We start from the raw sequence: 133,034 nt of genomic DNA, 5'->3' as shown, positions 1-133,034 counted from the left end.
GGTGGGCGTGGCCTCACCTGTGCAGGTAACAAAAGCGCAGGACTGGCCACCACATCTCTCTCTTCTCCATTTTGCTTTCGTCGAAGAAGCATCAGCCTGAGACAAAGGAACTATCTCCTTATGGGATAGACTCCACGTGTATATATTTTGTAACTTAAGTCTGCCTTCTGGGGTCCATCTGTGAACAGCATGTGTGAGTAAACTATTTTATACTTTTATACAAGGTTATGTCGTGTCTATTCTTTTTAAGAAGGAATAAAGCGGAACAATCAGGAAACTTATTTTAGAGGCTTATAGAAGCCTGGCAAACCTATCCGCTGTGAAAGTTTAAAAGGGGAATGTTGCTCTGATTCCAGCCACAACTCATTCCCCTTCTCACAGAGAAGATCCCCTACACAATTGCATTTCCAAACACTGCCTTCAGCACACTGAAACGGGAGCGAGAGGAACGTTCCAAAATGTGAGCTTCGAAATGACAAATCTGGGGCATGGTTTTCCCCTCTCTTTTATTACCATATCAAAAAACCCAGAGAGCCATCTAACAATGAAATTGTCTCTTAAGAATTAATGCAAACATTAAAACAGTTGCTGAAGTCTTTCCAAACATCTCAAGACGTTGCTTACAACCACACCACCTGCCCCAGGCCTGGCTTTGCCAGTGTAGTTTACTAAACAGAGATAAACATATCCCTGCTGAGCCCCTTTGTGTGAGCTGTGATTAAATCAGGAAGTATCTGACTGACCATAGTGTCCCAGTTCCTCTAAACCGGGAAACAATGGTTAGCAGCTCCAGAACATACCAGGATAGTAGGTCAGCTTCAAACCGTGGTTATATCCTGGCTTGTTCCAAACCTGCTAACCATACTTTCCTGGTCTGTACGAAATGGGAAGCTGTGGGGAATTAGATATTTCTTGGTTTAATCGTGGTTTACAGCAATGAGTGGAGTGGGGGGAAAACTCCTTGCCAAGGCAAAAAACTTGGGCATATATCTTGGGTTATTTAAACCAAAGTATGTAATTGTAATTAATTGTAAATTGTAATTAAAAGACGCCTGCTCCTTGGGAGAAAGGCGATGGCAAACCTAGACAGCATCTTAAAAAGCAGAGACATCACCTTACCAACAAAGGTCCATATAGTTAAAGCCATGGTTTTCCCAGTAGTGATGTATGGAAGTGAGAGCTGGACTATAAAGGCTGATTGCCAAAGAATTGATGCTTTTGAATTCTGGTGCTGGAGGAGACTCTTGAGAGTCTGCAAGAAGATCAAACCTATCCATTCTGAAGGAAATCAGCCCTGAGTGCTCACTGGAAGGACAGATCCTGAAGCTGAGGCTCCAATACTTTGGCCACCTCATGAGAAGAGAAGACTCCCTGGAAAAGACCCTGATGTTGGGAAAGATGGAGGGCGAGATGGTGGGACAATGTTCTCGAAGCTACACACATGAGTCTGACCAAACTGCGGGAGGCAGTGGAAGACAGAAGTGCCTGGCGTGCTCTGGTCCATGGGGTCATGAAGAGTCGGACACGAGTAAACGACTAAACAACAACAGCTAGTACACCATCTTTCCCCTTTGTCATTGTAAAACGAGCTTAAGGATTGGTTTTTTAAAAAATAAACACACACACACAAGATCTTATTTGCAAATTAACAGATTCTACCCAGGCCCACAAAATCTGCTACCTCCTTGTGGATATAGATGTCGTTACAACTTCCAGGACAGCTTTTCGGCCAAATGGATCGTCATCTTGGAGAGAAATCAGTGAAAGGGCTTTGCTATCCCTCCTAGTGGAGATCAATTGCTGCAAACTCCTGTATTGCAATGAATATTACCGTATTTTTCGCACTATAGGACGCACTTTTTCCCCTCCAAAAATGAAGGGGAAATGTGTGTGCGTCCTATGGTGCGAATGCAGGCTTTTGCTGAAGCCTGGAGAGCGAGAGGGGTCCGTGCGCACCGACCCCTCTCGCTCTCCAGGCTTCAGGAAGCTATCCCAAGTCTTGCAAGCCCGGCGGGATGTCCCGCGGGCTCGCAAGGCTTGCGGGCAGCAGCCTGCACCCAAAAGCTGGGGACAGCGGGGAGGCGCAGAGCCGCCACCCCGCTATTCCCCGACCTGATCTGGAGGCTGGCGGGGGGAGAAGCAAGCCTGCTTCTCCCCCCCACCATCCCCACAACCTCCAGATCAGGTCGTGGAAAAGCGGGATGGCGGCGCTCCGCTATCCCGCTTTTCCCCGACCTGATCGGGAGGCTGGCGGGGGGAGAAGCAAGCCTGCTTCTCCCCCCCACCAGCCCCACAACCTCCAGATCAGGTCGTGGAAAAGCGGGATGGCGGCGCTCCGCTATCCCGCTTTTCCCCGACCTGATCGGGAGGCTGGGGGAGGGAGAAGCAAGCCTGCTTCTCCCCCCCCCCACCATCCCCACAACCTCCAGATCAGGTCGGGGGAAAGCGGGATGGCGGCGCTCCGCTATCCCGCTTTTCCCCGACCTGATCGGGAGGCTGGGGGAGGGAGAAGCAAGCCTGCTTCTCCCCCCCCACCATCCCCACGACCTCCCGGCTTCAGGAGAGCCCCACCGCCAGCCCCACAAGCTCGGGGGACAGCGGGAGAGGCGCAGCGCGCCATCCCGCTGTCTCCCGACATGGTTTGGAGGTTGGCGGAAGGCTTCCTCCTCCCCCAGCCCCGCAAGTTCCCAGAGCGATGCCAAAGCATGGCTCTGGGTCCCGTTCTGGGGGAGGGGGAAGCTCGGGCTTCCCCGCCCCAGCCCCGCGCCTGGGGGGGGGATAAATTTTTTTTGCCTTTATTTCCCCCCCCCCCAATCTAGGTGCGTCCTATGGACCGGTGCGTCCAATAGTCCGAAAAATACGGTAAGTGCTGTTTGTGATTGTTCTCTCCCATTCCATGAACTTGCAGTGACCTTTGGTTGATGTAAATCAACTTTGCTTTCTACTTTAGCTGGAAAACTCCTGCCAAAAGGAAAACCTCCTCAAATCCCTTTCTAGGTCCTGAGCTTTCACTAAGCAATGCCAACAGACTTCCAAACCTGTTTCACCAGGCTTAAGGAATAGAAACTCGATTTAAAAACAAAAGAAAACAAAAAACAAAAAGGAGGGAAGAGGTAAGAGCCTTAAAGGAAATGGAGAGGAGGACAGTATAGATTTAGAACAATGGTTTGCAGAAGGTTATAGTTCAGAGGCTGCAGAGGTGTGCTGGGCCCGGGGGTAACCCGAGAACTGTAGTCCAGGTCCAGTCCAGAATCTGTAGGTTCCGCTAGGAGTCAGTCCGACAGGGCCAAGGCAGGACACAAGGCAGGAAACCAGGCAAGGACAGGTACAGGATGTAGCATACAGCAATGTTGCTCCCACAACCTGGGGCGGGCTCCAACAGCCTTTTCTCTTTGTCAGGGTAGCGGTTGGTCCTGATCCCCTGGCGACTCACCTCCCTGTCTCACCCGAAGGCAAGCACTCCTCCTGCGAGTACTCGGGTCTCTCCTTCTCCAGACCTTCATCTCTGCATCTCGGGAGACGTTGGTGGGTTACTAGACCCATGGGCTGCCTCAGCCTCCCCTGACCCAACCGGTAGTGGAGCAGCTGTAAGTGATGGCCCAGCTGAAGGCAACAAGGTCATCCCCGCATCTGGAGCCAGGGCAGGCTCAGGCCCTGGACTCGGCCCAGTTGGTGTTTGTTGCAAGGAACCTGTGCAGACTGGGACTCTTCAGGATCAGGCCCCAGACTTGGTTCAGATGCCACCTGAGGCAAAGGATCCAGTGCGGACTGAGACACCTCTGGTTCCGAGTCCGAGCCTGAGTCCCAGGCCATCACAAGAACAGTGGTTTGCAGAAGGTTATAGTTCAGAGGCTACACAGGGGAGAAGCTGGGAAATATTGGGAGAGGAGCAGCAGGAAGAAGAAGCCGCCCCAGGGGAGATACAGCTGACAGACTCAGTGTCTCTTGAAAGCATTCCTGAACCCCCTCTCCCAGGACCAGGCGTGCATTGAGAGTAGTGGAACAGAAAGCTCAGAGGCAGAAAGCAGACCAGCTGACGCAGGGATGACATACAATAGAAGACATAGAGGGGGTGGTACTTTACTCGTAGCAACGCCATTACCTGAGAGGTGCCTCCATCCGTCTCCCTCTGTGAATATTGAATAAAACACCATGGTAAGAACGTCTTGTTTTCCCATTTCTGGCTGCCAGCCGTGAGGGAGGTCAGTCTGATTCCCTGAAGCCTGACACTCGTGCATGTTGTTGAGATTGTAAGGATATCCCCAGCCGTGGCTGCAGCTGACCTGCTTCTGATGAGGCTAACGGCTGCAAAGCGCATTGAGGATTGCAAATACACACACACATATATTTAAAAACAATGTAGGCAATAATGCAGCAGGGTCTGAGCACCTCTCACCGCGGGACTGGTGAGTGGTTTTTCCTGCAGTTGCATCCATAATAGATGTGTTTTCTGAGGGGGTATTAATAAAGCTTCATGCATCATTCAAAAGAGACGGTGCATGGAAAGAGATCGAGCGGTGCTTACTCCGAGGAGAGGAGAGACTTCCGTCTTGCGGTGGTCGAGAGGCGCTGCTAACCAGCAGCCAGGCTCTCCTCCCTGCAATCCATAATCCATCTTTAATAATAATAATAATAATAATAATAATAATAATAATACATTTTATTCTTTACGTTTCCCAGGAGATTCCCTGAAACACATTATAAAAACTTGCATTCCCATAAATACACATCAACTTATAACGGTATATGCCTGCAAAACACGGGCTTATTAAGTGATCCGCAAGTTTGTATAAACCTCTGGAATCGGTCTTTGGTTTCCTGAAGAATTTGTGAACCAAATGAAGCTCCTGCAAATGTGCCTCTGTGCTCTGGCCAGTTTTAATTTGTGGGTCAATTTTTCCATATGGGCAATATGCCTTACTTTCCCGTATCAAGAGTTCAAGTTTGCAGCTTTTAAGTCCTTCCAGAATGGGACTATAACTATACATGCTGACCTTTAAAGCCCTAAACAGCCAAAGGTCCTGTATACCTGAAGGAGCGTCTCCACCCTTATCATCCAGCCCGGACACTGAAGTCCAGCTCTGAGGGCCTTCTGGCGGTTCCCTCACTGCGAGAAGCCAAGTTACAGGGAACCAGGCAGAGGGCCTTCTCGGTGGTGGTGCCTGCCCTGTGGAACACCCTCCCATCAGATGCCAAGGAAATAAACAACTACCTGACTTTTAGAAGACATCTGAAGGCAGACCTGTTTAGGGAAGTTTTTAATTTCTGATGTTTTAGCGTGTTCTTAATATTCTGTTGGGAGCTCCCCAGAGTGGCTGGGGAAACCCAGCCAGATGGGCAGGGTAGAAATAAATATATTATTATCAGTCCTAAGTGCTCACTGGAAGGACAGATCCTGAAGCTGAGGCTCCAATACTTTGGCCACCTCATGAGAAGAGAAGACTCCCTGGAAAAGACCCTGATGTTGGGAAAGATGGAGGGCACAAGGAGAAGGTGATGACAGAGGACAAGATGGTTGGACAGTGTTCTCGAAGCTACCAGCACTGCGGGAGGCAGTTGAAGACAGGAGTGCCTTGCAGGCCATGGGACTCTCAAGAGTCTCCTCCAGCACCATAATTGAAAAGCATCAGTTCTTCAGCGATCAGCCTTCTTTGTGGTCCGGCTCTCACTTCCATACATCACCACTGGGAAAACCAGAGCTTTAACTACTGTATACGGGCCTTTGTCCGCATGGTGATGTCTCTGCTTTTGAAGATGTTGTCTAGGTTTGTCATCGCTTTTCTCCCAAGAAGCAGGCATCTTCTCAGCCATAATGCTCACTGGGTGACTGTGTCGCTTGCTCTCAGCCTAACCGACCTCACAGGGTTGTCGTGAGGATAAGATGCGGAGGAGATGTATGCTGCCTTGAGCTCCTTAGAGGAAAGCTGGAGTAAAAATGTAATGGCTAGGGACCGGGGGCTATTGGTTTGTTTTTTATCATGCTTTTATTATTATTATTTTATGATTATCTTGCATTTGTATGTTGTCTTCCAGAGCGGCAAGGTGAGAATCAGAACCAGATTGTGATATAACTGCAGGAAACAATGTGGAACCTGAGCCTTGTTCACCATACGAACGGCGTTTGGTTGTTATGGGAACAACTCTGTTCTGAAGCCCCAGAGGGAAAACTAGAAGAATTTGGAAAGAGCGAGTGTCTCTCTTGACAACACATGCCAACACACGCGCGTCCATTACCTCGCGGGCTGCAGCTTTAAATAAACGTCGAGCGCAAACCCATTTGCAAAGAATGGGAAATGCGTTGAGATTGTTGCTCTGCTATTGAGTCACTGCATGTTCCTTGCACTGTGTTGTATTTTCAAATCCGGGCTATGCCGGCAGCTAAGTCTGCAAGCGCCTTGCAAAGTGAGCGCTCAGCAACCTCCCCTCCAGCAATGCCTGCAAGACACTAAATCTTCAGTCGTTGCAAAACCTGATTTCATAAAATAAATAAAAATAATAATCAATTTTTATTTATACCCCGCCCTTCCTAGTTCAAAAACAAATTTAAAACACTTAATTATAAAAGCAGCATAAAATACAGTATAAAAACATGAATAACAATAAAATTCAAAAATCAATTTAGGGGAAATAAGCATTAGATAACCCTCAGGGCTAGCTGGCTGAATTGGTCCTATTTGGGCCAGTGAGGAGGCCAGGGGAGAATTAGCTGTGGGGTCTCAGAGTGGGTAATCTTCATAAAAGGGGAGGGGGAGGGAAGAGAAGGGAAATAAAAGATCAGGCTGAATTCAAATTAAAGGCCAGGCGGAATAGCTCTGTCTTACAGGCCTGACGGAAGGAGGTTAAATCCTGCAGGGCCCTGGTCTCATGGGACAGAGCATTCCACCAGGTCGGAGCCATTACTGAAAAGGCCCTGGCCCTGGTGGAGGATAGTCTGACTTCCTTAGGGCCCGGGACCTTTAAACTATGGTTATTTGTTATATCTCGCTTTATTGGCCGAGGGAGCCAGAGTACAGCTTCCGGGTCATGTGGCCAGCATGACTAAGCCGCTTCTGGCGAACTAGAGCAGCGCACGGAAACGCCGTTTACCTTCCTGCCAGAGTGGTACCTATTTATCTACTTGCACTTTGACGTGCTTTCAAACTGCTAGGTTGGCAGGAGCAGGGACCGAGCAACAGGAGCTCACCCCGTCGCGGGGATTCAAACCACCAGCCTTCTGATCGGCAAGTCCTAGGCTCTGTGGTTTAACCCACAGCGCCACCTGTGTCCCTTTTTGCTAATTTAACTGGGGTTAAATACGTACCGCCGATGCATCATTTCCATGTAGTTCTGTTTCAGTCAAGTAAAGTACATGCAGTACTTTCAAATTCAAATCTATCTCCTAAAACGCTTCCAAAGCCTTTCCCAGTCCATCATTAATATATTATGTTGGTGGAGAGCATTTTAAACCTGCAGTTTCATAGCATATCAGGGCAGATGGGCCACTCTGGTGGTGGTCGGCCACTTGTCTGGAGCCATTTTACTTGGCTCCCCCAAGGAGAAGGCTATACCAAATCGCCTCCCAAGCTGAATTCGGCCTGCCTGGTTGCAGGGAGCAGCTGTAGCTCAAATACGGCACGGATGACAGCTGTGGCCTTGTTGACTGCGTGCTGGCAAAGTGCGGCGCATGGAGGTTGCAGCAGTCTGAGAGTGCTGACCTCTCTGTCGTTTGGTCTTTTCAACAGCAGCTCCTCACAGTCATCCAAACAAAAAGGCGAGGAAGCAGGAGGCTGACAGGATAATGGGAGGCAGAGTGACAGGTGTTTGGTTCTTTTAAAAAAATAAAAATTATTAGGAATTTCAACAAAACATTTTATCAAAAATCATATCATCCTTAATTCCCCCCTATTTCCCCCTCCCCCATCCCCATAAAATACCCCCCGACTTCCCTCAGCTCCTCTCTTTGGTTTATCAACAAGTGTTATTGTCTGCATGTTACAAAATTGTATGGATCATTAATTTATCTGACTGACTGTTATCAATAAAAAGTTTGTGAGTGTTTTTTCAAAACCTGCCAAGGAGTACAGTTCATTTTGTTGCTTCTTTAAGTACTTTGCAAAAGGTTCCCATTCATCTTTAAAGTCACAGTTATCCTTGTCCCGTAGTTTGTATGTCAATTTAGCCAGTTCCGCATAGTCCATCAGTTTTTCTTGCCATAGTTCTTTGGTCAGGATTTCCTCATTCTTCCATCCTTGTGCTATTAAGACTCTTGCTGCCGTTGTTGCACACATGAAAATATTTTTCAATTTCCTTAGCAGGCCTTTCCCTACAATCCCTAACAAAAATGCTTCAGGTTTTTTAAGAAATGTGGCGGGTGTTTGGTTCAATGGGGCCACCTGATTCCAAAGAGCATGGCACAATAATCTCTGTCCCTTTTGCCTTTGCAGCCTCCACATTTGGGTAATGGCGCTCCATGCGATGACAGGCACGGCAGCACTTTTTCCTCTCACGCCATTGGGCCCACTCTCACTTAGACAAATTGCCTCCAACTCACCGAACAACCCTTTATTCAAAGGTCTCTTTACCTTTCCCCTTAATCTTTTAGCCCAGCGTGTCCTGCTTTGTGAGGGGGTTACTAGTAAGTTGGGGTCTCAGACAGGTTTTCTTTAAATAAACGATAAAGATTGATTTTCCCCCTGTAGTGATGTATGGAAGTGAGAGCTGGACCGTCAAGAAGGCTGATCGCCGAAGAATTGATGCTTTTGAATTCTGGTGCTGGAGGAGACTCTTGAGAGTCCCATGGACTGCAAGAAGATCAAACCTCTCCATTCTGAAGGAAATCAGCCCTGAGTGCTCACTGGAAGGACAGATCCTGAAGCTGAGGCTCCAAGACTTTGGCCACCTCATGAGAAGAGAAGACTCCCTGGAAAAGACCCTGATGCTGGGAAAGATGGAGGGCACAAGCAGAAGGGGACGACAGATGGTGGGACAGTGTTCTCAAAGCTACCAGCATGAGTTTGACCAAACTGTGGGAGGCAGTGGAAGACAGGCATGCCTGGCGTGCTCCGGTCCAGGGGGTCACTGGGTCTGGGAGTTTTTCCTTTTCCTTGGAAGACTCTCTCCTCTCCAGACTAGATTTGAGTCCCAAGTAGGCTGTTCCTTTCCAGTTCCTACTTCTTCTGGCTCTGCCTCCCAGTAAAATTCCGGTCTGTTCCTCCTACAGGACACCACACTCTGTCCTTCACAATACGCTCAGAGTGACTACAGAAGCCTGCCTCATTCCTCACCAGGCTGACCATTAAGCTGCTCTACCTGCCAGAATCTGGAGCACATCTGCCTTCATCTCCGGTTATTGGCAGTGGGGTTGAAATGAAAGATTTACTATCCTGGGCCTATGTCAGCATTCTTGACGTAAACAGAGTTACAGTGGTACCTTGGTTCTCAAACTTAATCTGTTCCAGGAGTCCGTTCAACTCCTGAAATGGTTCAAAAACCAAGGCACAGCTTCTGATTGGTTGCAGGAGCTTCCTGCAGCCAATCGGAAGCCGCGTCGGATGTTCGGCTTCCAAAAAAACAGTCGCAAACCAGAACACTTACTTCCAGGTTTGCGGCGTTCGGGAGCCGATTTATTTGGGAGCCAAGTCATTTGAGTACCAAGGGACCACTGTACTGCATACAGTCTAATGTCCCAAACATTTGTTAAGATATTCCGTTCCGCCTTAAGAGGAACAGGCTGTTGTGTGTCACATACCTGTTTGCATTCCAGCACAGCTTGCTGGGAACTTCCATTTGTGTATGGCTTTTGCTTATGCTTCTTGCTTTGGACATGAAGGAGAGCAGACATGTTTTCTTTGTCCTGATGTATGCTAAATAAACTGCTGTAAATATGCTTTACACAGCCTCTCTCTCTCTGCCCTTCTGTTGCAAAGAGTTATTTTCTCTGCTGGCTTGCGTGCTCAGCTTCTGAAGGTTTCTGAGGTTTGAGTCGCAGTTACATGCTGATCCAAGGACCTGAGATTGCCCGGCTGCCGGCCGGTGGGCTGGAGCCAGCTGGGGGCCTGCCAATTGCCCCTGTTCCCTTGGACACATCCCACCAACATTGACAAGCTTAGAGCTCCAGGGGGCCACATTGCAGTGACTGACAGGGCCTGGGGCAAAAGTGTGCAGAGCAATGAATCTCTCAAAATACTAGACATGGTGGATATCCAGTGAAGGTGAATGTTGGAAGATTCAGGACACATAAAAGAATGTCCTTCTTCATGCAGCTCAGAGTTAAACTGTGGAACTCCCTGCCACATGAGGCAGTGATGGTCGCTAACCTGGATGGCTTTAAAAGAGGATAAGACAGCTTTTGGAGATGCAGAGCTCTGGGAACTCATGCCATGGAGAGCCTTGATAGAAAAATCACAGTGGGTGCAGGAGAATTACCCATGTGCTGGGCCAGGGGGTTAACCCGAGCAACGTGGTCCAGGTCTGGTCCCGAATCCAAGGGCTCTATGAGGAGTCAGTCCGAAAGGGCCAAGGCAGGACTCAAGGCAGGAAACCAGGCAAGGTCAGGCACAGGGTCTCAGGCAGGTTCTAGCAAACAGCAATGTTGCTCCTGCAACCTGGGGCAGGGTCCGACAGCCTTTGTCGGGTACTGGCCGGTCCTGATCCCCTAGCGACTCACCTCCCTGTCTCACCCGAAGGCGAGCACTCCTCCTGCAAGTACTCAGGTCTCTCCTTCTCTCAGACCTCAGTCTCTGCAGCTCAGGAGACATCGGTGGGTTACTAGACCCAGAGGCTGCCTCAGCCTCCCCTGACCCAACCGGTAGTGGAGCAGCTGTAAGTGATGGCCCAGCTGGAGGCAACGAGGTCATCCCCGCATCTGGAGCCAGGGCAGGCTCAGGCCCCTGACTCGGCCCAGCTGGTGCTTGTTGCAGGGGAACCTGTGCAGACTGGGACTCTTCAGGATCAGGCCCCAGCCTGAGGCAAAGGATCTGGTGCGGACTGAGACTCCTCCGGCTCCAAGTCTGAGCCTGAGTCCCAGACAAGGGGTGGTTTGGGCAGGAATCTGGATAGATTTGGAGAGGTGATATCTTTGGCTGTGGGGGGGGGGTCTCTGTTCCTCTCCACAAAGCAGATTCCTGGATCCTCTTTGCTGCTAAATGATCAGCTCTGCCTAAGAGACCCTTTCCCACTTACATCCAAAACACCTGTTGTGCTGCCTTCAGCTAAAACAGGGAACTAGGAATTGTCCCTCAGTCCCCACTACTGAAGGGTTTGGGTTTCTCGGGGGGGGGGATCTGGATTGGGGTCAAAGGTGGCGGTGAATATATGGAATTGGCAGAAATGACTGGCAGAATCCGAGACCAGGGAGAAGAAACGGTGGAAGAAGACTGGAAGAAATTTAAAGACTATTTGCAGAAATACTGTAAAATTAATGAATGTTAAAATGATGTTGGACTGAAAATAAGTGGTTTTGGTATTAAGGCTAATAAGAATATGTAAATATAGTTATATGGATGAAAATATATAGTTATAATAGGTCAAGAATACAGAGTAAAGATAAATGAAAGAGGGTAAGGATTTGCTGAAAGGACTTTGTAAACGGGAATACAAAAAGGGGAGGTGTGAGGAGGTCAAGGAAATAAGCAAATGAACTTAAAGATATTGAAAAATGGATTATTTCTTTTCTAAAATATTTTTTCTTTCCTTTTTTATTTTTTCAACTATCTTTTTTTGTATTTTGTGTGTGTAATTGTTGGTTTAATTATTTTTAATTTTTAAAATCTATGTTTAGTGTAAAATCTCAATAAATATTTAAAAAAACAACAACAAAGGTGGCGGCGAAAAGCAACATAGAAGAAATCTTAAAACTTTTTTTTAGATTAAAACAAATTTTGTTTATTGTAAAAATAAACACAGCTTTGTAATAACCCTGGCACATTCTGTTTTTACAAAGAGAGAGATTTACATAAAAAATGAGAATCACCCTGCCCACCCAGTCCTGCAATCACAATTATATACAAAATGTTCATTAAGCAAAGTTTGCCTACTCCATAGCAACAATTTGCATCATTAACAAAGCAATGAACTGTGCTGATTGTATACAACTTTGTCTCCTTCCCCAGCCCTGCGGTTTGAACATGAGAAATTTTATTCTTAGGATTTTTTTAAATTACCCCCTCTCTCTCCCTGGAAGGCCCATTAAAGTGCTTATGTAATGAAAATCGGTTCAGTTCATCAAAAACTGTAAAGTTGTCTTGTTCTTGTGTAAAACAGAGATAGGTGTTTCTCTCCCCCTTGTAATATATATATATATTTATGAATGCTGTTTGGGAAATTCAGCTCCTTCCTCAGCCTAGTTCAGCCACTGGGAGCTGTCCGCTCCTCATGTGGTGCTGAAAATCAGAAGCTCACCTCTGCTAAAATACAGATTTCTCTGACAACTCAGAAGTTGGCCTTTGGACCTGAACTCCTCTGCAAATGAGCATGGAATGACTTTGAATTCTTGCCCGCATCCCACCAGACCCTTTTGGTCCCCTCCCTTCACGTTCTTCCACCTGGACACCTCCAAAAAATGAATCAACAGGACAAGCCACAATGCTTGTGTCCAGCCACGTCTATCGTTCCTTTCAACTCTCTGCTGCACGAAGGAACCTTACCCTGAGTTTCCCAGAGCCATTTCCAGAAAGAAAAAACCTCCCCGCAAAGTCCCAGCAGGATTCGCACCCACCCCCGGGGTTTCAAAGCATCCCGAAAGAAAGTCCCACGGAGTAGAAGCCCAGGCCTTTGAGCTTCTCCTCCGCCCGGGCTTTCTGCTTCAGGTGGACTTTGCTGTGCCTCTTCTTCTCGTCACTCCTGGCGAACCGGCGCCCGCAGTCGTCGCAGGAGAAGGGCTTCTCCCCCGTGTGCGTCCGGATGTGCGTGGTCAGGTGGTCGCTGCGGCTGAAGTTCCGCAGGCAGATGCGGCACTGGAAGGGCTTGTGGCCGGTGTGGATGCGCAGGTGGCGGTTGAGCTCGTCCGACCGCGCGAAACAACGGATGCAGTTCTCCACCGGGCAGGCGAAGGCTTTTTCGTGGGGTTTGGGGCAGAAGCATTTGGAGGAGCACTTCCCCCGGCGAGGCTTCTTCTTTGGCTCTGGGACGGCTCCGGGGGTCCGGCTGGGGGCTAGAGGGTTGACCAAGGAGCCGGCAGAATGGGCCAGGAAGTCCGTCATGGGAGTTGATGGCGGGGTGTGGCTGGTGTGCAGTCTCTGGTCATTGGTGCTTGCCAGGCTTGGCATGACCTCAGCTTGGGGCAAGGAAGACTCAAAGTCTTGGATGAGCTGGGGCGGTAGATTGGGGATCTTGGCCTCTACAAAGTCACTGGGGATCTGTGTGAGGGTGGAGAACCTTTCCGGCAGGCAAGTGAAGTCCAGATTGTGTCCAAAGGAACCCGACTGTTCGGGGAGTCCGTTGAGCTCCGACTGGCAGCTGACGGACAGCACATTCTCGGTTTTTGATGCCAATTGGGGGAACATTGTCTGGTTGGCCTCTGCGGAGCGGAATGTCTCTGGAGCGGTGTATTCCGCTGGTAGGTAATTCTGAGATTGGCTGAGAGGGTCCCAGTGGGAACAAGGAGATTTGAACTTCTCCAGGGATGGGGAGATGGCGGACAGCTTGATGTCCTGTTTGCTGTCCAACAGCTTTTCGCTAAACAGGCATTGGGAAGAGGCCCCCACGTCAGAGGAAGGCTGGGTTTGCTGGATGGTGTCAGGGCTGGAGAACGTGGAATAGCTTTGCTCGGCTAACGACGGCCGCACGGAAATGTTCAGCTCAGGCTGGCAGGTGGAATAGAGGTCCAAATGGTTCTGAATGGCCTCTGGGACACTGTAGGCAGCATCTGGCTGCCTCTGGTGGGCCTCTGAAGACGAGAAGGGAGAAAGACCAAGGATGCCTGACATCAGGTTGAAGAGGGACTCCTGGTCTTGGCATTGCTCTGTCTTGATGAAAAAGCTGCCCGTATAGCTGACCGGTGGGGAGGGCTGTCCGGAAACGAAGTAGTAATCTGTGGTTTCAGGGTTCATTGTGGCTCCCATAAAGTCACCTGGAAAACAGAAACATGGGGTTTTCGTTACAAATAGAATCATAGAACACCAGAGCTCCACAAGAAAAGGCAGCAGAGGTTTCTGGGAAGGTGCGATGGCCCCTTAGCGTGATGGTGGCACACATGGCTTTGCAAGCAGACGGCCCCAGCTTTAATCCTTCAGCCAAAAGGGTCTTGTCATCATAGAACTGTTGGAAGGTTTCCCAGGGGTCATCTGGTCTAACCCCTTGCAATGCAGGTAAACAGGTGGCCATCGGGTGGCAGGTGATGGGATGAGCCCGTTCCCTGACATTGAAGATCAGGCACCAAATCAAGGACACAGACCTGACCTAGGTGGACCAATAGCCTGAGCTGGTAGAATGTAGCTCCCCATGGCCCTGTTTCGTGCCCCAGATGCAATAGGGGTGAGGCATGTCCTCCTGTGAGGTGCCTGCAATGGGGCTCTTGCTTGTTCAAGGTGGATTTGCAGCCTGATCTAGCAGTTTGAGGTGGGTTATGATGCCCACGCACACCTGACTCATTTGACCATCACAACACTTCTAGGAGTTGAGTTGGGCTCAAGGCTTCATGGACCCAGGGCTAGAACCCAGAGTTGGTCTCCATGGGCCAGGTCTTAATGGCTCCAGAGCATGTGAAATAAAGAAAGAAGAGTTCCTGAGCATGTGCAGTGTCTAAGCAGCTATAACCAAGCCTCACAGGCTTGGGATCTGAGGGGTAAAGGCCTCCACCAGTTGCATTTCAGCCTTGACTCCATCCTTTTAGCAATTAACCATTGGTTAGACTGGGAGGTAGCAAGTAGGTTGCCCTAGTGAAGAGACACAAGATGGGCTTGAGTCCATCTAGCTCAGAACTGTCTGTGCTGACTGCCAGCAGCTCTCCAAAGCTTCAGGCAGGTGTCCGTCTCAGCCCTACCTGGACATGTTACCTGCATGAAAGGTATAGGGTCTACCACGGAGATAAGGACTTTCCCCTCTTGGACCCAAGCACAATTTTCAATCCAGTGCAGAGCATTTGCCAAAAAAGGGAGAGTCTAAAGGGGAAGAACCCATATTTGGAGCACTGGGGTGGTGTCAGCCTTTGCACGGGCTTCCTCAGCCATTCTCTTGACCACCATTCCCTATCTGTGAAATGGGAATAATAATGTCCTGCTGTTCTGCAATTGGATGAGCTGCCTAGCAGGGAACTTGAAGAACCACCTCCTTTGTAAGTTTGAGGTTAAACGGTTAAACCAGCACCTGTCAAGAATGCTTTGAGCACATATAGAATCTGGTGGGCACAAAGCAGGGGTTGGATTGGATGGCCTCGTGGGAGCCCTTCCGGTTCTATTCTATGTTTCTTTCATATTAACCTTCCCCCCCCTCACACTTCTAGCCACGCAATTCTAATGAATGCCATCACAGTCTATTTCTAAGCCACATTCCCCTACTAACCCCCCCCCCCACACGGACTCTTAAATTTACCCTAACCACTATAACACCATCATTTTAGAGAAGGGTATTTGCCCGGGCCGCTGTGCGCTCACAAATCTGATGCCGGTCACCAGCCACCCGGCTTGCTTTCACTTGAAATAATCAGGTTACAAAATCCAGAGCAGGTCCATCCACCGCCCCCCGCCCCCAGACTTTCCAAGGTGAGATGGAGCAGGCTTCTCTTCCTTACCTGGGAGAAAATCAGAGGCTCCCTCCCTCGGCTGCTCCGTCAAAAGTTGGGACTCCTGGTCCTGCCCGGAGACGGAAGCGTCACCTGCTTTCAGCTGACGCTTGTCATACAGAGAGTCCTGGTGCGAGAAATCCATGGTGTTCAACATGTCCAAATTGAAGAAAAGGAGATGGGAATGGGGGGGGGGAGGAAGGATGGGAGGAAATCAGGAGGTGTGGAAGGGAGGAGAGAGCCCCCTCCCTGGCTGCTCAGAGAGGCCCCCTAAGGCAGAGGTTGCTTCAGCTCCAGGTGGGGTGAGTAAAGGGATCCTCCGACAGGTGGAAAGACGCAGGGATGCTGGTCCTCGCGTGGCAGAGAGAGAGGAGGATGCTCTGAATTCCTAGGGAGCTGGGGGCTGTATCTGTATCCCAGGCCTCACCTGGGCTGAGCTGGGCAGGTGCGTCTCTCTCTCCCCTCTTCGGTGTTTGTAAGCAAAGAGCCGAGGAGACGCAGCCTGGGTTTATATATCTGCCTCTGATCTTCCGCTCTTCCATTTCTGGAGTTCCCCGAGCGAGGCTGCTGTGACATAAATGCCCATATATGGACTCAGGATGCAGGCGAGGGAGACCCAATAAGGAAATCTCTCCCTGTGACGTTTTAGCATCTTTTTTGGCGCCTGGCTCTCGCCACCTCACTCCGCGCGCTCTCCCCTCCCCGCTCTCTGCTTTCCGAACAACAACAGTTCATATCTAGATGGTTAAGAAAAGGGGGCGGGGGGCGGAGAGAAAATAAAACAAAATTGGCCGTCAGGAAGTTGGAAGCCTCCAGAAATCCTGCAAAATCCTGGAGGTGGGTGCCTAATCACCAGAACCACCCGACGCCTGGTCCTCTCTGGGCTGCTACTGCCAGGCAATGCTTTGGCACGGGCACCAAGGGGCGCTGTTGCGCAGTGGGACCAGATGGAAGCGGGCTTCCCCCTAGTCGAGGCGGCAGCTGCCGGTCTGAGGGTGCCCCAGGAGGGAAGATTTCTAGGTCACTGGCACAGGAAGATCAAGGTGAAAGAAGGCCAGGATTTCGGTGTTGGCAGAGCTCCACTTTTGGATGAAGGAGAGGGAGCAAGTCAGCTGAACGTTACCCCCTCATTTATAGAGTTATAGAGTTGGAAGGGGAACCCCCAAGGTCATCCAGTCCAACCCCTGCCATGCAGGAAGTCCAGCTAAAGAAATCCCTGCCAGAAGGCCACCCAAACTCTGCTTTGAGAACTCCATCGCCTTCCGTTCCACTGGAACAAAGCAGTCTTACTTAACTGCTTTGTTTTGTTGGCAATGATCTATTGCATTGAGAAAGCTCACCAGTGGACAGACCTGGACATTTGAACCTCCTGGGGTTGCTCACCCGTTTCATGGCCAGCCCTTCCTACCCCTCCCCAGAAAAAAGGGAAGAGAAGAAGCGATACGCTATCTGGGCACATACTACATACGGTGCAAGGAAGACCACTGGCTCCAAACTTTTGCCAAAAGGTTGCAGCATCCATCACCCCAGTCAATTCTGCAAACTTCCTGCGCTTCTGTTAGTACAATCCTTACTGGCATGAGCCCCAAGCAGAGAGCAGGTGCAAAATACGGTAATAGGTGAACAGTGGCAGGTGGCTCAAGAAAGTGAGCCACGCCACATGTGTAGGGGGAGAGGAGAGGGGCTTCCAGAGACCTAGCTGATCTGGGGTGAAATCGCAGGAGCCCAGGAAGTAGCCTTATATAGAGCCCGACCAGTGGTTCACCCAGGGCAATACAGCCAGCGCTGGTGGACAGCAACTCCCAGGGCTACAACCAGGGTTCATATTCCCAGGCGTACCAGGAGACGTTGGGGATTGAACCCGGAGCCTCCAGGGTGTCAACAATATGGATGAAAGATAGGATCATAATCAGACTCATTTAACAGCATTCCTTAATGCTAAATCTGCCTTTGTCTTAGGGAATATGTGTGGAGTCGGGGTTTATTCCAGCCCCAGGGTTCCCTCCTTTGGCAAGGATTAAAAAGCATCTGAACATGTGCAGAGTGCATTCTTCTATTCATTGAATTGGTGCAACCACTTGAGTAGGGGGAAGACTACGTGCAGTGTTTACTTGCATGCCCACCAAACAGACAGGGAGCTAACATCTTCCATGGGCACAGTGTTATTTATTATATCAACACATATCGGCTATGGAACTGCCTGCCACAGGAAGCAGTGGCGGCCACCAAGCTGGATGGCTTCAAAAGAGGATGGGACAAATTCATGGAGGATGAAGCCATGGAGGAAGCAAAGCTTCTGAATGCCAGTTGCTGGAAACCACAGGAGGGGAGAGTCTTGTGTTCGAGTCCAGCTTGCAGATTTCCCATTAGGGCATCTGGCTGGCCACTGGGAGAACAGGGCGCTGGACTAGAGATGGGCCACTTGCCTGATCCAGCAGGATCTTCTCATGTTGTTATGCTATCGGTTGCATTATCATATGCGCTCCCTGCATACACTTCTTGCACCTGCATGTGATGTGTGTTATGCTCAGAGAGGTGAGCATGTATGCTATAGAGAGACATGTTACCCAGATACACAGGAATGCATATGACCCCTGTATATTATCACCATTCCAGTCCACAAAATCTTCGGCTGTAATAAATTGGCTAGTCTTTAAGATGCCATAAGACTCTTGGTTGCTTCTGTGTGGAAACAGGAGCACACGAACACACACACACGGCGCTGTGAGTTAAACCACAGAGCCTAGGGCTTGCCGATCAGAAGGTCGGCGGTTCGAATCCCCGCAATGGGGTGAGCTCCCGTTGCTCGGTCCCAGCTCCTGCCAACCTAGCAGTTTGAAAGCACGTCAAAGTGCAAGTAGATAAATAGGTACCACTCCGGCGGGAAGGTAAACGGCGTTTCCGTGTGCTGCTCTGGTTCGCCAGAAGCGGCTTAGTCATGCTGGCCAGATGACCCAGAAGCTGTACACCGGCTCCCTTGGCCAATAAAGCGAGATGAGTGCCGCAACCCCAGAGTCGGCCAGGTAAAGGGGTCTCTTTACCTTTACCTTTACACATGATGTGCCATGTATATATTTTACACACACACACGCACGCACACACACACACACAGCATTTCACCAAGGCAGGAGTGTGCCTCTTTAACTTTATTGTTGGTATGGATTTACCTCACCTATGGAAGGAAAAAGATTCACAGGTTCTGTTTGGTGCTGACCTTTAAAGCCCTATACGGCCTCGGTCCTGTGTACCTGAAGGAGCATCTCCACCCCCATCATTCAGCCCAGACACTGAGGTCCAGCTCCGAGGGCCTTCTGGAGGTTCCCTCATTGCGAGAAGTGAGGTTACAGTGAACCAGGCAGAGGGCCTTCTCGGTAGTGGCACCCGCCCTGTGGAACGCCCTCCCATCAGATGACAAGGAAATAAGCAGCTGTCGTATTTTTAAAAGACATCTGAAGGCAGCCCTGTTTAGGGAAGTTTTTAATATATAATGCTGTGTTGTTTTAAACACTTGATTGGCAGCCACCCAGAGTGGCTGGGGAAACTCGACCTGATGGGCGGGGTACAAATAATAAATTATTATTATATATTATTATTTGCCCAAACACACAGCACAGAGACATTTGTATCTGTTGGATGCAGAGGCAAATTAGGCCGTCACCTTCTCTCGTTTCTACATGCAACACCACAGGTGTGTTTGTGGCAATTGTGCAATGCATAGGACCAAGCAAAGTTTGTGCAGTGTATTTATATGAACAAATGGTTCGTATGGATTAAGCAAATCCCCTCCTTCTGGCCTTCAGTGTAGCCAAAGAACAGGGAACCTGACCAATGTGATCCAGACAAAAAGGAACATAGAATCATAGAACTGTACAGTTAGAAGGGATGCCAAGGGTCATATACTCCAACCCACTTTAATGCAGGAATCTCAGCTAAAGAATCCCTGACATCCAACCTCTGCTTAAAAAACTACAATGAAGGGGAGTTTACCACCTTCTGGGGTAGTCTGCTACACTGTCCAACAGCTCCTAGCATCAGAAAGTTATTCTTCCCAAATATTTAGTTGGAAACTCCTTTCTTGCAGTTTGAATCATTGGTTCAGGTCCTTGGGAGCAGGAGAAAACAAATTTGTTCCATCTTCCATGGGACAGCCCTTTATATATTTTATTTATACCCCGCCCTCCCTAGCCAAGACCGGGCTCAGGGCAGCTAACACCAGGTATAAAAACAATTGATTAAAATACAACTTAAAAACAAGATTAAAATACATCATTAAAATGCAGCCTCATTTCAGTAGAAACTCAAATCAAAAACTTTTTGGGGATGAAAACGTCCAATCTTCACCAAGGCCAACTATCCAGACTGGTCCTACATGGGCCAGAAAAAAGCCAGGGAAGTCCCCAAATAGGAGTTCCATCACAGTAGGAGAAAGGAAAGAGGGGAAGGGGATCAAGTTGATTCCAAGCCAAAGGCCAGGCGGAACAACTCTGTCTTACAGGCCCTGCGGAAAGAAATCAGATCCCGCAGGCCCTGGTCTCATGAGACAGAGCATTCCACCAGGCCGGGGTCAGTGTTGAAAAGGCCCTGCCTCTGGTTCAGGCTAATCTGACTTCTTTAGGGCCCAGGACCTCTAGGGTGTTGCTATTTATTAACCTTAAGGTCCTCCATGGGGCAGACCGGGAGAGGCGGCCCCGTAGGTACGAGGGTCCTAGGCCGTGAAGGTGATATCTCAGTCCTCCAGGCTAAACATACATAGCTCCCTCAGCCACTCCTCATACAGCTTGGTTTCCAGATTCTTGATCATCTTGGTCGCCCTGTTTTGCACATGGGATGCAGCTCTCGTGCTGAGTTCACATGTTTGTGTGAAACTGCTATCACAGATCAGTTCTGGCAGACCCAGGCCTCTTAGCGCAGGGCTGCAGCAATGTCCTCTGCTTAGTTGCTCCCAACTCAACTTGGTGCAATTAACTCAGCCGATGGCATTCAGGACCAGTTGATTCCAGAAGCAAAAGACACGATGGCGCCATGTGCAGAAAGTAACTGGATTGCCAGTTGCATCACAGCAATGGGAGACCATTGTCAGGTGTGCGTGCAGGAGCCAGGCCCTGTGAGCAATAGGACTTTGCAGGACTGGGGCCTTCCTAAGTTTGTTCTGAAGAGGCAAGGTGCGGCTGCACAGGTAAGGCCGGTTGGTAACTCGCAGCACCTGGTGGCAAGAGCTGGGAAGGGATATAAGGTCAGCATTTCCCTTCGGCTCTTTATCACAGCAACACATTCCTGCCTTGTGGTGTTTGGCTTCTTGCTTCCTGATCCTTGAACCTCTGCTTCTTGACTCCTTGCTTCTTGATCCTCGGACCCTTGACTTCGTGACTCCTTGCTTCTTGATCCTCAGACCCTTGACTTCGTGACTCCTTGCTTCTTGATCCTCGGACCCTTGACTTCGTGACTCCTTGCTTCTTGATCCTCGGACCCCTGACTTCGTGACTCCTTGCTTCCTGACCTTTGAACCCTTGGCTTCTTGACTCCTGGCTCTCTGACCCTCAGACTCTTGGCTTCCTGGCTTCTGGACCCCCCGTTCCTGCTCCCACCCCCCATCTTGCCCCCAGTCCTGACGTCCCCTGCCGGGACTTTGATCGCCCGTGAACTGGACTGTGACAACCATCCTCTACCGTGCCAGAGGGAACTGGGTGCAGGGCGGGCCACGAAGCTCACAGCTCTGCTCTCCAATAGAGGGGGACAACTAGTGGGTTCAAGAAGTGCCACTGCTTACCACCCTCCAGCATCTGTTGCTTAAGGCAGTCGCCCCACTCTGGCTAACGGTAGGGATGGACCCAGTAGCGTAGCATGGGTTGCCAGTGCCCGGGGCCACAGTGCCCGGGGTGGAGGTGGATGGAAGGGAGGAAACAGAGTATGCATGCATATTCAACTGCCTGACGGGAGGTCACAGCCGCTGAGATAAGAAAATAAGAGTCTGGAGAGGTCACTTCCTGGTTCGCATGGAAAAGTCATTTTCAATGGAGCCCAGCGATGGAAATGTGCAGCTGCGTTGAGGCAACACCAGATGTTGAAATGTTGCATCCCTAACAATTTTGCACCTGGGGCAATCACCCCTGTGCCCAATGCCGGATTTACGTATAAGCTAAACAAGCTATAGCTTAGGGCCCCACTCTCTTGGGGGCCCCCCAAAAATTTAAAGGAAAAAAAACCCTGGATGTACATTTCCAAAATATACGATAAAAAACGAATACAATAAAACCTACATACAGCAACAGTGTTTTGTGTTGTGTAGGCTCCTATGATGTAAGTCACGGGCCCTGCCTGCTATATAAAGGGCCCCATTACCTTCAGTAGCTAACCTAAATCCGGCGCTGCCTGTGCCACCCCTCCTCACGCTATGCCACTGGATGGACCTGCTCTCATTGCTATACAGTGGTACCTCTGTTTACAAACTTAATCCATTTCAGAAGTCCATTCTTAAACCAAAACCGTTCTTAAACAGAGGCGCGCTTTCCTTAACGAGACCTCCCGCCGCTGGTGCCCTTCCACTGTTCGGATTCTGTTCTTAGACCGAGGTAAAGTTCTCAAACCAAGACACTACTTCTGGTTTTGCGGAGTTTGTAAACCAAATCGTTCTTCAACCGGACTGTTCTTAAACCGAGGTACCACTGTATATATTTGCGAATAAACCATACGTCATAAAGACACCACGGTCTCCACTGAGTTTCACTGTCCAAAAGGAAACATAGACCCTGGTTAAGCACTCCTGGAATCTCACCCCACTGCGGCATGTCACAATATCACCTCTCAGTCTTCTCCCCAGTTGGACTTGGGCTACCGTCACCCCGCCCCCCCGCCCCCCAGAGGCTGGCTCTCAGGGTGCGGGGAATTTGTGTCATTGGGAAGAGTGCAAGCCAGACAGAGTCTGTAAACTGAATTGTTCTTAAACTGGACTGTTCTTCAACTGAGGTGTATACGGCTGATGTCTGGAGGGACACAGATCATCAGCACTTGACAGGATCCGGCCGTCGCAAGGCATCTTTAGCTGCGGTTACACAACGGAGCAGCCTTTAATGACTTTGGCAAAAGGCAGCTACCCTGTTATGGGAAGCTGTCAAGGCAGCTTTACATCTCCCCAGGCGCTCATTCACCTTATGCTATTTTTGCCCTGAGTGCGGCTCTGTCGCTCCAGTGTCTTCTAGAAGCACAGAAGGTGTTGGTTTCATTGGCTTCCTGCTCTCCGCCCCCCTCCCTCCCCCTTGCTTCTTCCCTCTTGCTTTTCTGCCTTAAGCTCAGCCTTCCACACTTCGCTTTGCATCCTGCGCAGGCTGGTCCTGATGCCTTTTCCTGACGACCCAGATTGATAGTCAGATGATAAGCAACACGTTTCTTAACTGGGCTTTGTTCACCTGAGCAGAGGTGGTTTTCTGCCGGCCTTTTCTACAATTCGAAGTGAGATGAATAGCAGCGGTTGAGGCCACATAATGCAGCTTGCATTCAAAGTGCTTTTCCCAGCCACTGCTTCCCCCAAAGCATCCTGGGAACTGTAGTTTGTTAAGGGTGCTGAGAGTGCTTAGGAGGCCCCTATTAGCCTCAAGGAAATACAGTTCCCAGAGCGGTTTAACGACGAGTCCCTCTTGTATCATTCTAGGTAGCTCAGCTGGTGAGAGTGTGGTGCTGATGATGCCAAGGTTGCAGGTTCATTCCCCACGAGGGAGAGCTGCAAATTCCTGCATTGAAGGGGTTGGGCCCCTCCTTCTCAGGGTCCCTTCCAGCTCTATGATATGAGATTCTATGAGCTTCCAGGACAAGAAGCACTCAGTTGCTCTAGCAGCAAACTTGGGCTGACAGAGATGAATGAGATCACGAATGTATATACACGAATAGGAAAGGTTTGTTTGCGAAATTTGAATTTTGCCAGGGGAAAGTTGCAGGGAGAGAATGGGGAGGTGCTTGGTGACGTTATCCAAGGAAAGCAGAGCAAGAGGTTTGGCACCAGACTGGCTGCAGGAGTTGCCAGAAGGAGGCGTACAGGGTGCTATCCAACCGTCTTAGGATCTCTGCTCTGGATTGGTGTATGGTTTACGCCTTAGTCTTTTCTTCTTCCAAAGATGCCCTGCAGGTATCTGTAGCAGGCACAGATTTTTCTTTGGGGTTTACTCCTGAAGCTTTTCTTGCAAATGAGTATAGCCTCAAAGCATAGGAGGCTTACGATCAGAGATTTCCTTCTCCTAGAAAAGTCAGATTAGCCTCAACCAGAGCCAGGGCCTTTCCAGCACTGGCCCCGACTTGGTGGAACACTCTGTCTCATGAGACCAGGGCCCTGAGGGATCTGATTCGCCGCTTCTGCGCATGTGCATGATGTCATTTTGACCGTCTGCACATGCGCGAGTGGTGAAACCCGGAAGTAACACGCTCCGTTACTTCCGGGTCACGCGCAACCCGAAAATACTTCTCCCAAAACTACTTCAGCCCGAGGTATGACTGTATTGGTCTCGTCTTCTCAACCTGCCAATTTACTTAACTGACCAATCACGTCGGTTCTGCCCCCCACAACCAAGTCCTGCCCCCTCAACAAAAATTCTGGCTACATCCGTGTGCTGAAGCCCATGTGCCTATCTTTGCATGCAGGAGAAGTCCCTAACTTACAGATGGTTTGAAACGCACTGGCTACCCTCACCTGGTTTAGCCTGTGGGCAAGATAGGGGTGCCACATTCAGCAGCTAGTCCTGAGGTTCCCCACCACTTGAGTTTAGTCTACTCAGCTTGCAAAAAGACTGAAGGTCTCTGGTGTAATTTCCCATGTCCAAAGCCTCCTCTCTCCCACCACTCAGGGAAATGAAGGGGGCGGGGACTCAGAAATCTATGGGATGCTGCACACCAGTCCAATGCCGTGCTTCCTCAAGAGGATGAGGATGCTGCGATGTTGGTACCCAGGCCCACCTGCTCTCTTGGAAGCCCCTCCGCAAAATGCATCCAAGACCTTGCTGTGCCAGGGATTTCTGAAAGGGATCCCATCTCCTCCCGAAGGTTGTCAGCTGAGCACCTGCTGACTTGCCCACCTGTCTGCCCACCTGGCCAAGATACCTGCCAGGAAGGAGTTCCCCTTTCAAGTTGGGTTTTTTTTAAGACGCAGCAGAGAAAAATCAAGGGTGGATCTCAATGTTAGTGTAGCTTTGTTGACTTCTGCAAGGCATAATAATATTCATTTCTGCTTAGGTGTGTTTTTCAAAATGTCAGGGCCTTCGTTATGGTCCACATAGAAGACTTTAAATGTGTCGTGTGGGTGAAACCAGAGAGAGAAGGTGGCCCAGCCCTCCTTCCTCACCCACCACTGTAGAAAGAGAAAAGGTTGCCTGCCCCGGGTTAGGGGATGACCCATAGCTCTAGGGTGGAGAACCGTGGTGAGAAAACATGGAATGTTCAATGGAAATAATCTTAGGAAGCTGAAGCCTTGAAGAATTTCTGCTAGTCAGCACAATCAATACTAGTGGGCAGGTTGGACCAATGATCTGGCTTGCCATTTTACAGGGAGGGCTGCCTGGTGCCCATTGGCAGGCAGAACCAACACTCGGGTTTCCCCCAATGCTCTTCCCAGCTGAGTCCTACAATGACAACACTGGAGTGAAGGAGGAGATGGCGGCAGCCAGTGCTACTCCTTGGACAGGTGGTCAGTAAGGCAGGTGGGTGGGAGCAGGCTAAAAGCAGACTGAGATGCCTGGGGGCTTCACGCCATTTGCCCCAAAGGACCAACCACAGCATATTTATATGACATGTGGATGAATAGGCTTAGGATTTTATATAAGTTAAGTGATGAATCAATATGTATAATTTCAAAAGGTAAAGATTGAAAGATATTAAAGCTTAAAGGTAAATTTTTATAAAAACTGTGATTTGGAAAACCGTTAAATGGATATGCATGGAAATTCAACCAAGGGGAAGCGAGGAAGTCACTTAACAATGTTAATGAGTATAATTTCTAATAAGATTATGATTTGTGTTTGTTTGTTTGTTTGTTTGTTTGTTTATAATTTGGTGAAAATTAATTAAAAAAATGGAAAGGAAAAAAAGAAGGACCATTTCTTTATGGAAAACAAAAGGCTTAGGTGACTTGGTATCTCCTCTTCCCTTCCCAGAAGCATCAATGCATCTAGTCAAGCATCCTGTGGCCAAATTCACAGTGGTTTTCATAAAGTCCCTCGTGATAGTCTTGTGGAGAAGCTGGTAAAATGTGGGATGGACGAGTAATTGTTAGGTGGATTGGTAGCTGGTTGACTGACCGAACCCAAAGAGTGTTCATTAATGGTTCCTCGTCATCCTGGAAAAACGTGACAAGTGGGGTGCTGAAGGGTTCTGTCCTGGGCCTGTTGTTGTTCCACGTCTTTATAAATGACTTGGATGAAGAAATTGAGGGGGTGCTCATCCAATTTGCAGATGACACCAAACTGGGAGAGGTAGCTAATGCCACAGAAGACAGAATCAGGATTGGTGATTGGAGAACTGGGCCCAAACTAACAAAGTTCTTTAGGGATAAATGTCAGGTTCTACACAGGAAGAACAGCTGCACAAATCTCAGATGAGGGACACTTGGCTTGCCAGTAGCACATGTGAAAAGGCTCTAGGCGTCTGAGTGGACCACAAGCTTAACATGACTCAATGGAAACTCCAGCGGGTGCAGAATGCCACGGCGAGACTCCTTACAGGGTCCTCACCATGGGATCACATTCACCCAGTGTTATACCAGCTGCACTGGCTCCCAGTGGAGTACAGGATCAGGTTTAAGGTGCTGGCTTTAACCTTTAAAGCCCTATACAGCCTAGGACCCTCGTACCTACGGGACCGCCTCTCCTGGTATGCCCCGTGGAGGAACTTAAGGTCTTCAGACAAAAACATCTTGGAGGTCCCGGGCCACAGGGAGGTTAGGCTGGCCTCAACCAGAGCCAGGACTTTTTCGGCCGTGGCCCCAATCTGGTGGAACGCTCTGTCCCAAGAGACTAGGGCCCTGCGGGACTTGACATCTTTCCGCAGGGCCTTTGGCCAAGGCACAGCCTGACCCCCTCCTTTGGTAATCCTCACAGAACTCTAGCCCAATGGTTGCCATTAATTTGATTTTGAATTGATTTTAGAATGAATTGATTTTAGAATGTTGTGTTACTTTTATTGTTGTTAGCTGCTCTGAGCCCGGCTTCGGCTGGGGAGGGCAGGATATAAATAAAATTTTGTTATTATTATTATTAACGGTGTGATAGAGCAGCAAAACAGCTAATGATCTTCTAGGCTGCATCAAGAGAAGTATAGTGTCCAGGTCAAGGAAAGTAATAGTTCAGCTCTATTCTGCCTTGATTATACCACACCTGGAATACTATGTCCAGTTCTGGGTGCCACAAATTAAGAAGGATTTTGAAAAGCTGGAACGTGTGCAGAGGAGGGTGACCAGGATAATCAAGGGTCTGGAGACCAAGCCTTATGAGGAAAGGTTGAGGGAGTTGGGTTCCTTCCAACTCTTCAGTTCTGTGAAACATGCCTGTGCGAAACCTGCAAGAAAGATTTGTACACAAGAGCAACTCTCCCCTCCTGTGGTTTCCAGCAACTGGTATTCAGACGTTAATGCAATTCTAGGCTGCATCAACAGAAATATATTGTCCAGGCCAAGAGAAGGAATAGTACCACTCTATTTTGCAGATGGTGACAGCAGTCACAAAATTAAAAGATGCCTGCTTCTTGGGAGAAAAGCAATGACAAACCTAGACAGCATCTTAAAAAGCAGAGACATCACCTTGCCAACAAAGGCCAGTATAGTTAAAGCTATGGTTTTCCCAGTAGTGATGTATGGAAGTGAGAGCTGGACCAGAAAGAAGGCTGATCGCCAAAGAATGGATGCTTTTGAATTCTGGTGCTGGAGGAGACTCTGGAGAGTCCCATGGACTGCAAGAAGATCAAACCTCTCCATTCTTAAGGAAATCAGCCTGGAATGCTCACTGGAAGGCAGGGACGCAGACTTATAAAAAATATTGGGGGGGGGGGGCGGGAAAGCTCATGAATAATAAATAAGCTCATGAATATGCAAATAAAGTGGCGCCGCCTCCTCGTGAGCGAATAGGGGAGAGCGTGCTGCGCCTATTAATCAGCTCCGAAGGAAATTGGGTGGAGCTTTTGCTCGGGAGGGAGGGAAGGAGGCATGCAGCCCGACCCTGTGCATTTTGGGCTGGGGGAGGGGCGGCGATGGCGCTCTGCTGGAGGGGCGCCGGAGATTATTGGGGGGCGGAGCCCCCCAAACGGATTTTTGAGGGGGCTCGGGCCCCCTCAAGCCCCATGGAGTCGGCGCCTATGCTGGAAGGACACATCCTGAAGCTGAGGCTCCAGTACTTTGGCCACCTCATGAGAAGAGAAGACTCCCTGGAAAAGACCCTGATGTTGGGAAAGATGGAGGGCACAAGGAGAAGGCAATGACAAAGGACGAGATGGTGGGACAATGTTCTCGAAGCTACCAGCATGAGTTTGACCAAACTGTGGGAGGCAGTGGAAGACAGGAGTGCCTGGCGTGCTCTGGTCCATGGGGCCACGAAGAGTCGGACACGACTAAACGACTAAACAACAACAACAACATTTTGCCTTGGTCAGACCACACCTGGAGTGGCGTGTCCAGATCTGGGTGCCACGGTTTAAGAAAACGCCCTCTCAATTTATCACCAAAAACATGATGTACGTTCTTCTGATTGTTGTCCTTGCGTAACTCTGAGGGCTAGAAACTCACCCCTTCCATTTTAAAACGAAGACACAGAATTTTGGAATTCCAGCTTACTTAGGCTGCACTGGAGGCCAAATTCCGTGGTCTGTGATGCAAAAAAACAAAACAAAAAACCAGGAACAGGGCCCTATACATCCCCTGACGGAATTTCGTTCTTCTAGTTAAGGAAACCAGACTGGCAGACTGGAGCCTCTGTCCCAGAAATGAGACCCCCATCTCCCCGTCCACTTCACTGTCCCCAAGACGTAGGACTGCAAATTTGGCAACTGGTCCCCATAAGAAGCTCCCGTTTCGGAACTGCCCTGCCCACCATCAACTCACCAGGACATCCTGAGACTTTGTGGTTTGGATCCGAGGGCCCGTTTGCCCCCTTTCCTACAACTGTCCAACCGACTCCTCCTCTCCTTTCAGGACAGCTTCTAGAATGTGCATCTTGCAGGTTCCTATGGCAACCGGCATGTGGCCAGCCGGGAGCATCCTGGCACAAGTCCTGTCGCAGCTTTTCCACATCCCCGGCACAATCGTGACTTTCAGGGGGGAAACAAACGAGAAGGCAGAAGTAAACAGAGAGATGGATGACAAGGGCTCCCTTCTGGCTGTTCGACACTTTACATCCTCTGTGTAAACAGTTGTCTCCTGCTGCGGATTCAGACCAGCGTAGGGAACATCCAAAGCAGTTTGCCGCAGGGAGCCTTGGAGTCCCGTGGATAATTTTCCAGGAGGATTTGGGGTTCGAAGAGGGAAGGATTTGTAAAGCACTTGAATTCTTCTCTGCCTCAGGTTGAAACCTGAGCCAGAGAAGAATTTCTGACTTCCCCTCCTCACCTTCCCCCCTCCCTGTTCCCCAAAGGGATTTGTTTTTTAAAAGAAGCCCTTGCTTGCAACTCGGAGACATTGGCAGAAGAGCCATGGTACCAGGTGAGACCACCTGGGACAGGGCAGGGAGACTTTTCCAGTCCCGTGACCACAATCTCATCCAGATCATCTTCCAGGAACCGAATGTCTGTAGTGGGCAGGGCCAGAGGCAAACAGAGGTGTAGCAGTAAATTTAAAGTTTACCTTTGTGATGCAGGGTTTTTTTTTATTGATTGGTGATGTAATGATGATGTTGATGATGATGATGATGATGATGATGATAATAATAATAATAATAATAATAATAATAATAATAATAATAATAATACCCTGCCCATCTGGCTGGGTTGCTCCAGTCACTCTGGACATCTTCCAACACATATAAAAAAATCAAACATTGAAAACTTCCCTACATAGGGCTGCTATCAGATATTCCATCTTCCGTCCAAGGAGCTTGAGGTGATACAAGTGATTCCCTGTTTTATCCTCACAGCTACCCAAGGCTGCCCAGTGAGCTTCATGGCCAAGGGTGGATTTGAACCCAAGTCTTCTAGGCTGGCACACTGTACCCAGCCTGCTCCCATACTCTGGAACTCCCTGTTGAGATGTGTTGAAGGAAATGGGGGCAATTTGCAGGCCCCCACCTGGCTCCAGCCCACCAGCCGGTAGCCGGGCGATCTCCGGTCCTTGGCACAGCATGAAACAGCGATCCACAGCTTCAGAAGCTGGAGCACGCTCTACTCAGCAGAGTAAATAACTCTTCGCAACAGAATGGCAGATAGAGGCATATGTAAAGCATATTTACAAGCAGTTTATTCAGGACAAAGGAAAAACATGACTTCTCCCTTTCATGTCCAAGCAAGCAGCTAAAGCAAAAGCCATACACAAAACGGAAGTTCCCAGCAAGCAGTGCTGGACTGTAAACAGGCATGGGACACACAACAATCCTGCCTGTTCCTTTTAAGGTGGAATGGAATATCCTAACACTCCCTCCCTGAAAAAGCCAAACTGGCTCCCTCCTAGTTGTCCTTCTTTGACAAGTGAATACATGGGTACCTCGGAATGTGAACAGGATCCGTTCCGGAGCCCCGTTCGCATCCTGAATAGAACGTAAGACGCAACGGCGAGTCTGCACATGATGTCATTTTGAGCTTCTGCGCATGTGAGAGAGGCAAAACCCGGAAGTAACATGCTCCATTACTTCTGGGTTGCCACGGAGTGCAATCTGAAAGCGCTCAACCTGAAGCACATTCAACCCGAAGTATGACTGTACTTCCTTGCTTCAACAGGCTCTTGGTAACTGATTGCTTTTTAATGAAAGGGCTGGTTCCACGCTGTTTTTATTGTAAAGGTTTATTATTTGCATGGTTTTAATCAATATGCATATAGTTTCAATTCTATCAATGGTTAATCTTTAACGATTGGTTTCTCTATATTTTCAGCAGTTCCCATTTTTGTTCTTCTCCCGCATTCTTTGACAGCCCCAGGCAGAATTTCCAGGGGCTTATTTCTCATGTCCTATAAGATGCTGGCTGGGGCTCATGGGAGTCTGAAACTTCTGGTGGGCACCAGATTGGCAAAGGTTTCAAACGTTCTGCAGTAACAGAATGTTCACAAACACTCCAACTTCTGTGCGGTGAAAGATCCATCAGAACTGCAGAAAATCTCCTCCCTACCGGACAGGAGGAAGTGCGTGGTATTGGGAGGGAAGGAGAGAGGGAACAGACAGGGAGGGCAGGACTCTGGGTTGGGGAATTAAGGGGTCCAAAAATGTTTTTTTAAAAAAACCTGCAGGCAGGTGCCTGAACCCCAAGCACATTTTTGAGTGCAGGTGCCTGGTTAATACATGTTTCACTGGAATGCTGCATCAACTGCATGAGCGGTTCGGGTGGTGCATGGTTGCCATGGCAACGCCCGGCAGCGGAAGATGACAGGTGGAACAAAATTTGGCAGTGTGTGTATCCTCATCGCACAAGCTGAGCGCTCCCCTTCAGAGCTTCAGCCCATGAGTCATGCTCTCCTTCGGGATCCTGCAAGGCTCATCTAGTAGCTTCCAGATTGATTGATTGATTGATTGATTGATTACTTATTTGGAGCATGTTTGACTCTGCTCTGCTGCCAAAACAGCTCCTGCAGTGCCTTACATACATTCAGTTAAAACAAGACAGTCGCTGCCCGCAGGCTTACGATCTAACCCTCCACAACACAAAGGTAAAAGGGACAGGGGAGGAAAACATGGGCACCAATTATTCTTATAATGATCAGCTGGCACAGCTCAGGGGCAGGAGGTACCTGATGCCTCTGAGCTTTTGGCAAAGCTGATGGAGGGAGCCGTCTGTTTCGTATATCTCCCCATTGGGGTGCAAGGCCTCTTTCATTTTTTCCACTTCAAAAATCAACAACACAATGCCTCTTTTGTACTTCTGTAGATCATAAGGTTCCCTGAGGCAATCTGATGATATCACCAAGCGTCCCAGTGGTCCCATCTCGACTCCTTTTCTGTTGGCACTTAGCATAGGGTTACCAGAGGTCCCCGTTTCCCGGGGCCAGTCCTCAGATTTGCAAATAAATCCCCATCCAAATTCTATCCCCGGAATGTCCCCGGATTTCATCTGATGTCCCCGGGAAATGCAGCGGCGGCACTCTCAGCAGCCCGGAGCAGTTGGCTCTGGCTGGCTTCAGGAGCTGCTTGGAAGTCCTCATACGATGGTGGTGCAGGGATTCTAAGACACAGCTTCCGGGCTGCCTCCACCTTCCCTGATCCCAGCAACTAAGCTGTGAAGGGAGGCTTCATGCTGCCTATCGGAGCAGCCTCCCAACTCCTACTTGCGTGCAAGCAGGAGCAGGGCAGGGATCTCTCAGCTGGGAAGGGAGGCTTCACGCTGCCTATCAGAGCTTGCGTGCGAGAAGGAGTAGGAATGGGATTGGGGCAGCTCCAATGGGAAGGGAGGCATCGCGCTGCCCGAGCCTCACTGCTGCTCTCAGCCCTCCTTCTTCGCCTTCCATGCCTGACCCACCGCACACCGCTTCCCCACCACCACCACAAAAGAACCAACAACACAGGGGCTGCCCAGGCTCATGGAGAAAGGAGATAGAAGCCTCGGAGGAAGGAGAAATATGGCGGTTGAGGTAAAGGCGGCAGCTGCCTCTCAGCCACCGCCATCACTGCAGCATCAACATTCCGAATGTCCCCAGATTCATTGAAAAAAATCTGGTAACTTTAACTTATCACCCACATTTGGTATTAGCAGGACTAATGCTCAGTCCCACAGGGGCCTGAGCATTCCTGGCATATTCCTTGGGTATAGCAGAGACATCACCTTGCCAACAAAGGTCCGTATAGTTAAAGCTATGGTTTTCCCAGTAGTGATGTATGGAAGTGAGAGCTGGACCATCAAGAAGACTGATCGCCGAAGAATGGATGCTTTTGAATTATGGTGCTGGAGGAGACTCTTGAGAGTCCCATGGACTGCCAGAAGATCAAACCTCTCCATTCTGAAGGAAATCAGCCCTGAGTGCTCACTGGAAGGACAGATCGTGAAGCTGAGGCTCCAATACTTTGGCCACCTCACGAGAAGAGAAGACTCCGTGGAAAAGACCCTGATGCTGGGAAAGATGGAGGGCACAAGGAGAAGGGGATGGCAGAGGACGAGATGGTTGGACAGTGTTCTTGAAGCTACCAGCATGAGTTTGACCAAACTGTGGGAGGCAGTGGAAGACAGGAGTGCCTGGCGTGCCCTGGTCCAGGGGGTCACGAAGAGTTGGACATGACTAAACGACTAAACAACAACAACATCTTGCCGAAGTGGCTTGGATGGTTCTCTTTCAACAGATGAGCACTGTAAATCCCACCCATCTGAATGGGTTGCCCCAATCAAAACTTCGCTGCCTTCAGATGTCTTCTAAAAGTTGTGTAGTTCCTTATCTCCTGGGCTCATGGGTCGCATAACTCCATCCCCTCCAACATTTCTCCGATGAAAATAGGGACGTCCTAAGGAAGCCTTTCTCAACCTATGGGTCCCCAGATGTTGTTGAACAACAGCTCCCATCACCCCTGGCTAGCAAGGCCAGAGCTCAGGGATGATGGGAGTTGTAGTCCAACAACATCTGGGGACCCACAGGTTGAGAACTGCTGTGACCTAAAGGAAAGTGGGACATTCCAGGATAAAATCAGAAATGAGGATGGTTTCTGTGAATTGGGGACTGTCCCTTGAAAATAGGGGCACTTGGAGGGACTGCCAATTCAAAACAAGTTTCCCTGGAGGATAATAATAATAATAATTCATACCCCGCCCATCTGGCTGGGTTTCCCCAGCCACTCTGGGCAGCTCCCAACAGAATATAAAAAACACGATAAAACATCAAACATTAAAAGCTTCCCTAAACAGGGCTGCCTTCAGATGTCTTCTAAAAGTCAGATAGTTGTTTATTTCCTTGACATCTGATGGGAGGGTGTTCCATAGGGCGGGTACCACTACCGAGAAGGCCCTCTGCCTGGTTCCCTGTAACTTGGCTTCTCGCAGGGAGGGAACCGCCAGAAGGCCCTCGGAGCTGGACCTCAGTGTCTGGGCAGAACGATGGGGGCAGAAACGCTCCTTCAGGTATACTGGGCATAGGCCGATTTTCTTCCGATGCAGATTTCATGCAAAGATGTTTTCAAGAGCCCCCTGACAGGAAACAGAGGCAGCCCTCCGGATTCTTGACACAACAGAAGACTTATTTCTCTTTCAATAGCAGGTTTGATTTAAAAAAAAGGGGGGGGGGAGACTCTGGCGATGCTTAAAGCACACAAAAACATTTCCCTGGAAACAGGAGCTTGTGGCATAATGTGCCAGAAACAAAGGTGATGGAGGAAGAGAAGGATCCATATTGTTCTTCCAGGTGATCATTAGGCAAGGTCTGGAACACAATTTGCATCAGCAAGTGTTCTGTCTTTCCCACCCTGGTCCTCCTTCCTCATTATTGGTTTCTCACCACTTCTGCCACATTCATTCTTACAAGATGATGATTCATCTTTTTTCGGGAGCGGTGGGAAAATAATAAAAAACACCACACATGCACACACATACACACCTGAAAAATTAAACAGCTAAGACCTGTCATCTTGCTGGATCTGAAAATGCTGAAAATGTTGGCAGTTTTTTTTTTGAAGAAGAAGGTGGATGTGCTAAATTCATCACAAATAATAATAATAATTTAATAATAATTTATTATTTATACCCCGCCCATCTGGCTGGGTTTCCCCAGCCACTCTGGGTGGCTTCCAACAAAATATGGAAAATACAATAAAACATCAGACATTAAAAGCTTCCCTAAACAGGGCTGCCTTCAGATGTCTTCTAAAAGTCAGGTAGTTGTTTATCTTCTTGACATCTGATGGGAGGGAAATATTAAGCAGTTTAGAAATGCTTTAAAATAAAACACGGGGGTCGTCATCAGCCGAAGCCTGCCCGGTGGGTTTTGGCAGTGGTGTTTACAGATGCTGTGAATATCTGCTGCTTTTACACCATTTTCTGATCTGCCTGTTTCCTCTTCCCCTCTAGACTGTATTCCTCTCCCCACCACAGCCCCAGCATTATTAAGGAATATAGTATGGATCGGTTAATTAAAAATGGCCAATTCATTCTGCAAATGTCTGGTGCTTCATGAGTACTCAATCCCCAGCCACCCACACCTTTCAGGAAAATAGTGATAGCCAAAAATATTTTGAAAAGATGTCCATTTCATAACAGGAACAAAACAGAACACAAGAGATGCAGAATTTAATTGCATGACTAATGTGGTTAATAGCCATTGGCCAATAGCCAAGAAAACAAATCTGTGCTCTAGCGATCTAACTAACAGCTACAGATGAGTAGTTTCTACATAATATTGTTGAGATCAGATCCTTGACTTCCTATATTGGGCTTCATCACTTGTAAGCCACCTTGGCTGCCCTAGCTGAAAGATATCCTGGAAATACCTTTAGCAAAGGAAGGAAGGAAGAAAGAAATGCAGGTTTTTTTCCTGTTTATTCAGTCTTCACCCCCCATTTGCTATTACAAAGCCCATTGGGAGGTGAGACTGTATCTGGCCTTTATTAAGCATTGGTTCCGATTTGTTTATGACGATGAGCACTTATCCTGATGTGCAGGCAGGGTGTTTATACGTCTTCCCGTTAGTCATAGAATAATTGTAGAGAAATGTTGGAAGGTATGATTATACATCTTAAAAAGCATCTAGACAGCATCTTAAAAAGCAGAGACATCACCTTGCCAGGAAAGGTCCGTATAGTTAAAGATATGGTTTTCCCAGTAGTGATGTACGGAAGTGAGAGCTGGACCATAAAGAAGGCTGATCACCGAAGAATGGATGCTTTTGAATTATGGTGCTGGAGGAGACTCTTGAGAGTCCCATGGACTGCAAGAAGATCAAACCTATCCATTCTTAAGGAAATCAGCCCTGAGTGCTCACTGGAAGGACGGATCCTGAAGCTGAGGCTCCAAGACTTTGGCCACCTCATGAGAAGAGAAGACTCTGATGTTGGGAAAGATGGAGGGCACAAGGAGAAGGGGACGACAGAGGACGAGATGGTGGGACAGTGTTCTCGAAGCTACCAACATGAGTTTGACCAAACTGCAGGAAGCAGTGGAAAACAGGAGTGCCTGGTGTGCTCTGGTCCAGGGGGTCACGAAGCATCGGACACGACTAAATGACTAAACAACAACAACATGGCAATATTTTAAGGGGAAAGGAGAGGCTAAGTTCCCAGATAAGAGAAATCCCCTTTCAACAAATGCACTCCTTCAACATGATTTTTGCAGCCGGAATGGCTTCCGGTCTCTCCTTCTTTTCCCGCGTCCTCAGTGTCAGAGCAGCCTTGTCTTCTTCGTTAAATGCACAATTCTCTTTTTTATTTTTAAACTAGCCCACCCCACAGAGTACAACCTGTTCCACTCTGAGTGGCAGGCTTAAAGCAGCCGGTTTTGTAACAATGGACTAGCCAGCGGAGAGTTTTGCTGCTGCAAAATGCTGCCTTTTAAAAGACCAATTTTGTTTCCAGGGAGGGGAGGGGGCTGGTGGAGAGGCAAAATCCGAGGCCCCAGCAGGAAAATCCATAAGTGGCGGTATGTGTTTTCCTCAAAGAACCTCCATCAAGCCCATTTGAATCAAATCCAGAAGCTCTTTGTAAGTGCATCATCAGCGCCGAATCCGAACAGATCATATTCTCTCCCCCTCCCCATCTTTCTGGAGCATTAGAGACGTTGTCATGTGGGAAGATTTAAAATAGGCTGTTGCCAACATCCTGCCGGGAGCAACCAAAGCTTGCATAACAGGCGAGTGGAGGAATTATATCAGCACTGGATGGAGGAAAGCCTTTCAGGTAGGAGCACTGCACCAGTGCCCAAATGCCTTCACGCTTGCATTGTCAATTCCAGCCGCTCCCCACCCTCCGAAAGCCACAGGGTTCTCCGATATGTTTCACATTTACAAAGCCAGACTGCAGCCTGCTCCGGATTTATTTATCTGATCCGCGGCTGTGTTCTCACACAGGCCTGTTTACCGGGCAGGCGCCTGCATTTCCAGTGATTTAAACCGAACTTTAAAAAAGTCTGAGCTTTTGGTTGTGAGTGACCCTCCCAGTGGCGTAGCGTGGGTTGTCAGCACCCGGGGCAAGGCAAGTAATTCGCGCCCCCTAACCCGTGGATTTGCGCCCCCTAACCCCCAGATTTTGCGCCCGGTGCGGCCGGCCCCCCCTGCACCCCCCACGCTACGCCACTGGACCCTCCCATATCTTTACATGAGAAGGTCTTCTATCTAGTTTTGCTATGATTTATTTATTTATTCCTCGCACGGTTTTCTCCCCCTTCCTCATTTCATCTCCAACAACAACCCTGTGAGGTAGGTTAGACAGATGACGTGGACCAAGGTTGCACCCAATGAGCTTCATGGCCAAGTGGGGATTCGAACCCTCTTCTCTCAGGACCTAAGCCAACGCTCTAGTCCAGGCACCCCCAAACTCGACCCTCCAGATGCTTTTGGGACTACAACTCCCAGCATCCCTAGCTAACAGGACCAGTGGTCAGGGATGATGGGAATTGTAGTCCCAAAACATCTGAAGGGCCAAGTTTGGGCGTGCCTGCTCTAGTCTAACCACTACATCACACTGCCTACTTTCATGTATCACTACAGTGGTACCTCAGGTTACATACGCTTCAGGTTACATACGCTTCAGGTTACAGACTCCGCTAACCCAGAAATAGTGCTTCAGGTTAAGAACTTTGCTTCAGGGTGAGAACAGAAATCGTGCTCCGGCGGCGCGGCAACAGCTGGAGGTCCCATTAGCTAAAGTGGTGCTTCAGGTTAAGAACAGTTTCAGGTTAAGTACGGAACTCTGTAATGAATTAAGTACTTAACCTGAGGTACCACTGTACTTTGTTTTATACTGCTTTGTGTTAAGGGTTTGAAGTGGAAAACAAATATAAAACCTTTATAAACTGCTAAGAAAATACCAGCGTGCCTTCAGACTGAGGCTCTACTGTAAACAACTGTTACTAACAGGGGTGCCCCCCCCCCGCCCCCCAGTATTGGATTTCCACTGCAACGGTAAATCTGGTTTAAGGAGGTGGGGAAATAAAGGTTGGTTTTTTGAGGCAAATAACATTGTGAAAAACCTGTATGCGTAATGGGCACCAATCCCACAAAAAACACCTGCCTGAAAGCACCTTTACGCAAACCATCAGCAATAAGCCTTCAATAAACATGGCTTAGTTTCTCCCAGAGGGAATTGTTGTGGCATCCGTCTGTCTCAAGAGATGTTGGGGTGTGCTGCCCAATGGGCACAGTATTTCACACTGGCTAAGTTTGTTAAGTTGTGGGTGAACATATCAAACGACACAGCAATTCTTCATACAGCTCTTGTTTATTCACAGGCCAGAACAGAACTGGGCTGAAGGGTTCAGCCAACCTGCTTATATAGAGCTCCACTACAAAGCAACAGTAACAACTTTCTGTAACTATCCAATCACTGAACGTCACTTTCAATTCCTTATTTGCATGTGTGGACCTGAGTGAAAACTATCTACAGTATCCCCCTGCTGGCCCAGGGTGAGAACTTCAGTACATAACAAAGTTACCTACCAATTTTCCTCCTGGACCATTATGTTAGTGGCAGCGCAATAACAGTGGAGGCTGGAAAATTAGGGCAAATGGGACCCACCTACAGTATATAGCGGTGTCAGGCGGCAAGGCACTTTGAAACCCCTGACTGTTGGGACTTCAAAGCACAGCACGGGGCTGTTTAAAAGCCCTTTTGCACACAGGGGAACTGACATGTGCAGCGCATGCAGAATCACTCTCAGCCCCCTGCCAATCAGGTGACAGGCATCACTCCCCTTGCCATTGAAGTGACATCAGCTCATAGCTGTCAAGCGTCCCTTATTTGGTGGGACAGTCCCTTATGCCAGCGCCATGTCCCACTGCTGTCCTTTATTGATGATGCCCCTTAAATTTCCCGGGTTTCAAAGGAAGCAGCTCCTCTCCCTCCCTCCCTGCCGGCCAGGGAGGAGGGAGGCTCCAACTGTGTTGCTTGGCTGCATTGCTCACCCAATAAGGAGTCTAAGAACGACTGGGGGGTGGAGCTTGCATGCCTTGTGCCTATCAAATGGGCCACGTTGCCTGGGGACTCGCCTTTGCTCAGCACTTCCCAGCGGAGAGGTGACGGTGGTTTTCCTTGCTGCATGCCCTTTGCCGGGTTGCTGCACTATGGGAACCACCACCTGAGGCTTCGTTTGGCTGCTGGTTGACTAAAATCCCTTATTTTGGCTGCTGATCCCCTATTTTCGAGGCTGCTGGTCCCTTATTTTCAAATCTGTAAGTTGACAGCTTTGCGTCAGCTGATTGGCTGGAGGTGTGGCATTTAAAAATTGGCCTCGTTGGTCAAATTTGACCCCCTAGCAGGACAAGATTGGCCACAGGCCAAAGGTTAACTACCCCTGATTTGGGTGAATGAGACACCGGCTCACTAAACTGGTTAAAATGACCTAATTCAAAAGTACATTTCCTGAATCAACGTATCTAAATGTGTGCTTTACGGCTCACTGCTCTTACATCCTATTATTTTCTCTGCCTGCTGCTGTTTATTTTTACCCTATTGCTCTCGATTTTGCTGTTTAGCTATTATTTTTAATAGTGCTTTATTGTCTAATGACCGGAGGATCTAGTCTGAATGGAAGGTGCAGTATGAAAATATCTGTAGAAGGAGACACATTTATTTTTGTCACTGCGCTGCAGAGTCTTTGGAAATCCGCAACCACTGTGGCCGGAGAAAGGCTTTGACTTTCCGGATTTTAACGTCTTGTCTGCTTTGATTTTTTTGTGGTTCAGCCTCAGTGCTGGGTAATGAGCTATTTTAATTATTCATGCCTTCGTTGAATTAATATACGCATTTCAATTGCATAGATGTTTTGGAAAAAACCATGCCTAAGCTATTCTCAAGGCAGACAAATGAAAGCCACCAATTTGTTCTCGAGGAAAAACAAACAAACCCAGAGCTCCCTGCTGCTGGAAAATCAATGCAGCCAACTGGAAAATAATATAACAATAATCAAGTTGAGCATAAAAGGCAGGGTCTGGTCTTTCTTTCAGACATCCTACACCTGACCCTTCTTGTTTAAAGGCAAGTGTATGCAATGGGAGCAAAGGCTGTCAAACACCATTGCTTGTCTTGCTTGTCAATCAGAGCAGGGTCTGTGCATTAGTTTGCCAGAACACTGGGAGGCAAGAGCAGGTCTGCTTCCTTACTGAATTGCATCCACTTCGTTTTTGCTTGCTTCTCTGCAGACAAAAGGGTTAGAGTGACATTTTTTTAAAAGCTGCTTAGTTCAGGTTGACCAGCGGATTTGGTTCAGTTTATTGAACACTTAATCACAATTGTGGATACAGAAACATGGCAAGGCTAGCAAAGGTTATTGCCAGTTACTTCTGTCGGGAATGGGTCACTGTTCTTACGCGTTGGTGAAGACTTGACATTTTTATCCCCAAAAAAGTTTTTGATTGAGTTTCCACTGAAATGAGGCTGCATTTTAATGTTTTAATGTTGTAATTTATTCTTGATTTTTAAGCTGTATTTCAATCAATTGTTTTTATATTTCGTGTTAGCCGCCCTGAGCCTGGTCTTGGCTGGGGAGGGCGGGGTATAAATAAAATTTATTATTTTTATTAGCCTGTTATGTACTGAGCTGAATCCTAGAACAATAGAATCCAGAATGCAGCAGTCTGATTGGTCCGCACGAGCCACCCAATCCATCTCCAGGTGGAAGTGAATCAGCAACCTGATTGGCCTGCAGGAGCAGCCAATCAGGCTCCTAGAGGAAGTGAATCCGAAACCTGATTGGCCTACAGTTGCAGCCCGGAATTAGCCAATCATGCGGGGCCCATTGTGTAAATAATGTATATATAGCTAGATGTTTTGGGGAAAGTTTCATTCATTGCTACTACGAGCTGAATAAAGAGCATGAAATTCACATTCGACTTGGAGTACAGTGGTACCTTGGGTTACATACGCTTCAGGTTACATACGCTACAGGTTACACACTCTGCTAACCCAGAAATAGTGCTTCAGGTTAAGAACTCTGCTTCAGGATGAGAACAGAAATCGGGCTCCGGCAGTGCAGCAGCAGGAGGAGGCCCCATTAGCTAAAGTAGTGCTTCAGGTTAAGAACAGTTTCAGGTTAAGAACGGATCTCCGGAACGAATTAAGTACTTAACCTGAGGTACCACTGTATATTTCATATCCCAACCTCCTGCATTGCAAGAATCTCAGCTAAAGCATCCATGACGGACAGCCAGCCAACATCTGCTTGTTGTTCAGTCGTGTCCGACTCTTTGTGACCCCATGGACCAGAGCACACCAGGCACTTCTGTCTTCCACTGCCTCCAGCAGTTTGGTCAAACTCATGCTGGTAGCTTCGAGAACACTGTCCCACCATCTCGTCCTCTGCCATCCCCTTCTCTTCTCATGAGGTGGCCAAAGTCTTGGAGCCTCAGCTTCAGGATCTGTCCTTCAAGTGAGCACTCAGGGCTGATTTCCTTCAGAATAGAGAGGTTTGATCTTCTTGCAGACCATGGGACTCTCAAGAGTCTCCTCCAGCACCATAATTCAAAAGAATCAATTCTTTGGCCATCAGCCTTCTTTATGGTCTAGCTCTCACTTCCATACATCACTACTGGGAAACCATAGCTTTAACTTTACGGACCTTTGTTGGCAAGGTGATGTCTCTGCTTTTTAATATGCTGTCTAGGTTTGTCATTGCCCTTCTCCCAAGAAGCAGGCGTCTTTTAATTTCGTGACTGCTGTCACCATCTGCAGTGATCATGGAGCCCAAGAAAGTCAAATCTCTCACTGCCTCCTTTTCTTCCCCTTCTATTTGCCAGGAGGTGATGGGCCCAGTGGCCATGATCTTCGTTTTTTTGATGTTGAGCTTCAGACCATATTTTGCGCTCTCCTCTTTCACCCTCATTTAGAGGTTCTTTAATTCCTCCTCACTTTCTGCCATCAAGGTTGTGTCATCTGCATATCTGAGGTTGTTGATGTCTCTTCTGGCAATCTTTATTCCGGCTTGGGATTCATCCAGCCCAGCCTTTCGCCTGATGGATTCTGCATGTAACTATTTAAAACATTTTTTTAAATTTTTTAATCCATCTTGTCATTCCTGGCAGATGGGCTAGATGACCTCTGGGGCGCCCTCCAAATCTAGGACTATTGAGAAATTCATGGAGGAGGAAAAAATGTTATCCAGGATTATGAACTGTAAGGGCGGAGTAGAGCCTCCATGTTCAGAGGCAGTCAGCTGGCTAGTAGGGAATGTTCTCATCCGGGTCTTTCAGAGTCTCCTCGCCCCCCCTCACTTTCCCGCCTGAGAGCGCGCACGGCCACGCAGCTGGAGTCTCCGCCCTCTTTCGCGAAGCCCCTCGCCCAATGGCAGCGAGGCACGCTCGGAGCCGTCCAGCCCATTGGCTCCTGGACCTAGGAAGGACGTTCAGCCTTTTTGCCCGCCCCGTCGCTTGCGCGCGCACCTTCGCTTTCTCTCCAACGGCTCCCTCCTTCGCTCGCGCCGGCGTCGGGCGGGAGGAAGCCCCGCCCCCGCCCCCTCCCGCCCTCCTTAGAGCGAGTCCCTAACAACGAGCGAGCGGGAAGAGAGCGGCCCCGCGGGCGCATGCGCACGCGCGCTTCTCCTCGACTCGGGTGGCTCGCTGGGGAGCGGGAGGAAGAAAAGAGGGCGGGGGGCGCTGAAAGGGGCGGAGCTTTGAGCCAACCCCCCCCCCCACTGTTGCCGTTACTAGCGCCCCCGACTCCCTTCAACTCCCCACAGCCATGGAGGGGCCTGAGAAGGAGGAGGGCCAAGTTCCCGTGAGTATAAGGGTTAGGGTTAGGGGGGCTTTAGTTGGGGGGCTTTAATTGGGGGTGAGGGGCTTTAATTGGAGGGGTGGGGGCTTTAATTGGGGGTGAGGGGCTTTAATTGGAGGGGTGGGGGGCTTTAATTGGAGGCGTGGGGGCTTAATTGCGGTGGGTGATTAATTGGGGTGAGGGGATTTAATTGGAGGGGTGGGGGCTTTACTTGGGGGTGAGGGGATTTAATTGGAGGGGTGGGGGCTTAATTGGGGTGGGGGGCTTTAATTGGGGGTGAGGGGATTTAATTGGGGGTGAGGGGATTTAATTGGGGTGTGGGCTTTAATGTGGCTGGGGAAACCCAGTCAGATGGGCAGGGTACAAATATTATTATGATGATGTGGGTGAGGGAGCTTTAATGGGGGCTTTAATGGGGGGTGATGGTAGGGCTTTAATTAGGGGGTGAGGGGTTTCAGTTGGGGGGCTTCTTTTAAGGGCACTTCACCGCCCCCCTCCCATTCATAATACTGTGGGGGTTTTTTTGTGCTTGCGTGTGTGGAAATGCATCAAAAAGGGAAATCCTATCCCCCTATATTAAAACAAAAAGTTATAAATGATGAGTGTGTGTCTGCGCACAATTTGAACTTGCAGGACACCCCCAATGTGTTTCCCATGGTGCTAGTCCACAGTGTGGAGCAGAGAGGACCTTGTCCGCACCCCACTCCCTGCAAATCTCTACCTCTCTTGGTTTATATCAGAGCTTTCTGAACTTTTCATGTTGGTAACACACTTTTTAGACACGCATCATTTCGCGACACAGTAATTCAGTTTTACTAGCAAACTGGAGGTTTAGCTAACTCATTATGAGAGTTACAGATAGGTAGCCGTGTTGGTCTGCCATAGTCAAAATAAAAAATTCCTTCCAGTAGCACCTTAAAGACCAACTAAGTTAGTTCTTGGTATGAGCTTTCGTGTGCATGCACACGAAAGCTCATACCAAGAACTAACTTAGTTGGTCTTTAAGGTGCTACTGGAAGGAATTTTTTATTTTCCTTATTTTCCTTATGAGAGCTTTCGCTTGACACAGCTAACCGTTGCAGCTGACACACTCAGGTGTCACGACACACAGTTTGGAAAGCTCTGGTTTATAAGGATGGTACGTTTTATCTTGGGTTTATAACCTTTTTTGCAAACTGTCTAATACCTACAGTGGGTTGGCTGCTGTCTTTGTTGCACAGGATTGTGACTTTAGATATGGCACATTTCCTTCACCTGGCATTCAGTGTAGGAGTTCTCATTAATACAGTGCATTTGCATGCCCTTTGTTAGATTTGTTAAAAGTTAAGTTTAGCTTTAATAAGCCTTTCCGCTTGTAACATCCAGTCATACCAAAATTATCTTATATCAGTGATAAATTAATCTTGGGATTTGTATTTAATCATTAAGAGTAGGTTCTTCCAGTAAAGAGACAGGACACAATTATTTAAGGTTAATGGGCTAAAATTGGCCACAACTTTATTGGTTACAGGTAAGAGCGGTATTGGCTTAGGCATTGGTCCTATCAGACTATTCTGCTTCAGCCTGTTTGCTTGAAAACCGGGAAGGGTTAACACCAGCAGGGGGAGCCCTGTTGATGCACATCAACTAGGAACTCCCCCGGGGTGACCGATTGGGGGCGCGCTTTAGGCCCTGGCCTCCATAGGCTTCGGACGAGGCAACGCCCCCCGGAATCCTTTACTGGACTACCCTTCAATATTTGGGGAGGTGATGGCGCTCCCCCCCCAACACGTCTACATAACAATACCCCTACCAATGCCTAACCGCCAAAACCAAGGAGTTGTGACGATTTGCTACGAGGTAGGTAAAAAACCAAATGGCCAGTGCCAATTTGCCAAGTGGAAAAAATTCCTACTAGGCCCCTTAACGGCGACCAACCAAAGTCCATAGCAAGGTCAGAAGGGAAACCTTAAAAGGCGGGCGGGTGGGAAACCACAACAGCTGCGCAGACTAAAGAGGGAGATCCCTGGGCCGCGTGGCCCGAGGATTCCCTGGATCGCGCGGGGCTGGAAACCAGCCTACGTGCGCGTGTTGGGAGCGTGAGCCCGCAACCCCACCTCCTCCTGATGTCAGAAGTGGCTTAACAGAACAGGGGCAGCCAAACTGAAGGCCCTGCTTAGAGATGCTGCAGGCTTCTGATATTTTAGGGACTTACGGGAGAATCTGTCCTGCGGAATTTAGTGACCATATATGAAGGATAAGTTGGTCTCTGAAGTAATGTAGTCCTGAGCTGCATAGGGCCTTATATCTTCTTGCCAAAATCTCATAACTGGCCTCGCAGCAGATTGGCGACAATGCAAGGAGTTAAGCTGCCTTCAGGCATCCTGGGTTTTGATTTCTGCACCAACAGCAGCCTGCCGACCATCCTCAAGGGTAGCCCCACATACAGCCCATTGCAGTAATCCGAATTAGCATTGTTGCTTTCATAATTGAAGGAAAGACACTAGGAGTTTAGCAGGGGATGTGGGATTTGCAAGTAAACTGCTTACAGTGTGCTTGAGTGAAGTTTATTTTATTATTTACTATAATTGTTCTCCAGTGAAAATTCCCAGGGCATTTTATAATGGAGAGGAGAGCAGAAATGTATGAAGGGAATCACTTGCCCTTTTTCAAAAGCAAGGTATGCTAACTGTGACCTTCTTTTGAGGTCTTGCTGAACAGATACTTTCCTTGTTAAAAAATATGCTATGTACTATTTTTATTATGCTGTGAATTTTCAGACCTGCATATATGCCTGTGTGTTTTTCAAAAAATAATGTGAAGATTAGTTTTATTTTACACTGGCCACATTCGGAAGTGGAGTTCCCAGCAGGGAGCTAACCATGGAGTAGCTGGCTTAGAATTGTACTTGTAGCTTTTTAGAAACCAACCAACCAACCAACCAACCAACCATAAGTTGCTGGTTTGGGTGTAATGCTAAGTTGGCCACTCCTTGGTTTGTCTTTATGCTAGGAGGAAGGAGGTGTGAAGTATCATCTGGAACCGTGGTGATGGTGTAAAGTTTTCAGATCTGTTTGCCACTGCTTTGTGGATGCCTGTGACTTTAATTTTTGGAAGTAAAGATATGTATTTGTCTAGGCTAGGAGGATCTTCTAAACCAGGGTTTCCCAAACTTGGGTCTCCAGCTGTTTTTGAACTACAATCCCCATCATCCCCGGCCACTGCTCCTTCCAGCTGGGGATCATGGGAGTTGTAGTCCAGGTACATCTGGAGACCCAAGTTTGGGAACCCTCTTCTAAACCATGGAGAACCATCGTGAACTAGTATTATGGATGTGTGAGCTCTCTTGTGGCATATAGTACTTTTAGTGGCATTCTAGTGGGAGGGTAGAGTGGATGCAGCCTTTTGCCCCATATGTTTGTGGGGTAGATGTGGATGGTTGTCACCTAACTTACTCATGCTTGTGCGAAAACATTGCTTCTACAGGCATCCTGGTTTGAGCATGTTTGTTCTGAAGCAAGTCCCTACTGAAGTCCAATTAGACATGTTTATGTTTGGGGTGTAAATTAGTATCTTCAGCTGTCGATGTTCGCAGCCGTTCTTGATTTTTTTTTTTTATTAAGCATAACATGTAATTATCAGAGCCTAAGAGAGGCTTGATATTCACTGCCAGTTTTCAAGCACAGAAAATCAATTCGGACTCTAGTGAACCTAGGGATGAGTGCTCCATCCTTCAAATTGAAATAATACAAATTCCTGCTATTTGTACCTGGGGTGGGTTACTTCCTACCTGTGATCCAAATCAAGACCCTTTAAAACTGCATCTCTTGCAGTTAATTCATAGTTTTAAACAATTAAATAGTGTGATTTATATTTGTTCCCAACCCGTCTCTACTCTCTAGGGTGTGTCATTAGTTTTGTACTTCTGAGAGAGACTAGAAGGAGTTAGCTGTGGAGCAAGGCAGGGCTTCACATGAAATTAAACTCAGGATGTGTCTGTCTTCCTTCGACTTGCCTCTGTCTAGATCCTGTTAAATAAGCAGGGTTGACCTGTGAGTGTTGCTGAAATAGTATGTAAGCTTTAATGCTATATAGAAGACTTCACCAGGCTGAAATAACTTTTTTATTCTCAGCTAATAAAATGGTTGGCAAGACAGGCAGGAGCGATGCCCACCATTTTACCTGCTTGAAATGAGATTTTTGGATATTTTTTCCTTTAAAATATAAAGCGCTATAGAAATGAAATTAATAAAGATAATGCCAAGGTGCTTAAACATTCCATTGTGCCATTTGGCGATTAGCTTATATATCTGTTTCTAACACTGTGTTCTGCTGTGCTGGTACAACCCTCCCTTCAACTCCTGTGCGGCAGACAATGCAAGTACTGAGTTCTGGGAAACCTGAATAATTCCTGGCATGCTGCACAACTCCTTTGGTTAAGCAGCTAGAGCGAATACTTTATTTTTCTTGGCAACAAGGTTTTGTGACCTGTCAAAATATCCCAGTCAGGAACTGATCAGTGGAGGTGCTCACTGCACGGTACGCGTCCTTTGCTGACTGTTTCCACTCCAATTAGGAGTTAGCTAATTCTGAGGGGACAGGTGGATTGTGCCACACATGATAATCTCTGCTGGTTGTATAGCATTGGCTGCATTCAGACCTCATTATAAACTGTTGTTTATTGTAATGGGAGCAAGGCTAGACACCCTGCAGGAATCCAGAAGCTTTTGCTTGCAGTTACAATTAGCTAAAGTTTAGTGTTGTTTCAAACCCTCTGTAGAATTGTTGGTTCTTCTGAATCTCCATGCATAAAAGTTCGCAGGTAGCTGCGGTGTTAAAACCTGCTTTTGGTTGTGTATGATGTCACGTTTAGACCATCAAAACCATTTCCCCCTCTGAAATTTAGTTTTGGGCTGTTCTCTAGGGCTGGGCAATGTCTGGTTTCCAGCATTGCAATACTGTATAACACCAGCTAAACATTGTGATATACCGATATATCACAATGTCTGTAATAAGGGTGGAACTACGTAGAGGCATAGGGACGCAGGTGGCGCTGTGGTCTAAACCAGAGAGCCTAGGGCTTTCCGATTGCAAGGTTGGCAGTTTGAATCCCCACGACAGGGTGAGCTCCCGTTGTTCGGTCCCAGTTCCTGCCCACCTTTCAGTTCAAAAGCACGTCAAGTGCAAGTAGATAAATAGGTACCGCTCTGGCGGGAAGGTAAACAGTGTTTCCGTGTGCTGCTCTGGTTTGTCAGAAGTGGCTTAGTCATGCTGGCCACATGACCCGGAAGCTGTCTGTGGACAAACGCCGGCTCCCTCAGCCTATACAGCGAGATGAGTGTTCAACCCCAGAGCCTTCCGCGACTGGACCTAACAGTCAGGGGGTACCTTTACCTTTATGTAGAGGCATGAGCTGGCTTCGCGGTTTTCCTGCGTTGTGATTTTGGCATAACACGCACACACACCATGGTTCACAATATTGCCAGGTCAAACATGAAACCAATACAGTGGTACCTCGGGTTAAGTACTTAATTCGTTCCGGAGGTCCGTACTTAACCTGAAACTGTTCTTAACCTGAAGCACCACTTCAGCTGATGGGGCCTCCTGCTGCCCCTGCACCACCGGAGCACGATTTCTGTTCTCATCCTGAAGCAAAGTTCTTAACCTGAAGCACTATTTCTGGGTTAGCGGAGTCTGTAACCTGAAGCGTATGTAACCTGAAGCATATGTAACCCGAGGTACCACTGTATCGTGATATGCACTTCAAACCAGGTTTGGATGAACTATTGCCCAGCCCTACTGTCCACTCCTTGTCTGCTAAACTGGTACATGCTTACCCAAAGTCTTCAAAAAGAACAAGGGGAGTGAACAAGCCAACAGGCACATTTTCTTTCCCTAGCATGCATATTTCCTTCCTTTATTCATGGCATGGAATTTTCTGAATGTTTGTGGCTATAAAACTATTGAGAATTTCTCATCCTCCTCTTGGTTGTCTCCTGTATAACGATTTCTGCTTCTAACGCTAAGCTGTTACATGCAAAAGGTCCCAGGAATCTCTTCAGGTAGGACTGTGCAGGCTTCTTTCCCGAAACCTTGGAGAGACGCTGATAGTTGGTGTCAAGAATACTGAGGTAGATGGACTACTGGCTTGATCTGTATGAGACAGCTTCCTAGGTTCCTTATTTATTTTCTCTCAGCTCTGTGTTTACTGCCTGAATGATGCATTTCTCTAGGGACAACATACAGTACATGCGTCTTAACATTAATTCCAGTTTAGGTTGATGGTTTCACACCATCTTCACTGTTTACAGTAGACTCTAGCCTGGTTATCTGTTATTTGCCTAGCCTGAAATCATTGGTTGTTCTTTTAGTTTTCTTAAATACAGCAGGTACTCGAGAGTTTTTCTGCCTTGCGCATTGATTGATACAGCTGTGATGAAATGAGCATAGTTCATAGCTGTCAGTGTCTCCCCCCAAAAAAATATGTATTTTACTGAAGAGAACTAATTCTTGCACTTTCAAAATCTGACAAGGTTTTCGTCCCTTAGCTTAATTACATGCACATCCCTGGAGAGGGATTATTCCAGTTTCATTAATTTGAAGTTATAAGTCTATTTGTTCCTGTTTGTTTTTCTGGCTGCTACCAAAGCAAATATTTTTTTTAGAGTTTCTGCACCCAATGGTGCAACTTCTTGGATATTTGTATTCCTTCTACATTGCTCTTTCATTTCCTCATCCCTCCACGCTTTCTTTGGCAACTAGTCATATGAATGTATTGTTGCTGTCAACTTCTTCCAGTTACTAATGTGGCAGTTTTTGAGGCTCTAGTTAATTAACTTTCTTTTGAGATATGAAATATTCTATTTGGTGTTCATTACTGGCATCCATTCCTTCAGACACCTCCAAAGAATTATTGTTAATACTTAATCTGTGTGCTTGCAGTGTGTAACCATACAGATTTGAATTATAATATCTTCATTCATGATGGTAGCATATGCCTTGTGTATATATTGCTCCCCAGGGTTTTACTGTAGCTCTGTTCTAAATGTATTTGTTGTATTTGTGTTTTTAAGCGCTTCTAACTATCTTATGTGTGTAGAAGGCAATTAATAAGTGACTTCTAGTAATAAAAGGAGGAAAGAAGCCTGAATGAGTAGGAGGCTCTTTGGGATCAACTAGCAACGTTTGTGTATTTGCTTCGGCATGGAGGCTTCCCCTCAGTCTGTATCAGGATATAACATGATGTGATGATTTGTGAAAGTTGTCAGGGTGAGGCAGACAACCAAATCTCACAAAGGTCTCAGTCTTTATGACAGCAGTATAGCTGAGGCTTAGACGTGGCATGGCTTCCCCCACCTGGCAGTTGGGGGGTGGGGGGAGGCCTTGCCGTGCTGGTGCTTGCTGGGTCTTCATTCCTGTGCTGAGATATTTGAAATATATCACTGCTCTTGGGTGCCCCAGGCCCCATTCATTCTCCTGACAAGGACGGTTACAGCTACGGTAAGTCCTGAATTCTCTATATACTGCTTGGCTCTGAAGTAAAGGCACGCCAACCCCAAATGCCGTGGATCCTGTTGGGTGAGTTAAATTTATATACAGTGGTACCTCGGGATGTGAACGGGATCTGTTCCGGAGCCCCGTTAGCATCCTGAACAGAATGTAAGATGCTACAGCTTGTGTGCGCGGGTCGCGTTTTGTCGCTTCTGCGCATGCGCGTGACGTCATTTTGACCGTCTGCGCATGCGTGAGCGGCGAAACCCGGAAGTAACGCGCTCCGTTACTTCTAGGTTGCTGCGGAGCGCAACCTGAAAGCGCTCAACCTGAAGCGTATTTATCCCTAGGTATGACTATAAAATACTCAGCATTAGATGCTGGCGAAGGGAAGCCTAGTCTCCTGTTTTGGAATTCAGAAGGATCTCCCTTCTATCTGGTTGCCAGATCTCTTTTATAGGCTTTGCAGGTTACATCAATCAATTTGGCATATGGTGCTCAAGGATATGATGGGATGCTGGTGCAAAGACGTAGGAGGCAAAGCAGGCTGTGTGAGGAGCAAATATTGCAAAGGACCCCTCCAATCACAGTTAGCAGATCCTTTCATAGAAACTGGATGTCCCGTTTTTTAAACAGGTAGCAGTCCTTTCCTAACTGTCTGTCATGGCCTCCATCCCTCCCGTTTCACCATTGTTGTCGCCGTTTCTTGAACTCTTTTCCTTTTTGTGGTGCTGCCATGTTACCAGAAGAACTCTTTGCCATCACAGCTCGGTTGTCTGGTAATAGCTGGTAGACAGACAGGTGCTAGTTTGCTTGGTTTCCATGACAGGCCTACGTTGGCCCGCAGGCCAGAGGTGTTTTAGTATGGACAGATAGGTACAGAGGCAAGGAATCTTTCAGGTTCCCTGGTCCCAAACAAGAAAAGGGCGTGAAGGATTGAAACCAGCAATTTGAATTTAGCCTAGAACCGAACAGGAATAACAACAACAACAACAACAACAACAACAACAACAACAACAACAACAACAACAACAACAACAACAATTTATTATTTATACCCTGCCCATCTGGCTGGGTTTCCCCAGCCACTCTGGGCGGCTTATTTTAGTAATACAATACCCTATTAAACATTAAAAGCTTCCCTAAACAGGGCTGCCTTCAGATGTCTTCTAAAAGTTTGGTAGTTATTTTTCTCTTTGACATCCGGTAGGAGGGCGTTCCACAGGCAGGTGCCACTACCAAGAAGGCCCTCTGCCTGGTTCCCTGTAACCTTACATCTTGCAGGGAGGGAACCGCCAGAAGGCCCTCGACGCTGGACCTCAATGTCTGGGCAGAACGATGGAGCCAAGTGCATTCATAAAGCAGAGGTGTGGTACGATCACAATGTCCAGGCTCAGTTCAGAATACAGCTATTACATTTGGTTCTTCTCCCTACTAGGAAGAAACCAAAGAAATGTGGCCCCCTCCCTTGTGGATTTACTCTTCTTCTGTTTTAGTCTCCATCTGCTCTCTGTGGACCCCTTTGAAGGCAATGTCTGCTTTACTCATCTTGTTTGATTATCATTCAGAACACCCACATAATTACCTCTGCTTAACATAACTAAAATCAATACCGGTTTGCGTTTTACCCAGTACTAATTGCCTTCATTGTTCGTGCTTCATCACACACCACTTTTGATTTGCCCAGGAGTGGTGTATGCATCCTATTCAATTCCTTCAATAAACTGGAATTAAGGTGGGAAGGTGGAGTGAGGGCCTTGTCTAGTGCACAGGATATGTCAGACCATTAACGTTTTTTCTTTTCCTTTTTTACAACAACAACACCCTCACTCTTAAAATAAAAGCTTGCTGGCTTAATTACCAAACTACATCAGCTTGTAGGCACAAAGGTAAAGGGGAAATTGTAACATCTGATAACAAGGGGGGGGGGCAGAAAGAAAATGAGTTTTCGGATACAGGTGGGTAGATGGACAGAGAAAGAGATCCTGCCAATGTTTTTATCTGTTTAGAATTTATCTGTAAATATTCAATAAACCATTTCCATTCTTTTATAAAAAGTTTGTTATCTTGATTTCTTATTCTTCCGGTAAGTTTTTCCATTTCTGCATAGTCCATAAGTTTTTGTATCTATTCTTCTCTCATTGGGCCTACCACTTCTTTCCATTTTTAGGCAAGTAACATTCTTGCAGCTGTAGTTGCATGCATAAGTAAATTTCTATACTGTTAATAAGCATTTTGTATAAGATAAATGTATTGGACTGATCCTAACCTTTCTGAGGCATGAGGAGATTAAGAAGCCAGAGAAGAACAGGAACTTTTCACAAGGCAGTCTCTTCAATAATATGTGTGTTAAACATCCATTGTTTCTTCGTGCCTGGAAAATGCATTTTTTTATAATATGTGGATGAATAGAATCATAGAGTTGAAAGGGATCCAAGGGTCATCTAGTCCAACCCCCTGCAATGCAGGAATCTCAGCTAAAGCATCCATGACAGATAGCCATGCAGTATTATTTTACTAAGTTTTGGATACTGAGAAATGTTTTGGGTGCTCCTGCGACTATTCAGATAATTGGATTTTGCTGTTTAACTCATTGTTCCAACGTAGTATTCAGCTCTTGCCTCACTGACTTAAGCAAGCAATATAAAATATTGCTGAATATCTGTAAACTAATTGGTGCTGCAGGACAAAATAGGACAAAATACCAGTTTCTCCAGCCATCATTATTAAAAAGATCTGTTTGTTTCAGCCTATTGCAACAACGCCACCACGTCAAGGTCCGAAAGAAGAGCTGTTAAGCCAAAGCAGCAGTGGGACTCAGCTTTCATATGTCAGTGGTATCTCCTTGGGAGAAGCAATCAGACATAGATCTACTGCTAATCAGGTAATTTTGCAATCTTTTCCATATTTTTTTCCATCCAGTTAGAATATTCACACAGTAGTGCATGTTATCACCATATCCCTGTGGAATAAGTTAGGCTGGGTGACAGTGAGTACCCCAAGGTCACCCAGTGTTCTTCTTGGCTGAGGGGTGGAGACACTGGCTCTCTAAACTAACCAAAAGGACTGGGGGGGGGGGGGAAACAAAGGTCCTAACAGAACTCCAGATACAGGCAGAGAACTGGGCCACGTGAAGTAAGGAGTCCTCAAATCTTTTCTTTCATATACAGTATTTTGATGCATAAGGGACACAGGTGGCGCTGTGGGTTAAACCACAGAGCCTAGGACTTGCCGATCGGAAGGTCGGCGGTTCGAATCCCTGCAACAGAGTGAGCTCCCATTGCTTGGTTCCTGCTCCTGCCAACCTAGCAGTTCGAAAGCACGTCAAAGTGCAAGTTGATAAATAGGTACCGCTCCGGCGGGAAGGTAAATGGCGTTTCCGTGCGCTGCTCTGGTTCGCCAAAGCAGCTTAGTCATGCTGGCCACATGACCTGGAAGCTGGACGCCGGCTCCCTTGGCCAATAAAGCGAGATGAGCACCGCAACCCCAGAGTCGGCCACGACTGGACCTAATGGTCAGGGGTCCCTTTACCTTTACCTATTTTGATGCATAAGCAATCATATCTTTTACCCGGATCGTTCTACCAGGACATTGAGGTCCAGCTCTGAGGGCCTTCTGGTGGTTCCCTCACTGTGAGAAGCCAAGTTACAGGGAACCAGGCAGAGGGCCTTCTCGGTAGTGGCGCCCGCCCTGTGGAACGCCCTCCCATTAGATGTCAAAGAGAACAACAACTACCACACTTTTAGGAGACATCTGAAGGCAGCCCTCTTTAGGAAAGCTTTTAATGTTTGATGCATTACTGTATTTTAATATTTTGTTGGAAGCCGCGCAGAGTGGCTGGGGAAGCCCAGCCAGATGGGCGGAATAATAATAATAATAATAATAATAATAATAATAATAATAATAATAATAATAATAATAATAATTTTTTAAAGCATATGCACTCTTAAAAAAATGTTGTTGGAGAAAATTATAGGTTATTTAAAGCATGCCTTAAACAATCATTCATTTTCCTATCCCTCCCCCATATTTTACTTTCAGGAAATGAAAACATGGTACCAGCCTCATGTAGAAATAGACACAAGCAACCTGCCAGCAGCCTTGGGCAGAAGGCTTAGTCAGAGCAGTGGGACCCGTGACTTGACAGAGTTCCCAAGCATGGAGGAAGGCTCAATTACTGTCACCGAAGACTCCAGAACGCAGCAAGCACCCAATGCGACACACACACGGCTGTTGGGTATGTTCTGTATACAGTACAGTGGTACCTTGGTTTACGAGCTTAATCCATTCCGGAAGTCCGTTCTTAAACCAAGGCGTTCTTAAACCAAGGCGTGCGTTCCCATAGCAGCGGGGGACTCGGTTTACAAATGGAACACACTCAACAGGAAGCAAAACATGTTCTGCTTCCAAGGCAAAGTTCACAAACCAAAACAGCCACTTCCGGGTTTGCAGCGTTCTTCATCCAAGTTGCTCATAAACTAAGCTGTTCTTAAACCAAGGTACCGCTGTACTCTTAAATATTTTCTTTTATAATTATTTTCATAAGCAAGGACCTTTTTTAAAGTATGTACATATCTATATTTGTAGCGAAGTCACGATTCAGAGGAATTTCCAGGTGTTGATCCTGGCCATCTCGAGTTCTGTTGTTTTATATTGAGAGTTCACAATTTGGAGAAGACAACAAGGGACTGAGTGCAGGTGCTTTTTACTGTGGCTTCTCTGCTGAAATTCCAGTCTGCCTAAGTAGCAAGCATTTGTTTTTGGCTGGTATAAAATATGGTTGTTGTTGTTTAGTCGTGTCCGACTCTTTGTGACCCCATGGACCAGAGCACGCCAGGCCCCCCTGTCTTCCACTGCCTCCCGCAGTTTGGTCAAACTCATGCTGGTAGCTTTGAGAACAATGTCCAACCATCTCGTCCTCTGTCGTCCCCTTCTCCTTGTGCCCTCCATCTTTCCCAACATCAGGGTCTTTTCGCTAGTTACTGCCACAGGTACCCTGTCATGCTCTGCCTTGTGCTCCAGTCACACCTCAAACTTCATCATCATTGTTGTGGATTTGATGGTGCTAACAGGGACAGTACTGATGACAGCAACTCCTAGAAGTTTTGAAAGCCAAGGGAAAAAAGGGGACAGTTAATGTCACCCTTTCCCTCAAAAGTGAGGGAATTGACATATTGGCAATACAGTACTTAATTTCTTATCAGATGTAAGCTTCCTATGCTACGGTAAGAAAATGAAACGTTATATATAATTTAGGTAGTAGACTGTACTGTTAGAGATATTTGTGACCTTTAAAAAGACAGATCTGTTCATTCATTAAAATGTTGCTAACAGATATACCTATTGTTAAGAGATAGGACAGTTCCCTTAGGTTCTTTTTAAAAAACCACAATAAATGTATGACTCACGTGTAATAAACACCAGCAATATCAGCTAGTTTGTTATTTTTTAGAAAAAGGCATAAAGTTCTTAAGGCTACCTTAGTTGGGCAGTTGAAAAAATGGGGGGGGGGGTTTAAAACAAAATACAAATCATCATTATAGTATAGTAAGGAAAGTTTTATTATCTGCACTAAGAAATAGTGTCTAGACCTTGGTATTTATCATGTAGAAACGCTCCTTCAGGTATACTGGGCTGAGGCTGTTTAGGGCTTTAAAGGTCAGCACCAACACTTTGAATTGTGCTCGGAAATGCCCTGGGAGCCAATGAAGGCCCTTTAAGACCGGTGTTACATGGTCCTGGCTGTCACTCCCAGTCGCCAGTCTAGCTGCCGCATTCTGGATTCTATCAAGAATGCTCACTTGGTGACAAGATCACACATCTACCTCCAGATCTTTGAGCCAGCTGGGCAAAGCACATAATGCCATTCATTTCAGCTGTCACCACACTTCTTCCTTATTAGCATTTCAGCTGATCATTCCAGAAAAGGAAGGTGAGCAGGCAGGATCCACCCACATGCTCTCTGTGTGCATGACAAACAGGATTCAAATGGAGGAAATTAAATATATAGCATACCCAGTTAGACTGAATTTGCAATTTCCTAAAACGGACTCTGGGCACTCTTTGTGACACTGGTCCATATTAGTCAGATTGTTTACACCCCTATTCCTGTTCTTGAAATTTATCAGAACCCTCCCTTGCCAGTAACTCTTTTTCTCTTGTGTTCCTCCATTTTCTACTGTTGAAACATATGGTAAGGCCAAATGATTTCTAGAGATTGTTGTCCTGGCTCCTGTCCCAAGGGCAGCGACAGAGGGGCTTACTTGTGTATAAGATGGAAGGTTTATTTAAGGCTTACAGCTATTCAAGTCAGACTACAGGTACAGATTGCCAGAGGCACTAGTATCAGGGGTCCAAGACTGGACGAAATCTGTGATGTTGTCTCAACAAATAGGCACGCCCCCTCCTGCCTTTTTTTTTTTATTAACATATAAAACACATTCATATACATTTACACAATACACGTACACAACACACTACCTAATTTTCATAACATAAAACATGCCTACATTACTCTATATAGTACCTACCTATACTATACATATCAACATACCTACAAACCTACCCCATACGGACACCTACCAAGTGACTTGACTTCCACCCGTTCTTGTTACGCTACTTTATTTTTCCAACTAGCTTAAACGCATTTCATTATTTCTTTAATCTTTTCTTCTATCTTAACTTTACTCTCCTTTCACTCTAATCATTTTCTGGATTCACTCAGTATCTGTCAGAAATTCTACTTTCTCCACATAAATTTTGATGTATTCCTTAAAAGATAGCTCACTCCTTAGTCACTTTTTGTACCACATCTCCTCTTATCCTCCCTGTTAGTTTGTCAATATGGAAGTATTCCATCATTTTAGATAACCAGTCTGTTTTAGTTGGGACGCTGCTGCTTTTCCAATTTTTGCCGGTTTTTAAAAGTAAGACATGGTGCACTCACTTGAGAAATTCTCTTGCCACTAGGCTGGTGGGCTTGGTGGTACATGTTTCTCCAGATGGGGGGCACGGATCTGCTTCCAGCAGCAGAGGTGGTGCCAAGCTCTTGGTGATGGAACGGAGCTCAGCCCCTCATACCCCTTCCTTCAGTTGTTCAACCTCCCCCTTCCCAGCCTCTTTAAGGGAAAAGGAGGTGAGTCCCCTTCCTCTCCTTCGGGCCCCTCCCCACTGACAACATTGTCTGTGCTTTCCCTCCTCTTCTTCTGACAGCAAATTGCACCTTGAACCCATCAGGATTGTGGGGTCCATGACAATTCTTCCTCCCCTGAGGTATCAAGAGGATGAAGTTTGTGTGCCAGTTTGAGCTTGTGCTCTCTCTCTTTTTACCTTTTTAATCAGTATTACTTAGCTAGGTTTTATTGGGCAATGGATGCTTCTCTTGTCTTCAGTGTCACACAGAATTTTTTTTAAAAAATTTGCTAGTGCACTTGCAGAGCTAAGCAGGGTCTGGCATGGTTTCAAATTGGATGGGTGACCGTGTGTTGAGATTCCTTCCTTGCAGGGGGTTGGACTAGATGATCCTCTGGGTCCCTTCCAACTCTACAATTATGCTATGGTTCTACAAGTGACTTCCAAAGTGTGCAAGTGAGAGACAGACTACAAGAACCAGGCAGTAACTGGCATCACCCAGTTACCTCTGCCTCTCCATGAGGGGAATGCAAGTGGTCTGAGAAAATTCTGTATTTGTGATTGGATCTAGACATGCCTCTGTTCGCATGTAAAGAGCTTCCAAATGCATTGTGGTGGGGTGGCTGATCTCCCCTCATTTCCAATAGCAGCCCCATACACTTTAGGGCTGGGACGCAGGTGGCGCTGTGGTCCAAACCACTGAGCCTAGGACTTGCTGATCAGAAGGTTGGCGGTTCGAATCCCCGCGACGGGGTGAGCTCCCGTTGCTCAATCACAGCTCCTGCTAACCTAGCGGTTTGAAAGCACGTCAAAGTTCAAGTAGATAAATAGGTACCACTCCGGCGGGAAGGTAAACTGTGTTTCTGTGCGCTGCTCTGGTTTTGCAGGTAGCGGCTTAGTCATGCTGGCCACATGACCCAGAAAGACTGCAGACAAACATCAGCTCCCTCGGCCAGTAAAGCTAGATGAGCACCGCAACCCCGGAGTCGTTCGCAACTGGACTTAACTGTCGGGGTCCTTTACCTTTTTATACTTTAGGGGATGCTTGTCTGGAGGGCCCCTAGTCTTCAGGGGGGTTGTGAGTGTGTGGGCTACTACAGAACAGAAAGGAGCTACGAAGCCGCTGAGCGTATAGGGAAGATGGCATATACTGCTTTGGATCGGGGCCCTGTTCCTTATGTAACACCATGCCTCAGCTCAGCCAGGGTGGGTACCGGCAGAATTAAAATAGACATAACAGCCCTTTAGAACTGTAAATGCTAAAAATGAACACATATGCAAAATATGATTATAATATGACTAAGGGTGTTATATTTGGATTATATAGTACACTTTCTTTGTAGCAGTCAGACATTTTAGAAATTTTAAAAAGACATTGAGAACGATATGCCACCTACACTCTGATCTCTCCCTGCTGCTTCATATTCTGACTGCTGGTGGCAGCTCCTGCTCCCAGTTTAGCTTCAGCATTTAGTCATTGGCAGGCTTGAATTTCCAATTGTGACTGCTGGATGGTTGGGTGAATATTGCTCACAGAGTCGGAATCTGATAATGGGTAGTTAAGCATTTCAGTTGATTTGAACTGGAACATGGGGCATAATTCTCTTGCTGTGCTTGCAGAACTGTGATTATTTGTTAGTTCTTCCCTGGAGTCTCTACCTGATCTTCCTCTGTCTAGTGACTAGCATTGCTGGCATCTAAACATGTGCGTAGCAGAGTGTCTTGACTATATGTGCACCAATAGTTTATTTTGTTAATATCCCAAATAGCTCAGGGCAGCATATATGGGCTCGTATTGTTTTAGCTGGCAAGAGAAACTGGTGCGTAGAGAAACTATGCAGTTGGGAATCGCATAAAGATGCTTAGGTTGGAGCGGCTTAAGATGGGCTTTGTTTGTTTTGCATTATCTAGCACCTTGAGACTTCCCATGTAAAAAGGATGAGTACTCCTTTCCCCCACCCACTTCATGTATATCAAACTGTTTCTCTTGTTCAATGCAGCTACCTCAGCCAGGGAACCTATTTGCTGTTGTGCGAGGCATCAGTTTCCACAGCTTTATATAATTCCTCTTAATGACTCCTTTTCTTTAATGCATTTGCAGTTTGATCTCCTGTCAAAACCTGTGAATCTGATCTGCAGTGAAATTGGAGTGGGGTAGATTGGTTGGTAAGGGCAATGCTTTCCTGGGGATTATTCTTTCCCCAGGTTCCTTGATCTTATTGTCCCTGAGCCTTTATGGCTTGCTGGGTGTGAGTCATCGTAAGAATCTTTCTTCTTTTCTTTTCTTTTCTTTTCTTTTCTTTTCTTTTCTTTTCTTTTCTTTTCTTTTCTTTTCCCTTTCCTTTGCTGCATATATATTTTCCCTTCAGTCCCGGCGTTAAAAGGGTCTTGGCCATTTAAAACATTTTCACTAAGAGGGTAGAAAATTGGATGCACAGCTCTAAAGGTTGCACCCTGAGGGTAGCGGCTGCCGTAATGGAGGAATGGAAGTGGCAGGATTGAGAGTGGGGTGCGGAGAGCATAGAGAGGCCCATGGTGTCAGTGGAAGTGGAAAAACTAGTGGTGTAGTCTATGAGCAGTGTTACTCACTCAAGAGGAGTAGGCAAATGCCAAATCAGATGACTGGAGTGATGGTGATTCTGCATATTTAGCAAACTAGGTAGCAGGCAGATAGGTAGCCGTGTTGGTCTGCCATAGTCAAAATAAAAAAATTCCTTCCAGTAGCACCTTAAAGACCAACTAAGTTAGTTCTTGGTATGAGCTTTCGTGTGCATGCACACTTCTTCAGATACATCTGAAGAAGTATCTGAAGAAGTGTGCATGCACACGAAAGCTCATACCAAGAACTAACTTAGTTGGTCTTTAAGGTGCTACTGGAAGGAATTTTTTTATTTTCGGTAGCAGGCAACTACTGATGAGTGAAAGGGACGCTTTTGCTCTGAAAGCCTCTCCTCCCACCCACCCAATAAAGATTCAGTTCATTTCCAGCTCATTTCCTCACTCCCAAGAGAATGTTACCCACTATCCATTCATTGGACTATACTTGTAGTAGTGAGTGTGTACACTAAATAAGACGGTTGAATCGCGTGTCAAAAGGTTGGAGGGGAGTGCCTTGCTGTATTGCATATGGAAATACTGGAATGTGTTTTTTCCCCTTCTCTTTTTCCTAAAAGTATTCATTATGACATCATAATTGAGGCATCATCTACAGTCTTTTTGAAAAAGTATTTTCTAATGGTAATGCGTTAATGTAGCAAATTGAAAACAAAGAAGCGCTCTGCTCAAGTTTTGCCTCCATCTCTAAATGCTCAGCAAACAGCATTCTGATTTCTGACTTTCACATTTGTCAGCATCAGGATGTAAGATGATGCAGGATCAGGTTTGCTTGCTAGGTAAATTTAGCTATGAATGAGGGAGGTGACCTTCAGAATTGACAGTGGGAAGAAGAATTGCTCTTCTTTTGCACCAGACACCCAAAGATGGTGTGGCTGGTATCATTTGCTGCTCTGGGACCTAACAGGTCTCCCCACAGAACACTACTGTTAATGTTTCCCCAAAACCATCACAAGCAGCAAGAGTTGAGATGATGATTTTGCAGTTCCCTAGAGAAAAGCAAAGCTCCATTAATTTTTCCAGCCAACATAAAATTTAATAGGTTTTCAGTGTAACTTGTGAATAACCTGATTTAGATTGTGTAATGGAATAGCTGATGGATTTTGTTTCTGAGATGACTAATATTGCTAGGTATTGTACATGGATTAGAAAGGCTTGTATCTGATTTGGGGTGGCTGAAAAGGCAATGATTATGTGTTCCTCTTCCCATCCTTCACCCTGCTCCAAAGAAAGGGCTCTTTGGAGCCATCCTGCCGAAATCCTTGGTAACTTTTAAACCAGGCAGGCATAACAATGAATAATGGTGTACAAAGACCTTGGACCTCACTTCAGGATAGGTTGGAATAATAATAATAATAATAATAATAATAATAATAATAGTAGTAGTAGTAGTAGTAGTAGTAGTAGTAGTAGTTTATTTATACCCTGCCCATCTGGCTGGGCTTCCCCAGCCACTCTGTGCGGCTTCCAACAAAACAGTAAAATACAGTAATGCGTCAAACATTAAAAGCTTCCCTAAACAGGACTGCCTTCAGATGTCTTCTGAAAGTCTGGTAGTTGTTGTTCTCTTTGACATCTGGTGGGAGGGCGTTCCACAGGGCAGGTGCCACCACCGAGAAGGCCCTCTGCCTGGTTCCCTGTAACTTGGCTTCTTGCAGTGATGGAACCACCAGAAGGCCCTCTGCGCTGGACCTCAGTGTCTGGGTAGAATGATGGGGGTGGAGACGCTTCTTCAGATATACTGGACCGAGGCCATTTAGGGCTTTAAAGGTCAGCACCAACACTTTGAATTGTGCTCTGAAACGTACTGGGAGCCAAGTGTTGGGCAAGTAACACAGTTTGAGGCCCACTATCTTCAACACTTACAGAGAAGAGAATGCATTAAAAAGCATGTGTTCAAACTCTGTGACATCTGAAAGGTTGAATTTGCAATTTTGAGGTATTGGGTTTCGCAACATCCACTACTGGTTGTCTACCCCTGTGTTAAGGGAAGAAATACACAGTGCCTTCCAGCTACAATTGGCAGGCAGCCATCTTTGCATGAGCTTTATGCAAAAAGCAGCCTAATGTGAAATCAGCTGCCGTATTCCAGCTCATGAGATTTCCAGTGCTGTCTGAGATGCTGAAGAAGTTGCCCATCTCTGGTTTGATTCACTGACCTTGTTTTGAAATGTGAGGTAGTGAAACATGGCTGTGTTTCAAGCATCCTTTACTTGGGAGTTTGATATTTGGGGGAAGGAGGAATTTCTTTGCTGGACATATGTGTGACTCTGCTAGGTTGTCCTCTTGAGTGGGTCTTCCAAGCCCCCTCACGCTTTGTGCTTGGCATCAGTTAACTCATTTGAAAATACAGTGGTGCCCCGCAAGACGAATGCCTCGCAAGATGGAAAACTCACTAGACGAAAGAGTTTTCCGTTTTGGAGGTGCTTCGCAAAACGAATCTCCTATGGGCTTGCTTCGCAAGACGACAATGTCTTGCGAGTTCCTGCTGTTTTTTCCCCCCTTCCCCCCTTTTTCTAAGCCGCTAAGCCGCTTATCAGCTGATCCGATCAGCAGATAAGCCGCTAAAAGCCGCTAATAGCGCTAAGCCGCTTATCAGCTGATTGGATCAGCAGATAAGCCTCTAAAAGCCTCTAATAGCGCTAATCCACTAATCCTTCAATGGGCTTGCTTCGCAAGACGAAAAAACCGCTAGACGAAGAGAATCACAGAACGGATTCTTTTCGTCTTGCGAGGCACCACTGTATGGAAGTGTATTTTGGCCTAAGAAATGAGGCGGTCTGTGATAAGATTTGTAACATTCAGCGATGAAGCATATCCTTTTAGTTGTTGCTGCAAGTTTTGCTTGTCCTCCCTTAGCTGCCATTTTCCTAAAACTAAAAAGCCTTGAATGTTACAGTCTTTCCTCGCAGGGAAAGGTGCTTAAGCGTTATGATCATTTTGGTTGACATTTTCTGCATCTTTTCTACCTCTGTATAATACCCTTTTTGAGGTATTGTGACCTGAATTGTACACAGACCATGTCATAGATATTTGCATAAGGGCATTATGATACTATACTGGGGTTTTTATTTTTGTTTCCTTTTCTGATAACCTGTGGTGCAGAATTTGCCCTTTTCATAGCTCCGTGAGAATGTGCTCTGCTTAGTCAGGGCCTGAAAAACTTCTTCCACATTAAGTGCATTAAGCTTTAAAGCTTCTCAAGATTTTCTGTTGTGTTTTCTGTAGCATTTAAACAGGAAAGTTGTAAAGCACCTGCGACATTGAACAACTGTGTGGAACTTTATATTCAACAATAACCTTTGTCCCTTATTTTTAATGACTCATTTTGCATGAAATCCATTGAGGGTATTAATATTTTGCTGGGTGAATAGAGAATACTGAGTTGTATAAGGCACATTTTGTTCCTTTTAACAGTATAGTACAGAAGGGGAAAGAGAAGGGTGGAGAGGCAGAAAATGGACCTTTTGCTTTTGACGCTTTTTCTTACTTGCAACCTGGTTGCTGGGAAACTCACAACACAATACAAGGTTATATTAGCCTGTTGCAAGCTCTTGGAAACAGTGGCATATTCAAGGCATTGCTATTTCTGGCATTTTGGTTATAGCTGATCTACCTTGGGTTGAATATTCAAATTCTGTATCAGGCCAAGAAATCCTCCATTTTGTAACAGGATGCATCCTGAAAATGAAAGAAACCTGCACAAACCTGCTTCTGTGCGATACGTTTTCAAAGCTCTTTTAAATATTTTGGCAGGCTTGACCGGCGGTCAGGAAGAGGTGGTGCAAGCAGGGAGACTGAAATGGGCATAAATTGCAGGAACTATTCCACAAGGGTGAGGGACGAGACCTTCCCAAAGCATTGGAGCCCCATCACCAACACTGCCTCTCATCTCCCATTCTCACCCCAGTCGTGGCTTCTGAGATTCCCAGGCACTTCTATGTGGCTTGTTTTCTTTAGCCTTTCTTGATACATAAACATTTCTTTTATAAACATGAAAGCGGAAGAGCTTAAGTTGGTGAATTCTGTGTTTGAAAGGTAAAATAGCAGATCTAGCCTCCAAAGCATTTTTTTTTTCCTGGCCCTGGATAGATCTATGAGATTTGGATCAAGGTGTAGGTCATGCGTAGGCAAACTAAGGCCCGGGGGCCAGATGCAGCCCAATGGCCTTCTAAATCCGGCCCGCGGATGATCTGGGAATCAGCATGTTTTTACATGAGTAGAATGTGTGCTTTTATTTAAAATGCATCTCTGGGTTATTTGTGGGCCATAGGAATTTGTTCATTCCCCCCCCCCATATCGTCCGGGCCCCCACAAGGTCTGAGGGACAGTGGACCAGCCCCCTGCTGAAAAAGTTTGCTGACCCCAGGTGTAGGTTGTTAAAACAGACAGACAGACAAGACAAAACAAAACCTTTTTCCAAAAGCTGGAAGGTGAGACTCTGCACTTGTGTTGTATCTTTTTGCTTCTTACGAAGTGCCACAGCTTTGCCGTAGGCCAGGGGTCGGCAACCTAAGGCCCATGGGCCACAAGCGGCCCATGGGGGTTGTTTTACTGGCCCCCGCCCTGGAAACTGCATCTGCACAGATGCAGACGCTTGAGATCGCAGGCGCGCACTTGATCCGGCCCACAGAGGGGGCTCTTCGGCAGTGAACTGGCCCAGGCAAGGTAAGCCTTGCCGACCCCTGCTGTACGCTTTGTGTTCTCCAAAATCAAACATATTCTATGATCCCCAAGGACATGCTGTATGGGGAGCTGGCTTCAGGCACTGGGCCCATTGGCAGACCAATTCTGTGTCACAAAGATTTATTCAAACGCAACACGAAGTCTGCCTTCGTCTGCTCCAGCTGCAACAAAACATGTCTCTCCCGTATTGTTCTCTACGGCCATAGCAGGCAATGCAACCTTCCAACAGTTTGACTTCACCCCCAAAAGCACACTTCCATTCTCTCTCGAGACAGATGGATGCCAAGCAACTCTATGATCAAATTATTCTACAGACTGTGGATAGTTTGGGGGCGGGGGGGGGTTCTGCATCAACATTTTTATGATTATTGAAGCATTTTCTTGCTTACTTAAAAGAAACAGATAAGAAATCCATTCATTAAGACCTTATATGACAGAAAAAACTCATTGATTTCTAATTTGCATTTCATTTGACCCATTATGCATTAGATCATCCTACTTGGTGAAGCTTGGGGGTTTTTTCCATTAAAAGATTTAAAACTCTTTTTGTACTGTTTAAAATAATCCTTCTTGCTGAGTTAATGGCAAAAGTGAATTTCTTTAAGTAAGCTTGTTGCCTTCCTCCGAAGAGCGGAACAGCTATTAGGAACCACCAAAATTAGATTGGGCATATGTGCAGGAGCTTCATTGAAATATGGGCAGGATTTCAGGTTATAGATCTTAACGTTGATTATCAGGTCTCCAATTGGTGTATGCTCAAAAGGGGATGCAAAGTTCATTGAGTTACATACACGTAAATGTTTCTCTCAGACATTTGAGGCTTTTTTCTAAGAGGAGGCATGTCACACATTCCCCTAAAGCTGTACCATAAAATTTATTTTAAAGTTTTTTTTTATGTTAGAAACGACTATACCATATGTGAAATCTGTGTTTTTCAGTCTGATTCATCTTTAGCCATTTAAAGTTGCCGTATTACACATTTTCAACCATATTTGGTTTTTTAAGCTCCTGCCAGTTGGCAGGGCACTTGCATTAGTAAGGCTTTGATTAGCAAGCCATGACTTTTCAGTCTTGCCACATAACCATGGTGTTTGTAATGTTGACAGAAGCTGAGGACAGTCGCCTCTCTCCCAACCTCCCACTGATGACAACATACTCAACACAAGGCCGAACATTCTTCAACGAGACCCTCTTTCAACAAACTGGAACAGATTTTGCTCCTTTGAGGTGGGGTAAACCTACTGTTCTCTTGTACTCTGTTAGCTGTGTTATTTAATGCACTGAGCACAAGATGTGCATCCTTCTCCCCATTTTATCCTCTCAACAACCTGGTGAAGTAGATTAGGCTGAGATCTGGCCCAAGGTCAACCCAGTGAGCTTCATGGCTGAGTGGGGATTTGAACCCGGCTCTCCCAGTTCCTAGTCCAGTGCTTTAACCGCTGCAGCACCACTGGCTTTTTCATTCTAGTGCTGCTTCAGCCAAAGGGGTCCACCTTCACCCCCCAAAAACCATTAGAAGGCCAGAAGCTCATCCTAACAAAATCATGCCTGTATGTTGTCAGAGGGGTGGCGCTGTGGTCTAAACCACTGAGCCTCTTGGGCTTGCTGATCAGAAGTTCGGCAGTTCGAATCCCTGCAATGTGGTGAATTCCCATTGTTCGGTCCCTGCTCCTGCCAACCTAGCAGTTCGAAAGCATGTCAAAGTGCAAGTAGATAAATAGGTACCGCTCTGGCGAGAAGGTAAATGGCGTTTCCGTGCACTGCTCTGGTCTGCCAGAAGCGGCTTAGTCATGCTCGCCAGATGACCCAGAAGCTGTACACCAGCTCCCTCGGCCAATAAAGCGAGATGAGCGCCGCAACCCCAGAGTCGGCCATGACTGGACCTAATGGTCAGGGGTCCCTTTACCTTTTTATGTTGTCAGAGACAGTGACTTATTAAAGTCCCTTTTTGAAGGGGAATATTGAGCTGTGTTGAACCTGGAAATCTTTTCTCTCTGGGTTCTGCTAGACCGCAATGCAGGATTGTAATTCTGGCTCCCCACCCCCAATTCTCTTTCAGAGGGACTCCAGATGCTTCTAATGTTGCTTCCGAAGAGTCTTCAAGCCATTTGCGGATGAGTGAAGCTGTGCGGCTGGCAGCCACTGATGTCAGCTCAGACTCTTCTCTTCTCTCCGATTACTTTAAACTGTCTCAGCATCCCTTGGCTTTCAGCAGCATGGCACCTAGCAATACCAGCCTTGGCAGTTGTCTATCCCAGCATCCCCTTTCGTTTTCTGGGCCCACTCCCAGGGAACAGGCTCATCATAGTGAGCAGCATACACAACACCTTGATGCAAGGACTGAAACCTTGGGCTCCAGCGATGAGAATTTGGGAATCCCAGGTTCACAGAAGCAGCTAAATCCGCAGTCGGCAACGTCTCTTCCTCCGAATGAGTCTTGGGGACAGGATCTGTTCCTTTTGGACAGCCGTGTGCCAGCACCTGTCCTCCTTGAAATTCTGGAGAAAGAGGTGGGGTTATCCAAGCATTCTGGCTTCTTATCTTCTGAGAGTTCGTCTGGCAAAAGTGTTTTGGGAAAGGATCCAGTTGAAAACGAAATGAGCCCCCTAATGGAAAATGTAGTTCTTGGGGAAAGGGAGTTGGAAACCTTTGCAGAACCACCTGGGCAAGAAAGAAGAACTGTTCCTGAGTGTGATTCGTTGAACGCACTCTCTTATTCGGAGGGAAAGCCCTTTAGAAATACCGGTAATTCAGAACAATTATCTTCAGACATTTCAAATGTGTCCTTCAGGGGGCAAAGGATGGGTTTGGGTGATTCTTGCATCATCCCTGGGATATCTTCAAACCCTTTTCTGAGCAAGCAGGAGTTGCAGCATGTTTCTGAAGCTGCATTTGAGGAGCAAAAGAAGCTTGTTCCGGCTTTTGCTGACGCTAAACTTCATGTCCCTGCACCCCACCAGCCAGTCTTTGTAGCTGCAGAGCATGGCAATATCCGTAACATGGTAGAAATCCAGATGGGAGACAAAAGTGAATTAATGCATTCAGACTTCAGTATAGAGAGGGAACATAAAGATGTCGGAATTTCACCTTCCTTTAACGAGGGATCATTCATTTTACATCTGGCACATCCCGTTCATCATTCTACTCCAGGAATTTTTACAACTAGAAGTTTGACTCGGGAAGTTCCTGCTATGACATACCCGGTCAAAGCTGTTCTTCAGTCCTCTCTCCCTTGCTTACACGAGGAGTTCTCAAATAACTCTTGTTCCAATACATTCCTTCCTTCCGTGGAAGAGCCTCGCGTGCCTTCTCTGGATGATACTTGCATACCCTCTGCGGGAGAGCCGCTTGCCCTGCAAAGTGGCCAAGCATCAAAAGATGAAAACAGTGGTGGTCTCCAGGTTCTATATCCTCTTAAAGGCAGGATTCAGTCTCTGCCTTCTCTCAACTTCATGGAGAAGGTTGGGGCATGGAACATGAGTCATTCAGCTGAGAGGATGTCTGATGCCTTGGCTTTACATGGCTCCAGTGGCGTTTCTCCTAGGCAGAAGGCCTACAGTGCAATAGCAGATTCCTTGAACCGCATTTTGTTAAAGCAGCAGAGCCAGGCTGATCTTAAGGCAGGGCTGGCAGCATCCTTTTATGGGCCAAACTCCATGACCGACCTGCATGTTTATGATAAAAGCCCACCACAGGTGCTGCCACTTACCAGGTCTCAGTCTGAAAACTCTGTGGTCGCACTCAGCAGAGAGATGCCAAGGGCTGAAGTAGGTCATGAAACGTCCCACAGTGAAGATCTTCATCCAGTAGAAGATAAGGGAAGAGTTTCAGGAGCGTCTGGGGTCAAGCAGAGTGATGCTAACATTGAGGATGCACATTCCCAACATTATACAGCTGTCCTAGTCTCCACTGTCTCCAGCGATGAGGAAATAGGTGAAAGTGCCACTGGAGGAAATCCAGATAATTTTATTTCCAGTGAAAGAGTTGCTGAACTCCTCAGAGAAGACGCCAGCTTTCTTAGTGGTAGCCAAGAAAAGACAGATGGCTGTCAAGATAATACCAGAGAATTGCCGGGTTTTCTTCCTTGTACCAACCAGATCAGTTTGGGCCATTTTAGTGATGTTTCACCAGATAGCTTGAATCAAAGAACTAGTCCTGGGACAGGCAGCTGCGCTGACTTGAGACTTTCTTCAAGACAGTCTTCAAGACGCTCTTCAATGCGATCTTCAGTTGTTTCTGGAAAGTTGCATAGCAGTTTGGAAGAAGTATTCAAAACTCCATATGACAGGGAGATAAACATCGAAGAAAGAATACCTGTAAGTTAATTTTGCCACAATATTTTAAAACGTCGTTGTTTGCAGTTACAGTTGGTACACTTGCTCCACAGCCGTCTTATCTTATGGTATACCTATAGTGCATACGCATGAATTCCTTGAGGGTCTTTCTACTCTGTTAACCGTTGGAGACAGGTATGCATGGTACTTTTTGCCAAATACTTCTTCCATCGAAATAGATGTCCTTATCTCCACATGTACGGAAGAAACAGGAGTCTTGAACCAAGGAGGGGGTGGGTAATTGGATCTTTCTAGTATTGGCATTAGCACTGAAACCAAGGAGCCAGTGTCAACAGTAATGGAACATACAAACATAGAAAGGTCAATTACATAGGTAGCATTTATACCAGAATAGCAACTACAGCACAGTGGTACCTTGGGTTAAGTATTTAATTCGTTCTGGAGGTCTGTTCTTAACCTGAAACTGTTCTTAACCTGAAGCAATACTTTAGCTAATGGGGCCTCCTGCTGCCGCCGCGCCGCTGGAGCATGATTTCTGTTCTCATCCTGAAGCAAAGTTCTTAACCTGAGGTAATATTTCTGGGTTAGCGGAGTCTGTAATCTGAAGCGTATGTAACCTGAAGCGTATGTAACCCGAGGTACCACTGTACTTAGTTAAATCTGTAGAAGGGACTGAAACTGGACTCTACCGTGGCAGATAGGAGGTTCAGAGTGGAAATATCCTTCAAATAGGAATCATCCTGCATGTACAAAATTGAGCATGTCAGAGAGAATCTTCTATCCCAGACATTTTTGGATGTGCCCAGTGCCTTATGGTGCCTAAGGATATATATTTTATATATTTTGTCACTTTGAAAATAGGAAAAATAAAACTGTAAATTAGAAACCACCATTGTGGTGAAAGAAAAGGACAAAAAAGTAAAATATATATATATATAGACCTCAGCACTGTCATGGGAAACAGAAAAAATATGCTTTGGAGTGGTAAAAAATTAAGTAATTAGTTCCCTTTTCAAAGAAAATAACTTCATTAGCTGTTTCCTGAGTTCCCCCCATATCTGCCTACTAGTAAGATCCGCTAATCCTTCCCCCTGCCCTTGTTCTTCTCAATGTGTCACATTTTGAAGCACTCCAAACAAAATGCCTGAAAAATGGTCTTCCTTTGTGGCATAGTAAATTGCCCAATTTTTATCGAGGGTGGATGGGAGGAAGGCAGCTTTGGACAAATTATCACGTACATAAAACTGAGGCCTTACGGTCTTTCGGTGAGGACTGTTGTGTAACAAGAATGCACAAGCCATTCTTTGTAAGATGGATTGTATAGGGCATATGCTGAGATTGTTGGCCTGACAGAAGAAGTGAATCAGTGTCTTTGCAATGAGAAGAACAAGACAGGATGGCTAAGTGGTGAGGAGCTTAATGTTTTCTGACTATTGCATTGAAGAGCTGCCTGTGACCTTCCAGTCTCTTCCTTCTGGGCAGACATACTGAGATACTCCATGCCAGAAATCTACTCTGTGACACAAGCCCAGCTTTCAGTGGAGTCTAAGGGAGAAAATTATTCACACCCACATGTCTCTAACAACAGAGGAAGCTGGTACAACAAACTCCTGGCAAAGCACATTTCAAACCCTATAAATATTCTATTCTTTTCAAGTTATCTCTAGCACGAAAGCATGCAAACTGCTGACATGGAATGAATGCCCACCTGCCTTTTTAACAGCAGCGCCTGAAAATTGGTCTTTGGTAATAAAAGAATTACTTTGATGGTGGCTGCCTGTTAATATTTGCCCTTGTGGGTTCCTGGAATAAATACATGCTTATTTATGAATTTGTGAGACTTTTGGAATAAGCAGTTTTCTCTCCCTGTTACCCCCCCCCTTTTTTTTGGTGCCAGATTTTCCTGCTGTACCAATTTGGTCTTTCAAGAAATGTAGACCCCCCCACCCACCCCAAATGGCGCAAGAGGGGCAGGACAAAGATGAGGAAAGGTTTCCTCTTTTTATATTCCCTCCCCACCAATCTTCTTGCCAGGTCTAACTAGGGGAATCCGAGTGAGAAAGCAGTTTTCCATGTTCTTATCACTTGCTGGAGCAGGACCCACAGACATGAGCGTGCACCTGCCTGTTTGTGGAAATGTGATCTGTTTACACTGCGCTGCTTGCAGTAGAAAGCACACTTAGGATGGGGATACCTATAGCTCCTTCACTTGATCCAAAATCTGCTGTATTAGAGCAGATGGGCTGCATCAACTCTCAGATGTCAAAGAGATAAACAACTACCTGACATTTAGAAGACATCTGAAGGCAGCCCTGTTCAGGGAAGTTTTTAATGTGTGGCATTTTAATGTATTTTTAATCTTTGTTGGAAGCCGCCCAGAGTGGCTGGGGAAACCCAGCCAGATGGGCGGGGTACAAATAATAAATTATTATTATTATTACAGTGGTGCCCCGCAAGATGAATGCCTCGCAAGACGGAAAACTCGCTAGAAGAGAGAGTTTTCTGTTTTGGAGGTGCTTCGCAAAACGAATCTCCTATGGGCTTGCTTCGCAAGACGAAAACGTCTTGCGAGTTCCTGCAGGGTCCCCCCCCCCTTTCCTAAGCCGCTTATCAGCTGATCTGATAAGCCGCTAAAAGCCGCTAATAGCGCTAATCCGTCAATGGGCTTGCTTCGCAAGACGAAAAAACCGCTAGACGAAGAGAATCACAGAACGGATTCTTTTCATCTTGCGAGGCACCACTGTATTATCCTCTGGCTTAGAAAGGGGCAACCCTGCTCCCATTGCAGTTCAAAGGCCCCAGGGTGAGTAGAGTTAGTCTCAGAGAAAGCAAGGCTATTCCCTCCTTCCCTTTCAGACCCATGCAGAAAGGAAACAAGTGGCTTGCTTCTTTTCAGCCTGACTCCCAGAACTCATGCCCGCAGACCACCCTGTCCTGTCACTGTTTGCAAATACAGTGCAACAACATACACATTGGCCTTACCAGCTCAGAAATAATTCCACACCTCTAAACGTGGCAGTTGGCATATGCAGACCCTTTCTAAGGGGAAATGTAATTTTGCGCATCTATGCCCTGGCCTGCTTTGGAGGGGGAACTGGAAGAATACATGTTCATAACTCCCCCTAACCCCCTAGTTTTGCACATTTTGTGGCTGTTGTTTTCCCCAGCCTGTTGCTACTTCAGGGCAGGGAAGAACAGATGAGTCCCTGTTGCTGATGAAACTGAGCTAAGGCTCCCTTCAAATGTAATGCCCATTTCGCTGGAAGTCGTGCTGTGCAAAAGAGTAATAATCCCTGCATACCAGTGCCTAGACAAGGAAGTCTCTTCCCTTTTTGACACCTATTGGCCTGGAAAAGGTGGCCTGGCACCTTTTCATTAAGAGGTGTGAGAAATACCTAAAGGTTGAGGGTTTATTTTACACCTGACAAAAATGTTCGTTGGATCCCTGTGGTTGGCATCTGAGATTCAGCCACCTTGCCTGCAGTCTTTGAGGGAATTTGTCTTGTAAATCAGTGCCAGGACCGATTTATCAGAATAAATCATGCATTTAATATACACAGATGTGACAGATTTTCCTTTCCGTGATTTCGCCTTCATTTCCAAATATAGTCTAGGTATCAGGTAATTAATGTCTTTCTGGCAAGGAAGAAACATGGTGTGCCTGCTGTGGAAGGGCTTTTAATTTTGCTGGGGAAAAAGGGCTGTGAGTGGTTGCTTATTTGGGCTTTTAAAGGAATGTGGAGGGGTGTGTGTGTGTGTGTGTGTGTGCGCGCGCGCGCGCGCGCATGTGTGCTTGCACCATATCCGAATCCGGTTAAATACAGTTGTGAGCATGAAAGTAGGAGGTTTTGTGCTGTTTATGTAGAATGGTGGTGGTTGGCGAAATTTGTATTTGTACGTGGCAGTCCTTGACTGCTGCCCCAGATTAACTGTGTTCACTTCTTGCATCAGGTCTACCTCCATAACCTGGGCATTGATCAGTCACCTTCGTCCATTCTGACTCCATTTATGCCCCGAGGACCAGTCAGAGAAATAGAATTCTCTCCCACTGAGCTCAGAACACTGAAGACGTCCAATGATTTGTTAGCGCGACGCCTGCAGTTATCGGAAGGTAAGGGCGGGAAATGAATCGGCTTCATTTGTGGAAGATAGGTGGGTCTGTCAGCAGCTAATAGCCATCATCACTAACGGTAGTTGTTGGGGAAGGCAGTTACCCTCATGCCATGTTTGTGGACTTCCCACCAGCTCCTGACTGGCCACTGGAAATCTCAGCTAGATGGAGCCACCTCCTAAACCCCCCTCTCAAGGCAGCTTGAAAGCACAAAAACAACCTAAACATTTGAAGTGAACACCCTAACAAATAAACACTGGTGGCAAAGATCCGCTTGCCCAACTGGGAAAGTCCGTCAGAATGGACTCTCAGTTTCTGGAAACTGCAGACAGTGGGTGCCTGTCCTATCTTGGCAGGAATGCTGCTCCACAGAACAGGGTCAACCACACTAAAAGCCCTGTCCGTGTTACTCTGTGGGTCCTATGGGTTTCTCCTGCTGCCCATGACACTGGTAAAGACTTCAATGTGAATCTTCTTTTCAGGTGTTCACACTTTATTTGCAGTGAAGCTACCTTTTTGACTTCCTATTTCTGAAAGGTGATCTGACAAGAGTCCCTTGTTCATTAGGGTTTCCCGAATTTGGCAGCAATCCTCCAGTTTTCTTACATAAAATTTCGAGCAGCTCTTTACCTGTCTTTGAGATAAACACTGATAAACACTGCCTGTACTTTCAGTTATCTTTTAACCCTGGGTCATCAGACGGTCATTTTTTAGCACTATCTTCCTTCCTATGCCATATGGAAACAGACCAATAAGCAACTGGGAAGCTTTTAAATGGGGTATGTTGGTGAACCTGACTCTGGAGGTAAAGGTAAAGGGACCCCTGACCATTAGGTCCAGTCGCGGATGACTCTGGGGTTGCGGCGCTCATCTCGCTTTATTGGCCGAGGGAGCCGGCGTACAGCTTCCGGATCATGTGGCCAGCATGACTAAGCCGCCTCTGGCGAACTAGAGCAGCGCACGGAAACGCCGTTTCCCTTCCCGCTGGAGTGATACCTATTTATCTACTTGCACTTTGACATGCTTTTGAACTGCTGGGTTGGCAGGAGCAGGGACTGAGCAACGGGAGCTCACCCCGTTGCGGGGATTTGAACCGCCGACCTTCTGATCAGAAAGCCCAAGAGGCTCAGTGGTTTAACCCACAGCGCCACCCACGTCCCTCGACTCTGGTGATTATTATGCTCCAAATAATTTACTTTTCCGGTATAATTACCTACACCATGTTATTTCAGTTCGTGACAAGGACTTATGATTATTGAACATTGGCAAGGTATGCTTGGAGTTCTGACCATTCTTCTTTTCCTTCTAGGAGACTCGGCCTCTGTGATAGATGCTATACAGTCAAGCTTTGACTCTTCCATTCATAGTGTGCATGCCCCAGCTGGGTCAGATCCTGGTACTGATCATCCACTGCCTACAGAGTTCTCCCATCAGCCTTCCAGAGACTGCTTCAATCAGGGCAGCATTGTCTGCCCTCAGTTGGAACTACCTACTCCAACTCCAGAGCCAAGAGAAGGCACTTTTGAGTCTTCCGCTCCTCCTAAGACAGCAGAGCAGAGTCACGTAACCCCAGAATGGCCATCCAACATCCATTCTGGTGAGGGGAGATCTCCAAAATGTGTACAGAGACTGATGGAAAGATTTGATTCAAAGGAACTTGGTGTAAGTCAAGACCAACTCTCGCCTAGCTCTTTGGCTCATGGAAAAGATGAAGAAAGCATAAGTCAAAAAATCAGTTCTTCAGCTGTCCTTCTTGGAGGAGAAAAAGATTGTTTCTTTATAGGATCTGAAACATTAAAAGAGATCCAGAAAATTCTGGCAGACGCAGAAACTAGGAGCCCAAGCCGAAACTTTAAATCTGCCTCATCCATCTCCTCCACTGACCTGGACAGTTCATTAAAGCAAATGGAAAAGATGGATGGCTCCGGAGATTCTGGATTGTTCAAGGGGAGCAGCCCAGGAATTCAGAGAATGTGGTCATGGGATGAGACGCTGGCTAGGCAAAGTGTTCACAGTTACAATGTGCTCCCCAAAACAGCTAGCTTCACTGGTAGCTTAAAATGTGATGGTCAGCCAGCTGCTGATGTCCTCAGCAATGATCAAATTCTGCCAGAAGAGTCTATGCCACCCTCCCAAGTAACGGTTGAAGAACATAGGACCGTGAAGCCTGTTAGGCGATCAGAGCCTGAAGGCTGCAATAGTGCCACAGTAAATAAAAGCTTGCCCGTCTTTGTAGACAGCGCTGCAGACAGCAAGTTGTTTACCCCCAAAGATCTCAAAGAATTAGCAGCTACGTCTAGCTCAGGGTCCTTAGACAGTGCCTCTAATATTTGGGAGGAAGGTCAGCAAGTCTTGCAGAAAACCAGGAAAGAAATGGGTGGCAGTCATGGAAGTGGAAACAGCAGCAGTGTGGACTCGCTGGGTATCAAGGTGAAGAATCTTCTGCGGTGTGAACGTCCCGTTTTACACACAACACAGTGGGGGGAGGGGGAGAAGCACAATGAACATAGTCAGAAACAAGTCTCAGCTGGAGCCCGTGTAGCCTGTAGCAAAGGGGATCTTGCATCCCAAGAGTGTGAGAACGGCAGTAGCTTGGACTCGCTGGCTGCTCGTGTCAAAACGCTTCTGGAAGACGAACGCCCTGTAATGCATGCAGCCCAGATACTTCAGAGTGCTGAGGAGGAAGAAGAAAAAGCACATGGTAAGGAATTGAACCGCAGGAGTTCCATGAAGCACAATTGCTATTGTTCAAATGTAAAAGAAGTCCAAGTATTTCCCCAAGAATCAGTGAAAATATCAGTCTAATCAGAAATCAATCCTGCAAAATTTTAGCAGAACATACGTTAATATTGCTGTCTTTCAAACTCCCTGTTTAATAACCGTTCTTGGTTTGTGTGTCCATAGCAGTTACCTTAACAGAACGTGGACCACCTGCCAACACATCAGACTGAATTAGCAACTTCTACTCTCATTTTCTGTGATCTCTCTGGCAGCCTGGGTGAAACTGAAGCTGACTCTTCAACCTGCAGACGCCGAGGCTGATCTAAACGAGGAAGACCGGCGGATGATAGAAGAGATCAAGAGAATGCAGCTTTTGAGTGCCAGGAAAGCTGGAAATGTTAAGGTAAGAAGGAACCAGGGGAAACCAGGAGGCAGATTTAGGAAGCATTGTAGGGTTAGGACAGAATTACAAGCTTTGGCTTGTGGACCAGCATCTTACAACTGCTGAATAAAAAAAAAAGTGTTGCACTAATTGGAACAATAATGTGGAAGCAATAATTTCTTCCCAGTGGTGTGGTTTTACCATGTGCACAGTGCTGGTGACCTTTTAATAGCATTTCCACATAGCATGGGATTTTTGGAAACTGGATGACTGGTTAAAACATTTATAATATGCATATTATAGAGGTCACCTTTTCCAGTATGTGCCCTGCATTCGGAAGGCAAGGGACTAACTCTTCTTGCAGTGCAAGTCAGAATGTCTGTTGTGAGAAGTCTGGTCTTTCCTGGCTCTGTCTGGATGTTATGGGGACTGAAGCAGAGACTTTGCATGCAAAACATGCACTCTGCTACCCAACTATAGCCCTTCTGGTGTGAGCTGAATGTGCAGCTTGGTTGTGCCATAGCTAGCACAGCTTCAGCTGTTAGTGTGCGCACATAAATTCTCAAGCATGGTTTAGTGTTGTGAGGATGAGACCAAGCTACATGGAAGAATATGGCCAGGAGGAAGACTTGGGTAAGAGTTTAGTCTCACTTTTACAGACTCCCAGCTTAGCATTATGTTTGAAGCAGGGAACCTAGTTTAAGCTAATAAGATTCATAACAAGGATGGTTATTCTGTTCTGTCGCTGACTGTGCTATTTTAATGCTGAATTCTTCTAAAGTATTCATGGTTTTTTAAAAAAAATCTGTATCTGCAGTATTTTATTGCATTTAATTTGTTTCTGTTTTGCTTGAAATATTTGCGAACCGCTTAGAGGTTTTTCTGAGATGTAAAGCTGTATACAAGTTCACTAAATAAAACAGATAACAAGCCAAGTTCAAGCCAGGTGTGAAGTTGTCTTGTTATGAAACTTAACAGAGCTTGTTTTAAATTGGGACTCCTGGTTCAAACATAATGCTAGGCAGGGATTCTGCTAGAGTGAAACTAAACTTTGCTAAAGTTGTCATGCTGGCCACATGGTAGAAGGAGGGGAAGAACACAAGCTTGATGTTTGGCATGGACTCATCCACGTAGCGCTAAAACGTAACTCAGTATTACAAGCAAATTTGGCCTATGTCTATTTATTAGCAGCAGATCATTAGTGTTTGTGGGACATACATACAAGCTTTCTGTCTGCAAGGACTCCTGTCAGATCCCTGTTGGTGAGGATCTCGTGTTTTATTTTTATCTCGGCAGTGAAACTGACATTAGGCTTGTTTTATGTATATATGCATGCGTGTGCATGCACGCGCAGACACATTTTTAGTTTTATGTTGTAATTAGTACATCTTACATTGCAGTTTAGGGACGCGGGTGGTGCTGTGGTTTAAACTACAGAGCCTAGAGCTTGCCGATCAGAAGGTTGGCGGTTTGAATCCCCGCAACGGAGTGAGCTCCCGTTGCTTGGTCCCTGCTCCTGCCAACCTAGCAGTTTGAAAGCACATCAAAGTGCAAGTAGATACGGCGGGAAGGTAAACAGTGTTTCTGTGCTCTGCTCTGGTTCGCCAGAAGCGGCTTAGTCATGCTGGCCTCGTGACCTGGAAGCTGTATGCCGGCTCCCTCGGCCAGTAAAGTGAGATGAGCGCCGCAACCCCAGAGTTGTCCGCGACTAGACCTAACGATTAGGGGTCCCTTTACCTTTTTACATTGCAGTTTTATTGTAGTTATTTATGAAAACCAGACAATAGCTTGTATGTTGTCAATTGAAAAGCATAAACAGGAAATAAGTGAGACTTGCGTAGCTGAATACCTGCTTTCCTTAATATACTCAAAATCCAAAGGAGCCGTAGTAATCTGCCCCACATTTTGAGGGCAAGTTCACACAGCTAGTGTCATAGTCCCCACTGATCATTTCCTCTTTCCATCCCAGCTTGCCTTCCATTATGGGGTATTGCCAGAATTGATAAGACATTGATTCTGGTGAATCGCCATATATAATACCAGATGCCAGCAACCATTCACTTTCACACTGCCAGTTGATAATAAAAAATATAAAGTTTTAACCCAGTCTTAGTTTTATTGTATTAAGTCTCCTATACACTACCTAGAGATGACTGTAATTAAGCGGCTTACAAATTGTTGAAATGACATAAAAAAAATACCCCTTCCCTATCTTGCTGCAGTGGGTATGAAAGCTGCGCCCTCTGTCATCAGAGGACCTATGCAGAAGACCTGATTTTCAGCACCTTCATGTCACACTGATTTCACTCTCCCAACCCAGCATGCAGCAACGAGGATGAAAACTGGGCCAGCGGCGGATCTCGGGGTCTCCAATGTCCTTGTGCAACGCAAAAATTCAGCTTCCCTCCGCTTCTCGCACTCCATTCTAAATTGTAGTTGTGGCATCCCTGGCGGCGCACCCAAGGCTCTGCGCCCAGTACATGCTCCCCTAAATCGGCCTTTTACTGGGCCTCCTCCTTCTCAGCTGATGCTCACCAATGAGCTAAGGAGCAGAGAGGGACCTCCTCATTGCCGTGATGGGGATAAAAATATCCCCAGCCAATCTGCATGAATTAGCTTTGTGGTGTGTTTTGTGTAACTCTGTGTAGGTATAGCTTTTATGTGTGTTTATAGGTTTTGCCCCACCCACCACTGGGAAACAGCTCCTGACCACAGATCCCGAGGAAATGCACACCCACCCCTACCTTTCAAATGCTAGTTTGTAGCATTTGTCTAAATTGTAGTTGTGGCATCCCTGGCGGCGCACCCAAGGCTCTGCGCCCAGTACATGCTCCCCTAAATCGGCCTTTTACTGGGCCTCCTCCTTCTCAGCTGATGCTCACCAATGAGCTAAGGAGCAGAGAGGGACCTCCTCATTGCCGTGATGGGGATAAAAATATCCCCAGCCAATCTGCATGAATTAGCTTTGTGGTGTGTTTTGTGTAACTCTGTGTATGTATAGCTTTTATGTGTGTTTATAGGTTTTGCCCCACCCACCACTGGGAAACAGCTCCTGACCACAGATCCCGAGGAAATGCACACCCACCCCTACCTTTCAAATGCTAGTTTGCCTGCTTATGAAACTTCCGCCACTATGGAATATATATTGTCCAGAGTGGGCAGGACAGCCTTGACCTTATTCCCAGGTGTTGGCATAGAATCATAGAATTGTAGAGTTAGAAGGGACCAACCCCATGGAATTCAGGAATCCCCTTCAGAAGAAATGGAACGAGCCTCAAGTGGCTGCCTAGGCCATATCCCACCTCCATATGTGCTTTCAGGGTTACTCATACAGCTTGCTCTCAAACAATAACTTTACAGATTTCCTGGCCTTCCATATACCCGAAGGAGTGTCTCCACCTTCATTGTCCAGCCTCCTCCTCTGAGGGTCTTCTGCTGATACCCTCACTTGACAGATGTGAAGTTACAGGGAACCAGGCAGAGGGCCTTCTCGGTGGTGGCGCCCGCCCTGTGGAACGCCCTCCCATCAGGTGTCAAGGAAATAAATAACTATCTGACTTTTAGAAGACATCTGAAGGCAGCCCTGTTTAGGGAAGTTTTTAATGTGTGATGTTTTATTCTGTTTTTAATATTCAGTTGACAACCTCCCAGAGTGCCTGTGGAAACCCAGTCAGGTGGGCGGGGTATAAATAATAAAGTATTATTTACCTTTTTACATTGCAGTTTTATTGTGGTTAGTTATGAAAACTTCCCTTTAAAGGGAAGTTTTTAATGTTTGATGTTTTATCATGCTGGGTAATAACAGTAGTAGTAGTAATAATAATAATAATAATAATAATAATAATAATAATAATAATAATAATTCATCTCAGGGATGCTTCTGCTGGCTTGTTTCTTGAATATTTTCTAGAAAGCCCATTTAAGGCCTGTATCTGATTATTCTAAAGTTCAAACACACACCTTATCCGGTCATTTTCAATCCTGCACATGTCTTTGATAGGCATGTATGACAAAGTAATGTGAGAAGCTACTGTGCTTCTTGACGTTGGGGTTGCAGCAGTGGTGGTGAGGAGGGAGACCTTTTGTATTAGCGAACTCCTTAATGCCAGCAGCATCTTGCTTTTACGTTCTTGAATAACTCATAGATATAAATGCCTGTTGATTTTGTACCTGTTTGTCTTGTCTGTTCCCAGCGTAAGAGAACAATGCCTCTGCCTCTAGTGCTGACGTGGGGGTGAGGTGAGGCTTTGCAGCATGTTTTGAAGCGTTGAGTAATGCACCTGAATACTGTTTTTCTCTAATTGCTTCCAAGAAACAGTTTTCACTCCAGGAAGCTGGAGTTGCTGAATTTTCTGCATGCATCTGAAAGAGGTTCCTTGTTTGTTTGTTTGTTTGTTTGACTGACAGTTTGCTGTGTGATCTTTGCTCTGAAAAGACGTGTTTTGTTGCAGCCTTTCTTACTGAAGCAGGCTGGTGTTTTTTGTTCTTTGTTTTTACTTGTGCCAAATAAGTTGTTTTTACTACATCAGGTAAACAAGAGGATATCTCTTTGCATTTATTGTATCGCTGCCTCCAAAGGAATAATGGCAGCTTTTATAATTTCTCTCTCTGGCTCACAAAAGACGACGTTAACTGCAGAAAAGATGAGAATTTTTATTCTATTTTAATAGGCAATCTTCATCCGTAGCATGCCCAAAAGTGTGCTTCGTTTCAGTAAAGCTGCAAACCTCACATGCCAGGGGTTTTCTTTATTCCTTTTTAGGAAGAGAGCCTAGTGGAGTTCAAAGCTTACGCTGTTCTCTTTTGCCCATGCATTATTTAGATTGGCATTTCAGTAAACTGGGTGACACCGGAGCTGTTGGAAATAGTCTTCAAATCTAGATTAGAAATTGCCTGCCTCTGTGAAGCCATCCACAGGTGCCTCTGCAAATAAACCACCTATCAGTAAAGTGTAGAATTAAATGTTGCCTTTAACTGACGTTTAATAAAACCTTTACATTTTTATTGTGCTGATTGCAAGACTGTAGACCTACTTTGTGCATCAGGCAGATCAGTCTTTTCATAAATTCCATTCTGCTGAGAACAATACACATTTGGGTGGTGATACTGCAGTTGTGCAATTTTCTCCCTGGGGAAATCCACCAAGCTGCCACATTTTTAGATAGCCTCTGAAAGTGGGAGGGGTGGGTGGGACTACAGTAGGCTTCAACTTGTGTGCATTCAGCATGATGCACATGGCAAATTAAAAAATGTAAAATTAAAAAAAAAAGGAGGGGCGGAAAGTAGTTCTAGGAAGAATGACTTTGGCAATCCCACCTGCCATTGAATCTAATGGGTTTTAACTATATGCAACTTTTGGCTTTAGGCACACTTCCCAGAACGTTATCCAACAACAACAACAACAACAACAACAACAACAACAACAACAACAACAACAACAACAACAACATTGCCCTTCAACACAAGATCTCAGAATAAAATTGTTGAAGGCTAATTTGTAGGCTAACTGTATTGTTATTCCAAAAGGTTCTTAATGACAAACTTCCCTGTTCTTTTGATTTGTTAGATTTTTCTACTGATGTCTATTCATTGCTTGTTCTTTGATCTTGATGGGTTTATGATGTTTGAACTTTGCAAGCAGCCTTGAAAATGCTTTTATTTTTAAATGCAAGATCTAAGTGATAGAAATTTGTTAGAAGTGTCAGAAGGAAGTGGTGGGATAGCACTGGTGCCTTCACAACTTTTGCCTGTGTAGTCATATTTTTCTGATTTGGGTTGTTAAACTCTATCCCTAGTTTATATGTGCCACTAAATCGGGGCTCACTTTGACTCTCTCTGTCCATGGTGACATCTTGGCACGTTTGGAGGCAGTCTGACACCAAGTTGGGACTTGGAGGCAAGAGATTTGGTCCACTTCCTTTTCTATTCTTTAAAGTTAAAGATTTGTTGAGGTTTAGATTAGGAAGCCTTCTTTAAGACAAAGTCCTCTGATCTTCTTAATTTGGCAGTTGTTTGTACATGCAAGATTCATTGGTTTTATCTCTGCCCCATTGATTGTGACAGATCATAAAAATATTTACATTAATTTGCTGAACTGATTTTGCTGTTGTGGATCTGTACTATTAAAGTATGCACTTTCTGTTTGTCTCGGATCCTTGACAGGATGGGCTGCGGGGAAACAGCTATGAAAGAATTTCTAGCTGCAGTTCTATTCCGAAGACAGACACAGAACTCTCAAAAACTTCAAGTGACAGTGAGCTGCAAAAGGACATTCGGATACAAGACTCCCAACTAGCTGAATGGCCTGTAGTAAGTGCAGCCCAGCCTAGGGTGGTATGTGGAACTGACCGTGCCCTTCCGGATGACTCTGAGATTACGTCTTTGACCAGTGACCAAAGTCATTTCAGCGACCAGCCGCGGGCACACTCAGAAAATCTCTCAGACTCCAGCCACAATGTTCACACTCCCTTGCCTATCGCCACAGACACAAGTCTGAAGGGGCTGACAGGTACCACCAAGGCAGCCACAGGAAAAGAAGCGAGTGCCTCTTCTACAGAATCTGCCAAACAAATCACATCCATTACTTTTGCATCCCGTAAGAGGACATCGTCTTCCCGGGTGCCCTGTGCCAGCATTCCTGAAGCCATTCCTTTGGAAACCCAGTCGATTAGCAATGAACAGCTGGAGTCTAGTAAGCTGCATGTGGGAACTCCTCAACCCTGCGCTTCTGCGAGCATGACAGCCGTTCATGCGCCAGCTAAGAGTGTTGAATTTCGTCCGGGTGGAGACGGCCATCGTCATGTGCCCATGGTTGTCAGCAAGGAGGCAAATCCTCAGGAAAAGAGTTCTGCCTCAATGGATAATTCCGAGCCGATTTGCTCTGATCAAAAGGTCCACTCAGTTACAGAGAATCGGGAAGAAACCCAGGCTGCTTACCAAGGCTTTACTGGGCTAAAAAGATACGACAGGCCTTCAGTTAACACTTCTGATAATAAATTTAACCCAGGAGAAACTGTGGCTGATCCTCTCCGTCCCTTCAACCCACCTCAACAAAAGGCAAAGGATGCTTCTCAAGATGTCTCAAGAAGTTTTGCTGGTATTCCTCAGCCACACTTTCCTACAGGCAAGGAAAGTACATTGACGAAAGAGAACAAATCTGCCTCTGATCAATATTTATGCAGGGCTGAAGCCATGGACACTGGAAGCAGCAGCCCGTTATCCACTTCCTCCCCAAATCACATTTCAACGACCATTCCTGTCTCTCCTTCATCACCAACCCGGAAAGCCCTGTCTGGTGTCCACATGACCCTCTCTCCAAAGCATGTGGAATTGCCTCTTCCTAGTTTAATAGATGCTGGCGCTGAAAAGAGACGAGTTGGTGGATTTAAAAACGACCCTCATCCAGCAACTCTAAATGATCCGAGTCATTCGTTAGAAGCGACCTCTAATTTGAAACCCACAGAACATTTCACAAGCATCCAGGATTCTGCATACTTTCCAAGATCACCTACACCAGATTCCCACTTTAAGCATTCCCATGTTCCAGTTGTAGCAAAACCAGCCCCAAGTCAGGAGCCTCTGGAGATCAGGCAGATTTTCCCAGTTACAGACCGAGGGAGCACAAGAATACCGGGTTCGTATTGGCAGAGTCCTGAAGAGAACGTAAAAACCACGGCCTCTTCCCAAACGGAAAAGATGTCGTCGGATGCCATCACTCAGATAACAACAGAAAGCCCTGAGAGGGCAACCTATTCTGCAGAGATATTTGTTAGCAATGACAGCGGTGACGTGGAAGCTCTGAGACCTTCTCATCGAAAGAGTCATGAAATTCTGGGTACTGCAGCTGCTCCCGTGATCCACATGTCCGTTTTGAACAGGCAGGCTGGTGAGAAGTTTAATTTACTGTCCTTTGATCTGAAGAGCTATGCCTAATGAGCAAGGCAGCCTTGTTCATATTATATATTATCCCCTCTCAGTTGTGAGACCTACTTTCTCCTTGAGGGATATGTGAGCAAATCTACCAGTATAGCTTGTGAATCCACTTCCACAGTTTCTGTGGGATGGAAAAGTCATAAAAGGCAGGTGAGAGCCTTGTTCCTTACAGACCTTTACATGGAATGAAGTGTATACATTTAGGATCCTAGCTATGCCAACAGATTATAAGGTTAAAGTAGTATCGCATTTGGTGCTAATTTTGCGTCCTTGTCTTGTCCACCTTGCTTTCCATGCCTGCAGGTACGCCAAGGTTGCTGCCATATAAGCCACCTGGGAGCTCAGAGATGTACTACGTTCCCTGTCCTAAAGAAACCCTCAGACTCTCGCGGGTCCGATCAGAGACTACCATGGAGAGCTCCCACTCAGGTATTTCCTGTTGCTCCAAACTTTTATCTAAGCTCCTCAGTACCATGGCTGTTCTCAGCAGAGCCAAGGAACTGACTTTGCATAAAATGCAAGAGCGTAAGCATTTTTTTGTGCTGTGTTTAAATTTGTTGAATAGAGTTGAACTGCAATAGCGTAGATTTACAACAGTTGTAGAGCAGAAACAGAACTCGTATGCGTGCTTCATTTAAGCTTTGCCTTTTGGTGTGAAATGGCTTTTTAGATTTGAATGACGGGAATAATTTAGTAGCTAGAAAGGCAGCACGATTTCTTTCTACCAGTGTTGGTGGACCCCAGATGTTTTTAATTTTCCTGGTTCTGCTTCAAACTGCTGCATCATTCCAGTTCTTTGTTCCAGTTTTCTATGCGTTTTTATCTTTAGGTATCAGTGAAGTATTCTGGGAAGCAGTTCAATGTTCAGGTTAAACAGATACCCAAAATGTTTGCGTTGTCTGTATTTGTACAAGAGCTTAGTTAACCTGTACTCTGTACATACTCAGAGGCATGCTTGCCTTTATTACTACTTGACCTGTAAAGTAGTTCTGAATAATGCTGAGTCCTACCACTGAATGGGAAACAGATTCCTTCTCATTCCTTCCTTCTTATTTGTTAAGTTCAATCACAAGACTGGCATGAATTTATTAGTCTTTCTTCCTCAAAGCAGGCAATAGCTTTGAGCTTCTCCCTGATCGAAAAGATGACCTGGTCAAAATTGGACCTCATGTGCTTTTAGGTTCTGTTGTTTGCCTATCCTGTTTGGTTGGAACCGGAACCAAGAAGACATAGCTAGTGGTTGGAATTCTGTGAACATAGTTCTGTAATGTTCAGTTTGTAAGTTTATTGTTCTAGCTGAAGGTCATGACAAACCTCTAGCAAATAATGCAGAACATTCATCCATGGTATAAGCCAACATCCTTGAAGTATGAGGGAGAAGATACTGGAGACACCATCTAGTTTGATTTCAGATTAAACCTCTGAATCACCACAACTTGAAGTGATTCCATCTAACTCATTTTCCTGTGTGTTATGAAGCTATTATTTTCACTCAAAAGAAACCCAACCGTTTCTGCCAGGGTGTACCTGTTTGCTTGTGTGAACAGAGGTTTCAGAAAGCAGCCTCTTGGATCTCTAAATAAGAGGCAGGCTAACAGATAATGAATGATCTCTTCCACCTGAGGTTGACCACAGACGCGAAGTCTGTCTACATAGAGGACCTTGTTGTAGCATCCATCCAGGACCGCAGTGGAGTTCAGTAATGAGGATGCTCCTAATCCTAGAAGGCATACATCCATTTTTAAAAAGAACTAAATTAACTGATAGAGTTGGGATATGTCTCGTTTAATTGGGAAAATGTTAGGTGACCAAGTGCTGTTGACCCAGAATATAAATTGGCTTCCGTTGTAGACTTTAGAACTGTTACAACACAGAAACATGCTGCTGCAGGATGTTTATTTTTTCTGTGTCGTTTTTAAAAATGTACTTTTTCCTTTCCCAGTCCTCTTTCGTATATATACATATAAATTGGTCTCCCCATTCTCTGTCTTCTAACAGGATCAAACGATGCCACCCCTCCAAAATTTCCAGAACAGGTACTTGGCTCAGGGGATGAGATTCCACGAAGTCCTGTAGCTATCAAGCACAGAGAGGGCATCTATAGTAAAAGGGCTATTCCTAAGGAGGCTTGGACAGGAGAAGATGCAGGAGCACAGGAAGGTGTCAAAGGTGACTATTCTTCTATGTGGAACAAGAGCTGCTTTTGTGCCACCTGAATATTTATTACAGTTTGGAAGCCTCTTATGTATTGTGCTAGATCTGGAGTGTCCCAAGAATGATTGTTTTGCTATGGGAGTTGAAATAACTTGTTGCTGTTGCTATAATCTGCCCTTCACCAAATGCTTCCAGGGGGAACTAGAAAAATATCTTGGTTGAAAACAAAAACACACTACAGTGGTACCTCGGTTCTTGAACGGCTTGGCTCCTGAACAAATCGGCTCCCGAATGCCGCAAACCGGGAAGTAAGTGTTCCGGTTTGCGAACGTTTTTTGGAAGCCAAACGTCTGACTCGGCTTCCGCTTCAGTGCAGGAAGCCACGCCTTGGTTTTCGAATTGTTTCGGGAGTCGAATGGACTCCCGGAACACATTAAGTTCGAGAACCAAGGTACCACTGTATCATTAAAATATCAAACTAAAATTACAGAGTCACAAAAGTAACAGAACAGCAGTTCAGAGCAACAGTACCGGAGGATAGTTTTAGGATGCCATGAAAAGGGTGCTCTTTTTTATTCATCAGCAAAAGATTGTGGATGAAGATGATTTCTGAAAATGTAGGGCAAAATGATTAGATGCTGTGATCCCTGGAAAAAACACCTCGAGCCACAAGTAGTCTTTTAATGGGGGGTGGGCAGTGAATTTCTTAAGGGCAGCTGGGGAGTAAACTGTTAACCCTTCCTTCCCCCAACTGTAACCTCCAGGAAGATCGTACGCACCTCTGGCCCAGAAATCAGGCTTAGAAAAAAGTTACAAACTGTTTTTATATATGTGAGTGTGGTGCTTGCTGTTCCCATTTGTGGCCATGGATCTTCTACTTTTGAAATTTTTGATATCTGTATGGTAGTTTTTGTTATGTGAATGGTGCCACAGACCCACTGGGTGTGTTAGGCAGACTCCCTGGGGTCCATGGACCACCAATTGGGAACCACTGCCTTAAACCAATGCTTTTGGTCTGGACCCACTGCTTGGCTCCATAACCGAACCCAGAAACCTGGTCTTCCCTTTGTGCTCTCTCACTCAGTATCCTCTGGCAGTGCAGAACGAGCCAGCCAAAGTTTCTCTCACTGCCGAAGGAAGGAAAGGTGTTAAAACAGAATCTGCAAATGCCAAAAGAATTAGAGCAGAACAGCCTAGTATTTTAGGGAGAGTGTGGACAGAATATATGAGCTTTTCCATGCAAGCTTTATAGGTTCATAACAGGCTGCGTTTCCACGTAAAAAAATCTCAGCGCGGCAACATGCTCAGAAGCTGAAGGAGAATTCTTGCCTTTGTGCCTTTGATCAGCTCTTGCCATGGAGTGACATACACAACTCTTGAAATGTTGGTATTAGAAGGAAGGGAGGACAGAAGAACGTTGGGGAGATGAGCACATTAAAAAATGTTCATGCCTCGGGCGAGGGTGTGTGTGGAGAGCTGTGTGTTCTGCCAGAGAGGGGGAAAAAAAACCCAGCCTATAACTAGATAATCTAAATTCAATAGCCCGAATAAATGCAGGCAGCCGTCCATTTTGCACAGCCTTATTTTCAGCTTGAGGAAAGAGTTTGCACAGCCGTTTTATTTTCCTGACAAGATTCCACAAGTCTAGGCCAGCATAAGCAATTATTTTTGTTGTTGGTCTAGCAGAGGAGTAGAGTAGACCAGTGTTTTTCAACCACTGTTCCGCGGCACACTAGTGTGCCGCAAGATGTTGCCTGGTGTGCCGTGGGAAAAATTGAAAAATTCGAAAGATTTTTTTTTTAAAAAAATGTCAAATTTTCGTCCACTAGGCGGGCGCCGGACTGTGTCCACCCTATTTTCCATCCGTCCTGGGTGGGGATCAGGTGGTCCGCTCTCATCCGATTCCCCATAGAGAGCAGCGGGGCTCTGACATCTCCCTCTCCGCACACAGTGTGGAGACGGAGCTGTCATCCGCCGGCTCAGCGGGGATCAGCGGATCAATCCCTGCTGAGCAGAGAACGGTCCGCAACGTTCGATTCCAGCCATAATATCAGCTTTGTGTTCAGCCAAACAGGCCCAGGTTGCGCACTGAATAAAGTATTTTATAATTTTTCATATTTCTGTTTACTTACTATTTCATAATAAAGTAATTATAAAATACTTTCTTTGTGTTTATTTGATTCCTATTCAAGAGAATTACTTTATATATAGTCAATGTAGGCACAGAGTTAAATTTTTTAACATTTTCTAATGGTGGTGTGCCTCGTGATTTTTTTTCATGAAACAAGTGTGCCTTTGCCCAAAAAAGGTTGAAAAACACTGGAGTAGACAACTGCTTGCACAGAGAAACTAGTCTTCTCTGAGTTCATTTATACAACTCCATTTATTACTGTTATTATTGCTCTGGCCCATAAACGAACTTGGAAGTGCATTGAAATGGATTTTAACCGTGGTGCTTATTAATTTTATTTGTTTCACTTCCGTTGTGTTTATGTTTTTCATTTTGTATTGTTGCTTTTTCATTATACTTATCTTCTTTTTTTGTATAATTTTGACAGTTGTCTTATTTTTAAAGTTACTTTTTTCAAGGTATGATTTGACACGTTCTTCTAACTTATGTCACACTGGGAAAGGTCTGTTTTGAAAGGGAGCATGCAAATCCCCAAATTAATGTATAAAAAGAAAATAAACTAAACATGTAAAGAGACTGCGTCTACAGTTGATGAATAGGTAAAAGTAAAGGTACCCCTGCCCGTATGGGCCAGTCTTGTCAGACTCTAGGGTTGTGCGCCCATCTCACTTAAGAGGCCGGGGGCCAGCGCTGTCCGGAGACACTTCCGGGTCACGTGGCCAGCGTGACGAAGCTGCTCTGGCGAGCCAGCACCAGCACAGCACACGGAAACGCCGTTTACCTTCCCGCTATAAAGCGGTACCTATTTATCTACTTTCACTTAGGGGTGCTTTCGAACTGCTAGGTGGGCAGGAGCTGGGACCGAAAGACGGGAGCTCACCCCGCCGCGGGGATTCGAACCGCCAACCATACGATCGGCAAGTCCTAGGCACTGAGGTTTTACCCACAGCGCCACCCGCGTCCAGTTGATGAATAGCACTGTCAATTTAGAATGAGAACCATCATGTATTGTAGCTGTTTTTTTCCAGCCAAACTTAAATATTTCATTTTCTTTTCCCTTCCCTTCCCCCTTTAGGAAGTCCCAAAGTCCCAAATCCCTTGGAATCTGTGGCAGCTACCCATTCAGTGTTCAGATCTGCTCAGTTTTACCTGCATCACCCAGTGCCTCTGCAGCATGGAATTGACTTCCTTGCTGGGAATGATGCCTTGGGACAGTATGCAGTGCAAGAGCGCCCAGCCATTCCTTCAAAAGACATCTTCCAGTATGATGGAACATCCAGAAGAGGTCAGGCAGTTTTCTCTCCGCACCAGCCAACAGGAGAGGAGAGGTTTTCCCCACCGAATTTTGAGCCAGATTACAGTGTGCTGGAGGAATTGAGGTTCAATGAGACTTTGGAGAGAGGCTCTCCAAGGAAGGAACTAAAACAGCCTGATGTGAGGAAAAGTGGCCACAAATTGTCCAAAGACCAGCTTCTTCCAAGCAGCCAAAGGAGCAGCTTAAAAGAGAAGCGGGTAGCCGATCTCCCAACAATGCAAAGTGCTCCTTTCACAGGCAGTTTAGATGAACTCTGGGCTAAATACTTGGAGCGTCAGAAGCAGCACCAGCAACGTAGTCCGAGTGGCAGCAGCAGAAGTGAGCTGTCTCTGGTAGAGCGACTTGATAGATTAGCCAGGCTTCTGCAAAACCCGGTTAGGCACACCCTGGTGCCTGTCAAGGATGAAGATGTCCGTGTCCAAGTGGAACCAAAGGGAAAAGAGTCAAAGAAGATCAGTTCCCAAGCAAATAAGGCGTACAAAGGTAGAGTTGCAATCCATAGCCCCAGGGGAAAGGTGGAAGAGAACCCAGAGGACACCAGCAATACAAGGCTATCAAAATCTAGGCATTGTAAAGTTGGCAGCGCCACAGCTCTTTACCACATGGATCGAAATTTGGAGCAGCGTCGGAATTCGGCAATTCTGAGCGACACCTCTTCTGAAATGAGGCCTGTGAAAGATTCCAGCGTGTTAACCGACATCACCTCCGATTCAGAAGTGACTCAGCCCGAGACGGACACTGCGTCTCGGACGGAGGCAAGTGTGTCCGTTTCCACGATTGACACAGAGAGGCTGATCCGGGCCTTTGGGCATGACAGAGTGCAGGTGTCCCCCAAACTGTCCCAGCTCTACAGCGCCATCCGACACCAGAAGACGCGCTCAGAGAAGTACGCCAAGGGGAGCAGGAAAGACAGGGCAGCAGACTACCAAAGAACGGCTCATGCTGAGCCAAAAAGAAAAGAGACCCAGGTAAGTATAGTAAATAATAATAAGAACTTTTTATTTATACCCCGCCCTTCCCGGTTCAAAAACCGGGCTCAGGGCGGCTAACAACAAATTTGAAACACTTAATTGTAAAAGCAGCATAAAATACAGTATAAAAACATGAATAACAGAATTCAAAGTTCAGAAATCAATTTGGGGGAAATCCATCTAATAAGCATTAGATAGTCCTTCCCATCTTTCTGTCATAGCCTGCTAAGCTTTGCAATAATAATAATAATATTTTTTTATTTATACCCCACCCTTCCCGGTTCAGAAAACCAGGCTCAGGGCGGCTAACAACAAAACTTAATTGTGATACAACAAAAAAACAGCATAAAATACATTATAAAAGCATGAATAACAATAAATTCAAAGTTCTAAAATCAATTTGGGGGAAATCCATCTAATAAGCATTAGATAGTCACCAGGGCTAGCTGGCTGAACTGGTGTTACTTGGGCCAGCGAGGAGGCCAGGGGAGAATTAGCTGTGGGGTCTCAGAGCGGATAATCTTCATAAAAGGGGAGGGAGAGGGAAGGGGAGGGAAATAAAAGAGAAGGCTGAAATCAAATTAAAGGCCAGGCGGAATAGCTCTGTCTTACAGGCCTGACGGAAGGAGGTTAAATCCTGCAGGGCCCTAGTCTCATGGGACAGAGCATCCCACCAGGTCAGAGCCACCACTGAAAAGTCCCTGGCCCTGGCGGAGGATAGTCTGACTTCCTTAGGGCCTGGGACCTCTAAACTAAGGTCCTCTGCGGGGCAGACCAGGAGAGGCGGTCCCGTAAATACGAGGGCCCTAAGCCCAAGTATGTGGCATAGGAACCTGTAGGGTAATCTACAGCAAAAAAATTACTGTGATCTATGATCTGCATAAAACAGGTGAAAGGAAAGCGTGACAACTAGCCTTTAATTTGAAGATCAGCTAAGCTATGTGGGCGGAGGCAGGCTAATCTTCATTGGGGTCTCTCTGTCTTTCTCCTCCTCCACTGCATCAGCTGAGCTGAGGCCTCTGCGTGTAAGAGTATGGAAAGGTCAGGCTTGTTGTCCTTTAGCTTTTGTAAGCAGCAGGTGAAATGGTCTTTAGCTGTGCCTTCATTGTGCATCTTTAGACCTTGGGCGAAAACGTTCCTCTTCAACCAGGCCTTTTAAACGTTTTTGTGGGAATGGGCTTTTTTGTTTTGCTTTGTTTTTGTTCTTGTTTTTATTATGTACTTTGTGGTTTTATTCTGTGATTCATCCTGATATCTCAGAACAAAGGGTGGCGTACAAATTTTAGTAGTAGCAGTAGTAATCATAATAATTGTAATAATAATAATAATAATCCTGTCCTACTTCATAATATAGATGGGGATATGACGTAATAAAGAGGGGGCATCATGTCCACTGTTGTTGCTAATTTATATGCCAAAGTGGTTTCTTATAATCACTCTGACTCCCCCTCCCCTTTCATAAGAACTTGCATGAAAGTGGCCTCCCAATTTTTCTCACAGGCCCCCAGTTGGGCCTGGGGAGCATTTAAGGTCCCCAACCCTAATCTGCGGGTTGCCATCCGATTGGATCTTATTCTGATCCTGATCTGATTTGAGGATGTATTTTAATTGATTGTCTGATTTTATGTTAATGTGTTACACATTTGAAGTTAGCTGCTCTGAGCCCGGCTTCGGCTGGGGAGGGCGGGATATAAATAAAAATTATTATTATTATTATTATTATTATTATTATTATTATTATTATTATTATTATTATTATTATATTGGGGTCTCACCCCAGATGGAGACCAGTAACTTTCCTTCCGTACCTCCCCACCAACGTACATTCATCCAAGCTGGAAGCCATGAACAGGGGGGATAATTGCCCCATCCTCATGACCACAGAAGTGACGATTTCTGAAGGAAATGGATGTGGACATTGTGTTCTAAAAAGCTAGCTGGCTTGTTTTTCAGAGCCAAGGTGGTGCTCTTTGTGTGCGTGTGAGAGAGACTGGCTGATTTGATTCCTTTCCAAACACCGAGAAACGAACTTGCAGTTCTCTGAGACCTTTATGCATCTGCCTGATTCTTTCCTTTAGGCAACAGACTCTTTCATTTCTTCGGATTCAGTTTCTACCCTCAGCAGCTCGCTTGGACCAAGCCCTGCTCTCAGTAGCAAGCGGAGCAGGCGGATGTTGAACAAGGCTGTCCAGGCAGGTGAGCAGCTCTCATCCCGACTCTTGCCTTCATGTCTGCGCTCTTGCCTTTTTGTTGTGATCCTCTTCAGAGTCCCTCGCTCTTACTTCAGTCAGCCAGGTGTGCTTGCAGAGCTTTCTCCGCCTGCACATCTTTGCAGCTCAGATCCTTTCAAAAAATGGATAACAAGTTGAACTCTGGTGAAATGGCACTCCCCTTCCCTCCACGGGCTTCTTTGATGCTAGCAGGTAGTTCCTTTGTTCGTTCTGTGGGCTTTCTTGACTCTGGTCTCGCAATAAATCTTGGGTCAGAGAACTGACTTGTTCTGTGTAGTATTTTCCCCACTTGCAAGCACAGTCGTAAACTTTCTCACTACTGCAAATAATTGTCAGTTCTCTTGCTCAGACGGCTGGAGCTTCACTCCTTATTTGATGATGTGAATCTTGCTCTTATCTCTGTTGTGTGATTTCTGTTCTGGGACAAAACTTATCTAAAAACGGAGGCCAGTTATATACAACCGTGTACTATCCTCACCCACTATTAAAACTGGAGCCATGTACATCCTCCAGTTTTCTGCAGGTCTATACAGTGGTGCCCCGCAAGACGAATGCCTTGCAAGACGGAAAACTCGCTAGACGAAAGAGTTTTCCGTTTTGGAGGTGCTTCGCAAAACGAATTTCCTATGGGCTTGCTTCACAAGACGACAATGTCTTGCAAGTTCCTGCTGGTTTTTTTCCCTCCCCTTGATCCGATCAGCAGATAAGCCTCTAATAGCGCTAATCCGCTAATCCGTCAATGGGCTTGCTTCGCAAGACGAAAAAACCGCTAGACAAAGAGAATCACAGAACGGATTCTTTTCGTCTTGCGAGGCACCACTGTACATTATTGGCAGAATGAAGAGTTTTCGAATTGGAGGGGACCTACGAGGACATGTGCTCCAGCCCTCCTTCTCTGAGGCAGGGTGAGGGATGCAGGAATTCCACATTTCATAAGGCAGGCATGGTTCTTGGTGTGCTCTGTTTGGTTAAATCATGGGTAGGCAAACTAAGGGCTGGGGGCCGGATCCGGCCCAGTCGCCTTCTAAATCCGGTCCGCGGATGGTCAGTGTTTTTACATGAGTAGAATGTGTCCTTTTATTTAAAAGCATCTCTGGGTTATTTGTGGGGCACAGAAATTTGTTTATTCCCCCCCCTCCAAAATATAGTCTGCCCCCCCCCCCAAGGTCTGAGGAACAGTGGACTGGCGCTCCGCTGAAAAAGTTTGCTGACCCCTGGGTTAAATCAAAGTTCTCCCTGTTAAGATATGGAGTCCTCTGCTGCATCAGGCCAGAGTTCCACCTAATCTAGCATTCTGTTCTCATGCCCGTGCAGGTTGAAAAATGAATTAGAAGAGTCTTCTGAAATTTCTGATCCCATTGTGTGGTTTCAGCAACATGTTCAGTGCTTGGATGCAGACTCTGTGCAGGGCTTCTTGTTCTACAGACTAATGCATATTGGGGGGAAAGCAAGTATGTCTATTCAGAAAATGAACATGGAAGCACACGTGACAAAATCAATACATGGAAATAATAAATCCTGTAGCTAGGCTACTATATCTGATGATTTTGCTGTGTGTATGTGCCATTTTTCATTCTGCATAGCTCTTCGCACTGTTCATTGTTGCTTGAGCATCCTTCAGAATCTCAAGGAAGGAGATGTTGCTACAAGTCCTGGACATTCCAGTTTCTGTCCAAAAATACTGTATATTTCTCATATTTTTAAAGACTCAGAAACCAAGAGGAAAGTAAAAAAAGAAGTCAGGATCTTTGCTTTTCATATCTTGTTTCTGTTTTATTAACTTTGAGCAGGTTTCACATGTGGGTCTAATTCCAGAATTTAATGCATCTCTGGGTTATTTGTGGGGCCTGCCTGGTGTTTTTACATGAGTAGAATGTGTGCTTTTATTTATAATGCATATATTATATATATTATATTATGCAAATATGCGTATTTTTCAATGTGTCTAGAGCAGACCGTGTCAAGCCAGACCATAATCAGTTTGCAATGTGTGGCCCTCTGTGGTAAACATTGAAAAATCAATTGTTAAAATACAATTAAACACCAATAGAATTAAAATAGAATTACATGCATAAAACCTGTTTAGAACATACCACTATCAAATCCCTTTCTTTTGAACCCCAGGAGACTTTGAGATTGTGAACAGCGCCACCAAGAAGCACACCCGAGACGTCGGCCTGACTTTCCCCACTCCGACACCCAGCCAGGCGAGGCTGCGGGAAGACCCCGAGAGTGGGACGGAGGGCGAATTTGCTCAGCTGGATGGGTTCCTTCTGGAAAGCAAGGGCAAGCAGAGGAGGCAGCATGGCAGGCTTCTTGCAGAGAAAAAGCCGAGGAGGAACAAGCCACGGTGGCGGCAAGGTCTCTGACAAGTGTTGCATCTTTTGTGAATGAGGAAGAACTCGCATGGTCCTCCAGACTTTTGTCTGTTGTTGCTGTGGTGCCATAAAAACCAGCAGTTAGGTGCACGTAGAGGAGAGCGCACACACATCATAACAAATAAAAGGTGGCTGTAAAACGCACCATTGTACCCACACACCAGTAGATTGATAGGGAGTTACATGTGCTACTGTCTTCTGTAGCCGATTTCCCTGTTCTGCCCCTGTTGATAGGCTTGTTCACGGCTATCCGTGGAATGAATCTTTGGTTCCACTAGGGATGGGGAGTCAGACAATGCTGACAAAGAGCCTCGGGGCAAGACGAAGGCAGGCGAGCCTGCGTCAGCCTGCCTCTAGGATGTGGCCATAAGCAAAAAATAAATGAGAGTTCCAGGTTAACTTTTGCAAATACAGTAGTACCTCAGGTTAAGTACTTAATTCGTTCCAGAGGTCCGTTCTTAACCTGAAACTGTTCTTAACCTGAAGAACCACTTTAGCCTATGGGGCCGCCTCCTGCTTCTGCGCCACCGGAGCACGATTTTCTGTTCTTATCCTGAAGCAAAGTTCTTAACCCGAGGTACTATTTCTGGGTAGCGGAGTCTGTAACCTGAAGCATCTGTAACCTGAAGTGTCTGTAACCCGAGGTACCACTGTATTCTATGTAGCTACTGCCCTTTGATCAGAAGAGCAAGCAAAATACAACACAGTCCCTGTCCGAAAGGGGTTCTTAACCCAAGGTACTATTTCGGGGTTAGCAGAGTCTGTAACCTGAAGCGTATGTAACCCAAGGTACCACTGTACAGGCATACTTCGGGTTGAGCATTTTCGGGTTGCGCTCTGTGGCGACCCGGAAGTAATGGAACGCGTTACTTCCGGGTTTTGCCACATGCACAGACGCACAAAATGACGTTACACGCATGCACAGAAGTGGTGAATCACGACTGGTGCATGCGGGTTGTGTTCGCTTCAGGATGCAAACGGGGCTCTGGAACGGATTCCATTCGCATTCAGAAGTACCACTGTAAGTAAATACAATATGGGGTGTGTGGGATCCTAGTTCATATGTTCATCTCCAATACACTCTTGGTCTCAAAACTACCCAAAAGCAGGTAGATTGCATTGCTTAATCCAGGGGCGAGGAATCTGTGGCCTACCAGATGATGTTGTGTTGCAATTTGCATAATCCCAGGGAGTGGGGGATTGGAGGGCCCCTGCCTTGCTTAATCCAGGAAGTGCAGCTCAGCTTCAAATTCCAAGAGATTCTGAGGCTCACTTCCCCAGAGGCATCTCTTGGGAGTACCCACCCTAACCCCAGATCTCCTGCTTGGTTTTCTTGTGCAGTCACGCTGGCCCTGCAGATACTGCTACTACCACAGTCTTAAACTTGTTTAGCGCAACACAACATGCTAGGCACAGGCTAGGAAGAAAAAGGGTTCTATATTACACTGCCACAGGTTGCTCTTATTTTGTTTTGTTTATGCAATAATAATTCACACCCCACATCTTTGAAAGGGCTGTCAGCGCTGCAGGCAAAACATGGAAACATCATATCATATTAGAACAATGAGGAATAAAACAAAAAACAATTCAGCAGCAAAACCACTTATTTAACCTGCAAAAAATAAAATCAGGGAGAGAGTGCAGCCCTCAAAAGTTGGTTTAAATGGTTGCCAAAATACCCCCTGCCAAACCACCTGGGCCAGTGAATTCCACAGCCTGGATGCTTCCATGGAAGAGGACCAATCCTGTGCCCTTGTCCTCTGCACCTTCAAAGGCAGGTCATGCAGCAGGTCCTCACCTGGTGGCTGCACTATGCCAGTACAGAAGACAGGCCTTCAGACACCCCAAACAATTTAAGGCTTTATACGTGCTAATAAATTGGGACCAGAAGCAAACAGATTTCGTTTCATCATCAGGAGATCTGGGGGATTTTCTGCTATCTGTCTCCTAAAGCTATGAAATAGCAGACTGATTAAAACTATACAGAGCAAGATGTTTTAAACAAACACTGCATGAGGGGAAAATATTTGTTCCTCAGCTTTGACCGCACGCTGACAGTAAATCCAATACCCTTTTGTATTTACTTTTCCATACCTTTTTGGGTTTTTTTTATTTCTTATTACTTCTGGTTGTAGACAATACAAATCATAGCCTAGTCCTTGTTTTTGGTGGTATAAAGAAGGGAGGGGAAGATTCTCAGATGCAAGAGGAAAGAATGACTATATGGTACTTCAAAAACCAGCATACACATCAGGAGTCTCTGGTCACTGGCTTCTAGGGAGAGAGATGGCGGGGGGGGGTCATCACTGTGGGGATATACCAGTGGGGGCACTGGGTTTCCTCTGCCAGAGTGTCTGCACAGCGACAATCCCAACCCCCTTTCCCTCCCAGTAAGCTTCCGTGACCCAAGAGCCAGAAGCCCAAGGATTCACCCCTGTTCTCTTTGCCATCTCTCCCTGCCCCCCATGCACATATCTTATGTTTTCCCCCAAGGATTCTTTCAACAAAGAAAACAAATGCTGAACCCCAAAGCAAAATAAGATCTGTTGATAATAATCCATAATTAATAATGATTTGCTATACTTTCCCATCTCTTTTTAAATCCCATCAACCAACATTTTTGCAAAGGCCTGGTAAGAGTGCAGAGCATTTAATGTACAGTGGTTACAGACGCTTCGGGTTACAAACTCTGCTAACCAGGAAGTGGTTGCTCCAGGTTAAGAACTTTGCCCCAGGATAATAATGGAAATCGCACACCAGCAGCAACAGGAGGCCCCATTAGCAAAAGCATGCCTCAGGTTAAGAACCGTTTCAGGTTAAGAACGGACCTCTGGAACGAATTAAGTTCTTAACCCGAGGCACCACTGTACTAAAATGTTGACTTCCTCTCCTGGATTGCTTGCTGCTTCCATGCTTCTTCACTCTTTGTTCTGTGCCATTTTATCTTTGCTAAATCCCTAAATTTGGGGAGTGGCATACATTATATATGCAGCTGTGATGTGCCTATGTCTGCTCTGAACATCGTCTTGGAACTTTTACAGTTGCAGAGGACAGCCCAGAGCAAAAGGGGGCAATGGCGGAGGTAGCCCCCTGTTTTCGTGCCTTCCTGTCTTTTATAAGTGAACTGCAGCGGGAATGAACAGTTTACACTACATTCCTTTTTTTAAAAGCGTTTCTCTTTCCCCTGCCCCAGGAGTTTCCTGGTTTGTTTCGGCAAAGGATTTGAAACCTGACTTCAAAAAGGGAAGCGGATCCAGCTACGTTTCTGATCCTGGTCCCTCCTGGTTTGAAGCCGTGCCCGACCCGAAGCCCTGGCGAGAGCCCCTCCGGGAGAAAAACTGGCAGGAGGATCACAGCGAGCTGCAGGTGTGTCTGATGGCTCCATCGAGAGACGTTGAGAATAAGCCGCCCCCACCTTTTGTGAAAATGACACTGCAGGTAAAACCCAGGCGCTGCCTTGGACTGCTTGCCTGGCTTTGGCTGTCCCATTTGCGAGTGCTTTGGTTGTCAGATGAACTGAGCCACCCATCAGTTTAACAGATGCAGCATGTGTGTCTCTCTCTGTGTGTGTATCTATGTGTCTGTCTGTGTGGTGTAGTGGTTAAGAGCGGTAGTCTCGACATCTGGTGAACTGGGTTCACGTCTCCACTCCTCCACATGCAGCTGCTGGGTGACCTTGGGCTAGTCACACTTCTTTGAAGTCTCTCAGTCCCACTCACCTCACAGAGTGTTTGTTGTGGGGGAGGAAGGGAAAGGAGAATGTTAGCCGCTTTGAGACTCCTTCGGGTAGTGATAAAGCAGGATATCAAATCCAAACTCTTGTCCCCTTCTCTCTTTAAAATATGTAAGGGCTGGGCAGGAATAGAATAGAACAGCCTTTCTCAATCTGTGGCTCCCCAGATGATGTTGGACTACAACTCCCATCACCCCTAGCTAGCAAGGCCAGAGCTCAGGGATGATGGGAGTTGTAGTCCAACAACATCTGGGGACCCACAGGTTGAGAACCGCTGGAACAGAACCTACTTTGCCTTCCGTTCTACCCTTATTCTAACTCTAATGGCTCCCATCCTTTTTAGCATAAACATGGCATGTGCCAGCAGGGAAAAGATGATGCTAACAACTGCTGGGCAGCTGGGGTTTGCACAGCCCCCACTGGTTCAGATGATGGAATAGGGGAAATGTAAAGCTGTTTGTCTGCATTCACCAGCTTATCCCTGCCTTCAAATTCCAGTCCAAATCAAACAGTTCTCACGCTTCCTGCGCTTGACATTACACTTCTGACGGCAAGGGGGTTGTGAGGATGGGGGAAGCGCTCTCATCCTGCTTCCATTGCGCTTTGGCAGATCTGGCAGCCAGCAGGCTCTTGTGAAGCCCCCTCCCCAAGACTAATATTGAACCGTGTTAATTTCCCCATGTATCCATTTCATTTACAGTCACCGAGAGGCCTCCCTCATTGCACGGAGACTTCTTTTTGTCCCATGTGCACACTCCAACCAGCTTGTTTAAGCTTAAGTACTTATCCCTCTTACAAAAATGTAGCTACGCTTATTCCCAGCCTGGTATCTTTCCAATTGGTTGTCCAAGATCAAAGCATTTGTTAACAAGACCCACAGAGAGATCCCTTCGCCTTTTGTAGATGCAATATTCTGTACATTGCGTGCATAATTCTCTTCTTCTGAGGCATGCTTTCAGTGCTTTGTTAATGGGGTTAGCTATTTTTGACATTTCCTCAGCCTTAAGTGGAGCTTCTGAAGCAGCTCTTATTTTTGTTTTCCAACTCAGGAGTCTCTTGCACTGCACCGTCCTGATTTCATCTCCAGCTCCGGGGAGCGTGTGAAGCGCCTCAAGCTAATAATGGAAGAAAGGAAACTGCAGAGCATGCTCCAGGGCGAGAGAGAAGAATTATTTAATGCTCGTGAAGAGGGAAGAAGTTTCCATCTTCCTAACAGAGGTGCCTTCCTTATTACAGAGATGGGTCGCATGCCAAAGGAGGGGTGTTATGCGTCTGGGAAAAGCTGGGCAAGGCCTTTGCTGCTGAAGAGGCAAGCCATTGCTGAAGAGGCAAGCAGCTTGTCTCTCTACGCTCCCTATTGTTGTAAACAAAAATATGCCCTTTTCCCTTATGGGGTATCCAAGAGCCCATATAGAGTCCTTACATAGGTTCCCTATTGGTAGGAGAGAATAGCAGAGGCCAACCAGAGAATATTGAGAAGCAAAGCAGCTGGTAAGCCTGATCTTTATTGATCTGTTGCAACAGAGTGCTCCCCTCACCCGCAGGAGAGAGGAGGAACCCAGAAAAATGGCGCTCAAGGCCTTATAAAGACTTTTGAAATTCCCACCCTGTAGATCAAGACCACCCCCAGAAACATCATACACACATCACAGGAGGGGTGTAACCTAAGACCACCCCTCAGATACATCATACCTACATCACAGAAAAGGCGGCCTTAAAACAGAAATTTTAATGTTGTTTTTCTCCTGTCGTTGTTTATCTCCTGTCTGCCAGGTTACTTGATTGGATTGCCTGGGAAGCCTGGCTAGTCTTTTGTAGTGATAAATACTTAGTTCCTGGACCAGGTCACAGGCTCACACCCTATTCAAACACAGACATACCCTTAAGACAGGATTTGCGAAGGAAGAGACAATGGGGAGGCTTTTCCATTTTCATTTGACCTTGCAGAGAAAACATTTGGTCAGTTTGGGACAGTTTGCAAATCAAAATGGTTCCAGGTTGGTCTTCCTGTGCTGATCTATGTATGTGCTTGGTTGGTACACTTATGAACATTTAACATATATCTAAGACCTCAAAGTTCCTATCACACTATGCATTCCAGTTGTTGGGAATCACAAGTGGAGAGAGAGCTGTGGCCTTCCCATTGCGGCATCTGGTTCGCCACTGTGCTAACAGGGTGCTAGACTAGATGGGCCACTGGCCTCATCCAGCAAGGCTTTTCTTACATCCTTCCATTTGGCAGTGGAAACTGCCATAGCAGAAACAGCAAGCAGCCAGACTCTGTGTGCGCCGCTCGCTCCTGCACAGTTATATCACATCTTTGGATCAAGGCTGTCATATATTTCCCTAGCAGCAATGATGGACACAAGTCGTGTCTCTGTAGGGCATGGCATGGCGTAAATAGCCAGTTTTATATTCAGAAAAGGCTAATGGGCAGTGTGCTTTAGGCTTGGAGAGCTGCCCTGTTTTAACCCCAAACAACTAAAAATAGATTCAACCTGTGACTGAGCATTGCATGGCCATTTTTCTGCAGAGTGGCTGTTCATAGACGATTGTTGCCATGGATTTTTCTTTCTTTAGCAAAGCACATTCTTGCGGTGGTAAAGGGTGTTAGAAAAGCAGCAAAGCCAGAGCAAGTGCCATTTTTGCTCCACTTGCCCATGGTATGCTAATTTTACTTAGTTGCAAAATCATGAGGTGTGTGTGTGTGTGTGTGTGTGTGTGTGTGTGTATTTGTGTATTTGTGTATTTGTATTATAGTAGTAGTTTTTAAAAAACAACAACAAACCAGAAGAGCATTCCACCAGTTCGGAGCCATCACTGAGAAGACCCTGGCCCTGGTGGAGGATAGTCTGACTTCCTTAGGGCCTGGAACCTCTAAACTATGATTATTCATGGACCTTAAGATCCTCTGCGGGGCAGACCAGGAGAGGCGGTCCCATAAGTACGAGGACCCTAAGCTACAAAGGGCTTTAAAGGTCAAAACCAGGCACCTTAAACCTGACCCTCTACGGCTTCTGTGGTCCAAAAAGGGCCAGGAGGGAGGAGCCCCCGTCTCCTGGTCAGATTGGCACAATGGTCTTTACATCAGAGGATGAAGCACAAGACCAGGGGTTGGCAACCTGCGTCCCATGGGCCACAAGCGCCCCATGGGGGTCATTTAAACAGCCCACAAGCCGCTCCCGAACTGAGCCGCCCACTCGGCGAGTCCCTGCGCACTGCGCTAAAACAGCGCAGAGCGGGGACTTGCTTCCGCGGTGCCGGAAATTGCGTCTGTGCAGACGCAATCCAGCCCACAGAGTGATCTCCGCAGGAGTGAACCAGCCCAGGTGAGGTAAACCTTGCTGACCCTTCACAAGACCTTGTTTCTGAGGACTGATGTCTCTCCCATGGCCCACTCTTAGCATCACCAGATCTTACGAGCTTCTATCTTGGCACAGCATCTTGGAGGATGAGATCAGTTGTCTGGCGCATTAACGTTTTGAATTGTGCTGTACTCATCATTTTTCCTGCTTTGTTTAGACTACAGGGCTATGCAGAAGAGAAGAGCAATTTCCAAGAATGAAATGGTTCAGAGATCAAAACGGTAAGGCTGCTTTTGATTGGAGGACAACCCTGTTATATTTTTGCATATGGATAAAACCTCATATATTTATTTTCTAACGCGAGTTAGAAAATGAACAAGGCACAAGATTGGCCGTAGATATTGGGGCCTGAAAATCCGAAGCACATAATTTCTCCACCCCTAATTTACGTGGGGCACAACCCAGCAGAAATGTCATTCCCTGGAGGTGAAAGTGGCTGGCCTGGAGAAGTTAAAAGAGGCAGAGAGGTTGATGGATAGGGCCTTTGGGTTCATGAGAGCTACATCCCACTCCCAGGATGACAGCTCCCTCGCTGTGATGGAAAAGGTCTTGGGGAAGTGTTATGGGTAAGCAATATAGTAGAGAAATTTGCTGATTGATACCGAAGGACAGTTAATAATAACAGAATCCGAGGGCAACCAATGAAGCTGATTCACGACAGACGAAAGGAGGGAATCCTTCACACAGCACATTGTTAAAGAGCGGAACTCCCTCCCTCAAGAATTATTGATGGCCACCAGCTTGGATGGATTAGATAAATTAATGGACAATAAGACTGACTATGGCTGCTAGCCACCGTGGCCACGGTTTAGCTCAGGCATAGGCAAACTCGGCCCTCCAGATGTTTTGAGACTACAATTCCCATCATCCCTGACCACTGGTCCCAGTACGTTTCCGAGCACAATTCAAAGTGTTGGTGCTGACCTTTAAAGCCCTAAACGGCCTTGGTCCTGTAAACCTGAAGGAGTGTCTCCACCTCCATCGTTCAGCCCGGACACTGAGATCCAGCGCCGAGGGCCTTCTGGCGGTTCCCTCATTGCGAGAAGTGAGGTTACAGGGAACCAGACAGAGGGCCCTCTGGAACACCCTCGAGATGTGAAGGAAATAAGCAGCTATCCTATCTTTAAAAGACATCTGAAGGCAGCCCTGTTCAGGGAAGTTTTTAATATCTAATGCTGTACTGTTTTTAACATTTGATTGGGAGCCGCCCAGAGTGCCTGGGGAAACTCAGCCAGATGGGCGGGGTATAAATAATAAATTATTATTATTATTATTATTATTAGCTAGGGATGATGGGAGTTGTAGTCCCAAAATATCTGGAGGGCCGAGTTTCCCTTTGCCTGGTTTAGCTCCACTGTTGGAGGCAGGGTGCTTCTGAATACCAGTTGCTAGAAATTGCACGTTGGAACAGTGCTGCTGTGCTGGGGTCTTGTTTGTGGGGTTCCCAGAGGCATCTGTTTGCCCACTGGCCTAGATTGGTGTCAGGGGTTTAGGTGCAGAGGCACGGGCAAGGGAGGAAACAGAGAGCGAAGGGGAGGAGACAGAGGAAAGGATGAGTGATGACGACGACCCGAGATCTCCCAGTCTTTCCAGTGAATCAGAGGATTCACAGAAAGGAGCACCAGTGGCCAGGGCAAGGGGGGAGTCTAGGGAGGCACCCCAGGAAGATAGAGCCAGAGGAGACTCAGGGGGGAGCAGCTGGAAATCGGGACCAGCGTCACCGCCAGGAAGCAGGGAAGAGGAAAGGAGCCAGGGGGGAAGCGCTGGCAGCTCACCACAGGAGGGAGGGCAGGAGTCAGGAGTGGCCACACCTCCATCGGGGAGCGAAGAAACGGTTAAGAGGAAAGTGGAAGGTTGGGCGCGCGCGCCAAGTTCAAAAGCAGAGGAAGGCGGCGCAGTGAGCAGCCCCGAAAGGGAACCAGGTCCTAAAGCCCGGCGCAAGGAGGCAGAAGGGTCCGGGTCAGCGTCAGAAGAATCCCGGAAGGAAGAAGCCCCGGGGGGTAGAGGGACCCAGAGGAGGACAGTCAGGAGGAAAAGGTGGAGCAAGGCTAGGATATTAAGTTGGTGCGCACGGGGCGGAGACTCAGACGGAGCCTCGCCGATCTAGCTAGTAGACGTAGAGTTGCAGACAGCAGCGTGAGAATGGAAACTGTAATTCAATAAAGACTTTTACTTAATGACCGCTGGCTAGCGTGATCCTCTGTGAGCTAGGATCTTGAAGCAGCTCTGACAATTGGCCTTTGGCTTAGTCAATTAGAGCTGCTCACAGGCTATCAGCTGAAAGAGGTGGTTATTAAACCGCTTCTTAAAAAACCATCTTTAGATGCGGCCACGATAGCCAACTATCGCCCAGTCTCAAATCTTCCATTCTTGGGCAAGGTGATTGAGCGAGTGGTTGCTGAACAACTCCAGGCACACCTGGAAGAAGCCCACCATTTGGATCCCTTCCAGTCGGGATTCAGGCCTCATCATGGGACTGAAAATGCCTTGGTTGCACTGGTTGAGGATCTTCGGCGGGCTAGGGACAAAGGTGAGAGCTGTTTACTAGTTCTGCTGGATCTCTCAGCGGCGTTTGATACCATCGACCATAACATCCTTCTGGACCGTCTTGAGGGGCTGGGAGCTGGGGGCACTGTCATACAGTGGTTCCTCTCCTTTCTCCTGGGCCGTGTTCAGAAAGTGGCGGTGGGGGATGAGTGTTCAGACCCCTGGGCTCTCACTTGTGGGGTGCCTTAGGGTTCTGTCCTCTCCCCCATGCTTTTCAACATCTACATCAAACCGCTGGGAGAGATCATCAGGGGATTTGGGCTGGGTGTTCATCAGTATGCGGATGATACCCAGCTCTACCTCTCTTTCAAATCAGAACCAGTGAAGGCAGTGAAGGTCCTGTGTGAGTGCCTGGAGGCGGTTGGAGGTTGGATGGCAGCTAACAGATTGAGGTTGAATCCTGACAAGACAGAAGTACTGTTTTGGGGGGACAGGAGGCGGGCAGGTGTGGAGGATTTCCTGGTCCTGAAAGGGGTAACTGTGCCCCTGAAGGACCAGGTGCGCAGCCTGGGAGTCATTTTGGACTCACAGCTGTCCATGGAGGCACAGGTCAAATCTGTGTCCAGGGCAGCTGTTTACCAGCTCCATCTGGTACGCAGGCTGAGACCCTATCTGCCTGCGGACTGCCTCGCCAGAGTGGTGCATGCTCTGGTTATCTCCCGCTTGGATTACTGCAATGCGCTCTACGTGGGGCTACCTTTGAAGGTGACTCGGAAACTACAACTAATCCAGAACGCGGCAGCTAGACTGGTGACTGGGAGCGGCCGCCGAGACCACATAACACCGGTCTTGAAAGAACTACATTGGCTCCCAGTACGTTTCCGAGCACAATTCAAAGTGTTGGTGCTGACCTTGAAAGCCCTAAACGGCCTTGGTCCAGTATATCTGAAGGAGCGTCTCCACCCTCATCGTTCTACCCGGACACTGAGGTCCAGCACCAAGGGCCTTCTCGGTAGTGGCGCCTTCCCTGTGGAACACCCTCCCACCAGATGTTAAAGAGAACAACAACTACCAGGCTTTCAGAAGACATCTGAAGGCAGCCCTGTTTCGGGAAGCTTTAAATGTTTGATGTATTATAGTATTTTAATATTCTTTTGGAAGCCGCCCAGAGTGGCTGCGGAAGCCCAGCCAGATGGGCGGGGTATAAATAATAAATTATTATTATTATTATTATTATTATTATTATTATTATTATTATTATTATTATTATTATTATTATTATCTTGAAAGGTGTAAAACACCTTTCTGCTGTATTGTGCACTACGGCTAAGACTAGTGATGTTAAATTTTCGAGAATAATCTTTTGGAGAATATTCTCGAGAATATACTTGATTAATGAGAATATTAGCGAATTTTCATTTAAATTAGGACAATATTCATTTTAATGCATTGAAAATGATATAATTAGTTAATACACATGTTTATTCATGGGTAAACTTGTTCAGATGGCAACCAAAAACTGTACAGATACTTTTATTCAATGGGGTAATGCAGTGAATTCACATTCTTTGATTTTTTACACCAAACTTGAAATTGAAAATTCAACATGAATGACTCGGGTTAATCACTAAGCCTGCCACTAACCCGTATATTTACCATCAACTTTGAATTCTAATTATGTTGTGTATGTATGAAATGTAGCTTTTAAAGTAAAAGAAATATATAAAAAAAAACCTCAGGTCCACTACTTGAGTATGTTCTTTTAATAAGTATATCTACATGGTACAGTATGTTCAGTGCAACTCTAATAAAATCAATATAAAGGTTAAAACAAAGGCTATTATTTCCAGAAAATAAAACACAAATAACCAGTAATGACAAGTTTCATAACATCAGAAATGCAAATTACTATCTGCTTAGACAAGTCACACAACGTATTTAAATTATAAGTGATAAATTGTCACAAGAAAAAAAATTATTAAAAAATAGGCTTTAAGTAACAAGTCTCAAATGTTTATAAATTTATATTAACTTCTCAAACATTATTCATTTCTTACCCTGGCAATATCGCCGCTTGACGTATTATTTACTAGCTTTTTTTTAAAATGTGGGTTGTAAAACTGGTTCTTACATTAGAATTTACAGTTTGTGGAGAATATTCTCCAGAGAATTTTCTAGCAGAGAATATTCTCGAGAATATTCTCATTCTCAAGACTATTTTCCGGAGAATATTCTCACCTCATCACAAGGTAAGACCTGTCTCTTAATCTTCAATGGTACCCTAAATTATCTCCCTGGGGCACACATCTTGCCTTGTTCTGCAGTTAGGCCATCTCTGGATATGTCTCCTGTGGGAACAAAAGTTACAGGAACAGAAATCTTTCCAGCTTTGGCTATACATACATTTTTAGCCAGGGTATTTTAATGCCTAAAGAATAGGGATTTGTTTATGGTAGGTTGTAAAGCCTGATCTTCTGTTCAGCAGTAAACTGGCTTTGACTTCGTTTGTTTATTAATGGCAGTTTTCCAAATATGTATTATGTGCATGGGGGGGAGGAGGGATCAGACAGATGATCAGGTTACTGGATTGTGGGGACAGATGAAGTGGTGAGAACGTAATCACCGAGGGACACATCCTGTCTTTATTCCAAATGAGCTGTTTGTTTTACTCTTCTCTGCAATATTTATCAGATCCCCCCCAGGGAATGTTCAAACAGATAACTCTTCTTTCTTTCTAACAAGCTCATTCCTTTAACTGCTAAAGGGGATTTGATAGATACTTCATTTTTGGAGCTGGGAATCGGGGGGGGGGGTGTATTTTAAGGAACGCGCTGGGAGTGATTCACAGCCGTTCTCCTGCGTAAGCGTAATTACTCTTTATTCTGCTTCTGCAACCGTTCAACCATCATTTTGCTTTTCCTGCAATCTTTACCAAGTTCTTTGCCGTCACTCTTTTCTCTTGGGCAGGGGGCCTTGGGAGATGTCGGAGCTTGAAGCACAGCTCTCTCTGCACATCTGTCCTGTGCGATGAACCACTAGGGCTCTCTCTGACTTAGAGCATCTTCTCACTAGGACAAACTATAAAAGCTTTCTGGGAAAGGCTGGGAATTAGTCTAGGCAACAGTAAGCCTTTCCTAGCTTTGACTCCTTGGCTGTCCTCCCAGGTCTGCCTTCCACCTTGACTGCTGACTCCTGGCTCCCACTGGACAGCTGCTAACAGCTGGAATCCTGGCTGTTGCTAGAGCTCCGAGAAGCAACCGTAGCTGTCATCTGTCTTTAAGGGGCCCTGTTAGGATATAGTTCCATTCCACCTTAAAAGGAACAAGCGTGCCTGTTGTGTGTCACATGCCTGTTTACTTTCAGCACAGTTCTGCTGGGAACTTCCGTTTGTATATTGCTTTTGCCTATACTGCTGTTTTGCTGGACATGAAGGGAAGCAGACATGTTTTTCCCTTGTTCCTGAACTATGCTGAATAGTTCACAGGGACACAGGTGGCACTGTGGGTCAAACCACTGAGCCTAGGACTTGCCGATCAGAAGGTCGGCGGTTCGAATCCCCGCGGCAGGGTGAGCTCCCGTTGCTCGGTCCCTGCTCCTGCCAACCTAGCAGTTCGAAAGCATGTCAAACTGCAAGTAGATAAATAGGTACCGCTCCGGCGGGGAGATAAACGGCATTTCCGTGCACTGCTCTGGTTCGCCAGAAGCGGCTTAGTCATGCTGGCCACATGACCCAGAAGCTGTACGCCGGCTCCCTCGGCCTATAAAGCGAGATGAGCGCCGCAACCCCAGAGTTGGCCACGACTGGACCTAGTGGTCAGGGGTCCCTTTACCTTTATGCTGAATAAACGCCTGTAAATAATGCTTACACATGTCTCTGTCCGCCACTTCTGTTGTGAAGATTTATTCACTCTGCTGATATGTCCAGAAGCTGAGCACGCTCTTATCAGAGGCTCGAGTCGCTAATTGATGCTGTTCCGGGAACCGGAGTTCACCCAGCTGCCGGCCGGTGGCTGGAGACAGCTGGGGGCCTGCCAAATGCCCCCATCTCCCCGGACGCATCCCAACAAGTCCATGGGCTTAGGAACCTTGCCCATCCTGATTAAAAACCAACACTCTTTGAAATCTTCAGCTTTTGTGGGTGGAGGATGGCAGTTCAGGTCCAGTCCCCAGCTAGAAATCCTGTAAATCCAGGTTTCAGTCCTGTTACAGCCCTGATTTCTGGTGCTTATTTTACAGTAAAATGAGCCAAATAAGGAATTCCAAGGTGGTTGTCACCAATGGAGGCTAAGGCTCGGAAAAGACTCAATATGGAGGCCGAATGGCCGAAATATTGGGAAATAATTGAAAAAGTTGGAGATACTTGGAGGTTGCAGAGTTTGGAGAAATTAAAGGATAAAGTGCGAGATTGGTTACATTATGCTCAGATTAAGGAGGTTTTTAATTTGGACAAAAAGATAGGATTCCAGGTGGAAAAATCGAAATTAGAAACAGAATTGTTAGAACCTAAGACTAAGGTACTGTCAAAAATGTACAACTTGTTGCTAAAATGGAATACTCAAGATGAAACAGTTAAATCAGCCATGATAAAATGGGCGCAGGACATTGGGTACAACATTATGTTTGCTGACTGGGAAAGGTTATGGACCACCGGTGTGAAGTTCACGGCATGTAATACCTTGAAAGAAAATATTATGAAAATGATATATAGGTGGTACATGACCCCAGTCAAGCTCGCAAAAATATACCATTTGCATGATAATAAATGTTGGAAATGTAAGGAGGCTGAAGGAACATTCTTTCACCTTTGGTGGACATGTCCGAGAGTGAAGGCCTTCTGGGAAATGATCTATAACGAGTTAAAAAAGGTATTTAAGTATACCTTCCCTAAGAAACCAGAAGCCTTCCTCTTGGGCATTGTCGGTCAGAAGGTGTTAAAGAAAGACAGAACCTTTTTTATGTACGCGACAACAGCAGCAAGAATACTTATTGCAAAACATTGGAAGACACAAGATTTGCCCACACTGGAAGAATGGCAGACGCAACTGATAGACTACATGGAGTTGGCCGAGATGACTGGCAGAATCCGAGACCTGGTAAAAGAGGCGGTGGAAGAGGACTGGAAAAAGTTTAAAGACTATCTACAAAAATTTTATAAACTGTATGAATGTTAAGAAAGTGCACGGAAGGAAATAACATGGCATCAGCAATTCAGATGAGAGATATATGAGAATAAGTGGAATGATAAAGATGAAATTTGAGGTAATTTTATGTCTAAATCAAGCAGCTAAGCATCTGATAAAAATACTTAAAGTTTGAGGCATAATATATGAGAATTAGAGAATAAGAATTGAAATAAGGTAATAAATTGCTGTTTATAACTTTTTCTGGAGAACGCAGGAAAGGGAGATGTGAGGAAGTCCAGATAGTCATGAAAAAACAATGTATGAACGGTTATGATCTTCTTTATTCTATGTTTATGTTTTTGTCTACTTATGTTTTCTTTGTTTGCTACTTTTTGGTGATGGTATTTTATATGTTTGGTGATTTTCTTTTGTTAAAAACTGGCAATAAAATATTTATATAAAAAAAACAAATAAGGAATTCTGTAGAATGGTCTGGGGCCGTTTCTGTGAGTGCTAGCAAGCCTGATCAGTTGGAAAACCACAACTGAGAGAGGTCAGTTGTTGCAATTTGAGCCCACAGCAGATCCTGAATCTGGGATTTGTCAGAAAAGCTTTCAGCCTGGCACTGGCCAAAGGGAGTAACTGAAAGAAGAGCAGTCAGGCTCAAAAGAGGCTTTTAATCAATTTTAGGCTTCAGCAGATCACCTGAGATCCAGCAGGTCAGGTCTCTGTTTCAGACCCGAGTACCAAAGAGATTACCTTGGCTCTTTTAAGCTCCCTCTTTCTTCTCCATATAACCCTGCACTCACTCAGCAGGGCAATGGCTGATTCATTTGGGACTGATTTCTTTAGAGTAATCCCTTCATTTTATTTCTGCTCTCTTAGCATCTATGAGCAGCTGCCTGAGGTGCGAAAAAGACGGGAAGAAGAAAAGAGAAAATCCGACTATTCTACAAATCGTTTGAAGGCTCAGCTTTATAAAATGGTAGGTGCCTTGACTTGGTTTATACTTGTACTGCTTTTCCAACAGCTAATATCGAGCTCAAAGCGGCACGCAGTAATCACAGTAGAATTAAAACAACAATCAAACGCAGTAGCATATAAATAAAGCAAACAACAGCTGCAAGTCAATTAATACAATTCATTAAAGTCATAGTAACTCATTGTAGTGCTGAGATACTTTCTCCCAGCCCCCACTTGCTTCCACAACAGCCCAGTCTTCTCTCAGTGTCCTTTGGAGAGCAAGAGAGTTAAGGAAGTTCATTGCATTGGGATAAACAGAATTTCCCAAGTGATCAGATGGTCACAATGAAATGTTTCCTGCAGTTTCCATCTAAAGTACCGTATTTTTTGCTCTATAAGACTCATTTTTTCCCTCCCAAAAAGTAAGGGGAAATGTGTGTGCGTCTTATGGAGTGAATACAGGCTGCACAGCTATCCCAGAAGCCAGAACAGCAAGAGGGATTGCTGCTTTCACTGTGCAGCGATCCCTCTTTCTGTTCTGGCTTCTGAGATTCAGAATATTATTTTTTCTTGTTTTCCTCCTCCAAAAACTAGGTGCGTCTTATGGTCTGGTGCATCTTATAGAGCGAAAAATACGGTACTTGGCTTGCTGCCCAGATTAGCTCCATGCATCAAATATGATGACCTTCCCCCTCCCCCAGTCCCTAAAATCTGTAGAGACGACAAAAGCAACCACAGCAAATTTGTTGGAAGGAAGAGTGCTCTTGTTCTGGGCGCCACTGTGAGATCCACATGGGCCGCAGGCTCTTCTTATGTTCAGACTTCACCTGATTCAGTTTTTCAGTGGGGAAATGGGAGTTTTGGCAGACCAGAGGCTCTCTTGCAATGCCGTGATTTATCCCCGGCGACCACACTTTTCAACCCTCCATATACCGCCCGGGTCAACAAAACAAGCACTCATTTAAAAGGCGATGTTGCCTAGGAGGGGCAGAGCGAGGGAAACTGCCCAGGTATGCTGCTGCCATGCGCCAATGCAATCAGGAATGCCTGGCTTCTGCACATGAACATGTGCCATTGCTGCCTCCTGAATTGAACCGGTTGTCAGTGCCATCTGTATAAAGGGACGCAGGTGGTGCTGTGGGTTAAACCACAGAGCCTAGGGCTTGCCAATCAGAAGGTCGGCGGTTCGAATCCCCGTGACGGAGTGAGCTCCCATTACTCTGTCCCTGCTCCTGCCAACCTAGCAGTCCGAAATCATGCCAGTGCAAGTAGATAAATAGGTACCGCTGTGGCGGGAAGGTAAACGGTGTTTCCGTGAGCTCTGGTTTCCGTCATGGTGTTCCGTTGCGCCAGAAGCGCTTTAGTCCTGCTGGCCACATGACCCGGAAAGCTGTCTGTGGACAAACGCCGGCTCCCTCGGCCTGAAAGCAAGATGAACACCACACCCCATAGTTGCCTTTCACTGGACTTAACCATCCAGGGGTCCTTTACCAGTGCCATCTACTCTGACCGGCAACAGCTCTCTTTAAGATCCCCAGCTGAAGCCTTTTCTGACTCTCCTACCTAAAACCCTCTGGGATTGAACCTGGTTCTTATAACATGTGCTCTACCACTGAACGACATCTTTCCCTTTAAACATTTGAAGTTGCAGTACAAGGAATGTGAACATTGGTCCACCTAGTCCACTCTTCTCTGGCAAGTGGTGGCTCTGCTAAGGGCTTGGGGGCAGAGGTTCTCTCCCCCCCCCCCCCCAGTCCTACTACCTTTTAACTGAAGTCATCGGAGATTGAACCGGAGACCTTCAGCATGCTAATCCTGCAGCCTTTCCAGGCTTTAAATAGAAAATACTAATACTAATAATACTAATAATAATAATAAATAATTTTATTTATACCCCGCCCTCCCCAGCCAAGACCAGGCTCAGGGCAGCTAACACCAAATATAAAAAACAATTCATTGAAATACAGCTTTAAAAACAAGATTAAAATACAACATAAAAACATTAAAATGCAGCCTCATTTCAGTGGAAACTGAAATCAAAAACTTTTTTGGGGATGAAAACGTCAAGTCTTCACCAAGGCTGCATTGGTGACCACCAGACTGGTCCTACACGGGCCAGAAAAAAGCCAGGGAAGTTAGAATATTTATTTTAAAAATAAAAAAGGAGGGGCAGGGTTGGGATCTCTTATATCAGGGGGTGTCAAGCTACAGGGGCCCCCAGTTGTCATTAGATTACAGTTTCCTTCATCTCTGTCCATGGGCCATGCTGGCTGCTGGGCCAATGGGAATTGGAGCACAACAGCCTCCACAGAACCCCCCACAGAAACCTGCCCTATAGGTTTGCATTGACGGCATTTGATACCCCATTTTCTCCACCCAAGTAGATTCCTAAAGTAGCTCGGAGGGTAAGAAGCCATAACGGATCTTGTAGGGACAAGGTTCCTGGAGGAAGCTTTTCTCACGGCCCGGGATTTAATGATCCATTCAGCAAAGCGGCTGCATGTTAACTGTTCCCGTACATAAAATGCAATTTGCAACGCAGAAAAGGTCCATAAATGCTCGTCGTAAGCATTTGGTAGCTGGCAATCCCTCACTTTTATGAAATCGCGTTATGGGCCCCCATAAATGCAAGTTTTGCACTGCGATTTAATACAAACAAAATAAAAAAGGCATTGTTGACCTTCTTGCCTCTGCTGCTGGCACAGGGAATGGACTGGGAAGAATGTCAAAGCAGAACTGATTGAACTTTCCTTGCTGTTTGCTTGTTTGTGTGAGTGTGTTTGTGTGTGTGTGTGTTTGGTTTTGGGAGGTAGAATTGAGGTTGTTATGTAAGAGTGCTGTGAATATTTATTTACTTATTAATTTATAAATTTCGGTGCAGCCCTTTGTCCAGTGATCACAAGGCAGTTTACAAGATAATCACAGGGCGGTTTGCAATATAACATTAGGGAAAGCCCATGGGCTTCTTCCCATTGCATGTGAAGTCCTCCCACAAGCCAGGAGCCCAATGAACACAACAGAGTGCAGGTGAAGCTCTAAATCAAGTCATTACTAAATCCTGACCAGGTGTGCGCCCTGGACTAAAATATTCTATATCCAGTGGAGTTACACCCACCAGAACAATGCTGTGAATTTTGTAAATAAAAAAGACCAGTCTTTATCAACAGACCCCCCCTCCCCAAGCCTGTATTTTAACATGTGTTTAAAGTAAAGTGGCATAAGAACGTCTCGTTAAGAACCGACATTTGCAAGGAATCAGTCTTTTAATGTGGTAAGTGACTCCCTGCATGTTAACATCAAGCAGGCATTTTTGCAGCACTGTTGTTTTTTTTTACACCACCAAAAAAGATTCTGTTTCAGCAAGCCATGGTAAACCACCAAAGTTGGAAAAACAGGGGGGAAATATAGTTGTGAATTTGACTTTTCGCCACAGGGCGGCACTGCAGTAAACATAATGAAATGGCCACAGATGCAAAGCCTGCAGCCTCCCACCATGGCAATGAGGGCCAGCAATTCATAGCTTTAAAAAACCAAATTCTTCTAGAGCAGCACAAGCCGAAATGGCTCTTTGGACCCTGGCCTTTTTTATTGACTGTGTTTTAACCGCTTTGATAATTTCTCCAAAAGCTAGTTGTCCATGTTTTCGGAGGCAGTATGCTTCTGAATACAATTTGTTGGGAATTGTGCTGGTCCCGTGGGTTACCCGAGAGGTGAGGTCCAAGTCCGGTCCGTGGTCAAAGGTACAACGGGGAGGCATTTTGTAGTAGCTGAAGCTGGGTGCAGGGCAGGGAGTCGGGTGAAGTCAGGAACAGGCTTGCAAGCAGGGAGCCAGGGCGGGTCAGGAGCTCCAGCCGAAAAGCAGGACAGGGTTCAGGCAGGAACTAGCAACCAACAATGTTGCTCCCGCAACCTGGGACTGGGTGGCTTTTATCTGCCCCGAGGCATAGGGCGGCCCCGGTCCACAGGTGACTCGCCTCTCCTGGCCTGGAGGTGAGCACTCCTCCTGCGGGAACTTAGTTCCCTCTGCCTCTCTGCCCTGAGCCTCTGCAGCTCAGGAGAGGCTGGAGGGTTACCGGACCCAGAGGCAACCTCACCTTTCCCTGACAGGACTGAGAGAGGAGCACCTGCAGGCAATGTGTCCTCCATCACCTCAGGGGCCAGAGCAGATTCAGCTGGTGCCTGCACCTGAGGATCCAGCACAGGTGAGGACCCTTCAGGCTCAGGCCCCAGCCCCGGATCAGCTGGTTCTGGAGGCGGGGACTCCTGTGCAGGCTGGGATCCCTCAGGTTCAGCCTCCGAGTCCGAATCCCAGGCCATCACAGGAATCACAATTGGGAGAGTGTTGTTGCTGTCAAGTCCTGCTTGCAGGCTTACCATAGACATCTAGTTAGCTGCTGTGAGAGCAGGATTCTGGGCTAGAAGGGCTTTTGGACTGAACCGGAAGCCAGGCTCTTGTCACCACATCTACCAACTCCACCTGGTACGCAGGCTGAGACCCTCCCTGCCCGCGGACTGTCTCACCAGAGTGGTGCATGCTCTAGTTATCTCCCGCTTGGACTACTGCAATGCGCTCTACGTGGGGCTACCTTTGAAGGTGACCCGGAAACTACAACTAATCCAGAATGCGGCAGCTAGACTGTTGACTGGGAGTGACCGCCGAGACTATATAACACCAGTCCTGAAAGACCTACATTGGCTCCCAGTACGTTTCCGAGCACAATTCAAAGTGTTGGTGTTGACCTTTAAAGCCCTAAATGGCCTCGGTCCAGTATACCTGAAGGAGCGTCTCCACCCCCATCGTTCTTCCCGGACGCTGAGGTCCAGTGCTGAGGGCCTCCTGGCGGTTCCCTCACTGCGAGAAGCAAAGCTACAGGGAACCAGGCAGAGGGCCTTCTCGGTCGTGGCACCCGCCCCGTGGAACGCCCTCCCATCAGAGGTTGAAGCGATAAACAACTACCTGACATTTAGAAGACATCTTAAGGCAGCCCTGTTTAGGGAAGTTTTTAATGTGTGACATTTTGATGGATTTTTAATCTTTGTTGGAAGCCGCCTGAGTGGCTGGGGAAACCCAGCCAGATGGGAGGGGTACAAATAATAAATTATTATTATTACTATTATTTCCTGTGCTACACCTTTTTTCAGCACTCTGCCGTCCTCTCAAGGCTTCCGTTTCCACGGCACAGGATGGATGGGCAGAGGAGGGATGCTTGGTGACAGCAGGAGGTTTGCCCTCTCTGCATGGGTATCATCATGGCATCGCAGTGATGATAAGGCTAACGGATTTCTCGTTTTCTTTCTCTGCAGAAAGTCACCAACCATATTTTGGGAAGAAAAGTACCTTGGGAGTGATGTCGAAAACAAGCAAGCAACCTTTTATTTCAATAAAACCTATCACACCTACTGAATATTTCACCACCTTCCCTGTTTGAGATGAAAAGTGTATGAACAGATTACTCGGGTGGTTTTCCAATTATGCAAAAGAGGTTTCATTAATGTTAATTAGTATTTTGAGGTGTCCTTCCTAGCATAATCTGACTGCTTCTATGTATTTTGAATCTCACGAGGATTAAAAACAGGTTTCCGATAAATAATTGACTTTTAGTAGTGTGCATTTACTCTCCGAGATCATAGTAGCTTAGGATTAATTTATCAGAACAATGCAATCAGTGGGTTTTATTTGTTTGTATATGTGTGTGTGTGTTTATTTATTTGATACTTGAATTTTGGGGTGTTTTGTACTTTTTTATAGTTGAGTTGCTCCCCTGTATCTTTGTTTTTCTACTTCTGAAAAAATTAAATATCTGAAGACTCTGACTTCCAGTACTTCTACTTCTCGTTTTCTTTTGGCGTTGCTCCATGTGAGGGTATACAGGGTGTTAGGAGAGGGGTATTACTTCTGGCGGGGCACATGTCATGCTCCTTCTGGGGTAGTCTGTTGACCTTTGGTCCCCACTCTGCACTCAGCTCTCACCTGTGGCTCCTAGAAACTGCCAGCATGCGGCAGCAGCCACACCTAGGGAACGGCTTCGACAGGCCGGCTCAAGTAGGTGATGGGAGCTGATGGGTCTCAAACCCTCTGTGAGTCAGGGGCTTCCCCTGTATGAAGAGAGGCTTCTGTAGTTTGAGCAGATGCGACCAATAGTGGGTCCAGTGGTTAAGAAGGGAGTTTCTGCCCATGTTGTAGAGGGAGGCAGGTGAGGCTTGTCAGCCAGGGAAGGGAGCCCGTCTAGGAGAAGGAAAACTCTGAACCTAAACCTCCGCTGCCTTGCGGGATATCTTTGGAAGGAGAAAAGATTAAGGGCTAAGCCCTTCATAAGTGGGGTCCCTAAGACGGTTGGACGGCGCCTGGTACACCTCCTTCTGGCAACTCCTACCGCCAGGCTGGTGCCAGGCATCTTGCTCCATCAGTGAGGCCGAGAGAGAGGTCTTGTCAGCTGGGCAGCCCAGGACCTCCAGGCTTGCCCCTCAGGGAGGTCACTTTGGTGCTGCTCACACAGCAGTTTGACTTCACCCCCAAAGGTGCACTCCATTGTCTCTTGATGCAGGTGGATGCCAGCCAACCAGCTCCATGTGGGAGGCAGGAGAAAGAGATTTCTGGTTTCTTTTTTTCTTTTCTTTTTTTATTGATAAAGCAAGAAAAAAATGAAAAAACACAAATACTAAATTACACACAGGAATAACCATAGACACATAATTTTCTTAACAAACAATAAAACATAAATTGGCCTAAAGACCCAACCTCCCATCTATTCCATATTTCGAGTTCATATTACTTATTGCCAATACACACTTTTATCATAATTAAACTTTTTCTTAATATATCTAATTTCTTATTTCTACCTTGCAACTATTACTGAAGTTCCTAGAATTTTAACTACTATATGTTTCAAATATTCTTTGAAAACCTCCCATTTTGAGACAAATTCCTGTTTTGATTTATTCTTTTTTTTCTGATAGACCGTCTAATTCGGCATACTCTGTCAGCTTTTGGATCCAATCTTGTATAGAGGGGATTTCATTACTCTTCCATTTTGCCGCGATAAGAACTCTTGCTGCCGCTGTAGCATATAAAAAGATACCCTTCCTCTTTTCTGGTTTCCAAGGTTTCTGCAGCTAGGCTTAGTACTTCCTTAAAGTAGCACCTTAAAGACCAACTAAGTTAGTTCTTGGTATGAGCTTTCGTGTGCATGCACACTTCTTCAGATGTATCTGAAGAAGTGTGCATGCACACGAAAGCTCATACCAAGAACTAACTTAGTTGGTCTTTAAGGTGCTACTGGAAGGGACTTCCGGGTTAGCGCCATCGCCGAATGGCGGACTCCCTCCGAGCTCCGGAGGGAGTCTGCTCGGCAGGGGCTGGGTCCTACCGCGCTGGCAACGCGGGGACCCGTAAAAACCACGGGCACGGAGCCCGTGGACATGGGTGACTCGGCTGGCACCAATAGCGCCCTCCCAACTCGTGAAGGAGCCTTTTTAAAGGCTTCGGATCGGGTGCCGGGGAGCGGCGTGGTGCTTTGAGTCCTCTGCTTTCCCTGCTGAGCGCAGCCGCATGCCATTCGACGGAGAGCGCTGACTTCTTCCATTGGAAATTCGGACTATTAACAACAACCCGTGAGTAATTGGGAAACCGGGTTCAAAAGGAGGACTATTAACAACAACCCGTGAATAATTGGGAAACCGGGTTTCAAAAGGAATTTTTTCTTTCGGATTTGGCACGAGCGGGGGTGATCTAAAAAGGAAGTCAACCCCCCCTATTGTAAACACTCTAAAACAATGACCGGGAAACCAAGGTTGAAAGAGAAGCATATTCTTGATAAAAATCATTAATTCCACGATGGGAAATTATAAGAACTGTGCTGGAGGAGAAGAGTGGAGGGTGAAAAGGAAAATGCAACCCCCCCTGGGAACCGGGGCGATTCGCAGAGCCTGGTGAAGAGAGACGGAGACTTTGACAGCTGTCAAAGTAGCTGTCAAAGCTGGAGAACATAAAGAGGACTTTGTTATGAGGACTTTGCTGGCTAATTTTGATACAATTTGCTACAATATGGATATAAACTGTTGGAAAATAAGGAACAACAATTTGACTTTTGGATTAGAGGATACAAAGTTATTACAATCCCCCTAGAGGGGTTTCGGGACATTACAAGAACGGTCGTAAGTGGAAAAATACTCTTGGATTCGCGTTATCTTCTGGGAAAGCTGCAAAACTGAAACTGTATTTTGTCTACAGAGGTGTTTACATTAAAGGAGACAATAGAATTTTCTATTGAAGAAAGGAAGGGACTGGACGTAAGTTTTTGTTCCTGAATAACAAACCTCTGTAGAGATACTAGATTTCTGAATCAGAACGTTTCAGCAGCTGAACAGGACTGAAGGACAAGTAACCTGAGAAAGTGAGGAATAAGAAGAACAAAGGACTGACTACGACACGGAAAGAACAATGGGAGGAGTGGTAAAGATCAAGGAAATTTAAGGCCTCTGTTAGATTGGACGTTTGAAGTTAACTATTATTAAAATTAATAAATTAGAAGAAAACCGGCAAGATGGAATTGGGGAGAAATTTGGCCATGACTTGAGATCTCCAGGCTGATAACATATAGACTGATGGACATGGGGAATTCAAACCGGGGAAGGGGGGGAGATTTGGAATCCAAAGGCTGTGTAACCATCTTTTGAATCTTTTTATATCTTTTATTTTCTATTTTTTATATAACTTACGTATGTCATTTTAATTTGATTGGACCTGTTTAAAAAAGGGAATTTGTGGAAGGAACTGGGATGGATCTTGGGGAAAATCTTTTTTCTTTTTGTCAATGATGTTGGATGGTGGTAAGATTTGTATAATTTAATTTGGATAGAGGGTTAAACAAATTAAGTTTCAAATTTGGAGTGAGAGCTTGTTGAACCAAATTAATGAAAGGGGAATACAGTTGGGAGGGGGGAGTCCCAGAAAGTAGGCTATGAAAGTAAGGCTTTAAGTATCTTCTTTTCTTTTTCTTTTTTCTGTATTTCTATATTTTTGGAAACTTTAATAAATATGATTTTAAAAAAAAAATAAGGTGCTACTGGAAGGAATTTTTTTATTTTGACTATGGCAGACCAACACGGCTACCTATCTGTAACTACTTCCTTAAAGTCATGCTCATTCATCTTTACCCTGGCAGTTTGGTACTTGAGATGTTTACTTTCAGGAACCACCTTATTTCTGTGATTGTGTTTTAAACTGTGATAAGGATAATAATGTTGAACATACCCACGCAAAAAACTTTCTGTTTCACTGCTCCTTACTAAGGATATGTTTGAGGTTCCTCACAGTCGCTTTCCTTTTCTTCTTGATTGCATCTTACGCTTCCTTCCCTCCGAACTGCGTGGGCTCTCCTTTGGGCAAAGTATCCTCTTTTTATAGGGTTGAATCCTGGCCAAAGGCAGCTGTGCATGGTTCCGTGAGTTGCCTGTGCGCACACCGAGGACATTGTGAAAAGCAGGGTGGGGTTCAGCTTGATGGGGCTTGGAAGTAGCTGGAGCTATGCAGGGCCCCATCCATTCCTCCACGGAAGGGTTGAATCTTCCTCTTTTGGGATTGGTTTGAACAAGGGAAAACAAATTTCCATGGCGGATTAAAGAGAGGTCCACTACGGCAGGTCTGTGCTAGTACACAGCAGATTCATCGTGCAAAACTAAGTACATGTTTAATCCACACAGGAACTTTCTATATTCCTGCAAACAATAGGCATTACAGCATATAAATCTTAATTTAATTGCTGTTTAATTGTAAATGCTGACCTCTTATTAGGTTGGCTAAACCAGGTGAGGGTAGCCGATGGGTCTTAAATCCTCAGCGAGTTAGGGACTTGTCAGTCCCCTGCATACAAAGACAGGCTGTGGCAGGTTGAGCAGACGAGACTAATAGTGGGTCAAGAAGACGGTTTCTGCACCTGCTGTAGAAGGAAATGGAGGGGATAAACCCTGAGGAACAATCCATACCCCCTAAGGCTAAGGAGTTAACCCTGTACAAATCTGGAGTCCCTAAGATGGTTGGATGACGTCTTCTGTTCCTCCTTCCGGCAACTTCTTCAGCCAAGCTGGTTCCAAATGTATAACCGTATTTTTCGCTCTATTTCTTCGCCTCCAAAAATTAAGGGGAAATGCGTGTGCGTCCTATGGAGTGAATGCAGGCACCTTGGCTTCAGCGATAGCAACGTGAAGCCTCCGAAGCGCAGAGAGAGCGCTCCCTCTGCGCTCCGGAGGTTTCGCGTTGCTTTCGCTGAAGCCTGGAGAGCAAGAGGGATCAGTGCGCACCGACCCCTCTCGCTCTCCAGGCTTCAGGGATGGCCGCCGGAAGCCTTTGGAGTGCAGCATGAGCTCACGCTGTGCTCCGAAGGTTTCGGGTCAGCGAAAGGAACCCGAAGCCTTTGGAGCGCAGCGTGAGTTCCCGCTGCGTTCCAAAGGCTTCAGGCGGCTATCCCTGAAGCCTTTGGAACTCACGCTGTGCTCCGAAGGCTTCGGGTTCCTTTTGCTGAAGCCGGGAGAGCAAGACTCTCCCGGCTTCAGCAGAGAGGGAGAGGTGCGCAGCGCCCCTTCAGCGAAGCGGGAGGAGAAATGGAAGGGGCTCCGTTTCTCCTGCCGCTTCGCTGAAGGGGCGCTGAGCAGAGAGGGGGAGAATTTTTTTTTCTTGTTCTCCCCTTCTAACACAAGGTGCGCCCTATGGTTGGGTGTGCCCTTAGAGCGAAAAATACGGTATTTTGCTTTCATTGGGACAACACCAGCAAGGCCCCAAAAGGCGGGGGGATCTTGCCGTCTGGACAGCCCAGGACCTCCAGACACGCTGCCCAGGTTTGCGCCCTGCAGAAGTCACTTCGTTGCTGCATCCCAAGTTTGCATTTCCAGCATGTTCACACTCCTCTCTCAGCAATGTCTACACTGGCTTGGCGATGTCCACAGCATGGAAGATGGCAGGCTCCCCAAGGACGCGCTCTGTGGGGAGCTGGCTTCAGGTACCAGGCCCGTTGGCAGACCGACTCTGCGTTACAAAGATGTCTGCAAATGTTACATGAAGGCTGGTAACACCAAATCTGCCGTGCGAGACTCCCTTGCCGGCGACCGCACTGCCTGGAGACAGACAGCAATGACCAGATCTTTGAGATCCAGTGTGGTGTAGTGGTTAAGAGCAGTGGACTCGTAATCTGGGGAACCGGGTTCGCGTCTTCGCTCCTCCACATGCAGCTGCTGGGTGACCTTGGGCCAGTCACAGTTCTCTGAAGTCTCTCAGCCCCACTCACCTCACAGAGTGTTTGTTTTGGGGGAGGAAGGGAAAGGAGATTATGAGCCACTTTGAGACTTCTTAGGGCAGTGATAAAGTGGGATCTCAAATCCAAGCTTCAGAGGAGCTCAGAGAGAAGAAAGGCCGTGGTGCATATGCACAGCCAGACACCTTAATCTGCCCCAGCTGCAACAAAATATGTCTCTCCTGTATCAGTCTCTACTCCAACAGATCATCCATACTGTGATATTTCCAGTTCATCCCCTTGCACAGCACAAGTGATCTAGTCTTCTAACTGCTTTGCTCTTTCACAGCAGGAGGCTACTGACCTGATTAAACATGACAAAAGTGGAAAGCAAGATACTTGAAGAAAGGCGGGCGTTTTCCTTTAACTGAGAAGTCTTTCTGTTTTCTGAACTCAGATGCACGAAGTGAGATATCTGACTCTTATCTAAAGACATCTTGAAAGAGGGAGGAGGAGAGAGAAACTGCACTAGGGCTCTCTTTACACCCATATGAAGTTGGAATGCTCGCTTACCCGCAGAGAACGCAGCCTGACTCTGAAAACAGGAAAAACATCTGAAGGCATGTCAGCTGAATTAGCACATGCAACCCGTGAGCTCTCCAGCCTGCCAGATACTTCTGGCCTAAACTCCCTTGAGTTTGCAAGTTGTACTTGCAAGTAATCTTTTATAGGAGATTTCATCTGTCACACTGAAACCCCTGTTCCCTTGCACCGGCGATAGGATTTTATGCTGCAAAAGCGGAATTGCATAAAAGAGCGTTGGGAGTTCACCAGCGGTTCGGTAGCACGATCCATGAAGTTTGCTGCCTGCAAAGTCTTCAAAGATGGCAGTGCGGTAGTACAGTGGTACCGCGGGTTACAGACGCTTGAGGTTACAGACGCTTCAGGTTACAGACTCCGCTAACCCAGAAATAGTACCTCAGGTTAAGAACTTTGCTTCAGGATGAGAACAGAAATCGTGCGGCGGGAGGCCCCATTAGCTAAAGTGGTGCTTCAGATTAAGAACAGTTTCAGGTTAAGAACGGACTTCCAGAATGAATTAAGTACTTAATCCGAGGTACCACTGTACTAGTTTGAGACACCAGCTTTGAACGACGAAGGCCTTCCTCATCTGGTGCTACTGATGTGAGATCTTTCTGCGCTGTCGTTTGGTGGTTTAATTCTAAACCAGAAGTGATGTGAACTGTACACTCTTAAGAGCCTTCCAGAGAAGAGGAAGGGGGGGAGAGTATGGACCTGGGATCGTGGTGGTTTGAGACGGGACACAGCCCAGAAGAAGAAAGAAACTGGGAAATAATGGATGATGAAGAACCATGAGCAAGATAGCAGTCAACAGAGACAGGAGTCGGATGTGTTAGAAACAGCAGCCAAGTGACCTGGTGTCTCTGGAGAGCTCCCTCCTTCCTCTCGCACCAGACGTGCCCTTCAGTCTCGGAGCAGAAAGCCAAACAGAGACAGAGAGATTCCCTTGGCAGCCACCGTAGGTCGCAGGAAGCGTTTGAGCCCTAGGAAGTAACTGCCAGGGAGGTGCAGCGGCAATCTGAGCAACATCGACTCAAGTGTGAGGCTGTAATTCCACATCTTCCTGTGTTTCTGAATAATAATAATAATAATAATAATAATAATAATAATAATAATAATAATTTATTTATACCCTGCCCATCTGGCTGGGTTTCCCCAGCCACTCTGGGCAGCTTCCAACAAAAGATTAAAATACAGTGGTCTGTTAAACATTAAAAGCTTCCCTAAACAGGGCTGCCTTCAGATGTCTTCTAAAAGTCTGGTAGTTGTTGTTCTCTTTGGCATCTTGCGGGAGGGCGTTCCACAGGGCGGGTGCCACCACCGAGAAGGCCCTCTGCCTGGTTCCCTGCAACTTTGCTTCTCACAGGGAGGGAACCGCCAGAAGGCCCTCTGAGCTGGACCTCAGTGTCCGGGCTGGAGGATGGGGGTGGAGACGCTCCTTCAGGTATACTGGGCCGAGGCCGTTTAGGGCTTTAAAGGTCAGCACCAACACTGTAGATTAAGAGGAGTGAAAAAGCTCTCCTTGAGTCTCCGATTTCACTAGGCAGATAGCCAGTGAGCTCTTGACGGCACCTCCTGACAGCCTATCAAAGCCCACAATTCTGTTTAAGGGATTCTTCTAATCTAATGATGGGGAACCGGTGGCCCTTCCGGTATTGGACTACAATATCCATCATCCCTGAAACTTCCTGGCTGGGGCAGATGGGAGTTGTAATCCAACAGCGTCTTGAGGGCCACGAAGCACAGCCTACTCCCAGAAGCTCAAGAGAGATTTGCACCTTCTAAGTAATTCAGTCATTCAGCTGGGCATGGAATACAGCAAAGGGACAGCAAGCCTGGACTTAATTTTAAGTGATGCCCAGGAGCTGATGCAAGGTGTTAAGTGTTGTCGAATCCGTTGGCAACTGTGACCATAGTGCTATTAAATTACCGTATTTTTTGCTCTATAAGACTCACTTTTTCCCTCCTAAAAAGTAAGGGGAAATGTGTGCGCGTCTTATGGAGCGAATGCAGGCTGTGCAGCTATCCCAGAAGCCAGAACAGCAAGGGGGATTGCTGCTTTCCCTGCGCAGCGATCCCTCTTGCTGTTCTGGCTTCTGGGATTCAGAATATTTCTTTTCTTGTTTTCCTCCTCCAAAAACTAGGTGCGTCTTGTGGTCTGGTGCATCTTATAGAGCGAAAAATACGGTAAATTAAATGGCCAACTGCCGAGAAAATCTAGCACGGTCACGTTTGATTTCAAAACAGGAAGCTTCCTCAAAATGGGGACTGGCAGAAAACGGAAGTTGCAAAAGCAAAACCAAGAGAGTCACTCACTCCAAAAATGCTTGAATATTGTTGGAAGATGCAATATGAGGAGCTCAGTTGGGGGTTTGTACCACAGATCATGGCAGGTACCACCAGGGCCAAGACAAGGCTGACATGGTTCAGAAGCGGAATCAAAGGAGCTATTAGATGCAAGAAGGCTTCCTGGGGAAAATATGGAAGTCTTGTCCAAATGAGGAACATAAACATTGGCCAAAGAAATGCAAGCAGACAAAAAGGGATGCTAAAAAAAATATTGAGGAGCATGTTGCTAAAAACATAAGCACCAACCAGTTGTTTATATGCATTAGTAGCAGGAGACTGGCTAGGGAAGTGTTTGGACCCTTGGATGATGAGGGAATCAAAGTAGATTTGGAGATTGCAGAGAAGCTGAATGAATTATTTGCATCTGTCTCCACAGCAGAAGAAACAGGGCAAACCCCTGTGGCAGAAGTTAACTTTTGTCAGAATACTTGTGCACATTCAGAATGCCAGAATACTATGTACACATATAATTGTTATTGAATTTTCTGTTTTACAATTTAGAATACTCGTTTAAACATCCTTAAAATATCAATGACTTCCCTTCTTCTCTTTCCATGGTTCATTTTGCATATCATAAATCCCTGCATATTTTACATAAACTAAACCATTCAATATTCCATTATTACATCCATCAAGACTCATTTACACTGTTGGAATTTATCTTAATGCTGCCCACGTTTTCAAGTGTACACAGCCCCCCCCCACATATATTCAATAAAAAAAATTCCAGTCTTCTCTAAATGTACGGTCTTCTTGTTCTCTTATTCTATATGTTAAGCTGATGGAATATGTGCAGCCTGCAGACTTAAGTTCCCATTCTTCTTTAAATTGGGACCTCTGTCGTTTTCCATTTGGGGGCTAACAAAACACATGGGCCCATGACACTATAATGGCTTGGTTTCTCATGGTTGTGAAGCGAGCCTCACCAACTCGGGGCATGTTCAACAGTGCTCCTGCAGATGATGTTGGTGACTGAGCTGGACTCAGGTGTTCAAGGCTGTGTTAATAATAATAATAATAATAATAATAATAATAATAACAACAACAACAACAACAACAATAATTTATTTATACCCCGCCCATCTGGCTGGGCTTCCCCAGCCACTCTGGGCGGCTTCCAACAAAATATCAAAATACCGTAATACATCAAACATTAAAAGTTCCCTAAACAGGGCTGCCCTCAGATGTCTTCTAAAAGTCTGGTAGTTGTTGATCTCTTTGACATCTGGTGGGAGGGCGTTCCACAGGGCGGGTGCCACCACCGAGAAGGCCCTCTGCCTTGTTCCCTGTAAGCTCACTTCTCGCACGGAGGGAACTGCCAGAAGGCTCTCGGTGCTGGATCTCAGTGTCCGGGCAGAACGATGGGGGTGGAGAGGCTCCTTCAGATATACTGGACCAAGGCCATTTAGGGCTTTCAAGGTCAGCACCAACACTTTGAATTGTGCTCGGAAACGTACAAGGGCCTTGAACCTGTCTCAGGAGTAAGTGGGCACACATTCTCAGCTAACCACTGAATTCTGCACCAGCGGGAGCGTCCAAACCAGACTTCTCCTTGCATTAGCTCTGCTTGCAGGTATCTGCTACCTGGGGTCCTTCTGTGAAATGCCTACGTCCTAAATGAGTCTATAGTTCGCGGTCCTTAATTTATTATAGCATTGCTGGGCCTGCCCAGCAGCATGGAGGAATCCCACCTGTATCTTCAAAAGCTTATGCAGCTATTTCAAAACTCGGCCTGCAGATGAAATTGACCTCTTTTCTGGAGATAACCACTTCCCTTCCGGTGGTGATGAGCCACTGACTCACCAGTTTTCTGAAAATATGTCAGTGTTTCTTCTTTTCATCTGCATCATCCCTCTTTCCGTTCTCTAGCTGCTGCTGTTTTTCATCATACTTGCAGGATGTCCACTTCCGAGGGTGGGGTTGAGAGAAAGCGTGAAAGGGTAACTTCTGCCCTGAGAAGCAACAAAAAATAATTGAATTTTCCATCAGACCTTTCTGTGGCCCTTAAAGTGGTGATATAGGAGACTGTACACATCCATCTCTGCTGCTCTTCCCACCTCCTAAAGGTAAAGGTAAAGGTACCCCTGCCCGTACAGGCCAGTCGTGTCCGACTCTAGGGTTGTGCGCCCATCTCACTTAAGAGGCCGGGGGCCAGCGCTGTCCGCAGACACTTCCGGGTCACGTGGCCAGCGTGACGAAGCTGCTCTGGCGAGCCAGCACCAGCGCAGCCCACGGAAACGCCATTTACCTTCCCGCTATAAAGCGGTACCTATTTATCTACTTGCACTTAGGGGTGCTTTCGAACTGCTAGGTGGGCAGGAGCTGGGACCGAAAGACGGGAGCTCACCCCGCCGTTGGGATTGGAACCGCCGACCTTCTGATCGGCAAGCCCTAGGCACTGAGGTTTTACCCACAGCGCCACCCACGTCCCTTCCCACCTCCTAAATCTCCCCAAATGGCTTATGTGCTACACAACACATGCATGGGGTTTGGCTTCAGCAAAATTTAGCACCTTGCAGAATCTTTTTATTATTCCTTTTATTTATTTTTTGAAAATATCTAATTTCTAGCTCTTATGGGCAGGGGCCAGGAGATATCTAATACTGCATCTTGAGCAGTGGTTCTCTTAAGTTATCTCCCGCTTGGACTACTGCAATGTGCTCTATGTGGGGCTACCTTTGAAGGTGACCCGGAAACTGCAACTAATCCAGAATGCGGCAGCTAGACTGGTGACTGGGAGTGGCCGCTGAGACCACATAACACCAGTCCTGAAAGATCTATATTGGCTCCCAGTACGTTTCCGAGTACAATTCAAAGTGTTGGTGCTGACCTTTAAAGCCCTAAACGACCAGTCCTGTGTACCTGAAGGAGCGTCTCCACCCCCATCGTTGCACCCAGACACTGAGGTCCAGCTCCAAGGGCCTTCTGGCAGTTCCCTCATTGCGAGAAGCAAGGTTACAGGGAACCAGGCAGAGGGCCTTCTTGGTGGTGGCGCCCACCCTGTGGAATGCCCTCCCATCAGATGTCAAGGAAATAAACAACTCTCTGACTTTTAGAAGACATCTGAAGGCAGCCCTGTTTAGGGAAGTTTTTAATGTTTAATGTTGTTTCATGTTTTTAATATTCAGTTGGAAGCTGCCCAGAGTGGCTGGGGAAACCCAGCCAGATGGGCGGGGTATAAATAATAAAGTATTATTCTTATTCTTATTCTTATTCTTATTCTTATTCTTATTCTTATTGTTGTTGTTGTTATTTATTTTTAACAACTTCTTTTCCATCAGAAAAATCAGGTGGATCACTTAATGATTTTTCTGTCTCTGGTGGTAATCGTAATGGACAACACTAGATGCTGCGTGCTTTTCAGTTGAACGAAGACTAAGCATCTTAATTCTTTAAACTGAAGCCCACAGAGGGACTTTAAGCCAGTTGTTCACTCTCAACCTATCGTACCTCACAAAGTTGTTGTGGGAATGAAAGGAGGAGGGGGGAAACAATGTATGCCATCTTGGAGAAAGAGGGTGAGATATAAATGCTATTATTATTATTATTATTATTATTATTATTATTATTATTATTATTATGCCACCCATCTGACGGGGTTGCCCCAGCAAATTAAAACACAGTGAGACATCAAAAACTTCCCTGAACAGGGCTGCCTTCAGATGTCTTTTGAAAGTCAGATAGTTATTTCCTTGACATCTGACAGAAGGGCGTTCCACAGGGCAGGCGCCACTACCGAGAAGGCCCTCTGCCTGGTTCCCTGTAGCTTCACTTCTCGCAGGGAAGGAACCGCCAGAAGGCCCTCTGTGAAAATCAAAACAAGGGAGCGACACCAAGAAATGTGCAGATCGGTGCAGATGTGAGGCTTGCAAATGGGGCTCTTTCCCAGGTAAACGTGCCTAGGAAAACACTTGGGCTTTGAAGGAGAACCTTCCCACCGGCGGTGTGAAATATCACAGCGGAAACGCCAAACAGAAGAATGTGAGGTTTTGGCAGCTTTCGGGCCTTTGTGAATATTGGCTGGAACTGCACCTGAGAAAAATGAATTGAGCGGAAAACTGGGAGCGTGCGAATGCGCAAGCCCAGCAAATAAATAGATCTGGGAAGGCACACTGTGCAATTCCCTACATCTTGACATTTCTCGCTCTTGGCGAAGCTGCTGGATGTGCTGCCTGCTAATCTCCTTTCTCTCCTTGGCAAGGCAAACATGGCTTGATTCCCCCAACAGGAATCACAAGTCTCTCCATCGTTCGGCCCATCAGTTCGGTTAATGGGAAACAAAAATTAGTACAGTTGTACCTCGGAAGTCAAATGGAATCCATTCTGGAAGTCCGTTCGACTTCTGAAACGTTTGGAAACCAAAGCGCGGTTTCTGAGTGGCTGCAGGAAGCTCCTGCAGCCAATCGGAAGCCCCATCGGACATTTGGCTTCAAAAAGAACGTTCGAAAACTGGAACACTCACTTCCGGTTTTCGATTGTTCAGGAGCTGGAACATTCGATTCCCAAGGTGTTCAGGAGCCAAGGTACAACTGTACATGATTTACCCAGTGCTTTTCTTTCTGGGGGTACGCATACCCCTAAACATTTTGTGAATCTTTGTTGCTGTTGTTTATTCGTTTAGTCGTGTCCGACTCTTCATGACCCCCTGGACCAGAGCACGCCAGGCACTCCTGTTTTCCACTGCCTCCCGCAGTTTGGTCAAACTCATGCTGGTAGCTTCGAGAATACTGTCCCACCATCTCGTCCTCTGTCGTCCCCTTCTTCTTGTGCCCTCCATCTTTCCCAGCATCAGGGTCTTTTCCAGGGAGTCTTCTCTTCTCATGAGGTGGCCAAAGTCTTGGAGCCTCAGCCTCAGGATCTGTCCTTCCAGTGAGCACTCAGGGCTGATTTCCTTCAGAATGGAGAGGTTGGATCTTCTTGCAATCCATGGGACTCTCAAGAGTCTCCTCCAGCACCAGAATTCAAAAGCATCAATTCTTCGGCGGTCAGCCTTCTTTATGGTCCAGCTCTCACTTCCCTACATCACTACTGGGAAAACCATAGCTTTCCCTATACTGGCCTTTGTTGGCAAGGCGATGTCTCTGCTTTTTAAGATGCTGTCTAGTTTTGTCATTGCTTTTCTCCCAAGAAAAGCAATGACAAACCTAGACAGCATACTTTTGTCCCTTTACTGTATTTATTTTTCCCAATATGAACTATAAAATGGTGATTTTTCTTGAGTCAAAATGAGAGTACCCACAAACATTTTAAAAAGAAAAATAGCACTGGATTTAACCATGCATGCTGTGGCAATTTTCCTGCCCTTTCACAATGGGTGGGTGCTCCTTAAGAGCTCTGAGCCAATGGTTGCAGCCTCTTCTCAGCCAGTTAACCAGAGCGGTGTGGTGTTCTTGTTCCTTGTGGCTTTTTTTTGTTTGTGCAAAGGTCTGTTTCTTTGTGCTGATCCCAGATCTGTTGCCGAGAAATCTGCACGTGTGATGAGCTTCCCAGAGGCATCTGACCCACTGGGTTGGAAACAGGATACTGGGTGGGCCGGGCAGACCAACTGTTTGGGTCTGATCCTGCTGAGTGCTCCATACACTTTTTTTTGTACAGTGAGATGAGATCATTGTAACAGCCGCTGAATCACTGTTCTGACCATCAGTGTATCAGCTCAGGAAATGGGTGGAGCTGTGTGGTACGAACTGCCTTTCCATTCTCCATCTCTCAGCAAAAAACGGTAGATAATAAATCCGGCTGCTTGTTTCTACATTAGAACTTTTTCCTCTATTTTTTTTGCATTTAAGGTTTTGTGGTGGCATGTTCCGTTTATTTCTGGTCCACCGACTGCAATAAAGAGTTGATGATAATGATGGTTTGCGAGGAAGGAAGAGTTGCAAGCCCGCCTGAGGGGTCAGCTTGCTTGTGGCAAGGAAGGAGCTGGCAAAGGCGATGTGTGTTTTTTGGACGGCACACTTGGAAAGGAAAATAGGGCACTGGTTTAAATGCTTCCTGAAACCTCTTCTAAACGTACACACCCCCTGGCACCAGCTGGGAGAAGCACGGAGGAGGACTTTGACCCAGGGTGCAGGAATCACATACAGTGGTACCTTGGGTTACAGATGCTTTGGGTTACAGATGCTTATGGTTACAGACATTTCCAGAATATAAGATAAAAAACAAATAAAATAAAACCTACATACAGCAACAGTGTTTTGTGTTGTGTAGGCTCCTATGATGCAAGTAATGGGCCTTGCCTGCTAGCCTGCTCCCTAAAATATCACTGGTTTGCTCATTTCTATATACAGTGGTACCTCGGGTTACATACGCTTCAGGTTACATACGCTTCAGGTTACAGACTCCGCTAACCCAGAAATAGTACCTCGGTTTAAGAAGTTTGCTTCTGGATGATAACAGAAATTGTGCTCTGGTGGCGCGGCAGCAGCAGGAGGCCCCATGAGCTAAAGTGGTGCTTCAGGTTAAGAACAGTTTCAGGTTAAGAACGGACCTCCGGAACGAATTAAGTTCTTAACCCGAGGTACCACTGTATATGGGGGGGGGAGAGATGGGGGGGAGTGGCCAGGATGTATTTTAAACTTCCCTTCCCCTGCTGCAGAAGTACAGCAGCTCTGGCCGCCCCCAGAAATTCTTGCAACTGAAAGAACACGAAGAAGGGAAGAGAATCACAGAGAAAGAGGCAGGCAGGAAGCGGGGGGGGGGGGGAATAGGAGCGAATGAAGGAAATTCAGGAGATTTTAGGAACGGAGAAAGACAGCGAAGAAGCAAGAAATAGAGATGGCTTGAAAAGAATGGGAGAGTAAAGGGTATTCCCTCCCCAATATTTGTGGGAATAAATTATGTTCTTTCTTTAAAAGAGGATTGGAGATATTGATGGAGGAGAGGGTTTTTGATAGCTACTAACACTTGGGAGTGGGGGTTAGTCCAAGTGTGGGGAATCTTTGACCCTCCAGATGTTGCTGAACATGGCCAGGGATGAAGGGAGTTGGAGGTCAGCAACATCTGGAGGGTCAAATGTTCCCCACAGCTGATTTAGCCAGTCAAACTGCTGTTGTGGCACCTATGAACATAACCATTTGTCCATAAAGTACTTCAGCTATTAGGAAGAAGTAGAAGGTTCAGACTGCAGTCCTTAAGAAAAGTCTGCTACCTGGCATTGTGGACTTAATTAAAATTACAGGCTTTGATACCAGCCTTTAGAACAAACTATAATACATTGTTGCTTTCCTCATTTACCCCCAATGTACCCCAGGAATTGCTTTTTCTGAGGGCGCTGAGGAACCAGAAGTATCATGTTCCCTTCAGAAAGCAAAACTCCTGGAATTTATGTTTTTGCCCCTTCATAAAGCCGTGATGGGGATGCTGGTGGCGCTGCGGTCTAAACCACTGAGCCTGATCAGAAGGTCAGCGGTTTGAATCCCCACAACGGAGTGAGCTCCCGTTACTCGGTCCCAGCTCCTGCCCACCTAGCAGTTTGAAAGCACGTCAAAGTGCAAGTAGATAAATAGGTACCACTCCGGTGGGAAGGTAAACGGCGTTTCCGTGAGCTGCTCTGGTTCGCCAGAAGCGGCTTAGTCATGCTCGGCACATGACCCGGAAGCTGTATGCCGGCTCCCTCGGCCAATAAAGTGAGATGAGCGCCGCAACCCCAGAGTCAGCCACGACTGGACCTAATGGTCAGAGGTCCCTTTACCTTTTTATACATGGCAATAGGCATATGCAGACCCTTTCTAAGGAGAAATGTAATTTTGAGCATCTATGCCCTGGTCTGCTTTGGAGGGGGAACTGGAAGAATACATGTTCATAACTCCCCCTAACCCCCTAGTTTTGCACATTTTGTGGCTGTTGTTTCCCCCAGCCTGTTGCTACTTCAGGGCAGGGAAGAGCAGATGAGTCCCAGTTGCTGATGAAACTGAGCTAATTCGTTACAGAATTAGAAATAAGAGTTTATGGGTAAAGATCATGTTAGTGATTTCTAACTCTTATTTCTAATTCTGTAACAAATTAT

The 133,034-nt window shown here is 46.4% G+C and overlaps 3 protein-coding genes across 5 annotated transcripts; 2 read left to right on the top strand and 1 right to left on the bottom strand.

Annotated features, from left to right (window-relative positions):
- Nucleotides 1-11,868: 11,868 nt before the first annotated feature.
- EGR4 (early growth response 4) lies at nucleotides 11,869-28,854 on the bottom strand. Of its 3 annotated transcripts, XM_081207151.1 has the most exons (4): nucleotides 28,761-28,854; nucleotides 16,125-16,434; nucleotides 15,707-15,824; nucleotides 11,869-14,047 (listed from the first exon to the last, which is right to left on the bottom strand). In XM_081207151.1, exon 4 carries the CDS (start codon nucleotides 14,037-14,039, stop codon nucleotides 12,705-12,707), a length of 1,335 nt encoding a protein of 444 aa, XP_081063277.1. In that variant the 5' UTR covers nucleotides 14,040-14,047; nucleotides 15,707-15,824; nucleotides 16,125-16,434; nucleotides 28,761-28,854; the 3' UTR covers nucleotides 11,869-12,704. The 3 variants fall into 3 exon arrangements, with proteins under 3 accessions (XP_081063277.1, XP_081063276.1, XP_081063278.1); XM_081207150.1 differs by having other exon boundaries at nucleotides 15,707-16,434; XM_081207152.1 differs by lacking the exon at nucleotides 16,125-16,434.
- A 13,606-nt stretch (nucleotides 28,855-42,460) lies between these two features.
- LOC308594463 (uncharacterized protein) lies at nucleotides 42,461-92,954 on the top strand (the record flags this gene model as incomplete). Its single annotated transcript, XM_081207528.1, has 13 exons — nucleotides 42,461-42,684; nucleotides 52,901-53,035; nucleotides 54,193-54,388; nucleotides 65,688-65,808; nucleotides 66,641-68,897; nucleotides 72,828-72,987; nucleotides 74,297-75,688; nucleotides 75,981-76,111; nucleotides 82,253-82,781; nucleotides 84,326-84,451; nucleotides 89,383-90,590; nucleotides 92,672-92,789; nucleotides 92,860-92,954. The coding sequence occupies exons 1-13, from the start codon at nucleotides 42,649-42,651 to the stop codon at nucleotides 92,952-92,954; spliced, it is 6,504 nt and encodes a 2,167-aa protein (XP_081063654.1). The 5' UTR covers nucleotides 42,461-42,648.
- ALMS1 (ALMS1 centrosome and basal body associated protein) lies at nucleotides 75,361-116,273 on the top strand (the record flags this gene model as incomplete). The annotated part of the gene is made up of 13 exons (XM_081207527.1): nucleotides 75,361-75,688; nucleotides 75,981-76,111; nucleotides 82,253-83,975; nucleotides 84,326-84,451; nucleotides 86,021-86,191; nucleotides 89,383-90,590; nucleotides 92,672-92,789; nucleotides 94,949-95,185; nucleotides 98,396-98,640; nucleotides 99,985-100,153; nucleotides 102,458-102,521; nucleotides 110,796-110,895; nucleotides 116,178-116,273. 13 exons carry the CDS (start codon nucleotides 75,361-75,363, stop codon nucleotides 116,220-116,222), a joined length of 4,665 nt encoding a protein of 1,554 aa, XP_081063653.1. The 3' UTR covers nucleotides 116,223-116,273.
- Nucleotides 116,274-133,034: the final 16,761 nt, after the last annotated feature.

The sequence above is a fragment of the Podarcis bocagei genome (assembly GCF_964188305.1).
Source record: "Podarcis bocagei genome assembly, chromosome: 9".
In the NCBI taxonomy this organism is placed as follows: Eukaryota; Metazoa; Chordata; class Lepidosauria; order Squamata; family Lacertidae; genus Podarcis; species Podarcis bocagei.
This window is presented reverse-complemented; position numbering and strand designations above follow the sequence as displayed.

Bases quoted from the DNA above. Each gene is read 5' to 3' on its own strand.
- EGR4 (XM_081207150.1), bottom strand. From the start codon at position 15,854: ATGTTGAACACCATGGATTTCTCGCACCAGGACTCTCTGTATGACAAG. The intron at 14,048-15,706 runs GTAAGGAAGAGA...TCTGTTTTCCAG, and splicing joins AGCCTCTGATTTTCTCCCAG to GTGACTTTATGGGAGCCACA.